Source organism: Manis javanica, chromosome 14 (genome assembly GCF_040802235.1).
Source record: "Manis javanica isolate MJ-LG chromosome 14, MJ_LKY, whole genome shotgun sequence".
Lineage (NCBI taxonomy): Eukaryota > Metazoa > Chordata > Mammalia > Pholidota > Manidae > Manis > Manis javanica.
Window position 1 is genome coordinate 65,081,552 of NC_133169.1, and position 144,179 is coordinate 65,225,730.

Genomic DNA, 144,179 nt, shown 5'->3' on the forward strand with positions numbered 1-144,179 from the left:
AGGCATATGAAGAAGCCTGGCCTCCCTGAAGGCTGTAATTCCATATTCCCCAGGGTTCATCAGAAGTATGACTCATATATTTGCTTCTTAAAGGATAACCATGCTTATAAATAATCCAGAAGAAGAATTGTTTGCATGATTTATAAGTGTGAACATCTCTAAAAATTTGCTACTTGAATTTTACTCACTGAAGAAAGAGGCACAATCACAAATAGTCAACTGCCTTCAGACTGCACAAAAGCAAAATAATTGTTAGGGAAGATAAGCTTCTTACCTCAGTTCTCAGGAATTTTTGGTAAGTCGTAATTTATGTGTTTCTTCAAAGTTGCTAATGAACACATCACTGAAATAGCTCTGGTATGTCTCAATATTCCTAGCATTATTTTTCCCCCATATAAAACATCTGTTCTTATATCATATACTGAATGTTTCTGCTTCTAGATTTATTTTAGGTGATCAATTTTTATTTTAAAAATGGTCTGAAGATGTGTGATACATAGTCTTTGTCACAAATATAAACTACACTGAAAAAAATTCCCTTGGAAATGAAGGACTGCAGTGCCACAGATGATATATTTCTTGAGCTGTATATTAAACATAACACAGAAATGTGCAGGCTGAAGATTTATTGTGGACATTCATTGAGGTCGAATGATAAAAGTATACTTATAATGTGAACTTTGGGCTTCGGATGATAATTATGTGCAAATGTAGGTTCATCAGTTTGAACAAACATACCTCTTTTATGGGGGATGTTTACAAGGGGGGAGGCTATGTATGTGTCGGGGCAGAAGGTACATGGGATATCTCTGTACCTTCTGCTCAGTTTTATTGTGAACCTAAACTGCTTTAAAAATAGTCTAATAAAAAGTAAGATACTTCTTAAAAAATTGAAAGAAATGTTGAGATATCTGGTGTAGTTACATACTTCTGAGGGAGCTCAGGGTCAATATGAGCCTTGTTAAGTAAAAGTTTCCTGAGCAGCTGGACACAGAATGGGAGACATGAAAATCATCCCAGTCCTCTAGAACATGAGAGGGCATAATGCGGACAGATCACAGAGTGTTCAAACCCAGAGGGCTGACATGGAATCCTATACAGAGTACTTCTCGGACAAATGTTAGATTTTGAAATTAATGGGAACATAGTCATGGGATGTGTCCAGGCAGAATTAGACAATTTTAAGGAAACACTTCATGTGTCTCATGAGCTTAATGGTTGTCAAGGGCTTGGTTTCATTTTAAATCCTATGTATGCTCAATTCTCTAAACCTATGACAGTTGAAACTCATGATATCTCAGCCGATACTGAAAGAAAACACAAACAATAAATATGCACTTTCATTTATTTCGACAGTCTCTCTCTTTCTCTTCATTTCCTCTATTGTATGTTGTGGTTCAAAGCCATACAGTGATGCCAATTTAATTTATGGATTTTGTGGAGTATCTCCATTTGGTCCCTTACCACTCCAGCTTATCCCTTTGTTTTGTGACTCCAGGACACCCGCAGCATATTAGCGGGCATGGACAACCTCACCACCATCACGGAATTCCTCCTTATGGACATCTCAAGTTTCTGAGAGCTCCAAGTCTTGCAAGGTCTGCTGTTCTTACTGATCTATCTGGGTGCCCTGGCTGGAAATCTGGTGACCATTGCTGTCATTGTGACAGACCCATGCCTTCACTCTCCAATGTACTTTTTTATGTGCAATTTATCCCCCATAGATCTTTGCAGCATCTCAGTAGTGGTTCCCAAATCAACTGTGAATTCCCTGACAGGTAGTAAGTCCATTTCCCTCACAGGATGTGCTGCTCAGATTTTCCTGTACTCCTTCTTAGCATGTTCTGAGCTCGCTTTCCTTGTGTTCATGTCCTATGACCGCTTTGTTGCCATTTGCCACCCTCTGCACTACAGGATGTCCATCACTCCCTGCGTGTGCTCACAGGCAGCAGGGACTCGTGGGGCAGTGGGCTGGTCTATTCTGCCACCCACACTGGTAACCTGCTCAGGCTTCCCTTCACCAAGTCCAATGTGATCAACCAATATTTCTGTGATGTAGCACAGATAATGAGAATATCATCTTAGATGTTCAGTATTCTCAATCAGTGATCTTTATAATAAGTGCTTGTATTGTCTTAGTATGCCTTTCTTTTTCGTTTATATCATATGTCAATATATTCTCAACAGCATTTAAGATCTGTTCAGTGGAAGCCCGCAATAAAGCCTTACCCACCTGTACCCCCCAGTTGGTAATTCTTCTTTTGTTTACATTTTCTGGATTGATTGCTGTCTTAGGTCCCGTTGCAAATAAAGCATCTCTTGAAAATCTGCTGACAGCCGTGTTCTACACCATGGTGCCCCCTTTCTTAAACCCCATCATCTACAGTCTGCGGAACAGGCACGTAAACAGTGCTCTACGGAAGATGTACAAGAGTTATTTTGAGAAAACACAGTAATTCTCTCCAATAAAAGAGTTTAAAAACAGGACTGTTTGATATAATTTTAGTGTGTGTGTGTGTGTGTGTGTGTGTGTGTGTGTGTGTGTGTGTGTGTGTATGTGTGCAGATCCAGGGGTGAGGTGTTTCCGGCCTGGGATGAATTCTCTATGAAACCAAAGAAACCATAATAAGTCAAGGGAAAGGGTAAATTGAGAGATACTATTTTTATTGCTCACATCTTGCTCAAATTCGCTGGCCATGCTTGGCACCGTAAATCTCCTCCAGTTGGGGCTCACTCTCTGCTGCCCTGGCATGCTCTGTACCCCCTGAGCACCCCTTCTTTGAGGAACTTCATTAGTGGGTCCATGGTGACTAGCAGATGACAGACCAATTACGTACAAGGAATGGAGGAGAGGAGAGATGGGCCATTTTCTCTCCACCCTTTGCCCCAGATCCACGGGGCCTCTACAGTGGTAAACATCTACTGATCTATAAATGAACTAAGGCTGGGCAGGAGATTCTGGAAATTCTGTCATTTACCCCACAGTGTGAGTGCAGATGGATGGATTAACAGATACACTTAACTTTTAATCTCTTTAAATGAAATATCTAGTTTACTATTCTTTATATGTATGATAAAATCTTTTTGGAGTGAATTTTAGCTTTCCTTATGTTTATTTCTTACTAATAACTATTCATATAATTGATACATGATTCTTGAGAGTAAAACAAACCTTAGAATATTCTGAAAGAGTTTTGGTAAATGGTTGGAATGATTTGATCGCAACATAAAGAAAGACCTCATATGGAGAGAACCATGTCTGTATATTAGTTCTTTACAAGCATCTGTTTGTATAAGAGAACTTCAGGATCCTGGGTCCTGCTGACTGTAGTGGCTTGGGTGGAGAACTTCACTATTTAAATTGTTCTCTTTGGCTACAAACTTTCATTTAAAATCAGAAAGTCATGGGGATGAAAGGTGCATCATAGGGAGTACAGTTAATAATGTAATTTCTCTGTATGCTGACATTTGGTAACTATGCTCATAGAGGTGAGAATTTTGTAATGTATATACTTGCGTAATTACCACATTGTTCAACTGAAACCAATGTAATGTTGTATATCAAAGTAGTTCAATAAAAATAAAAGTAAATTCTTCTGTTTTTGTTCATTCTTAAACAGAAGGTGGGCTAAATAATGAAGGATTAGAGCTGGAAGACAAGTAAGGTATTTAGAAACAGAGGGGGGAGGATTAAGACATGGAAAACATGGGAAGCCAGCTTCTGGTTTCTGGAAGCCTTGAAACCTTAGTTTACTACGTGCAATGGTGGACTTTCGAAATACTGACCTTCAAGTATGAACATAGTTTGATGCTTTTGTTCCCTCCTTGATCTATGGAGGCAAAAATGTAGGTCATGCCTGATTTATCCAAACATTTTGCTTGATGAATTAAAGGGATAAGTAGCTACATTGTGGAGTGAGAGGTGGCAATAACTTGTGCTGGAATTTTCCTGGGTGGAACCAGATGTCCCTTGCACTAGAATTTTGCCCACTAAAAAGGTGACATGAATGTGAAACTTTTCAAACAGAAACAGTTTGATTTGTGTCATTTCTTAAAGCTAAACCAGAATTCCCCTGGGTAAAGATGTTAACCTTATATATGAGAACTGAATCCCATAAAAGTCTGTACTTATACTTCAGAATCCAAATCCCCATCAGCAAAAAGCTCAGGATTTAGGAACTTGTGTAACTGACTTATAAGATTCCTGGTGACTCATTAGTCATTGTTTAGTGTAAAAACAAGTAATAAATGAGTATGAAAAGCTTGAACAAAAAATACTTGAACAACTTTGAACTTTGGCCGCAATTCTCCAATGCCTGAAATATGTCCTCACTCTTTTAAGACATTCGTTAAATTAACATTCCATTGTGTTTCCTCTTAAAATACACTTGTTCATACCTGGGCCAAGTGCAATGTGGTTTCCTGGGAAAATACATCATTGCTCAGTTTTTGCATTCCAGTAACACACTTAAAAATTTTAGGGGTTACATTTATAGTCATCATATGAGTGAATATGCCCTTCTAAAGTCCTGTCTCAGTATATATACACATATATAGATGATGGATATATAATGTATATATGTAAATTTATATCTAGAATTTATGTTCATGGATTTAATCTCCAAAATGTTTGATTTTCAAAATCTATTGTATTTCAATCACTGTGATACTTGATAAAAATAAAGCACACTTGTGATTCTTTATCCTTTATACATCTCTTTATTAGATCATATAATATCAAATGATGGATTAATTAATGAAAGTCCATATTGATGTTTCTGAGTGTGTGCTTATAATTAATCTTTCTGGTAGGCTATTTCAGTGATGAAATGGTTTTTTTCAAAGCACTTTTTGTTAAGTCTTTATCTCCAATATTTTGCTTTAAGATTGGGGAAATCAATATTTGGTCCTTTTTTTAAATATATAGGTATTTTAATTCTCTTATAAGAAATATTCAAGCTTTCAAAGATTCAAATATTCTTTTTTTTAGGAGAGCAAGGTACAGGCTTTTATTTGCTTCAAATTATGTATGCTAAAATAATTTCCATTATCATTCTATGTCTTTCAATCTGTGACTTACATTCTGCATGGAAAATTACGGACAAAAAATTGATTATCTGTGAGTATATTAACCAGACATATGAAGATGTGCCACCAATTCCCCCATGAGACACAGTATATTTTGGTTTATTGAAACTGCTCTTCATATTTCTCTTTTATGTAAATAACAATTTCTTTAAATGATGTGTAGGATTTTTTTCGGTATCATTAATCTACAATTACATGAAGAACATTATGTTTACTAGGCTCTCCCCTTCACCAAGTCCCCCCCACATACCCCTTCACAGTCACTGTCCATCAGCGTACTAAGATGCTGTAAAATCACTACTTGTCTTCTTTGTGTTTTTAGAGCCCGCCCTATACCCCCCCATATTATACATGCTAATTGTAATGCCCCCTTTGTTTTTCCACACCCTTAGCCCTCCCTTCCCACCCATCCTCCACAGTCCCTTTCCCTTTGGTAACTGTTAGTCAATTCGTGGGTTCGGTGATCCTTCTGCTGTTTTTGTTTTGTTCCTTCAGTGTTTCTTTGTTCATATAATCCACATATGATTGAAATCATTTGGTACTTGTCTTTCTCCACCTGGCTTATTTCACTGAGCATAAAAACCTCTAGCTCCATCCATGTTGTTGCAAATGGTTGGATTTGTTTTCTTCTTATGACTGAATACTATTCCATTGTGTTGATGTACCATATCTTCTTTATCCATTCATGTACTGGTGGACACTTAGGTTGCTTCCATTTCTTGGCTATTGTAAATAGTGCTGAAATAAACATAGGGGTGCATCTGTCTTTATCAAACTGGAGTGCTGCATTCTTAGAGTAAATTCCCAGAAGTGGAATTCCTGGGTCAAATGGTATTTCTATTTTAAGCATTTTGAGGAACCTCCATACTGCTTTCCACAATGGTTGAATTAATATACATTCCCACGAACAGTGTAGGAGGGTTCCCCTTTCTCCACAACATCACCAACATTTGTTGTTCTTTGTCTTTTGGATGTTGGCTGTCCTTATTGGTGTGAGGTGATATCACATTGTGGTTTTTGTTTGCATTTCTCTGATGACAAGCAATGTGGGGCATCTTTTCATGGGTCTGTTGGCCATCTGAATTTCTTCTTTGATGAACTATCTATTCAGCTCCTCTTCCCATTTTTTAATTGGATTCTTTGCTTTTTGTTTGTTGAGGTGTGTGAGCTCTTTATATATTTTGGATGCCAACCCTTTGTCAGATCTGTAATTTATGAATATATTTTCCCATACTGTAGTGTAACTTTTTGTTCTATTGATGGTGTCCTTTGCTCTACAGAAGCATTTCAGCTTGATATAGTCCCACTTGTAAATTTTTGCTTTTGATTCCCTTTCCCAGGGAGATATGTTCATGAAGAAGTCACTCATGTTTATGTCTAAGAGATTTTTGCCTCTGTTTTTTTCTAAGAGTTTTATGGTTTCATGACTTACATTCAGGTCTTTGATCCATTTGAATTTACTTTTGTGTATGGGGTTAGACAGTGATCCAGTTTCATTCTCTTACATGTAGCTGTCCAGTTTTGCCAGCGCCATCTGTTGAAGAGACTGTCATTTCCCCATTGTATGTCTATGGCACCTTTATCTTATATTAATTGGCCATAAATGTTTGGATTAATGTTTGGAGTCTCTATTCTGTTCCACTGGTCTGTGGATCTATTCTTGTGCCAGTACCAAATTGTCTTGATTGCTGTGACTTTGTAGTAGAGCTTGAAGTTGTGGAGCGCGATCCGCCCCCCACTTTATTCTTCTTTCTCAGGATTGTTTTGGCTCTTCGGGGTCTTTGGTGTTTCCATATGAATTTTTGAACTATTTGTTTCAGTTCCCTGAAGAATACTGTTGGTAATTTTTTAGGGATTGCATCAAATCTGTATATTGCTTTGGGCAGGATGGCCATTTTGACGATATTAATTCTTCCTAGCCAGGAACATGGGATGAGTTTCCATTTGTTAGTGACCTCTTTAATTTCTCTTAAGATTGTCTTGTAGTTTTCAGGGTATAGGTCATTCACTTCCTTGGTTAGGTTTATTTTCAAGTATTTTATTCTTTTTGATGCTATTGTGAATGGAATTGTTTTCCTTATTTCTCTTTCTATTACTTCATTTTTAGTGTATAGGAAAGCTAGTGATTTATGTGTGTTAATTTTGTATCCTGTATCTTTGCTAAATTCCGATATTAGTTCTAGTAGTTTTTTAGTGGAGTCTTTAGGGTTTTTTATGTACAACATCATGTCATCTGCAAATAGTGACAGTTTGTATTCTTCTTTACAATCTGGATTCCTTGTATTTCTTTGTTTTGCCTGATTCCCATTGCTAGGACCTCCAGCACTATGTTGAATAACAGTGGGGAGAGTGGGCATCCCTGTCTTGTTCCCGATCTCAGAGGAAAAGCTTTCAGCCCCTCACTGTTCAGTATGATGTTAGCTGTGGGTTTATCATATATGGCCTTTATAATGTTGAGGTACTTGCCCTCTCTGCCCATTTTGTTGAGAGTTTTTATCATGAATGGATGTTGAATTTTGTCGACTGCTTTTTCAGCATCTATGGAAATGATCATGTGGTTTTTCTCCTGTTTGTTGATGTGGTGGATGATGTTGATTGATTTTCTAATGTTGTAGTATCCTTACATCACTGGGATGAATCCCATTTGGTCATGCTGTATGATCCTTTTGTTGTATTTTTGAATTTGGTTTGTTAATATCTTGTTGAATATTTTTGAATCTATGTTCATCAGGGATATTGGTCTGTAGTTTTCATTTTTGGTGTGGTCTTTGCCTAGTTTTTGTATTAGGCTGATGTTGGCATCATAGAATGAGTTTGGGAGTATTCCCTCCTCTTCTATTTTTTGTAAAACTTTAAGGAGAATTTGTATTATGTCTTCTCTGTATGTCTGATAAAATTGTGAGGTAAATCCATCCGGCCCGGGGATTTTGTTCTTGGGTAGGTTTTTGATTACCGCTTTAATTTTGTTGCTGGTAATTGGTATGTTTAGATTTTTGTTTCTTTCTGGGTCAGTTTCAGAAGGTTTTATTTTTGTAGGAAGTTGTCCATTTCTTGTAGGTTTTCCAGCTTGTCATTTTTTCTAGGTTTCCCTGATTGTTAGCATATAGATTTTCATAGTATTCTCTAATAATTCTTTGTATTGCTGTGGGGTCGGTCATGATTTTTCCTTTCTCGTTTCTGATTCTGTTTATGTGTGTGGACTCTTTTCCTCTTAATAAGTCTGGCAAGAGGCTTGTCTATTTTATTTTCTTGAAGAACCAGCTCTTGGTTTCATTGATTTTTTCTATTACTTTATTCTTCTCTATTTTATTTATTTCTTCTCTGATCTTTATTATGTCCCTCCTTCTGCTGACCTTATTTCTCACTTGTTCTCCTTTTCCCAATTTCATAATTGTAACATTTGACTATTCAATTGGGATTGTTCTTCCTTCTTTTATTATGCCTGGATTGCTATATACTTTCCTCTTAAGACTTCTTTCACTGCTTCCACAGAAGTTGGGGTTTTGTGTTTTTGTTGTTATTTGTTTCCATGTATTGCTGGATCTCCATTTTAATTTGATTGTTGATCCATTGATTATTTAGGAGCATGTTGTTAAATGTGTTTGTGAGCCTTTTTGTTTTCTTTGTACAATTTATTTGTAGTTTTATAACTTTTTGGTCTGAAAAGTTGGTTGGTAGAATTTCAATCTTTTGGAATTTACTGAGGCTCTTTTTGTGGCCTAGTATGTGGTCTATTCTGGAGAATGTTTGACATGCAGTTGATAAGAATGTGTATCCTGTTACTTTTGGATGTAGAGTTGTATAGATGTCTATTAGGTCCATCGGTTCTAGTGTGTCCTTATTTATTTTCTGTCTGGTGGATCTGTCCCTAGGAGTGTGAGTCGTGTGTTAAATTCTCCTGAAATGAACGCATTGCATTCTATTTCCTACTTCAGTTCTGTTAGTATTAGTTTCAGATATGTTGGTGCTCCTGTATTGGGTGCATGCATGTTTATAATGGTTATATCCTCTTGTTGGACTGAGCCCTTTATCATTATGTAATGTCCTTCTTTATCTCTTGTTACTTTCTTTATTTTGAAGTCTATTTTGTCTGATACTAGTACTACAACACCTGCTTTTTTCTCCCTGTTGTTTGCATGAAATATCTTTTTCCATCCCTTAACTTTTAATCTGTGCATGTCTTTGGGTTTGAGGTGAGTCTCTTGTAAGCATCATATAGATGGATCCTGCTTGTTTATCCATTCAATTACTCTGTGTCTTTTGATTGGTTCATTCAGTCCATTTACATTTAGGGTGACTATTGAAATATATGTACTTATTGCCATTGCAGGATTTAAGTTTGTGGTTACCAAAGGTTCAAAGTTTGCTTCTTTACTACCTTACTGTCTAACTTAACTCTCTTATTGAGCTATTATAAACACAGTCTGATGATTCTTTATTTCTCTTCCTTCTTATTCCTCCTTCTCCCTTCCTCATATGTTGGGTGTTTTGTTCTGTGCTCTGTTTAGGAGTGCTCTCTTCTAGGGCAGTCCCTCTAAAATACCCTGTAGAGGTGGTTTGTGGGAGGCAAATTCCCTCAACTTTTGCTTGTCTGGGAATTGTTTAATCCCTCCTACATATTAAACTGATAATCATGCTGGATACAGTATCTTTGTTCAAGGCCCTTCTGTTTCATTGCATTAAATATATCATGCCATTCTCTTCTGGCCTGTAGGGTTTTTGTTGAGAAGTCTGATGATAGCCTGATGTGTTTTCCTTTGTAGGTGACATTTTTTCTCTCTCATGCTGCCTTTTATACTCTGTCCTTGTCCTTGATCTTTGCCATTTTAATTATTATGTGTCATGGTGTTGTCGTTTTGGGACCCTTCTGTTGGGAGTTCTGTGTGCTTCCGTAGTCTGAGCAACTATTTCCTCCCCCAATTTGGGGAAGTTTTCAGCAATTATTTATTCAAAGACTCCTTCTATCCCTTTTTCTCTCTCTTCTTCTTCTTCTGGTACCCCTATAATGCATATATTTTTCCTTTTGGATTGTTCACACAGTTCTCTTAATATTGTTTCATTTCCGGAGATCCTTTTATCTCTCTCTGCATCAGCTTCTATGCGCTCTTGTTTTCTGCCTTTTCATGGTGATAGCGGTGGCTGTAGGCAGGTTGCAGGTGTGTCAGCTGGGAGAAGAAAGTTCTTTCCTGGTTGCTGGATGTGTTGCCCTTCTCCGCTGCCTGGAGCAGCCACCAGGTTAATCCTCTCAGGTGCTGTGGGCAGGGTGTCTGTCAGCGCACCACGGTGCCATGTGGGGACTGGCAGGCACACCGGGTGTGTGCTTCCATGATACCAGCACCCCTGCTGGGCATCTGTGTACCAGCACCGGCCTTTGGGTCTGGCCTGGCAGCTATATGTTCCCCTGGGATTCTGGTCAGCTGCTGGGAGTGCAGCTCCTCCAGGACTGCTCTTCTGCTGCCACGGCCAGTGCATGCAGGCCACTCCTGGGCCACATGGTCGCTGCCATGGCAGGCTCGCACTGGCCACTCCTGTTCCCCTCTGGTGACGACGCCCCCGGCATGTGCTGCCACTCTCCCACTACTGGACTGGTGTGTCAGGGTCCATACCAGTTCAGGGAGCAATTGGCTGGTTGCTTAGTACCATTGAGGGGCTTCAGAGCTGTGCTGCCACCCAGGGAGTTAGGGCACCTAAGGTTCCCTGGTTTTTCCAGCAGCTGGGTAAGTGTGCTGGAATGACTTCATCCAGCTGTGGGGTCCCTGTCTCTTTAAGACTTGAAAAAAGCACTAACTTTTCTTTTGTCTCAGGAGCTCTGCTTACAGAGACCTGTCCACAGGTTTTGCTTTTCCATTTCTCTAATATCCAGCACCCCATGCACCTTGTGTCTGTGCTCCAGGTGAGGATTTCTAGAGCTGGTTGTTTAGAAGTTCTAGGCTTTCACTCCCTCTCCATTCCTACTCCTTTCTTCCCACCAGGTTCTGGGGTGGGGGATGCTCAGGTCCTGCCGGGCCACAGCTTGTGTCTTACCCCCTTCATGTGATGTTCAGTTCTCACAGATGTAGATGTATCTTGGCTGTTGTATTGTATACACTGGCGTCTCTTTTAGGAATAGTTGTATTTATTGGATTTTCATTAATATATATGTTTTGGGGAGGAGATTTCCACTGAACTACTCATGCCTCCATCTTCACTCTGCCCCTGATGTGTAGGATTTTGCTGTTCCTTTTCACACACTTAAAATTTTAACTTTCACACAATATGTGAATAGTGATAATTTACAAATTGGAAAGAGACATTAGATGACTTGGAGTGGATGAATGGATTAAAAAAGAAAGGCCCAACTACATGCTCCCTACAAGAGAGTCACTGTAGCCCAAAGACACACATTACCTTAAAGTGAGGAGATGGAAAACTATATTCCATACAAATGGAAACCACAAAAGAATAGGGGGTGGGTTGTACAGCTATGAAAGGATATAAGCCTTGTCAAAACCTCACAGAAACTAAGAAAGTCACTACATGAGAAAGAGTCAATAAAGGGGAAAAATAAAATAATCATAAATTATAGACATTCCAGTATATCCACTGTATGGGCCACCAAATCCATTCCTCTGTCATGTACACTTAAAAGTGGTTTCCATGCCTTGGGGGGGTGTAAATCACACTGAACTGACACGCAGGTACCTCTGCCTTACATAACAGCTACTTAATTTCCACCATGTACATGTCCAGAAGAGGATTTGCTGGATCATATGGTAGTCCTACCTTTAATTTGGGGGACTACCATGTTGTTTAGACTTGTGTCTGTGCCAATTTACCTTCCTACCTAGAGTGTAGAAAGTGTACTTTTTATCCATACCCACAAGAACTCTTATAGTCTTCTGAAATTTGGTAATAGCACATGCAATATTTGTGTGGTAATATTGTAGTTTTGATTTGTATTTTCATAATATAAGTGCTATTAAGCACTTCCTCATAAAACTATTGGCCCCTTGTATGCCTTCTGTTGAAAAATGTCAACTCAGATATATGCTCATTTTAAACTTTTTGATTTGCTGTTGAGTCTTAAGTGTTCTATACATATACTTGGATGAAGTTTCCATGGGGAGGCAATGCATTTCTTCTGCTCTAATGACGTTTGGGTATGGAATAGACTTTACCTTGGTGTCACTTCAGATCTTTTCTACATGGACTTTTCATTGCTTTGACCCCCTTCAAGCTCACTCCCCTGACACCAAGACCATCTCATCCCGCACACAAGAGTAAGGCACCCTGTCTGGTGTCATCGGCTTAATCAACATGCTGAAGTCCCTTAGTTTCTAAGCCGCATCACCACTGGATTCTCTCCAATTCTGTCCGTCCTGGTGGTTCCAGGCCTTGAAAAGAATTGAAATGTTAGGATGCTGCTTGGACTCAGAGTCCACAGTGTTCCAGAAAGTGACACACTGCTCAGATCTGCAACTTTTTCCCATGTTCTCTGTGACAGAAAGTTGTGTCTCCATTCTGAGGTTGGTATCCAAATGTAACTGTATGCTTTAATCTTTTCAGAATTGTTGGAGTTATATGCAACAATGTATTCATACCCAAATATAAAAGTGACTCGTATGTGATAAAAATAACAGCAACCATCTCAATTTTTAGTCAGTGCATTGTAGGCTGACACATAATCCCCATGAAACTATAAAACTCCCTAAGCTGATGTGGAGGAAACTGTGGCCATTGGTATAGAATGGGAGAACGTATACAAAAAAATTATGGGCTCAGATTCACTTTCCAAGAGAGCTTATTGATACCTGTTTACTCCTGTTTTGCAGATGAAGATCCGTAAGGTGGGAAGGTCCACGCAAGGTTTCATTTCTTTGGCAGGTGACTGGCAGAGGCAATGTCCACAACGCCAGGAACTCTGTCTCCACCAAAGATTGAAATCAGTGTGGGGCACAGTAAATCACACACCCATTAGGTGGGATAAGCCAGTCCTTATGCCAGCATTTTCATGGCATGAAATATTATTGATTTCTTAATAAGTGCACATAATTTCAATACATTGTATCTGTCAATAAATATTTGTAGATTATCATATTACCTTCTCAGTATCACAGAGACACACCATGGAGCCTGAACCTGTGAAGAAATATGTGTAGTTTAATCATTACCTCTAGAGGCACATGGGTGGCACCCTCCTTCACTGCTGCCATCCTCACCCTTGGAAACCCTCTATGAAAAACCCTAATATACCACTTATTTCATTATTGGATATCTTAATATTTGAAATACTAATTATGTATATTTCAACCTTTTGTTAATATAGGAATATATTTGGAGAACATAGGTAGCCCTGGAAAAGCATCAAGGGAACTGAGGACAAGTATTGAGCTTCGAATTTTTAAAAATCCATATATATTAATATGAATCTAAGAAAAAAATAACATTAGGCTAAAATAGCAAAACTCTGAAGTAACATATTATATGATACCATTGATAGGGAGTCCATGGTAATAGAAAGTGAAGCATATGCTTCCATATGAATTTTAGGATAATCTATGAAGGTTCTCTAAAATGCCTCTTGGGATTTGGCTTCAAACTAAATTTACAAATGTAATATTCTAATTGGCTTTGTTAGTATACAAGTATACCACTGATTTTTTAAAATGCTGATCTTGTAACCAACAATGTTGCTGGATTCTCTTATTCATTCTAATGCAATATTTATCATTTATCATCGATTTTATGTTTCCAATCATCATCTATCCGAAAAAGAGAGATGATTTTGTCTTTTACTGATTATGACTTCTTTCTTTCATATCATTCTAAAATGTTCAGTTACCTAGTAAATGATGATAATGGGTATCCTTGACTGATACTGTTAAATGTATTGGAAAAATATCAGAAAACACCCTAGATGCCTGACATGAGGAAAATCTCTGTGAAAAATGGTGCATTGTTTTAATGTCATGTCCCATTGAAAAAGTGCATTAAAGACATTTAATTAATTTTTTAAGCACAATAAAATGCAAACCAAAATAAAATGTTATACAGTTAGGTAAAATAATAGAGAGGTTTTTCCCTGGCTCAGATTACAGAAGATTCATACTGATTCACTTTTTATATTTCATTAATTTTGTGACACTCTCTCCTACAGAAAAAATTATTATTGGCTCTCTTTGTAAAAACAGCAATACTACATTCCACCACATGTTTAAAATGCATTTTAGGATTCATTGGCCTATGATACATGTAATTTCACTTCCAAAGCTGTTTTTTTCTGTGTAGTTGTGACACGGAAACACTTTTGCTCAGTGGCTCATATGCGCTTGATTTACAGCAGTGACACTTGGGAACACACCATGGATGTGATGATCAGCTACACAGGAGTCACTAAGTTTCTCCTTCTAGGATTCTCTGAGGACCCAAGAATGCAAACCTTATTGGATTACTGTTCCTTGTAGTTTACTTAGCAGCCCTGTGAGGAAATGACTCATAATCATCGTCATTACATTGGACCCTCAGCTTCAAACACCAACGTATTTCTTCCTGAAGAACCTGTCCCTCATAGATCTCTGCTACATTTCTGTCACTGTTCCTAAATTTGTTGTCAACTCCCTGATGAACAGGAACACAGTATCTTTCTTTGGATTTGTTTTCCAGGTGTTGTTCTTGGTGACTTTTGCTGCTGCTGAATTTGCCATTCTCACAGTGATGTCCTATGAACACTATGTGGCCAACTGCCATCTGTTATACTATGAGATCATCATGAACAAGCGGGCCTGTGGGCAGATGGTAGTGGCTTCATATGTCAGTGCATTGGTTTATGGAACCATGCATGCTTCAGCTACATTTTCAACAAATTTCAGCTCCAATAAAATCCATTACTTTTTCTGTGATATCCCTCCGATTATTTTGATCTCAAATTCCAAAATGAACATAGATGAAGCTTCAGTGTCATTAGCTGCTGTAATTATGACAATAATGTGCTTCACCTCCATTTCACATTCCTATGTCAGCATCTTCTCTGCTGTCCTGAAGATCTCCTCCAAGGAGGGAAGGTCCAAAACCCTGTCCACATGCATCCCTCATCTGGTGGTTGTGGCGCTGTTCACTTTCACAGCTGCCTTGGCCTACTTGAAGCCGCCCTCCCCCTCTCAGACCATCCTGGACCTCCTTTTGTCTGTTTCTTATAATGTGTTGCCTCCAGTCATGAACCCCATCATATACAGCCTGGGAAATAAGGATATGAAGGCAACTCTGGAAAGAGTTCTGATTAAAGAAGTACAGAAAATATTTTAACTACATTTGAGAGTGCTTGGGAAATAATACGTTTCTTAAATTCTAACAGAGGTGCATGCTTCATATTGGACATTACTGAGGCAGAGAAGTGTTTTACAATTTACATTGTTGCAAAATCATGACAGGATGATGATTCATAATTGATCCTTGATTGATGAACCTTCATTGAAACTGGCAGTACCAACGTGGTTAGAACAATGTTTCTGGAAGAATATTCTAATCATTGGTGGAGCCCATTTACAGTTGAGTCCAAATTTAGTGGGATTAGAAGGAGGAGGGTGAATTATTTGGCTTTTGCTCTTCAGAACCACGAGTCTAAAAAAATCAGGGTCCACTGAGTATTGTGAACTCTTGAGCAAAGGGCCTCTAGTTCGTTCTTAATTGTTCCAGAAAGCTCCATCATCACTTTCATTAGTAGAGCAGAAGGATTCATTGCAAAACCACAAGTGTCCACAGAAAGTGCCATAGAATCAGACAGCAATGGAGCAAAGTTGAGGAGTGACTTAACCCAATGCATCTGCCTATTGTTTTGTTTTGTAGTTGATGAACCATGTCTGTCTGCAGGAAATAAAAATTGTTAAGAACAGGATGTATTCTCTCACATGTGCATTTCACACATTTTCCCTGTTCCTAGTAGAACCTACAACAACATAGAAACTCTCACATCTAGTTTCAGTGATAAAAGCCACATTCAGCAATATATGTTTTGTATGACAGTGCAGTGAGGCCATGTCTGCAGCATCCTACAGGAATTCCCTAACTTGTCTATTCTGCAATTGTTGATAGAGATCAGGTGGCTGCAGAAACCTCAAGGGTGAGCCCCTGATTGAGCCTGAGAGATGGAGATGCTCAGATGGCCCCACTGCCAGGGCCAGGCCATTTCAGCTCTCCAATCCATCTGTCCTAGTTACTAAGTGAATAAAGCTACCATTACATTGAGAATAACACCTGCCTCTCATTATTACTAACCACTTAATTTATTCCTATTTATACAAAGTAGCATATGAAAATACTCAAACATTCTATGTGCATGTTGATTCATGTAAAATGATTAATTTATCTTTCTTTAAGTTGATGTTAGCTCAGAAAAAAATGGGCTTTCTCTGGACAGAATACTTATTTATTGACTTGTTTTTACATTTTGTGAAGTACATATAATAAAATGCACAAAAACTAGAGTAGAGTTAAATGAATTCAGACATGCAGATATACACTCAGGTTACCATCCCCCAGGTCAAGACGTGAAGTGATAGCAGAATCTTTTTTTTTTTTTTTTTTTAATGTTTGATCACTAACTCAAGATTGTTTATTTTTTAAAGTGTGGCCTTCCACAGGTTTGATCTATGTTAGTGGAGTCAAATGTACACCAAAAACCATAATATTAAATAAAGTGTATAACTTCATTACTTATTTAGTAGGATCAAACTTTTTTTTTTTTTTTTTTTTTTTGAGAGGGCATCTCTCATATTTATTGATCAAATGGTTGTTAACAACAATAAAATTCAGTATAGGGGGGTCAATGCTCAATGTACAATCATTAATCCATCTCAAGCCTAATTCTCGTCAGTCTCCAATCTTCTGAAGCATAATGAACAAGTTCTTACATGGTGAACGAATTCTTACAGAGTGAATAAATTCTTACATGGTGAACAGTACAAGGGCAGTCATCACAGAAACTTTCGGTTTTGATCATGCAATATGACCTATAAACCATCAGGTCAAATATGAATATTCATTTGATTTTTGTACTTGATTTATATGTTGATCCCACATTTCTCCTATTATTATTATTATTTTTATTTTTAATAAAATGCTGAAGTGGTAGGTAGATGCAAGATAAAGGTAGAAAACATAGTTTAGTGCTGTAAGAAGGCAAATGTAGATGATCAGATGATCAGGTGTGTGCCTATGGACTAAGTATTAATCCAGACTAGACAAGGGCAGCAAGACATCCACGGATGCAGAAGATTTCTCTCAAAGCAGGGGGGGTGAGGTTCTGAGCCTCACCTCTGTTGATCCCCAAATTCTCACCTGATGGCCCCCCTGCGACTGTGCCTGTCTTAGGTTGTTCCTCCCTTGAGGAATCTTACCCGTCTCTGGCTAACCAGTCATCTTCCGGGGCCATACAGGGAAATGTAAAGTTGGTAAGTGAGAGAGAAGCCATATTGTTTGCAAAGGTTAGCTTTTTACTTCTTTGCAGATTTATGCCCTGTGGCTTCTATGCCCAGCACTTGTCTCGAGGTATCTTTACCACCTGGAGGAATTATGATACTCGGTAAATTCGATATGAGGCACGAATTCTATTTAAAGTTTGTAATTAGGAAGGAAGAAGAAAAGCTATAGATGTAGCATATGAAGGAAACTTGGGAGGATTGATTATTTCTTTGACATATCTTCTTGTATAGTACCTTAAGTATGTATAGGTTTTAAACTACTAACTAATTTGCACACACATATTGACATAATAGGAATACGGTGACATAAACAAAGCAAATCTATAATTACCAGCCATCTCCAGTGAAGCCAAGAAAACCATTTAGGCACCCTAGGCATTTGTGAAAATTTATCTATGATATGATGGATATTTTCCAACTGTACTTGAACCATCAGACAAATTAAAGCAGCCCATTTCTGGGATCTGTTCACATCCCATATGTTCTTTTAACCATAGATAGTCTATAGTCATGAGATTTTGGGGTGCTACAACTTGCACCCCTCCCAACTCCTGGTTGAGTTCCAACAGTACAGATCCAGTCAAATTCGTTGTCTCACTGTATGCACATGCCAGCCTAGACATCTCCCTCCTCCTTCTTATGGCAAGTCCAGGAGATGGTGGGCTGGATGCAGCCACAACCGCAGCATCGTCCGGATCCCTGTGGAGGCTTTTTGATGATCATCCCCCGGCACGAGTCCTCCAGAGAGTGCTGATGCCGGAAGCTCCTCCTCATATCGTATCTTAGTTCATTTTCTGGGTATCCAAGCTAGGCCTTGATCTTCTGCGTAGAAACAAACAGACCCTTTGCCCACACTTTGACATGCCCTCTATACCACTGTGCAGAACTCATTGGAGGTCAGCACACAGTAACTGCTTTTTTTTTTTTTTTTAATTAAGAGAAAGGAATATTATCAGAAAAGAGTACCTCCATAGCTGATCATCTGACACCCTTTAAGTGATCAACATTAAGGATATTTAAAGCATGCGTTGATCTTTGATTTACCAATAGTTTTATCCTGTTAAGGAGTAATCCCCCTTTTCTTTCTTTCTTTCTTTTTTTTTTTTTTAAATTTTTAATCTACACTTACCTGAAGAATACTATGTTTACTATGCTCTCCCCTATATCAGGTCCCCCCTAACAACCACATTACGGTTACTGTCCATCAGCTTAGCAAAATGTTGTAGAGTCACTACTTGTCCTCTCTGTGTTATGCAGCCCACCCTCCCCTTTCTCCCTCCCCCCCATGCATGCTAATCTTAATACCCCCCTTCTTCTTCCCCCCCCTTATCCCTCCCTGCCCACCCATCCTCCCCAGTTCCTTTCCCTTTGGTACCTGTTAGTCCATTTTTGGGTTCTGTAATTCTGCTGCTGTTTTGTTCCTTCAGTTTTTCCTTTGTTCCTATACTCCTCAGATGAGTGAAATCATTTGGTATTTCTCTTTCTCCGCTTGGCTTATTTCACTGAGCATAATACTCTCCAGCTCCATCCATGTTGCTGCAAATGGTTGGATTTTTCCACTTCTTATGGCTGAGTAGTATTCCATTGTGTATATGTACCACATCTTCTTTATCCATTCATCTACAGATGGACATTTAGGTTGCTTCCAATTCTTGGCTATTGTAAATAGTGCTGCGATAAACATAGGAGTGCATCTGTCTTTCTCAAACTTGATTGCTGCGTTCTTAGGGTAAATTCCTAGGAGTGGAATTCCTGGGTCAAATGGTAGGTCTGTTTTGAGCATTTTGATGCACCTCCATACTGCTTTCCACAATGGTTGAACTAATTTACATTCCCACCAGCAGTGTAGGAGGGTTCCCCTTTCTCCACAGCCTCGCCAACATTTGTTGTTCTTTGTCTTTTGGATGGCAGCTATCCTTACTGGTGTGAGATGATACCTCATTGTAGTTTTAATTTGCATTTCTCTGATAATTAGCGATGTGGAGCATCTTTTCATGTGTCTCTTGGCCATCTGTATTTCTTTTTTGGAGAACTGTCTGTTCAGTTCCTCTGCCCATTTTTTAATTGGGTTATTTGTTTTTTGTTTGTTGAGGCGTGTGAGCTCTTTATATATTCTGGACGTCAAGCCTTTATCAGATCTGTCATTTTCAAATATATTCTCCCATACTGTAGGGTTCCTTTTTGTTCTATTTATGGTGTCTTTCGCTGTACAGAAGCTTTTCAGCTTAATGTAGTCCCACTTGCTCATTTTTGCTGTTGTTTTCCTTGCCCGGGGAGATATGTTCAAGAAGAGATCACTCATGTTTATGTCTAAGAGGTTTTTGCCTATGTTTTTTTCCAAGAGTTTAATGGTTTCATGACTTACATTCAGGTCTTTGATCCATTTTGAGTTTACCTTTGTATATGGGGTTAGACAATGGTCCAGTTTCATTCTCCTACATGTAGCTGTCCAGTTTTGCCAGCACCATCTGTTGAAGAGACTGTCATTTTGCCATTGTATGTCCATGGCTCCTTTATCAAATATTAATTGACCATATATGTTTGGGTTAATTTCTGGGGTCTCTAATCTGTTCCACTGGTCTGTGGCTCTGTTCTTGTGCCAGTACCAAATTGTCTTGATTACTATGGCTTTGTAGTAGAGCTTGAAGTTGGGGAGTGAGATCCCCCCTACTTTATTCTTCTTTTTCAGGATTGCTTTGGCTATTCGGGGTCTTTGGTGTTTCCATATGAATTTTTGAATTATTTGTTCCAATTCATTGAAGAATGTTGCTGGTAATTTGAGAGGGATTGCATCAAATTTGTATATTGCTTTCGGCAGGATGGCCATTTTGACGATATTAATTCTTCCTAGCCATGAGCATGGGATGAGTTTCCATTTATTAGTGTCCCCTTTAATTTCTCTTAAGAGTGACTTGTAGTTTTCAGAGTATAAGTCTTTCACTTCCTTGGTTAGGTTTATTCCTAGGTATTTTATTCTTTTTGATGCAATGGTGAATGGAATTGTTTTCCTGATTTCTCTTTCTATTGATTCGTTGTTAGTGTATAGGAAAGCTACACATTTCTGTGTGTTGATTTTGTATCCTGCAACTTTGCTGTATTCCGATATCAGTTCTAGTAGTTTTGGAGTGGAGTCTTTAGGGTTTTTTATGTACAGTATCATATCATCTGCAAATAGTGACAGTTTAACTTCTTCTTTACCAATCTGGATTCCTTGTATTTCTTTGTTTTGTCTGATTGCCGTGGCTAGGACCTCCAGTACTATGTTAAATAACAGTGGGGAGAGTGGGCATCCCTGTCTGGTTCCCGATCTCAGTGGAAATGCTTTCAGCTTCTCGCTGTTCAGTATAATGCTGGCTGTGGGTTTATCATATATGGCCTTTATTATGTTGAGGTACTTGCCCTCTATTCCCATTTTGCTGAGAGTTTTTATCATGAATGGATGTTGAATTTTGTCAAATGCTTTTTCAGCATCTATGGAGATGATCATGTGGTTTTTGTCTTTCTTTTTGTTGATGTGGTGGATGATGTTGATGGATTTTCGAATGTTGTACCATCCTTGCATCCCTGGGATGAACCCCACTTGGTCATGATGTATGATCCTTTTGATATACTGTTGAATTCTGTTTGCTAATATTTTATTGAGTATTTTTGCATCTACGTTCATCAGGGATATTGGTCTGTAATTTTCTTTTTTGGTGGGGTCTTTGCCTGGTTTTGGTATTAGGGTGATGTTGGCTTCATAGAATGAGTTTGGGAGTATTCCCTCTTCTTCTATTTTGTGGAACAGTTTAAGGAGAATGGGTATTATGTCTTCTCTGTGTGTCTGATAAAATTCCGAGGTAAATCCGTCCGGCCCCGGGGTTTTGTTCTTGGGTAGTTTTTTGATTACTGTTTCAATTTCTTTGCTTGTAATTGGTTTGTTTAACTTTTGTGTTTCTTCCTTGGTCAGTCTTGGGAGGTTGTATTTTTCTAGGAAGTTGTCCATTTCTTCTAGGTTTTCCAGCTTGTTGGCATATAGGTTTTCATAGTAGTCTTAAATAATTCTTTGTATTTCTGTGGAGTCTGTCGTGATTTTTCCATTCTCATTTCTGATTATGTTGATTTGTGTTGACTCTCTTTTTCTCTTAATAAGTTGGGCTAGAGGCTTATCTATTTTGTTTATTTTCTCAAAGAACCAGCTCTTGGTTTCGTTGATTTTTGCTATTGTTTTATTCTTCTCAATTTTGTTTATTTCTTCTCTGATCTTTATTATGTCCCTCCTTCTGCTGACTTTAGGCCTCATTTGTTCTTCTTTTTCCAGTTTTAATAATTGTGATGTTAGACTATTCATTTGGGATTGTTCTTCCTTCTTCAAGTGTGCCTGGATTGCTATATACTTTCCTCTTAAGACTGCTTTCGCTGCATCCCACAGAAGTTGGGGCTTAGTGTTGTTGTTGTCATTTGTTTCTATATATTCCTTGATCTCTATTTTGATTTGTTCATTGATCCATTGATTATTTAGTAGCATGTTGTTAAGCCTCCATGTGTTTGTGAGCCTTTTTGTTTTCTTTGTAGAATTTATTTCTACTTTCATACCTTTGTGGTCTGAAAAATTGGTTGGTAGAATTTCAATATTGTGGAATTTACTGAGGCTCTTTTTGTGAGCTAGTATGTGGTCTATTCTGGAGAATGTTCCATGTGCACTTGAGAAGAATGTATATCCTGTTGCTTTTGGATGTAAAGTTCTATAGATGTCTATTAGGTCCATCTGTTCTAGTGTGTTGTTCAGTGCCTGTGTGTCTTTACTTATTTTCTGCCCGGTGGATCTATCCTTTGGGGTGAGTGGTGTGTTGAAGTCTCCTACAATGAATGCATTGCAGTCTATTTCCCTCTTTAGTTCTGTTAATATTTGCTTCACATATGCTGGTGCTCCTGTATTGGGTGCATATATATTTAGAATGGTTATATCCTCTTGTTGGACTAAGCCCTTTATCATTATGTAGTGGCCTTCTTTATCTCTTGTTACTTTCTTTGTTTTGAAGTCTATTTTGTCTGATATTAGTACTGCAACCCCTGCTTTCTTCTCACTGTTGTTTGCCTGAAATATGTTTTTCCATCCCTTGACTTTTAGTCTATGCTTATCTTTGGGTTTAAGGTGAGTTTCTTGTAAGCAGCATATAGATGGGTCTTGCTTTTTTATCCATTCTATTACTCTATGTCTTTTGATTGGTGCATTAAGTCCATTTACATTTAGGGTGACTATTGAAAGATATGTACTTATTGCCATTGCAGGCTTTAGATTCGTGGTTACCAAAGGTTCAAGGTTAGCTTCTTTAGTATCTTACTGCCTAACTTAGCTCTCTTATTGAGCTGTTATATACACTGTCTGGAGAGTCTTTTCTTCTCTCCCTTCTTATTCCTCCTCCTCCCTTCTTCATATGTTGTGTGTTTTGTTCTGTGCTCTTTTTAGGGGTGCTCCCATCTAGAGCAGTCCCTGTAGGATGCCCTGTAGAGGTGGTTTGTGGGAAGCAAATTCCCTCAGCTTTTGCTTGTCTGGGAATTGTTTGATCCCACCATCATATTTAAATGATAGTCGTGCTGGATACAGTATCCTTGGTTCAAGGCCCTTCTGTTTCATTGCATTAAGTATATCATGCCATTCTCTTCTGGCCTGTAGGGTTTCTGTTGAGAAGTCTGATGTTAGCCTGATTGGTTTTCCTTTATAGGTGACCTTTTTCTCTCTAGCTGCCTTTAAAACTCTTTCCTTGTCCTTGATCCTTGCCATTTTAATTATTATGTGTCTTGGTGTTGTCCTCCTTGGATCCTTTCTGTTGGGGGTTCTGTATAATTCCATGGTCTGTTCGATTATTTCCTCCCCCAGTTTGGGGAAGTTTTCAGCAATTATTTCTTCAAAGACACTTTCTATCCCTTTTCCTCTTTCTTCCTCTTCTGGTATCCCTATAATACGAATGTTTTTCCTTTTGTATTGGTCACATATTTCTCTTAGTGTTGTTTCATTCCTGGAGATCCTTTTATCTCTCTCTATGTCAGCTTCTATACGTTCCTGTTCTCTGGCTTCTATTCCTTCAATGGCCTCTTGCATCTTATCCATTCTGCTTATAAATCCTTCCAGGGATTGTTTCACTTCTGTGATCTCTTTCCTGACATCTGTGATCTCCTTCCGGACTTCATCCCACTGCTCTTGCATTTTTCTCTGCATCTCATCCCACTGCTCTTGCATTTTTCTCTGCATCTCATCCCATTGCTCTTGCATTTTTTTCTGCATCTCTGTCAGCATGTTCATGATTTTTATTTTGAATTCTTTTTCAGGAGGACTAGTTAGGTCTGTCTCCTTCTCAGGTGTTGTCTCTGTGATCTTTGTCTGCCTGTAGTTTTGCCTTTTCATGGTGATAGAGATAGTCTGCAGAGCTGGTACAAGTGACCGCTGGAAGAGCTTCCCTTCTTGTTGGTTTGTAGCCTTTTCCTGGGAGAATAGCGACCTCTAGTGGCTTGTGCTGGGCAGCTGTGCGCAGACAGGGCTTCTGCTTCCTGCCCAGTTGCTTTGGGGTTTATCTCCACTGTTGCTGTGGGCTTGGCCTGGCTGGGGCTGTTCCTCCAAAATGGTGGAGCCCCGTTAGAGGGGGAGCAGCCAGGAGACTATTTATCTCCGTAAGGGGCCTCTGTGCTCCCTGCTGCCCAGGGGGTTAGAGTGCCCAGAGATCCCCAGATTCCCTGCTTCTGGTCTAAGTGACCTGTCCTGCCCCTTTAAGATTTCCAAAAAGCACTCTCCAAACCAAAACAACAACAGCAACAATGAGAGAGGGAACAGAAAGGAAAAAAAAAAGAAAAAACACGCGATTTTTTTTTTTTTTTCCTCAGGTGCCGGTCCCAGGCACCCGCGCACTGGTCCTGCTGCCCTGTCTCCCTAGCACCAGGGTCCCTGTCCTTTCAAGGCTTCCAAAAAGCACCCACCCACCAGTCCCGCAGGGAAGGAACGCTCAATATTCTTGGTCCTCAGGCACTGGTCCCACGCACCCGCTCACCAGTCCCGCCGCCCTGCCTCCCTAGCACCGGGGTCCCTGTCCCTTCAAGGCTTCCAAAAAGCACTTGGCAAAAAGAGAGAAAAAAAAAGGGGAAAACGCGCGATTTCTTCCGTCCTCAGGTGCTGGTCTCAGGCACCCACCCACCGGTCCCACAGGGAAAAATGCGGGATATTCTTTGTCCTCAGGTGCCGGTCCCAGGCACCCGCTCACCAGTCCCGCCGCCCTGCCTCCCTAGCACCGGGGTCCCTGTCCCTTTTAGGCTTCCAAAAAGCACTCGCAGAAAAGAGAAAAAAAAAGGGGGAAAAACGCGCGATTTCCTCTGTCCTCAAGTGCCGGTCTCAGGCACCCGCCCACCGGTCCCGCAGGGAAAAACGGGGGATATTCTTTGTCCTCAGGCGCCGGTCCCAGCCACCCGCTCACCAGTCCCGCCACCGTGCCTCCCTAGCACTGGGGTCCCCGTCCCTTCAAGGCTTCCAAAAAGCGCTTGCCAAAAAGAGAAAAAAAAAAAAAAAGGGGAAAAACGCACGACCTCCTCCGTCCTCAGGCACCGGTCTCAGGCACCCGCCCCCAGGTCTCGCAGGGAGAAACGCGGGATATTCTTTGTCCTCCGGCGCCGTTCCCAGGCACCTCCTCACCGGTCCTGCCACCCTGCCTCCCCAGCAACGGGGGCCCGTCCCTCTAAGGCTTCCAAAAAGCGCTCGCCAAAAAAAAAACTGCTCCGGTTTCTCTCCACCCGCCGGGAGCCGGGGGGAGGGGCGCTCGGGTCCCGCCGGGCTGGGGCTTGTATCTTACCCCCTTCACAAGGCGCTGGGTTCTTGCAGGTGTGGATGTGGTCTGGATGTTGTCCTGTGTCCTGTGGTCTCTATTTTAGGAAGATTTATCTTTGTTATATTTTCATAGCTCTATGTGTTTTTGGGAGGAGATTTCCACTGCTCTACTCACGCCGCCATCTTGGCTCCCGCCTCCCGATAGCAGAATCTTTTTACCTTCCCAGAGCTCATGAGTCCCCTCACCACCCTCCCCTGTGGCAACCACCAGTGTCTTCTCTGTCCAAGTGATAGATTGAAATTCATAATCAAGATGATACTGCAGATCACTCTGGTTGACATTGAGAAATGCATTGTTGACTCTCTTTCAGAATCCCACTGTGAACATCTCTGCACTGACCTGTTTGACAGTGGAGGTGGGTACATATCTGAAGGAAATGAAGTCACTGTTTCCAAGAGGTATCTGCCCTTTGTGATCATTGCAGCACTATTTATAACAGCAAGACACGCTAACAGAAGTTTCCATCAGCATATTTATGTTCTAAGAAATTGTAATATATAGCATACACAGTGGAATATGATACAGCCATAAAGAAGGAAATATTGTCATTTGTGACATCATGGGTAAACATGGAGGATATTCTGATTTGCGAAATAAGACACACAGAAATAAATAGTATATTCATTCACTTGCATGTGGGATAAAAGTCAAAATAAAATGATTCATAGAAACTAGGCATACAATGTGAATGCTAGAGCTGGAAATGGGAGTGTGAGGCTAGATGAAGGAGGTCAAAGTACCGAATTCCAGGTATAAGGTCACTAAATCCTGGAGATCTAATATACAGCACATGACAACAGTTAATGCATATGCATTGTATTCTTGCAACTTGCTGAAAGAGTAGATTTCAAACCTTCTCATTACAACAAAAATGCTGTTATGATGTGCAGTGCTGTATGTGGTAGCTCACATGTGGTAATCATTTTGTAACATGTACACTCATCAAATCTTCCCATTTAAAACCTTAATGTGTATGTGTCCATTATATTTGAGTATGGCTGGATCAAAATGATCACAAAATGTGTTCCTGAATCAAAACGAGTGAATTACGGAGGGCCTGAATTTGATTTGTCTCCAGAGTGAACTTGTGCAGAAGGGCAATTTTCTGAACTTGTACCTTTACCTTTCTGTTGAAAACATATTCTACCTTTACAAGGTACTATGATACCACAGTAATGTGGCATGTGTCACTTTCCTGAAATCAAATAAGCAAACATAATCTTCCACTATTTACATGATAATTAAATTGTCTGTCATAAAAAAATATATGAAAATCATGAGTTGTTTATTCCAATATGGTTAACAAATAGAAAATTGTATATTAAAAAATCAGTAGTAGAACATATGAAAACCATCCTAGATATCTAACTGCACTGTCTCTTAAGTATACTAAAAGTATAAATTTCCTTACAGAAAATAAATTCAAGTTCAGCTATATGTAATTTCCAAGGTATATTATTTTTATTAAAATATTACCCAACACACATTGAAATCAGAAAAGGATATTAGATACAAAACTTCACTTAATCATTCAAAGAAGGCATAAGTTGTGCCCCTAAAAATAGTAATAACTCTACTGTAGCAGAGGTAGATACAGCTGTTAGCTTGTGTTGCATAAAATGCCTTATCAGAAGCCATGTGTTCAGTGAAGTTTCCATGGGGCAGTTCTGCTTTGTTCTCTGCTCTAAAGATGGATTGTATCTGTGAGAGTCTTTGCCTTGATGTCACTTAAAATGAGTTTTCATTACTTTCTCCCCTTTCCGAGTCACCCACCTGCCACCAGTACCACTTCAATTATTGCACAAAATTTAACGTTATACTGTCTGTTTCCCATGGGCTTAATCAACATGCTGAACTCATTTAGTTTCCAGGTCACTCCTGGCCTCCGGTCTCTAATCACATCCCTCCTGGCTGGGCCAGGCCTTGAAAAGATGTGACATGTTAGGCCACTCAGTTCATATCTTATTCCAGGAGGCCACTCACTGCTCAGATCTGCTGAGAGTCTCCATCCTCTTGTGATTGATAGTTGTCCTTTCTGTTTCAAGGATGGTACAAATATAATGTTTTTTTTCTATTATTTGGTCAGAATGTGAAGCCAGTATAAAGAACAACAGCTTCAAATCCACAAATGAATGTGACAAAGCTGTGGAAAAATAGAGGAACCTTCTCAAAAAACATCATCACATCACAGACGGACACATAACCACCGTGTGAGTAAAATCCCCATAGTTTGATGTGCCATTGTCTATAGAAATGGAAATAGCTCACATTTTATTCAGTTCTGATCACTGCCAAGTATTCATTGTCATCGTAGAGTATCCATTAGAATTCTGTACATTTGAATATTCCAATTTATCTCAACACACTATTAAACCCCAGATAATGAAAACAGTTAATTGTGAACTCTAAAGAAAATCTATTCAAAAGCTAATAAATTATGTTATGTGATATCAAATTATGCAGTAATTTGAAACATTTTGCATAAATTATGATAAGAAATTCATCTATGATGACACATCTACTTAAAGGTATAAAACTAGAAAGCAAGCTTAGAGCTAAATATTGATAATAAAGAAATTTAAACCATATGATTTCTAGAAAATAAAAATAGCTCTCTTGATGTACTTAAATCTATTCATTCATGTGTTTTAATTCAACAAATATCTATGACCCAGCTATTTTTTGGCTGGTTCTGTCCAGTTTTTGAAAACACAACAATGAATAAATATTTTGTTATACTTGTGGTCATAGAAAATAAATAAAATATTTAGTGTATTAAAAGTGGATGAACATAAAATGCAATGCTGTGGGTTGGGGAAAGTAGCTTTAGGGAAACATTTCTATTATAAATGTCTTCCCTTCACTCCCAGGGTCAGTTGCATTATTCACGATAAGCAGGATACTAACACAACCTAAATGTCTTCCATGCTGAAAGGTTAAAAAAGATGTGTTACATACATACAATGAAAAAATCATCTTTGAAAAACAATGAAATTTTCAGTTTTATTTTGATAAACGTGACAATCACAATGTACCAATTCATCAATATTTTAAACAAATATGCATGTGTATTTGCACACCATCAAAGGAAATGGCAGTAAATTATGTGATTTACCTTTTACCACCATCAAATTGCACAATACCCATACCTATTACCTTAACATTTAATGTGTGCTGGAAGTATTTTAATAGGTTACATAATTGTTGTCCATTTCATTCTGCATATTCCAAAGCCAGCACAGAGTATGCCCAGGAGTTGGGCAAATCCTAGTCCTTCAATTGTTAAATTGCATGGAGCCATTGCATTTGGGTTCTCCCAGAATAAAATCCTAGATACACTGTAAGGAATAAATGAAATAATCCAGTCTCCTTACATTTGATCTGATTTAATGCTCCAAAGTCCCCTATGAAGAACTGCCTCTATTTATTTTTTTATTTTTTTATTTTTTGCAGATGAGGATCCTTAAGGTGGAAAAGTGTGTCCAAGGTTTCATTTCTTTGGCAGGTAACTGGCAGAGGCAATATTCACAAAACCAGGAGTTCTGTGTGACTTATAATCACTGTGTGACACAATAGACAACAAACCAACTGTGTGGTATAAACCTGTCCATAAGACAGCATTTTCATTGTATGAAAGTGTAACAAATTTTGCACTATGTTACTGACTTCTTACTATGTGCACATAATATCTGTACATTTTATCCTTCCACAAATCTTTATCACATTATGTTCCCTATGTTATAATGAATAACATGGAGCTACAGACCTATGAAAGAATAAATGTAGTTTATTCTTCACCTCCAGTTGGGAGGTATATATTTTTGTCTCATTTACCATTACAGTACCAAACTGAGTGGCCCTCTATGGAAAATCCTAATATATGCAGTTTCACTTGTGAATATAATAATATTTAAAACATTAGCTATGGACACTTCAACCTTCTATTAATATATGAATGTATTCAGAGAACACAGATAGTTCTGGGAAAGCACTGAGAAACATAAAGCAAGTTTTGAGTTTACAGCTTTATAAAGAAACACTACAGTGCAATGTAATGGAGAAGTGCACCCTAATTACAGCAGATTCCTAGTGATTCACGTTTTATATTGCAATAGTTTTGTAAGACACACATTTCCTTCATAAAAACATGCAATTTGTTGTCATTTAAAAAACAACCAAATTGCATTGCACAAAAATGTTAACATACATTTTAGGATGGATTAGCCTTTGTTACCGGTAATTCACTCCAAAGGCGGTTTTATAAGTTTTTGTTTTTTGTTTTTTTATGCAGTTGGGACATGGAGGCACCTTTGCCTGGTGACTTATGTGTGCTTCATTTATGTCAGTGACACTTGGGAACACACCATGGATGTGATGATCAACTACAATGGAGTCACTGAGTTTCTTGTGGGATTGTCTGAAGACCTGGGGATGCAAACCCTACAGGGCATCCTGTTCCTCATGGTCTACCTGGCAGCCCTGTTAGGAAATGGACTCATCATCATCCTCATTACTTGGGATCCTCAGCTTCACACACCCATGTACTTCTTCCTGAAGAACCTGTCACTCATAGACCTCTGCTACCTTTCTGTAACTGTTCCTAAATTTGTTCTCAACTCCCTGATGAATAGGAACACAATATCCTTTCTTGGATGTGTTTTCCAGGTGCTGTTCTTTGCAGGTTTCGGCGCTGCTGAATTTGCCATCCTCACAGTGATGTCCTATGACCGCTACGTGGCCATCTGCCGCCCGCTACATTATGAGATCATCATGAACAAGGGGGCCTGTGGGCAGATGGTGGTGGCTTCATGTGTCAGTGCATTGGTTTATGGAGCCACACACGCTTCAGCGACATTTTCAACAAATTTCAGTTCCAATAAAATCCACCATTTCTTCTGTGATATCCCTCAGATTATGTTGATCTCAGACCCCAAAATGAACATAGATGAAGCTTCAGTATCATTAATAGGTGTAATTATGGCAATAATGTGTTTCACCTCCATTTCATATTCCTATGTCAACATCTTCTCTGCTGTCCTGAAGATCTCCTCCAAGGAGGGAAGGTCCAAAACCCTGTCCACATGCATCCCTCATCTGGTGGTTGTGGCGCTGTTCACTTTCACAGCTGCCTTGGCCTACTTGAAGCCGCCCTCCCCCTCTCAGACCATCCTGGACCTCCTTTTGTCTGTTTCTTATAGTGTGTTGTCTCCAATCATGAACCCTGTCATATACAGCCTGAGAAATAAGGATATGAAGGCAGCTCTGGAAAGAGTTCTTATTAAAGAAGTACAGAAAATATTTTAACTACATTTGAGAGTGATGGGGAAATAATACATTTCTTAAATTCTAACAGAGGTGCATGCTTCATATTGGACATCAGTGAGACAAAGAAGTGTTTTACAGTTTACGTTGTTGCAAAATCACAGGATGATGATTCATAGTTGATCCTTGATTGACGAACTTTGATTGAATCTTGCAGGGTGAAAAATTTGGGATAATATTTCTGGAACAATATTCTAGGGAAGTTGGTGTATCTCATTTTTAAGTTAGTCCCAATGTAGTGGGATAAGGAGGAGGGTGAGTTACTTGGCTTTAGCTTTTAGGAAGCAGGAGTCTTTAGAAATCAGGGTCCTCTAAACATGCATGAACTCTTGAAAAAAGGGCATGTAGTTCAGTTCTGAACTGTTCTAGGAAGGCTCCATCATCACATTCATTAGGCAGCGGAAGGATTAATTGCAAATCCACAAGTGTCCACAGAAAGTGCCACAGAAGCAGACTGCAATGGAGGAAAGTTTAGGAGTGACTTAACCAATGCCCCTGCCTATTGTTTTGTTTTGTTGTTGATGATCCATCTTTGTCCATTTGAAATCATGTAAAATAAATACTGTTAAGAAGAGGGTACATTCTCTGACGTGTATTTCACACATTTTCCTCATTCCTAGTAGTACCTACAACAACATAGATACTCTCACAACTAGCCTCAGTAATTAAAGCCACATTTTTGCAATCTATGTTTTGTACGACATTGCAGTGAGGCCATGTCTGCAGCATCCTACAGGAATTCCCAACTCGTCTATTATGTAGTTGTTGATAGAGATCAGGTGGCTGCACAAACCACAAGGGTGAACCCCTGGTTGAGCCTGAGAGCTGGAGATGCTCAGACGGCCCCGCGGCCTTGGGCCAGGCCTTGCGTCATTGTTCAGCTCTCCAGTCCTTCTGCACTGCTTACGAAATGAGTGAAGCTGCCACTATGTGGAGAATAACACTTGCCGATAATTTTCACTAAATCACTACATTTATTCCTGATTATCCAAAGTAGGATGTGAACATACTAATTTTCTATATTGTTTTACGTAAAATGATTAATTTACCTTCCTTTAAGTTGAGGTTAGCTCTGATCAACTTCTCTGGACAGACATTTATTTTTTTGTTTTTCTTTTCTGTGTGTGGTGCAGTACATACAATAAAATGGAAAATCCTGGGTAGATTTAAGGGAATTCTGACATGCATATATATACACATATATAGTCATGTCACCATCAGCCAGATCAGGATGTCAAACAATCTCACTACTTTTCTTCCTTCCCATAGTTCAGCAATCCCTTCACCACCCTCCCCTGTGGTAATGACCAGTGTATTTTGTATGCACACGATAGACAAGTTTTTATAACCAAAATTATAATACAGAGCTCTCTGGTTGACATTGACAAGTATATTGGTGACCCTTCTTCAAAAGCCTGCTAGGAACAACTAAACACTGACCTATTTGACAGGTTAGGTGTGTAGGTAACTGAAGGAAATAGAATCATTTTGTCAAAGACTTATCTGCCCTCTGTGCCCATTGCAGCACTATTTATAACAGCGAGACATGCAAACAACAAAAGTGTCCATCAACATGTGAATAGACTAATAAGTTGTTATATATATATATATATGTTATGTACACATATGCACACAGGGGTGGTAGTATAGCATGGAGAATATTGTCAATGATTCTGTAACATCTTTATAAGTTGATAGGTAATAACTCCAGTCATGGGGTGAGGATATAATTATATGTGGAACTCTGTGTATATTTGAAACCAATATAAGATTGTATATCAACAATAATTCAATTAAAAAGTAAAAAGGAAAGATTATATATAGTCAAAAAAATCTTGTCATTTGTGACATGTATAAATATTTTTGTGAAATGAATCACACAGAAAAAAAATAATACATTAGCTCACTTATGTGTGGAATATGAATAAAAATGAAATGATTTATAAAAAGTGGAAGTACATTCTTGTTTTCCAGGGCTGGAAATAGGGGTGGAAGGTAAGTGAAAGTGGTCAAAGGTACCATCTTATAGCTATGATGACTAAATCCTGGAGAGCTAATATACAGCATGTAAATATAATTAATAATTATGCATTGTATTCTTGAAACTTGCTTAAAGAGCAGATCTTAAATCTTCCCATTGCAATAAAAATGTGGTTGTTATGTGAAGTGGTGGAATTGGCAATCATTTTATAACATGTACACACATCAAATCATCCCATTTTATACCTTAAATGTACATGTGTCAATTATATTTGAACAAGGCTGGATAAAAATGATGACAAAATATGTTACTGAAATAAAGAAAGTGAATCCATGAATGTGCTGACCTGAGTTTGACTTGTCTCCACAGTAAACTTGTGCACTTTGGCAATTCTCTTAATATGCACCTTAAACCTCTAGTCAAAACAGATTCTACTTCCATGAGTTACTGTGATTCTAGAGTAAGGTAGTATGTGTCCAATTCACAGAATAAAATAAGCAAACATAATTTTTCAGTATTTATTTTGTAAATTAAAACATCTATCATAATAAAAATTATGTGAACATCATGAGGTGTTGATTCCAACATGCTTAACTAATAGGAAACTGTATCTTATAGGATCAACAGGAAAACATAAGATAACCATGCTTGATTTCTAAATGCATTACATCTCCTTTAATTTTTTAAAAATGGAAATTTCCTTAAGGAAAATATACTCAAGCCCAAATATACTCCAAGGTACATTAATTTTATTAAAATATTATCTGAGACACACTGAAATCAGAAATGATTATTACACATGCATCTTCCATTAACAAAACAAAGCAGGCATAAATCTGTCCTAACAAATGCAAGTATCCCTACAGTAGTAGAGGTAGCTCTAGTCATTAGATTTCCTGCATAGAAATGATTTTTAAATGACATGTGTTAGGTGAAGGTGTTACCAGTGTAGATGCTGCTTTCACAGGATCGTGTTTTGGAGGCTATGATGTATGAAGTAAGCAGACAAGAGTATGGAGCAACTAGCAAAATTTTTAATCAAAAGTGAAAAGGAAAGAGTAAAACTCCCACTGCCCAGGAGGGCCCAAGAGGGGATGCCATTAGAGCTGCATTATCTGGGTTTTATCAGCACAGAAAGCATGCAAGTGGCTGGGAGTTATTGCTCCGACTTTTTGCTATGGCCAAGTTGGGATGAAAAGGAAGAGAAAAAAACATTTTTTCTTTGGCTGATTTTCCCAGATGTCCACGGTGAGGCTTCTTGTTTACTGGGAAGCCTTGAACGTGACTTCACCTTACCAGGGCCTTGAGCTTTATCTGCCTGAGTCCCACCTGCCTCAATCCCACATCAGAAGAGGTACCCCTCACTGTCACTAGGCAGAAGGGGAAAGACCACTTGGGCTGCTTCCTACTGACAATGGGTGACTCCTGGGGAACAGCAGGCTGGGTTTAGTCTCTGAGTGGCCTATCTAGTGACCCCTGGTAAATGTGGAATGACTATCATGGGGGGTCCCATCTGCATCACCATGTGGACTCTAAACAAGAGGTGACAGATTTAATTAGAATACTAAGTAGACATGGTCCAAATATGAGAGCAAATGATATCACTCCAGGAAGGGGAATGAAGGGCGTCAACCAGGGCTGCACCCACCTATGATGGATTTGACAAACTGGCCCAGCCAGGAGTCTTGCATTTCCCTTTCTGTGAGCTCATTAAAGAGATCAATGTGCTGCTTGATCCTCTCTAAATTCTCTTCTACCAGTCCTGAGGTGATAACATAGAAACAGCAGGTCTCACTGAGCACAGCACAGGTGCCCGTGGCATCAGCGGTGAGCATATCCAAGGCTCTCCTAATTAAAGAGCCGCCTTAGCTGAGGAGTCTGAGGCTTTTTCCTGGGTTTCTATGGCTCCTCCTATCACTTTTCAGGAGCCCTACCTCACTAGGTAGATGTTTCTAGTGCTCCTTTTGAGATCAGGAAACCCTATAAACCAAAACAGGCCATGGAATATTAACTTTCCAGGCCATTCATCTCTAATATTATGCTATCTGTGGATGGCCCACTGAAATAAGGGGTTAGGGGCACCTGGCTCCTAGGCTGGTGCCATAGTGACACATCCAGGAAGGGACATGTGTAGGGCAACTGCCTGGAGGTGAGGAAGGAGGTATGTTAAGAGTCAATACATCAGGTATAGTTGCAATTGCTGTGCACCCTCTCCATGCCTTCAGCAGGGCCAAGCACACATTTGTTCCACAAAAAAATAGTCCAGTCCCAGCCAGTGAGACTTCAGGGGACCATCCTTGTTGCTGAGAGCATTTGTGTGAGGTTGGGAGACTAATATAGGTGGCCAAAATAAAGGAAACCCATGGCCCTCAGGGGTCAAAACTAGAGGGTTGTAAGCCTGAGAAATAATTATGAGCACACAAGGGAGAGAAGTCGGTGAGGGATTCTTTATGAGTATGAGGAATCTGACCCTGAAGGCTTACAAAAAAGAGCTGAATGACATAAAAAGGAGGGTAAGTCTCGGGGTTGTCAGAGGAGATGATGAGGACTGTCTTTGTTTTAGTTCCAGGGCCAAGAGTCACTTGCCCCAGTGAATTGTTGGCTATGGCCCAAACCTCATTATCATAATGATTGTTGGCATTAAATTTATTATTGCTCCACTATAACCAAAGGCCATAGATTTGCCTTTCAAACATGGATCTCGTGTGATGGTGTAGGAAGGCTATAGACATCAAAGTCCTCTTCCTCTTCAGTGGAATCTCCCTGGAATTGTGGCTTCCACTCAGGAAAGGTATGATTATTCATAAAGGTGGTGTTATAGAAATAGAAGACCCATGCCCCATGAATTAGATAAGCACAGACTGGCTTTGGCAGCAAGGTGCTAGTCTTTGCCTACTTGCTTAGTTAGTAATGGAGTAACCTACTGTGAGTCAAGGGACCAAGGGCCTCTACCTAGTCCATCGTTTTTGGTGGTGGTGTAGTTTGTATAAGAAAAAAACCAATATTGTGTTATGATATTAGCAATTGTTTCTAGTGATATCAGAGATGCTGAGAAGATCTGTATCACACACCAAATGATCTCAGCAGGGGCAGATCCAGTTATTAGAGTAGCAATTTTGTTAGCTTCTAGAGTCAGAGGATAAACCACTGCCATGAGAGAAGTCAATAAACAGGGTGTCAATAATAGCAATAAGTATGGTTTAAGGCTATTACTTGTACTTTAAACCCAGCAGCAGCAGAGATACATTGAACAATAGGAAAATAAGAAGGTCCATTCTCACAGTGATGCCAAAAAGGACCCAGGACTCTGGAGTCATGAGGTGCTTATCTTAGGCATCTGCCACTTAAAAAAGATCTTCTTATGTCGAACAAACTTACAGGAATAATGGGGCAGGGGGTCCTCCTTGACCAGAGGACAGTTTGGTTTTTCAGACACTGAGGCATTCAATCAGGAGTGATGGACTGGAGACTTGTGCCCTGTCACCTTTGCTGCAGTGGGAGTGAGGGGAATTACTGTAAGCAGTCCTTCCCAAATGGGGATGAGAGAAGAACCACTAGACGGCATTGACTTAACTAAAATTAAGTCTCTTGGCTCAAAATGAGGACTTCCTTCCTTTCTCCAGCTGCTTCCAGTTTCTGGAGGGTTTGCTGGAATTGGGCCAGGGAGATGACCTGATTTACTTGTGAAGCTGTCTCTGTGTCAAAGAGGAAGTTATTGGTCAAGAAAGGCCTGCCACCATGGAAGTCCACAGATCTCCCAACACAAGGGACCCAAGGAGGAAAACACCAAGATGTATCATAATTAAAAGGGCAAAGATCAAGGACAAGGACAGAGTAGTAAAAGCAGCCAGAGAGAAAGAAGAGCACCTACAAAGGAAAACCCATCAGGCTATCATCAGACTTCTCAGCAGATACCTTACAGGTCAGAAGGGAGTGGCACTATGTATTCAATGCAATAAAGCAGAAGGTCCTCAAAGCAAGAATACTCTACCCAGAAAGGTTATCATTTAAATTTGAATGAGGGATTAAACAATTCCAAGATAAGCAAAAGTTAAGGGAAGTTGCCTCCCACAAACCATCTCTACAGTGTATCCTAAGGGACTGCTCTAGATGGAAGTCTGCCTAAGGTTAAATAGCTGTCACCAGAGAAAATAAAACCACTGCAAAGGAATAGAACAACTACTGCTATGGCAGTAAGTACATATCTATCAGTTATTACCCTAAATGGACTGAATGCACCAATCAAAAGACATATTACAGAATGGATATAAAAGCAAGACCCGTCTATATGCTGCCTATAAGAGACTCAATTCAAATCCAAAGGCATGCACAGACTAAAAGTGAAAGGATGGGAAAAATTATTTCATGCAAAAATAGGGAGAAGAAAGTAGGTGTACAAAGTAGGTAATATAAGTATCAGACAATATATAAGTCAAAACAAAGAAAGTAACAAGAAACAAAGAAGGACATTATATAATGATAAAAAAGTCAGTCCAACAAGAGGATACAACCATTATAAATACCTATTCACCCAATAAAGGAGCACCTACATGTGCAGAACAAATACTAACAGATTTAAATGGAGAAATAGAATGCAATGCATTCATTTTAGGAGAATTCAACATACCACTCACTCCAAAGGACAGATCACCCAGAGAGAAAACAAGTAAGTACACAGATGCACTGAACAGCACATTAGAACAGATGGACCTAGCAAACAACTATAGAACACTCCACCCAAAAGCAGCAGGTTTCACTTTCTTCTCACGTGCACATGGAACATTTTCCAGAATAGACCACATACTAGGCCACAAAAAGAGCCTCAGTAAATTCAAAAAGATTGAAATTCTACCAAACTTTTCACATTACAAAGGTATGAAACAAGAATTTAATTGTACACAGAAAACAGGAAGGCTCACAAACACATGGAGGCTTAACAACATGCTCCTAAATAATCAGTGGGTCAATGACAAATTAAAACAGAAATCAAGCAGTATATGGAGACAAATAAAAACAACAGTGCAGCACACCAACTTCTGTGGGATGCAGTGAAGGCAAAGGAAATGGCCTTTATTATGTTGAGGTACTTGCCCTCTATACCCATTTTGTTGAGAGGAAAGTACATAGCAATCACAGCCTATTTAAAGCAGGAAAAACAATCCCAAATGAACAGTTTAAATGAACAATTATTGAAACTGGAAAAAGAGAACCAATAAGGTCCAAAGTCAGTAGAAGGAGGCACATAATAAAGATTAGAAGAAATAAATATTGAAATGAATAAAACAACAGAAAAAATTAATGAAACCAAGAGCCTGCTCTTTAAGAAAATACAAAATAGTAAACCCCTAGTCAGACTTATCAAGAAAAAAAGAGATTCTACACACAGAAACAGAATCAGAAATAAGAAAGGAAAACTCACGATGGACACCACTGAAATACAATGAATTATTAGAGAATACTATGAAAAATTATTTGCTAAAAACTGGATAACCTAGAAGAAATGGAAAACTTTCTAGTAACAATCTTCCAAGACTGACTCAGGAAGAAACAGAAAACTCTGAAGAGAGCAATTACCAGCAGTGAAATTTAATCATTAATCAAAAAACTACCCAAGAATAAAGTCCCTGGACCTGACGGCTTCACCACGAAATTTCATAAGACATTTAGAGAAGTCATAATACCCATTCTACTAAGTTTTCCAAAAAGTAGAAGAGGATGGAATACTTCCAAACTCATTCTATGAAGCCAGCATCACTCTATTACCAGAACAAGGCAAAGACACCACAAAAAAAAACTACAGACCAATATCCCTGATGAATATAGATGCAAAAATACTTAACAAAATATTAGCAAACTGAATTCAAAAATACATCAAGAGGATCATCCATCATAATCAAGTGGGATTCATCCCAAGGATGCAAGGAAGGTACAACATTGAAAAATCCATCATCATCCACCATATCAATAAAAAGAAGGACAGAAATCACATGATCATCTCCATAGATGATGAAGAAGCATTTGACAAAATTCAACACACATTCATGATAAAAACTCTCAAGAAAATGGGTATAAAGAGCAGAAACCTCAGCATAATAAAGGCCATATGTGACAAACCCACAGCAAACACCATACTTAACAGTGAAAGCTGAAAGCTTTTCCTTGAAGATTGGGACAAGATAGGGATGCCCACTCTCCCCACTTTTATTCAACATAGTACTGGAGGTCCTACCCATGGAAATCAGACAACACAAAGAAATAAAGAGGATCCAGATTGTTAAAAGAGAAGTGAAACTGTCACAGTTTGCACATGACATGATATTGTAAAGAAAATCCCCAAAGACTCCACTCTAAAACTACCAGAACCAATATCTGAATTCAGAAAATTTTCAGGATACAAATTTAATGCACAGAAATCTGTTGCATTCCTATACACTAATGATGAGCTAGCAGAAAGAGAAATCAGGAAAACAATTCACAGTTGCATCAAAAATAATAAAATAAGAATAAAATACAAAGAAATAAACCTAACCAAGCAAGTAAAAGAACTTTACCCTGAAAATTACAAGACATTCTTGAGAGAAATAAAAGAGGACATTAATAAAAGGAAATTCATCCCTTGCTCTTGGGTAGGAAGTTTTAATATTGTCAAAATGGCCATCCTGTGTAATACAATCTACAGATTCAATGCACTCCCTACCATAATACTGACAGCATTCTTCAATGAACTGGAACAAATAATTCTAAAATACATATGGAACTTCAAAAGACCCCAAATAGCCTAAACAATCCTGTGCAAGAAGAATAAAGCTGGGGAGATTAGTCTCTTCAACTTCAAGCTCTACTACAAAGACATAATAATCAAGACAATTTGATACTGGCACAAGAACAAACACATGGAACAGAATAGAGAGCCCAGATATAAAGCCACACATATATGGCCAATTAATATATATATAAATGAGCCATGGACATACAATGGTTAAATGATAGCATCCTCAACAACTGGTGTTGGTAAAACTGGACAACTGCCTGTAAGAGAATGAAACTGGATTACTGTGTTACTCCATAAACAAAAGTAAACTTGAAATGGATCAAAGACCTGAGTGTAAGTCACGAAACCATAAAGCTCTTAGAAGATAACATAGGCAAAACTCTCTTGAATATAAAGATGAACAACTTCATGAACATGTCTCCCCGGACAAGGGACATAAAAGAACGATGAACAAGTGGGACTACATCAAACTAAAAATCTTCTGTACTGCAAAGGACACCATCAGCAGGACAAAAAGGCATCCTAGAGTATGGGAGAATATTTTCATAAATGACATATCTGATAAGGGGTTGACTTCCAAAATATATAAAGAGCTCCCTTCCCTTAACATTCAAAAAAGAAATACCCTGATTAAAAAATATTCAGAGGATCTGAACAGACATTTCCCCAAAGAAGAAATTCAGATGGCCAACAGGCACATGAAAAGGTGCTCCACATCACTAATCATCAGAGAAATGCCAATTAAAACCACAATGAGGTCTCACCTTACACCAGTTACGATGGCCACCATACAAAAGACAAGAAACAACAAATGCTGACAAGGATGTGGAGAAAGGGGAACCCTCCTAACACTGTTGGTGAGAATGTAAATTAGTTCAATCACTGTTGAAAGCAATAGAAGCTTCCTTAAAAAACTAAATATGGGAATACCATTTGACCCAGGACTTCCACTCCTAGGAATTTACCCAAAGGAAACAAGATCCCTTATGCAAAAAAGAGATATGGTCCCTTATGTTTATCACAGCACTTTTTATAGTAGGCAAGATATGGAAGTAACCTAAGTGTTCATCAGTAGATGTGGTACATATACACAATGGAATACTATTCAGACATAAGAGAAAAACAAATCCAACCATTTGCAACAACATGGATGGAGCTAAAGGGTATTCTGCTCAGTGAAGTAAGCCAGTTGGAGAAACACAAGTACTAAATAATTTCACTCATTTGTGGAGTATAACATCAAAGCAAAACTGAAGGAATAGAACAGCAGCAGACTCACAGACTCTAAGAAGTGACTAGCAGTTACCAAAGGAAAGGGTTTGGGATGGGTTGGCAAACAGGGAAGGAAAAAGGGATTAAGGGCCATTATAATTTGCACACATAATATAAGTAGGAAACAGGGAAGAAGTACAGTAGGAAGAAGACAAGTAATGACTCGATAGCATCTTACTATGCTGATGGACAGTTATTGCAGTGGGGTGTGGGGCAACTTGATAATATGGATGAATGTTGATACCACAGTGTTGCTTATGAGAAACTTTCATAAGATTGTATGTCAATGATACCATAAATAAAAAGAAAAGAAAAATCCAGTCCCAAAGTACTACACACACACTGCATGATTCTATTTATAGGACAATCTTGAAATGACAAAATTAGAAACAAAGATCAAATTAGTAGATGCCGAGGGGTGAGGATTAGGGTCTTGGGAGGGAGGGAAGTAGGCGTGGCTATAAAAGGGCAACAGGAGGATTCTTTGTCATGATGGAAATGTTCTGTACCTTGACTGTATCAAAGCTAATCCTGCTTCTGATACTTCACTATACTTTTTTTAATTTTTTTAAATTTTATTTTGGTATCATTAATATACAATTATATGAAGGCCATAAAGTTTACTAGGCTACACCCTTCACCCAGTACCTCCCACATCCCCGTTCACAGTCACTGTCCATCAACATAGTAAGATGCTGTAAAATCACTACTTGTCTTCTCTGTGTTGCACAGCCCTCTCCGTGACCCCCATACTATACATGCTAATTGTAATGTCCCCTTTCTATGTTTCCCACCCTCGTCCCTCCCTTTCCACCTCTCCTCCAGAATCCCTTTCCCTTTGGCAACTCTTAGTCCATTCTTTGGTTCTGTGCTTCTGCGGCTGTTTTGTTCCTTCAGTTTTCTTTTGTTCTTATACTCCACATAAGAGTGAAATCATTTGGTACTTGTCTATCTCTGCCTGGCTTATTTCACTGAGCATAATACCCTCTAGCTCCATCCATGTTGTTGCGAATGGTAGGATCTGTTTTTTTCTTATGGCTGAGTAATATTCCATTGTGCATATGTACCACATCTTCTCTATCCATTCATCTACTGATGGACATTTAGGTTGCATAAGGGTGCAGCGATAAACATAGGGGTGCATCTGTCTTTTCAAACTGGAGTGCTGCATTGTAGGGGTAAATTCCTAGAACCGGAATTACTGGGACAAATGGTATTTATATTTTGAGCATTTTGAGGAACCTCCATACTGCTTTCCAAAATGGTTGAACTAATTTACATTCACACTAGCAGTGTAGGAAGGTTCCCCTTGCTCCACAACCTCGCCAACATTTGTTGTTGTTTGTCTTTTGGATGGTAGCCATCCTTACTGGTGTGAGATGATATCTCATTGTGGTTTTAATTTGCATTTATCTGATGACAAGCGATGTGGAGCATATTTTCATGTGTCTGTTAGCCATCTGAATTTCTTCTTTAGCAAACAGTCTATTCAGCTCCTCTGCCCATTTCTTAATTGGGTTATTTGATTTTCGTTTGTTGAGGTGTGTGAGCTCTTTACATATTTTGGATGTCAACCCTTTGTCGGATCTCTCATTTACGAATATACTCTCCCAATACTGTAGGATACCTTTTTGTTCTATTGATGGTGTCATTTGCTGTACAGAATTGTTTCAGCTTGATACAGTCCCATTTGTTCATTTTTGCATTTGTTTCCCTTGCCCGGGGAGATATGTTCAAGAAGAGGTCACTCAGCTTTATGTCTAGGAGATTTTTGCCTATGTTTTTTTCTAAGAGTTTTATGGTTTCATGACTTACATTCAAGTCTTTGATCCATTTCGAATTTACTTTTGTGTATGGGGCTAGACAGTGATATAGTTTCATTCTCTTACATGTAGCTGTCCAGTTTTGCCAGCATCATCTGTTGAAGAGACTGTCATTTCCCCCATTGAATGTCAATGGCCCCTTTATCAGATATTAGTTGACCAGATATGTTTGGGTTAATGTTTGGACTCTCTATTCTCTTCCACTGGTCTGTGCCTCTGTTTTTGTGCCAGTACAAAATTGTGTTGATTACTGTGGCTTTGTAGTAGAGCCTGAAGTTGGGGAGTGAGATACCTCCCACTTTATTATTCCTTCTCAGGATTGCTTTAGCTATTCTGGGTGTTTGGTGTTTCCATATGAATTTTTGAACTATTTGTTCCAGTTCATTAAAGAATGCAGTTGGTAGTTTGATAGAGATTGAATCGAATCTGTATATTGCTTTGGTCACGATGGTCATTTTGATGATATGGTTTGAGTTTCCATTTGTTAGTGACCTCTTTAATTTCTCTTAAGAGTGTCTTATAGTTTTCAGGGTGTAGGTCTTTCACTTCCTTGGTTAGGTTTATACCTAGGTATTTTATTCTTCTTGATGCTATTGTGAATGGAATTGTCTTGCTGATTTCTCTTTCTATTATTTTATTCTTAGTGTATAGGAAAGCCACAGATTTCTGTGTGTTAATTTTGTATCCTGCAACTTGCTGAATTCCGATATTAGCTCTAGTAGTTTCGGAGTGGAGTCTTTAGGGTTTTTTATGTACAATATCATGTCATCTGAAAATATTGACAGTTTAACATCTTCTTTAGCAATCTGGATTCCTTGTATTTCTTTGTTTTGTCTAATTGCCGTGGCTAGGACTTCCAGTACAATGTTGAATAACAGTGGGGATAGTGGGCATCCCTGTCTTGTTCCCGATCACTGAGGAGAAGCTTTCAGGTTCTTGCTGTTCAGTATGATGTTGGCTGTGGGTTTGTCATAAATTGCCTTTATTGTGTTGAGGTACTTGCGCTCTATACCCATTTTTTTGAGAGTTTTTATCATGAATGGATGTTGAATTTTATCGAATGCTTTTTCAGCATCTATGGAGATGATCATGTGGTTTTTTGTCTTTCTTTTTTTTGATGTGGTGGATGATGTTGATGGAGTTTGGAATGTTGTACCATCCTTGCATCCCTGGGACTAATCCCACTTGGTCATGGTGTATGATACTTCTGATGTATTTTTGAATTCGGTTTGCTAATATTTTGTTGAGTATTTTTGCATCTACATTCATCAGGGATATTGGTCTGTAGTTTTCTTTTTTGTTGGGACCTTTGCCTGGTTTTCTTATTAGGGTGATGTTGGCTTCATAGAATGAGTTTGGAAGTATTCCCTCCTCTTCTATTTTTTGGAAAACTTTAAGGAGAATGGGTATTTTGTCTTCTCTGTAAGTCTGATAAAATTCCAAGGTAAATCCATCTGGCCCGGGGGTTTTGTTCTTTGGTAGTTTTTTGATTACCGCTTCAATTTCGTTGCTGGTAATTAGCATGTTTAGATTTTCTGTTTCTTTCTGGGTCAGTCTTGGAAGGTTGTATTTTTCTAGGAAGTCCATTTCTCCTAGGTTTCCCAGCTTGTTAGCTTACAGGTTTTCATAGTACTCTCTAATAATTTTTTATATTTCTGTGGGTTCCATAGTGATTTTTCCTTTATTGTTTCTGATTCTGTTGATTTGTGTTGACACTCTTTTCCTATTAATAAGTCTGGCTAGAGGATTATCTATTTTGTTTATTTTCTCAAAGAACCAGCTCTTGATTTCATCGATTTTTGCTATTGTTTTATTTTTCTCAATTTTATTTATTTATTCTCTGATCTTTAATATGTCCCTCCTTATGCTGACCTTTGGCCCCATTTGTTCTTCTTTATCTAATTTCAGTAATTGTGACATTAGACCATTCATTTGGGATTGTTCTTCCTTCTTTAAATATGCCTGGATTGCTATATACTTTCCTCTTAAGACTGCTTTTGCTGTATCCCACAGTACTTGGGGCTTTGTGTTTTGTTGTCATTTGTTTCCATATATTGCTGGATCTCAATTTTGATTTGGTCATTTACCCATTGATTATGTAGGAGCGTGTTGTTAAGCCTCCATGTGTTTGTGAGTCATTTTGCTTTCTTTGTACAATTTATTTCTAGTTTTATGTCTTTGCGGTCTGAAAAGTTGGTTGGTAGGATTTCAGTCTTTTGGAACTTACTGAGGCTCTTCTTTTTGTGGCCTAGTATGTGGTCTATTCTGGAGAATGTTCCATGTGCACTTGAGAAGAATGTTTATCCTGTTGCTTTTGGATGTAGAGTTCTGTAGATGTCTATTAGGTCCGTCTGTTCTAGTGTGTTGTTCAGTGCCTCTGTGGCCTTACTTATTTTCTGTCTGGTGGATGTGTCCTTTGGAGTGATTAGTGTGTTTAAGTCTCTCAGAATGAATGCATTGCATTCTATTTCCACCTTTAATTCTGTTAGTATTTGTTTCACATATGTTGGTGCTCCTGTATTGGGTGCATATATGTTTATAATGGTTATATCCTATTGTTGGACTGAGCCCTTTATCATTATGTAATGTCCTTCTTTATCTATTGTTACTTGCTTTATTTTGAAGTCTTTTTTGTTTGATACTACTATTGCAACACCTGTTTTTTTCTCTGTTGTTTGCATGAAATATCTTTTTCCATCTCTTGACTTTAAGTCTGTGCATGTCTTTGGGTTTGAGATGAGTCTCTTGTAAGCACTGTATGGATGGGTCTTTCTTTTTTATCCATTCTTTTTCTCTGTGTCTTTTGATTGGTACATTCAGTCCATTTACATTTAGGGTGATTATTGAAAGGCATGTACTTATTGCCATTGCAGGCTTTAAGTTTGTGGTTACCAAAGGTTCAAGGTTAGCTTCTTTACTATCTTACTGTCTAACTTAACTCGCTTATTGAGCTATTATAAACATGGTCTGATGATTCTTTATTTCCCACCCTTCTTATTCCTCCTCCTCCCTTCTTCATATGTTGTGTGTTTTGTTCTGTGCTCTTTTTAGGAGTGCTCCCATCTAGAGCTCTCCCAGTAAGATGCCCTGTAGAGGTGGTTTGTGGGAAGCAAATTCCCTCAACTTTTGCTTCTCTGGGAATTGTTTAATCCCTCCTGCATATTTAAATGATAATCTTGCTGGATACAGTATTCTTGGTTCAAGGCCCTTCTGTTTCATTGCATTAAGTATATCATGCCATTCTCTTCTGTCCTGTAGGGTTTCTGTTGAGAAGTCTGATGTTAGCCTGATGGGTTTTCTTTTGTAGCTCTCACTGCCTTTAATACTTTGTCCTTGTCTTTGATCTTTGCCATTTTAATTATTAGGTGTCTTGGTGTTTCCCTCCTTGGATCCCTTGTTATGGGAGTTCTGTGTACCCCTGTGGTCTGAGATGCCATTTCCTCCCCAAATTTGGGGTAGTTTTCAGCAATTATTTCTTCAAAGACACTTTCTATCCCTTTTTCTCTCTCTTCTTCTTCTGGTACCCCTATAATGCATATATTGTTCCTTTTCAGTTGGTCACACAGTTCTCTTAAAATTCTTTCATTCCAGGAGATCCTTTTATCTCTCTCTGCATCAGCTTCTCTCCATTCCTGTTCTCTGTTTTCTAGTCCACTAATGGTCTGTTGCATCTCGTCCATTCTGTTTTGAAGTCCTTCCAGAGCTTGTTTTATTTCTATATTCTCTTTCCTTAGTTCTTGCATATTTCTGTGCAAGTCCATCAGCATGGTTATGACTTTCTTTTTTTAATTCTTTTCAGGAAGTCTGGTTAAATCTATCTCCCCAGGTTCCTTCTCAGGGGAAGATGTAGAACATGTCAAAGCTGTCTGGGTTAGTCTTGTCTGGATGAAATTTTTTTTGCCTTTTCATGTTGATAGGTGCAGTGGAGTGCTATTGACGCATCTATCACCTGGGAGAGCCAAGCCTCATTCCACTTGGCTTCTGGCCTTTCTTTACTATGACAACTGTGACCCCTAGTGGCTTGTGCTGTGCAATTGCGTGTAGACTGTGTCTTTGTATCTTGCCGGCCAGTATGGAGGAAGCTCCCTTGCTGTGGGTGTGGCCAGCCTCAGGCTGCTGCTCTGCTATGTTGGGGCCCCAGAAGGGTAATGGACGGGTGGCTGTTTGGCTGTTTTCCTCCATGAGGGTTCTCAGAGGTGTTGCTCAGGAGGTTAGTGTGCCCAGAGTTCCCTCGAATTTCCAGCTGCTGGACTGTGACCTGTGATGCTTCCGTCAAGCTCTGGGATCCATGTCCCTTTTGGACTTTCAAAAAGCACTCGCTTTTCTTTGTCACAGGGGTGCTGCCTTTGAGACCCACTCACAGGTCCTACTGTCCTGCTTCCTTAGTTTCCAGCACCCCACGCATGCACTGTATGTGCTCTAGTACAGATTGCTGTGGCTGGGTGTTTAGCAGTACTGGGCTCCCTCTTCCTCCCCACTCCGAGTCCTCTCCTCCTGCCAGGAGCTGTGGTGAGGGGCGCTTGAGTCTCACCGGGCTGGGGCTTGTATCTTACCCATTTCACCAGGCGCTGGGTTCTTGCAGGAGTGGATGTAGTCTGGCTATTGTCCTGTGTCTTCTGGTCTATCTTTTGGGATTAGTTGTATTTGTTGTATTTTCAAAAGTACATATGTTTTTCAGAGGAGATTCCCACTGTCCTACTTGCGCCGCCATCTTGGCTCCGCCCTCACTGTAGTTTTTATGACATTACCATTAGGGTGAATATTCACAACAGCATGTGAATTTTACAATTATCTTAAAATAAAAAGTTAAATTTAAAGAAAAGATTACATACTTCATGATTATAATTACAGTATTCTGGAAAAGGCAAACCTACAGGGTCAGAAAGAAATGAATGGTTGCCGTGGTAAGGAGGGAAAAAGGAATGTCCTACAGAAAGTGCACAGGGAAATTTTGGAAGGTGGTGGACATGTTCTGTATCTTGATTGTGGTAGTGGTTACACAGCTCTCTGATTTTATTAAAATTGATATATCTAGTAAAGAAATCATAGGTCCTGGGGATCTAATGTACAGCATGTTGTATGTAATTAACCATACTATATTATATAATTGAAAGTTGTTGAGAGTAAATTCTAAAAGATGTCAAACAACAAAAATATGTAATTATGTGGGATAATGTGCTTAGCAACATTATTGCAGTTGTCATTCACCTCATATATGGTTTTAAATTTTCTTGGTTTGCACTGTAAATTTACACAATGTCACTTTTCTTTTAATTAACTGAAGTATAATCGATATACAATCTTATATTAGTTCCAAGTATACAACATGGTAGTTCAACAGTTACCCATATTATTAAATCCTCACCCCGACCAGTGCGGTTATGATTTTCCCATATAGGAATGTGTTACAGAATCATTAGATGTATTCTCCATGCTGTATTACCATCCACAAGATGTCTGATTCACGAAATTACATTATGATTAAGAATTTTTGTTCCACTTTATCTCCCTCAACTTCCACAACCCCCATCCCAACCCTCTGCCATGGTAACAACCAGTCACTTCCCAGTGTTTATGAGTGTACCGCTATTTTGCTCATTTGGTATTGTTTTTATTTTCATTTCCACATGTAAATAAAATCATATGGTACTTGTCATTCTGTGCCTGGCTTGTTATACATAGCATTATATCCTCTAGATAGTTCCATGATGTCACAAATGGCAAGATTTCTTTCATTTATGGCTTAGTAATATTCCATTGTATATACATGACACTGTTCTTTATCCATTCATCTCTCAATGGAAGTTTGGTTTCTTCCACATCATGGCTTTCAGTTATCACTCAATAAACCTGATAAAAATGTATGCTAATGTATGTGAATAAATAGCGTAACATTGGAATAAGGTCTTCAAATGTGTACTGATCATACACATAGAGCTTCAGTGACAATTACCAGTAAAATAGCCATTTAGAATTTTCTTTATCTTTCTATACCTGCTATCTTCTCCTGCTATAAGTCTGTTAATGCCTAAATAGAAGCTAGTAAATAGATAACATTTAGAATAATAAAAAGTTGAGAAGATGAACATGTTCCCTTCTCCAACTCTATATTGCTAAGCACATAGTAGGTACATCTTAGGAGAGGGAAGGTTTGATATAACAATGCATTTTTCACCATGCATAAATGGATTCTATTAGCACTGTACCAAACAGTGTATTTAATGAAAGTGTTCAAGTGTACCTTTAAAATTAGAAAGAAATCAAGTTTAGAATAAATACATACAAATGTGCAATTATTTTCAGGAAATTTGGATCTTCTTTATGGAGAGACATTAAAATATATCATTTCTTTCTATATTTCAATTTTGCAATTAATATGTATTTATTCCATGCCTAAGTATTATCTGAAAAAAGACTATAATACCTCATATTTATAAAATCAGTTTTCCCAGAGTATTCCGGGTACTACTCAACTTGAAAAAGAACAAGTATATAAATAAAATTAATGTTTCTTCAGTAGCTCTAGATAGCTAGACTAATACTTTGATGGAGAAGTAAATATATAAAATGAACATAAAATGCTCATAAATAAGTGTATGCATTCGAGGTAAATTTATATTTAATTAAGGGTTTTCCCAGAGCAAAAGAAAAGTGGATTTGCATATAGTGACAAATAAAACTGTATCATCATTAGGAGATAAATCACTTATATAATCACCTGCATTCTTTCTGCTCTAAAGTGCTGGAGTTTGAATTATTAAAATCAAACTGTAAACAGTACAATCTCAGAGAAAATAACAAATTAGATATGTTTATGCTCTTGGGTTGATAAAAATTTCTCAAATAATATTGAAACAGAAAATTCAGATAAAAAATTTAATGGTAATAAAACTTCTTTCTTCAAAGAGAAGACACCACCACTTAAATAGACATGTAAATATAGGAATTGCTTCTCTTTCTTCGAAGTGAGAAAGGAATATACATATTATTAACAAATCAATATATATACTAACATTTTCAAATCACAGTGATATGATCAGAAATTCAATAATTCAATAAAAATGGGTACAAAACTAGCTTTACATAATTATAAAGCAACTCCCTCACATATTTTAAGTACAATATGTATATCATTTAAAAGAAATTCTAATTCTCTAATATTCTGAAATACAACTGAGATGAAATTTTATTAACACATAAATGACAACAACTGGAAAACTGGGTTTCCAATTTTCTAAGGATGTGCAGTAATCATCATATAGAGGAATAGGAATGGAGTAGAAATGGGTGGAGATCTTTTTTAACAAAATCTTTTAGTGTAGGTGAGTTGGAATAAGGTAGATATTCACTGGTTAGGGTATGAATAAATGAAATGTGGTGAGTCCTATGAGGTGCAATGCTGTAGGAAGAATAAATTAAACAGTTATACTCAGCAACTACAACAATCCCTTTGGGTTAAAACAAAAGAGACATGAGATATATTTTTAGTAATATTTATTAGAATGAATGGATCACACAACAAAAACAGATGGTCATATTGAGTATGAATTCTGACTTATGTAACAACTAAACAGGAAGGAGTTATCTCTTTGAGTTTGTTCAGTTAGGGCTGTAGATGATGAAATGCCATAGCTAGTTCAATTTAATATTTAATTTTAGGCAAGATCAAGGTTTCTGTATATCTGGAAATCATAGAAATCGTATGTCTTTTTATAAATATGAGTTCCTCCGCTCCGCTGGAATAAAAATATTTAACTCAACACTGAAATAGGAATTATACATAGAATTTCACCAAAACTTCTAAAGGTTACAGAGAACAATAAATATTTTTTCTCTAATAGGAATCATGCAATGTGTGTTAAGCTGTATTTTCTCTCCTGTCTGCCATAATGGCTACATTCTCCTGGCCCAAAATTTGTATTTCCCTGTGTCTCACCCCATCACATGCGAATGGGTTCCATGTGAAGGAAGGTCAATGACTGAGTTCAATTAACTTATCTCCATGTTTTTCTTCTTTGTCTTATAAATGATTAATACGTCTTTTAAGCATTAATTAAAACACTATCACAATTATATGTTTGCAATGATAAATGCTATTTTATGATGCTTTGTTTTATATGTCTATAAGGAGCTATTCAGGGTTTCCTAGTACGCATACTAATTATTAACTTTCACTTTGCTAAGTCTATGAGAGTTGGACAATCTGAAAAAGGATTTATGTGGTGCATGTTTATGCATATGATGGGCATATTAACAGATCCAAGTATTATTTTCTATAGGTATCTAATAAAATTACATCGTTTATGTTCATCCATGGAATGTGAAAATACACTGAAATAAATGGATAAGGTGAAAAATTACAGGTATGGATTATCTTACAGAAAAACAGAAATGATTTTTCATCTCAGCTTTACAAAAAATCAGTTCACATGTGGGGAAATAAATTTATCATTTTAGATCTTTATTCACTTGCAAAATCATCAGAATGAAACTACATAAAATACCACTACATACTGCATAAGAATTAGTGTTTAAAAACAGTGGCTACAAGAGATAATAGCTCATTTTATTCAAACAGGTACTTTGTTCACATGATTTACTTCAAATTTATTAATATGTCCATCTCTCTTTTGTTATATGACCACACTACTAATATGTAATTATAAATTTAAAATTAATATTATTATACATATTTTCCCACATTGATTAGAGCAACATTAATTTCTGGTTAAGGAATAAAATCACTTCTATGGAACTGGAAAGCTTTCTTTAACATTCTCTGCACATCAGACTTAATCTCCCTGTTCCTCAGGCTAAATATGATGGGATAGACTAAGATGGACACCATGGAGTAGAACATAGCTGTTTGAATGTTTGATGACTTTGAAACAGGTCCTAAGGAAGCAAACAATCCTGTAATTATAAACAGAGTAAGTGTAGCTATCTGAGGGGAACAGGTGGACAAAGCTTTGTTCTGGGCTTCCACAGAATGCATGTGCAGCACAGTTGAAAAAATGTGAACATATGAGGCAAATAAGATAACAAAGCAAAATAATTTAATGCAGACACTGACAGCGAGGGCCACAAACTCAGAAAATTGCACAGCCTGAGATGAAATGCTCATAATTTTATGTACATCATAGAAAAACTGGTGAACCTCATTGGACTTTGTGAAGGGATGAGTGAACATGGTCCCTGTGTGGACAGCAGAATAGACCATCCCACTGGCCCATGAGCCACATGATGCCTGTGTGCAGAAACGGGGGCTCACAGTGGACCCATAGTGAGAGGGTGACAGATGGCAACGTAGCGGTCACAGGACATGACCACAAGGAAGAAGATCTCTGCAGATCCAAAGAAAATATATAGGAAAGTCTGGGCAGCCCATGCTCCAAGAGAAATCATTTTATGACCCAACAAAGAATTTGTGATGGAATTGGGAACAGTAACTGAGTTGTATCCAAAATCTATAAAGAATAAATTGCCCATAAAAAAAGTATATGAGGAAGTGAAGATGTGGATCTATAACAATGATGGTAAATGTCGCTAGATTTCCAGCCAGGGCACCCAGATAAATCACTAAGAATATCAAACCTTGCAAGATTTTGAGCTCCCGGGAGCTTGAGACGTCCATCAGGAGGAATTCTGTGAAGATGGTCAGGTTGTCTATATCTGCTAACATACTTCAGACACCTGTAGTCAATTGCAAAGGGGTAAGATGATGCTAGAAACAAATTTGTGAGAGCAATTATGTCCTTATATGCTGTAAATATGTGGTATAAATTGGTTTACTGAATTAAATATGCACAACTCATATACAAAGCTTTTACCTTGAAGAGTGCTTATTAGTTAATCAAATGAAATAATCAAGGTATAAGAAAAACAATAAAGCTAAAATATTAAATACTGTCTATATGCCTTTAAAAAAATCTGTTTTGTCCAATGGGGTATAAAAATCAAAATAGAGTCCCAATAAGGAATGAGCAGGAAGGGTAAACACAGATATGCTGATGACTGAGACATGAGGTCTCTCTCCCACATATCAGCATTTCTCACAAAGACTTGCATCGGTAAAGGCCAATATCATACTCATCAATTTCCTTCATTAGGCACACCAGAGAGTCCTTCCTTGAAGGTGAAAGGACTTTTATTCTAAGTCACATGAGATAACATGCTTTGGGCTCTTCTGTTATACTAGGTGATCCCTTCCTGAAAGGCAATGTTTTATTTGTACCCCTGGGAATCCCCGGGAGACTAGTAATTTCACCTTTCTGAAATGCAAAAGGCTCTTCAATACCTTGTTTTCTGCAGATATTTTGGCCAGTCCACTGAGGTTAATTAAAATGCAAAAGTCCATTTTTAGAGATGATATTTGAAACATGTTTCATAAAACTTGAGAAAGCACAAATCCTCATATGGTTCATGGTTCAATAGTAGTTAATAAGTAAATAAATTTACAAAATATGTGTGAATACAGTCAAGTAAATACCATATGTCTTAACTTATTTTGTTAACAAAGCAAAACAGAATAAACAACAGCATACTCAGGAACACGGAGAAGTGACTAGTGGTTACCATGGGGGAGCAATTGGCATGGATGGATTGGAAGAGTGAGGGGGATAAAAGAGGACAAAAAATTCTCAATCATAATCTAAGTTGATCAAAGGGATAGTAATACAACATGAAGAATATAGTCAATGGGTCTGTAACATCTTTCTATGTTCACAGGTAGCAACCACGTTAGTGTCCAAAAGACAAACAATGATAAATGTTAGCGAACTTGTGGAGAAAGGGGAACCCTCCTACACTGCTGGTGGGAATGTAAATTAGTTCAACCATTGTGGAAAGCAATATGGAAGTTCCTCAAAATGCTCAAAATAGACTTACCATTTGACCAGGAATTCCACTTCTAGGAATTTACCCTAAGAATGCAGCACTCCAGTTTGAGAAAGACAAATGCACCCCTATGTTTATTGCAGCACTATTTACAATAGCCAAGAAATGGAAGCAACCTAAGTGAACATCAGTAGATGAATGGATAGAGAAGATGTGGAACATATACACAATGGAGTATTACTCAGCCATAAGAAAAAAACAGATCCTACCATTCGCAACAACATGGATGGAGCTAGAGGGTATTATGCTCAGTGAAATAAGCCAGGCAGAGATAGACAAGTATCAAATGATTTCACTCATATGTGGAGTATAAGAACAAAAGAAAAGCTGAAGGTACAAAACAGCAGCAGAATCACAGAGCCCAAAAATGGACTAACAGCTACCAAAGGGAAAGAGACTGGGGAGAATGGGAGAGTAGGGAGGGATAAGTGTGAGGAAGAAGAAAGGGGTCATTATGCTTAGCATGTATAATGTGGGTTGTGGGGTAAAGGGGAGGGCTTTGCAACACAGAGAAGACAAGTAGTGATTCTACAACATCTTACCATACTTATAGACAGTGACTGTAATGGGGTTTGTGGGGGGGACTTGGGGTAGGGGAGAGCCTAGTAAACATAATGTCCTCCATGTAATTGTTGATTAATGATAACAAAATTTTAAAAAATTAAAAAAATTTCAAGCAACTCATCCCCCCTGGAAGAAGGAGGGAGAAGGATCTAGAACTGGTGATGGACCGTAAGGCAGGCATGTTCCTCCTTAGACTGAGTGATAGAAGGGAGTTAAAGAGAAAGCAGTCCCCTCCTGTGTTGCAGGATGGGTTGCCTGGACACAGATATTAAATTGAGATGGATATACTCCAGAAATCAACACCACCAGTGGAAAGAATTAGAAAGAAGCAGGATTGGGCAGAGGGTGAGTCAACAAAGCTTTTCCCTACCTCGTATTAGAGGAGGTCATGGAGAGGGTATAACTGCTATTGATGAAAAAGCTGAAACTGGGAAGTGGAAGGCTTCTCTCTTGCCTGTCTCCTTAGATTGTGCCACCTTCCCACTGTAGGTGCTGATTCAAGAATACAACCATGACAGATTAGTGTTATTGAGACCACCTGGATCCTATAAATTCCTGAAGCCATTAAGACCTCTGTGTACACTTTTAAGAAACAAGTGGGCAGGCACAGACATGTATTCATCTTGCAGCCACCCAAGAATAACAATGTATGTAAGTTCCTTTGCTTATCAAACCTGCAGCCTACCTACGTGGAGTGGCCTGACTCTTTCTGTAGTTTTTCCTTGCCCTCCATTGAGTGGTGGTCAGTTTGAATTTCATCTGGAGAACTTCTAAGGTCGTGAACCAACATTCCATTAGGGTTCAGAGACAGTATTTTCTACCATGGTGTCTCTTCACCCCAACATTGCTCATAGTGGGCTGTCATGGCAGGGCATGGACTACTTTTCCCCAGGTATGTCCTGAGATGGTGATACCTGAGCGTATCTGCTGACCTCAGTTAGGCAGCAAGTGCTTCTTCCAGAAACATATCAACACCATTTGAGAGGACTTCGGGGTGGGATGTAATCTGTGCTTTAAGGAGATGATGATGTTTGAATGGACATGCAGGGTAAATTTTTAAACTCTAAAGGATTTCACTGATTAATAATTTCCAGATGGCATGGAAGATTTTTAGCACTTCTGAAAGAGTAGATATGGGGCAGAAAAATGAGTTTGCAGAGCCATGTGTTTATACATTCAGGGATTATAAGGCTCCATGTTGTGACATACATCTAAAGGAAGATTAACCAGGAGAAGCTGTGCATACAGGCAGGAGAGACAGAGTGGTGTTCCAACAACAGGTCTCATGGGTCCCCTTCCTGTATGACTCCCCAGAGGTGTGGAGAAGCATGATGTCCATAGTGCAGGGATCCCTAGATCCCTGCCTCCTGAAGAGCAAAGGACACTTGTTGTTTCTTTTGGATCCCTTCTTAACTGCACATTCCATATTAGCAAATTGTCTTGGCTCCAGTTTCAAAAAATATATAGAATCTGACATTATATTAACACTTTTCACTGCTACAAGCATTTAAAACTGAAGATGAGGATATGAAGAAAATGGAACATTTCTACAATGTTGGTGTGAATATGAATTGGTGCAATCAGTATAGAGGTTCTTTGAAAACTAAAGATAGAAATACCATATGACCAAGTAACTCCACTTTTAGGAATTTACCCAAAGAAAGCAAGATCTCAGATTCAAAAAGACACATGCACCCTTATGTTTATAGCAGCACTATTTACAATAGCCAAGATATGGAAGCAACCTAAGTGTACATCAATCAATGAATGGATAAGGAAGTTGTGGTACATATACACAATGGGATACTATTCAGCCATGAGAAGAAAACATATACTACCATTTGCAACAACGTAGAAGGACTTAGAGGGTATTATGCTCAGTGAAATAAGCCAGGTGAAGAAAGACAAGTACCAAATGATTTCCCTCATTTGTGGAGTATAACAACAAAGTGAAACTGAAGGAACAAAAGAGCAGCAGACTCACAGACTCCAAGTAGGGACTAGTGGTTACCAAAGGGAGGGGAGGGGAGAGGGAGGGTGGGTGGAGATGGAGAGAGAAGGGGATTGAGGGGTATTATGATTAGTACACATGGTGTGTGGGGAGGTCACAGGGAAGACAGTGTAGCACAGAGAAGACAAGTAGTGACTCTGTGGCATCTACTACACTGACGGGCAGTGACTGCAATGGGGTATGGGGGGGACTTTATAATATGGGTGAATGTAGTAACCACAATGTTTTTCATGTGAAATCTTCATGAGAGTGTATATCAATGATAACTTAATAAAAAATGTGTTATTCACTAAAAAAAAACCCACTAAGAACATTGCACAGAATTTCAGGAGAGTGTATAGCATATAAATAACTTAAGGGATTGAAAAATGGAATGATAACTTTCAGTTTAACAAGAGGTCTAGTATCAAGGTATCTTCCCACCTAGTACTGATCATTACTCCTGGAGAAGTTGGCAGACACCATCTCAAGCGAGTGATCAAAATTAGTATCAATAGCAGTGAAATTGTCATAGTGTGTCTCCTTTTCTTCTTGCATTATTTTTCCCTAGATTTATTTAGGTATTATTGAAACAAAACGTAAGTAGACTTAAGGTGTATAATGTTATAGACACAAATATATTGAAAAATTGTCCCTAATGTAAGGTTAGTTAACACCTTCAACTCCTCACATAATTATTATTTGTGTGTGTATAGTGATAATATGACTTACTTTCTTAAAAACACCCAAGTATATACAGAGTATTGTTAATTATAGTCATGATATTGTACATTAGAAAAATGGCTTTTATTTGTCTTACAGCTGGGCATTTGCTCCATTTGACCAACTACTCCAAATTTCTCCCTTATCCAAGACCCAGCAATCAACATTTGATGCTGTATTTCTATAAGCTCAGCTTCTTTGGACTCATCATATAAATAAAACCATAGAGTGTTATTCTTTGTATGTCTCACTTATTTCACTCAGTATAATGCCTCCAAGGTCTATCCAAATTATTGAGAAAGCCAAAATTTCCTTATATAGAACTGCATAATATTTCATTACATATATATATATATATATATACAAATATATATTATGTATATGAAGTCACACTTTTTCCATCATTCATTGAAGGACACTTAGGATTTCCGCATCTAGATGTTGCCACATCTTTCTTGGTTATGGGTGTAGTACTGAAATGAATGAAATATTTGCATTTCTTTCAAGTATATAGGCAGAAGTGGGATTGGTGAATTGTATGGTAGTTTTATTTTTTGAGTGAAGTCCACAGTGTCTTACACACTGGCTGTGCCAATTTACATTCCCATCAAGGGTTCCCTTTTCTCCACACATCCTTGCCAACACTTAGTGTCTTATTTTATCGGTAATAGCCCTCTAACAGATCATAAAGTGATACCTCATTTTATTTGCATTTTGTGGCAGATACCTATTTTTAAACTATTTTTTCTTTATTTTTTTTGCTTTGTTTTTGCTATTGCATTGTATATATGTATTTTATGTATTCCTTGTCAAGTAGACGGTCTGCAAATATTTTTTCCCTTTCCATGTATTGCTTTTCGTTTTACTGTTTCTCTGCTCTGCAGAAGCGCTGTTGTTCAGGGTAGTCCTCGTTGTTTATTTTTGTCTTGATGCTTATGTTTTCGGTGTCATATCCAAAAACCCTGCCTCGACCAATGTCAAGGCGGCTATTGGGTCTGGTTTCTAGGAGTGTTATGGTATCAGATCTTACGTGTATGTCTTTAATCCACCTTGAGTTAGTTTTTGTGAGTGTTGTAAAATAGGGGACCATTGTACTTTTATTCATGTAATTATCCACTTTCCCCACACTGTTAATAGAAGAGGATATCATTTTTCATTTCATCTTCTTGGCTCCCTTGATGAATATTTCTTGAATATATATAAGTGTACTGATTTCTCGGTAGCCCATATGTTCCATTGATCTATGCATCTATTTTTATGCAAGTACTTACTATTTTGATTACTATGATAAGAATGCTTGCAATGAGAGAGTGAGAGCTTCCAACTTCGTCCCTCTTTTCAAGGCTGCTTTTGCTAGTCAGAGTATTTTTTTTATTTCATACTAATTTATGATAGTTTCTATTTCTGTGAAAAATGGCATTCTAATTTTGATAGGGATTAAACTGAATCTGTAGATGGTTTGGTGTAGTATAGAGTATTAACAATAGGAATTCTTATAATCTGTGGACATATTTCTTTTCCATGTATTTGCATCCATTCTTCCTTCCAGTCTACTTTCTCTACAGTCTACACTTACCAGAGAGGGATCAAGGTTAAGTATAACATGACATGCTTCTCTCCTACTCAAAAGCACCTGTGTCTTTCCTCTCACAGTAAAAATTAACAGCTTCACATGAAGTGCAGTATTTCTGATCATGAAATCTTTTTGTTCACTCATATTCTAGTCTCTTGTTTCCCTGCTCCCCCGGAGATCACCAAGCTCACCTGTCACACCTCCGCCTGTCCTCTTAACTGACCTGGTGTTAGTGGCCCTCCCTTTGGGACTGCACTGTATTCTCTTCCTCCAGTCTCTCTCCAAGGCCTCCATCTCCTGGCGAGAGACAGTATATTCACGCTCACCTTTGGACTTTGACTCTCTGCATTGCTTTTAATGACGTATTGCAATCTACTGAGTCTGACCCATAGTAGGCACTCAATAAATGAAACGTTGGATGCTAGATTAACTGGAGTCCTGTCAGAGATATGTAAACCACTAACAAAGTTAAAATATGGCACACTGATAACACTAATAATTGAGTGAGATTTAGTACCGCCTGATTCTGACTGAGCAGGTTAATGGAGAAAACAACAACACTATATTCCCTTTGGAATAAAACAGCTTGATAAATTACAACTCATGGATTATGGTTAAATACACAAGAGTTCATCAGGAGAGGTAAAATGATCAAGCTCTTCAGGTCTCCTGTTTTTTTCTTGACGGAGTTATTAATGAAGCCAGAGTTGATTATCATACAACTCTTCAGAGGAAGCAATAAATCTAATCATCTCTACTCAGTTGAGATATGTATCCTTCTGTCCTTGTGAGGGCAGTAAATTTCACTAGAAAAAAAGCTTAAATAGACAACTGGAAGTTGTATGTACCAGGATTTGGAGGTATATTGTTAAATAATTTTTTTGGAAAAATCATTTTAAATATTAAGTATTCTAGATTTAAATTTTCATTTTGTATTTGAAAAAAAGTAACAGTAGTTAAAATACTCATTTTACATGAATGAACACTAAAAAAATATCTATAGGGATTAATTTATTCTGTGGTACACAAATTGTTCAATTAACAATATCAGCTTTTTTGAGGTGAGTTTCAGTGGGAGAAAATATTATTTTTATTAAATTTAAGGTGCTCCACTAATTATGATTTTTAGTGGTTTTATTAGAGTATTACATTCCTATCTGTTAGTGCTGAATTTAGCATTAAGAATACTAAAGTGAAAGTGTATAAAATCTTAAATGAAATAATTAATGAGAAGTAGACAGTAAATAATGAAGACCCTCAAGATGAAACTAAAATTAAAACAATGCTGAGTCTTCAAAAAAGGCCTGTTATATTTTTTGACCCCTAAAATATTAATGACATATATGAGTCATATTGTATCTTCAAGGACTCTATGAAGCATTATTTCTTAATCATTTAATATATCACAGTAGAAGTGATGGACAGATATGGACATCTATTTATCATGATGAACACCTGGGTTTTTCTTAGTTTGTCACTGAGAGGCTGCTACTGATCTTGCAAAATGAAGAACTCACAATATTTTAACAGGGACATCAGCATATGTATATCAAATCTAATTTTATCATTATGAACAGGTATTTTAAGTCACCCCCAAATTTTTACATCTTTGGAATACATTCTAAACTTTATTTTGTTTTCATTAAAATATGTGGAATTATTTCCACTAATATATTAAAATTGCTTTATATTATTACTTTCCCAAACCTAACAACCATTATTTACTGAAGATGTTCACATTGTCCAGCACCATGGAGAAAAGTAGAACATAATATTTTATAGAATTAGACTAAGGAGAGTGTGTGTGATAGAATATTGTATAGTAAAGGCTTAATATTTAACCACATTTGCATGAAGGTTGATGAACAAAATCTGTACAAACAGAAGGTATCAATGTGTTACTGCGAAAAGAGGAAAATTACACTCGGCAGACCAAGACTGAATTTAGCTCCTGCTATAAATGGTCCCTTCTCCCCCACCACCTATTTGCATTCATCTTATGTTAGGGATAGAAGGAGACAGTAAAATAGATGGGGAATAGGTGAACGTGGAAAATATCATACTTGCAAGTTCATGTATTGTGGGACTGGAAGTTCAAACATGATGAAAAAGAAAAAAGATTATGGAGAAACAATTTTTAACATACTAAATATGGGGAAAAAGTCAGATAAAATGGGAAATAATAGGAGGAAGTGATAAACTGATGAATATGAGGCCAACAATCTCAGTTCATACCCTGTAGGATTTGATACCTAAGGTAATCAGGATATGTGTCACATAGAACCATAATGCATATATGCATAAAACCACCTACTTTTATGATAAATAATTTGAGTATTATGAATGAGAAAAACGCAGTTAGGTCTATCTCTATATTAAAATGTTAAATGTAAGTACATCTCCAGATTGAGTATTTTGTAGACAGAATGTAGGTTAAATAGCTTATAAGATTGAGGAAGGTCTGTAATTCAGTTTTTTAAAGAATTGTTTACTGTTCAATATCTTGGAAGATGTGCTGAAACAAACGTTGTTAGTCACGGGTAGGATGTAAGAACATTAAGATTAGGACACAATTTAGCAGTTATTGGTTTGTTTCTCAGGATCCATTTATAGATATGGGGAGGGTGATTTTCATCAGGACATTTACGTTAAGATCGGTTCAAATTTTCAGTCCTTTAGCATCTTTCATAGAACATATTTGGGTAATAAAAATGGCACGTGCATGTGCACTGAGTATAAAGTGGTTCAGTAAAGCAATGTTATTCAGGTACTCTTGGTGATCAACCCACATGGTAGGAGTAACATTTTTATTAAGTAGATTGTGTGATGACTATATGAATATAGAACTATCTTGTAAGTTGAATATGGAAGGACTTGAAAATGACGTCTCATTTCTCTTTTTTCTTAATACAGATTTATGTCTCCAAGCACAACAAATCTCACAGCTGTCACAGAATTTATCCTCATTGGATTTTCTACCAATGAAAATATGCACATGTTGCACTCAGTGCTCTTCACCTTGATATACTTCTTTGTACTAATGGAAAACGTCCTCATTATCATGATCATAACTTTGGACAAGTGTCTCTGCACTGCATGTACTTCTTCCTGAAGAATTTGTCCTTCTTGGATCTCTGCCTAGTTACATTCACAATCTCCAAATCCATTGCCAACTCCTTGACTCACAGTAACTCCATCTCATTTCCTGGCTGTGTAGCCCACGTGTTTCTACTTATGATTTTAGCAACTGCAGAGCTGAATCTCCTCACCGTGATGTGCTTTGACCGCTATGCTGCCATATGCCACCCCCTGCACTACGAGGTCATCATGAATGTGAATATGCGTGTTCAGTTGACAGCTGTGTCCTGGCTGGGTGGGGGTCTGATCGCCATAATGCACACAGCCGGTACCTTCTCCTTATCCTACTGTGGTTCTAACGTGGTCCATCATTTTTTTTGTGATACCCCGCAGTTATTGGCTATTTCTTGCTCAGAAAACATAATAAGAGAGATTGTACCTATCCTCATTAGTGTGGTATTGGATATCTGCTGTTTTATTTTCATCACTGTTTTCTATGCCTACATCTTCTCCACGGTCAGTAAAATGCCATCAATAGAAGGTCAGTCAAAAGCCTCTCCACTTGCCTTCCACATCTGATTGTGATTGTGTTATTTCTCTCCACTGGTTTCTCTGCTTATCTGAGGCCAATTTCACAGGCCCCTTCCATTTTTGACCTTGTCATTTCTATGTTCTACACCATGGTGCCCCCAACCTTTAATCCCATGATATATAGTCTAAGAAATAATGCCATAAAAATAACTCTGGGAAAGTTGCTGAAGGGACTATTCACCCAAAATCTTTAGGTATTCCATCTTTTATTTCAATAACAATTATCATCAATAACTATATGTCCATTATTTTGTAATATTTTTATTTAAAATCCTTTGAATACGCTTTTTAGAAGCTTTTTAGGTTTGTAACAAAATTGATTGTGACGTACAGAGATTTTCCACATAACCCTTATGCCCACAAATGCATAGCCTCCCACAAGAGCAATATAAATAACTAGAGTCATACTTCTTTTAAACCAAGAATGTAACGTTGACATCTCGTAATTACTCAACATCCATAGTTTACATTAGGGTTTCTATCTTAGTGTTTTGCATTCTATGAGTTGTATAAATTTAGAATGACATTTACTCATGAGTATAATATCACACGGAGCATTTTACTACCCCCAAAATCTTCTGTGCTTTGCCTGTTTTTCTCCCTTACTTCCATCAGCTTCTGGCAGCCACTGAATTCTTCCATTCTCCATAGTTTTGGCTTTTGTAGAATGTGATATAGTTTGGAATCATGCAATAAAGAACATTTTGAAATTAGCTTCTTTTACTTAATAATGGGCACTTAAGTTTCTCCATGTCTTTTTATAGCTAGACGGCTCATTTCCTTTTATTTATGAATAATATCCCATTGTCTGCATGCACCACATTCATTTACCTTTTTACCTGCTGAATGCTACCTTGGCTTGTTCCAAGTTTTAGCAACTAAGAATAAAGTTACTATAGATAATCTTTTGAATTTTCATTTGTGTACATATGTTGTGTACATACCTCCTTTGGGTAAATACCGAGGAGCATGTTTGCTGGACCACATGATAAAAGTATATTATGGTTTTTAAAAAACCCACCAAAACTGGCTTCCAAGTGGCTGTACCATTTTGAATTCCTGTAACTAATATGTACGACTTTCTGGTGCTGCACCTTCTCAGCAGCATTTCTATTAATGTCTGGAACTGGCAGTTCAAATTGTGTGCAGTGGTATCTCATCGTTTTTATTTTTATTTTCTTGATGACATATGATATGGAGAATCTTTTCAAATGTTTCTTTGACAACTGTCTGTCTTCGTCAGTGAAGTGCCCAATTTTCAGAGGGACTGTTTGTTTCCTTATTGTTGAATTTTATTTGTTCTTTGCATATTTTGAATAAGGCTCTTTTATCCTATATGTCTTCCACGAATTATTTCTCCCAGCCTGTTGCTTGTCTTCTCTTTCTTTTGACATTTTCTTTCTCACAACAGGAGTTTTTAATTTTACTGTAGTCCAGGTTACCAACATTTGCTTTCATGAATCCTGCCTTTGATGTTTCTAAAACGGCATCATACAACTAAGGTTATCTAGGCTTTCTCTTAGGCTGTCTAACAAGGTTTTATACTACAATGCTTTGCATTCAGGTCTAAGATCCATTTAGAATTAGATTCTGAAAAGTGTGTACAGTCTATATCTGAATGGTTTTTTCATGCCAAGTTTTTCCAGCAACATTATTAGTTGAATAGACAATCTGTTCTTTTGTCAAATATGAGTTGATTATATTTACAAAGGTCTATTTCTGAGCTTCCTATTCTATTGCATTGACCTATTTTATGCTTTTTTGTCATTACCACACTATCATGGTTAATGTAGCTTCCAACTAAGTCCTGACGTTGGGCAGTATCAGTCCTCTAACTCTCTTTTTGTTCTTGGTTTTATGATGTGACTGGTTTTGCTTTTTAAAACATTTTTATTGTGGGATGATTGACAAATACAATTGTATTTGTGTGTATATTTATTGAGTCATTATGTTGTACATCTGAAACAAATATATTGTGTATCCTAATAATAAATAAAAATAAAATATACAATGTGAAAATTTTATATACATATATATATTTATATGTAAGTATATATATTGTTGAATCATTACCAAGATGAGGATAGTTAATGCATCATCAACTCACATAGTTCACAGAATTAACTCATTGAGTGTTAGTGATAATTTATAAGATTTATTTTAAGCAACTGTTAAATATAGAAAAAACATATTATTAACTATAGTCACGAAGCTCTACATAAGATCCTCTAAACTTTTCCTTCTAACTAAAAAGTTTTACCTTTTGACATTCATCACCCCTTTTTCCCCACACTGAAGCCCAAGGCAGCTACCATTGTATTCTCTGTAATATCAAATCATTTGCTTGTTTTTTAGATTCCACACGTAAGTTTGGTCACCAATGGCAAGACTTCCTTCTTTTATACTGTTGAATGATATACCATGGACTTTGTGTGTATGAATTTATTTGTGCACTTATCCATCAAAGATCTTTTAGGTTGTTTCTACAGCTCGACTTTTGTGAATAATGCGGCAGTGAATATGGGTGTGCAAATCCTCTTTGATATACTGATTTCCATTCTTTCAGGTACATCCCAGCAGTGGTATCGCTGGATCAAATGGAGTTTATGTTTTAAGTTTCTGAGTCACCACTGTACTGTATTCCATACATAGACAGCTCCATTTCACATTTACATCAACAGTGTCTGAGGGATACCTTTTCCCATATCGTGTTGATATTTGTTTTCTCTCTGACAACAGCCATGCTGAGATATGTGAGATGATACCTGGTTATGGTTTTGACTTCTAGTTGTCTGTCCATCAGTGATGTTGAGGCACCTTTTCAATACCTCTTGGCCTTTTGCACATCCACTTTGGAAAAATTATACTCAGGTCCTTTCTTCATTTTCTTTCTTTTCTTTATTTTTCTTTTCTTGTATTTTTTTTTTTTTTTTTTGGAGAGGGCATCTCTCATATTTATTGATCAAATGGTTATTAACAACTATAAAATTCTGTATAGGGGAGTCAATGCTCAATGCACAATCATTAATCCATCTCAAGCCTAATTCTCATCAGTCTCCAATCTTCTAAAGCATAATGAACAAGTTCTTACATGGTGAACAAATTCGTACATACTTAATAAGTTCTTACATGGTGAACAGTACAAGTGCAGTCATCACAGAAACTTTTGGTTTTGATCACACATTATGAACTATAAACAATCAAGTCAAATATGAATATTCATTTGATTTTTATACTTGATTTATATGTGGATCCCACATTTCTCCTTAATTATTATTACTTTTTTATTTTTAATAAAATGCTGAAGTGGTAGGTAGATGCAAGATAAAGGTAGAAAACATAGTTTAGTGTTGTAAGAGAGCAACTGTAGATGATCAGGTGTGTGCCTGCAGACTATGGGTTAATCCACGCTAGACAAGGGCATTAAAACATCCATGGATGCAGAAGATTTATCTCAAAACAGGAGGGGTGAGGTTATAAGCTTCACCACTGTTGATCCCTAATTTCTCACTTGATGGTCCCCCTGGGACTGTGCGTGTCTCAGGTTGTTCCTCCCTTGAGGAATCTTACCCATCTCTGGCTAACCAGTCATCTTCTGGGGCCAAACAGAGAGATGTAAAGTTGGTAAGTGTGAGAGAAGCCATATTGTTTGAAAAGGTTTGCTTTTTACTTCTTTGCAGATTTATGCCCTGTGGCTTCTATGCCCAGCATTTGTCCTGAGGTATCTTTACCACTTGGTGGAATTAGGATACTTGGTAAATTCGATATGAGGCACGAATTCTATTTAAGGGTTGTAATTAGGAAGTAGAAAAGCTATAGAGGTATCAGATGGAAGAAAACATGGAAGGATTGATTATTTCTTTGACATATATTCTTGTAGAGTAACTTAAGCATGTATAGGTTTTAAACTACTAACTAAACTGCACACACACACATTAACATAATAGGAATAAAGTTACAAAACCAAAGCAGATCTATAGTTACCAGCCATCTCCAGTGAAGCCAAGAAAACCAGTTAGGCACCCTAGGCATTTGTGAAAATTTGTCTAAGATATTATGGATATTGTCCAACTGTACTTGAATAGTCTGAGAGAAATCAGACAAATTAAAACTACCCATTTCTGGGAACTGTTCACATCCTATATGTTCTTTTAACCGTAGATAGTCTGTAGTCATAAGATTTTGGAGCGCTACAACTTGCACTTCTCCTAATTCTTGGTTGAGTTTCAACAGTATAGATCCACTCAAATTTGTTGTTTTACTGTATGCACAGGCCAGCTTAGATATCTCCTTCTTCATTCCAATGGCAAGTCCAGGAAATGGTGGATGAATGCAGCTACAACTGCAGCATTGCCTGGATCTTTGTGGAGGTTTTTTGATGATCATCTTCTGGTATGAGTCTTCCAGAGACTGCTGATGTTGGAAGATCTTTTACATATCGTATCTTAGTTCATTTTCTGGGTAGCCAAATTAGGCTTTGATCTTCTGTATAAACACAGACCCTTTGCCCACACTTTGATATGCCCTTTATGCCATTGTGTAGAACTCATTGGAGGTCACTACACAGGAACTGCTTTTTTCTTTTCTAAGGGAAAGGAATATTATCAGAAAAGTGTACCTCCATAGCCAATCATCTGACACCCTTTAAGTGATCAAAATTAAGGATATTTAATTTACCATTAGTTTTATCCAATCAAGGAGTAATCCCCTTTTTCGTTCTTTCTTTATTTTTTCTTAATATTTAATCTACAATTACATTAAGAATATTATGTTTACTAGGCTCTCTCCTATACCAGGTCCCCCCTATAAAACCCATTACAGTCACAGTCCATCAGCATAGCAAAATGTTGTAGAATCACTACTTATCTTCTCTGTGTTGTAAAGCACTCCCCTTTCCCCCTCCCCCCACTATGCATGCTAATCTTAATACCCCGTTTCTCCTTCCCCACCTTATCCCTACCTACACACCCATCCTCCCCACTTCCTTTCCCTTTGGTACCTGTTAGTCCATTTTTGGTTTCTGTAATTCTGCTGCTGTTTTGTTCCTTCAGTTTTTCCTTTGTTCTTATACTCCACAGATGAGTGAAAACATATGGTATTTCTCTTTCTCCGCTTGGCTTATTTCACTCAGCATAATACCCTCCAGCTCCATCAATGTTGCTGCAAATGGTAGGATTTTTTCTCTTCTTATGGCTGAGTAGTATTCCATTGTGTATATGTACCACATCTTCTTTATCCATTCATCTACCGATGGACATTTAGGTTGCTTCCAATTCTTGGCTATTGTAAATAGTGCTGTGATAAACATAGGGGTGCATCTGTCTTTCTCCAACTTGATTGCTGCATTCTTAGGGTATACTCCTAGGTCTGGAATTACTGGGTCAAATGGTAGGTCTGTTTTGAGCATTTTGATGAACCTCCATACTACTTTCCACAATGGTTGAACTAATTTACATACCCACCAGCAGTGTAGGAGGGTTCCCCTTTCTCCACAGCTTCACCAACATTTGTTGTTGTTTGTCATTTGGATGGCAGCCATCCTAACTGGTATGAGGTGATATCTCATTGTAGTTTTAATTTGCATTTCTCTGATAATTAGCTATGTGGAGCATCTTTTCATGTGTCTGTTGGCCATCTGTATTTCTTTTTTGGAGAACTGTCTGTTCATTTCCTCTGCCCATTTATAAATTGGATTATTTGTTTTTTGTTTGTTGAGGCGTGTGAGCTCTTTACATATTTTGGATGTCAAGCCTTTATAGGATCTGTCATCTACAAATATATTCTCCCATACTGTACGGTTCCTTTTTTGTACTATTGATGGTGTCTTTTGCTGTACAGAAGCTTTTCAGCTTAATATAGTTCCATTTGTTCATTTTTGCTGTTGTTTTCCTTGCCCGGGGAGATATGTTCGAGAAGAGGTTACTCATGTTTATGTCTAAAAGGTTTGTGCCTAGGTTTTTTTCTAAGAGTTTTATGGTTTCATGACTTACATTCAGGTCTTTGATCCATTTTGAATTTACTTTTCTGTATGGGGTTAGACAATGTTCCAGTTTCATTATCCTACATGTAGCTGTCCAGTTTTGCCAGCACCATCTGTTGAAAAGACTGTCATTTTGCTATTGTATGTCCATTGCTCCATTATCAAATATTAATTGACCATATCTGTTTGGGTTAATGTCTGGAGTCTCTAATCTGTTCCACTGGTCTGTGGCTCTATTCTTGTGCCAGTACCAAATTGTCTTGATTACAATGGCTTTGTACTATAGCTTGAAGTTGGGGAGGAGATACCCCCTACTTTATTCTTCTTTATAAGGATTGCTTTGGCTATTCGGAGTCTTTGGTGTTTCCATATGAATTTTTGAATTATTTGCTCCAGTTCATTGAAGAATGTTGCTGGTAATTTGTGAGGGATTTCATCAAATCTGTATATTGCTTCGGGCAGGATGGCCATTTTGACAATATTAATTCTTCCTAGCCACAAGTATGGGATGAGTTTCCATTTGTTAGTGTCCCCTTTGATTTCTCTTCAGAGTGACTTGTCGTTTTCAGTGTATAGGTCTTTAACTTCTTTGGTTAGGTTTATTCCTAGGTATTTTATTCTTTTTGATGTAATTGTGAACGGATTTGTTTTCCTGATTTCTCTTTCTATTGGTTCAGTGTTAGTGTAAAGGAAAGCTACAGATTTCTGTGTGTTAATTATGTATCCTGAAACTTTGCTGTATTCCGATATCAGTTCTAGTACTTTTGTAGTGGAGTCTTTAGGGTTTTTTACGTACAATATCATATCTGCTGAAAGGGAGAGTTTAACTTCTTCTTTACCAATCTTGTTTCCTTGTATTTCTTTGTTTCGAATGATTGCTGTGGCTAGGACATCTAGTACTATGTTAAATAACAGGGGGGACAGTGGGAATCCCTGTCTAGTTCCCGATCTCAGAAGAAAAGCTTTCAGCTTCTTGGTGTTCAGTATAATGTTGCCTGTGGGTTTATCATATGTGGCCTTTATGATGTTGAGGTACTTGCCCTCTATTCCCATTTTGCTGAGAGTTTTTATCATGAATGGAGGTTGAATTTTGTCAAATGCTTTTTCAGCATCTATGGAGATGATCATGTGGTTTTTGTCTTTTTTTGTTGATGTGGTGGATGACGTTTGATGGATTTTCAAAAGTTGTACCATCGTTGCATCCCTGGGATGAATCCCACTTGGTCATGGTGTATGATCCTTTTTATATACTGTTGAATTATGTTTGCTAATATTTTATTGAGTATTTTTGCATCTACATTCATCAGGGATATTGGCCTGTAATTTTTTTTTTTGGTGGGGTCTTTGCCTGGTTTTGGTATTAGGGTGATGTTAGCTTCATAGAATTAGTTTGGGAGTATTCCCTCCTCTTCTATTTTTTGGAACACTTTAAGGAGAATGGGTATTATCTCTTCTCTGTGTATCTGATAAATTCGGAGGTAAATCCGTCCAGCCCCAGGGTTTTGTTCTTAGGTAGTTTTTTGATTACCGATTCAAATTCTTTGCTCATAATTGGTTTGTTTAACTTTTGTGTTTCTTCCTTGGTCAGTCTTGGGAGGTTGTATTTTTCTACGAAGTTGTCCATTTCTTCTAGGTTTTCCAGCTTGTTGGCATATAGGTTTTCATAGTAGTCTTTAATAATTCTTTGTATTTCTGTGCAGTCTGTCATGATTTTTCCATTCTCATTTCTGATTCTGTTGATTTGTTGTCATTCTCTTTTTCTCTTAATATGTTTGGCTAGAGTCTTCTCTATTTTGTTTATTTTCTCAAAGAACCAGCTCTTGGTTTCGTGGATTTTTGCTATTGTTTTATTCTTCTCAATTTTTTTTATTTCTTCTCTGATCTTTATTATGTCCCTCCTTCTGCTGACTTAAGGCCTCATTTGTTCTTCTTTTTCCAGTTTCGATAATTGTGATGTTAGACTATTCATTTGGGACTGTTCTTCCTTCTTCAAGTGTGCATCTTAAAACTGCTTTTGTTGCGTCCCACAGAATTTGGGGCTTTGTGTTGTTGTTGTCATTCGTTTCTATATATTCCTTGATCTCCTTTTTGATTTGCTCATTGATCCATTGATTATTTAGAAGCATGTTGTTAAGCCTCCATGTGTTTTTGAGCCATTTTGTTTTCTTTGTAGAATTTATTTCTAGTTTTATACCTTTGTGGTCTGAGTAGTTGGTTGGTAGAATTTCAATATTTTGTAATTTACTGAGGCTCTTTTTGTGAGCTATTATGTGTTCTATTCTTTAGAATGTTCCATGTTCACTTGAGAAGAATGTATATCCTGTTGCTTTTAGATGTAGAGTTCTATAGATGTCTATTAGGTCCATCTGTTCTAGTGTGTTGTTCAGTGCCTGTGTGTCCTTACTTATTTTCTGCCCGATGGATATATCCTTTGGGGTGAGTGGTGTGTTGAAGTCTCCTAAAATGAATGCCTTGCAGTCTATTTCCCTCTTTAGTTCTGTTAGTATTTGCTTCACATATGCTGGTGCTCCTGTATTGGGTGCATATATATTTAGAATGGTTATATCCTCTTGTTGGACTGAGCCCTTTATCACTATGTAGTGTCCTTCTTTATCCTTTGTTACTTTCTTTGTTTTGAATTGTATTTTGTCTGATATTAGTACTGCAACCCCTGCTTTCTTCTCACTGTTTTTTGCCTGAAATATGTTTTTCCATCCCTTGACTTTTAGTCTGTGCATGTCTTTGGCTTTGAGGTGAGTTTCTTGTAAGTAGCATATTGATGCATCTTTCTTTTTTATCCATTCTATTATTCTGTGTCTTTTGATTGGTGCATTCAGTCCATTTACATTTAGGGTAACTATTGAGAGATATGTACTTATTGCCATTGCAGGTTTTAGACTCTTGGTTACTATTGGTTCAAGGTTTGCCTCCTTAGTATCTTACTGCCTAACTTAGCTCGCTTATTGAGCTGTTATATACACTGTCTGGAGATTCTTTTCTTCTCTCCCTTCTTATTCCTCCTCCTCCATTCTTCATATATTTTGTGTTTTGTTCTGTGCTCTTTTTAGAAGTGCTCCCATCTAGAGCAGTCCCTGTAAGATGCCCTATAGAGGTGGTTTGTGGGAAGCAAATTCCCAAAGCTTTTGCTTGTCTGGGAATTGTTTAATTCCACCATCATATTTAAATGATAGTCGTGCTGGATACAGTATCCTTGGTTCAAGGCCCCTCTGTTTCATTGCATTGATTATATCATGCCATTCTCCTCTGGCCTGTAGGGTTTCTGTTGAGAAGTCTGATGTTAGACTGATGGGTTTTCCTTCATAGGTGACCTTTTTCTCTCTAACTACCTTTAAAACTCTTTCCTTGTCCTTGATCCTTGCCATTTTAATTATTATGTGTCTTCGTGTTTTCTTCCTTGGATCCTTTCTGTTGGGGATTCTCTGTATTTCTGTGGTCTGTTCGATTATTTCCTCCCCCTTTTCGGGGATGTTTTCAGCATATATTTCTTCAAGGAGACTTTCTATCCCTTTTCCTCTCTCTTCTTCTTCTGGTACCCCTTTAATACGAATATTGTTCCTTTTGTATTGGTCACATTGTTCTCTTAGTATTGTTTTGTTCCAGGAGATCGTTTTATCTCTCTCTATGTCAGCTTCTATACGTTCCTGTTCTCTGGTTTCTATTCCTTCAATGGCCTCTTGTATCTTATCCATTCTGCTTATAAATCCTTCCAGGGTTTGTTTCACTTCTGTGATCTCCTTCCTGACATCTGTGATCTCCCTCCGGACTTCATCCCATTGCTCTTGCATTTTTCTCTGCATCTCATCCTATTGCTCTTGCATTTTTCTGCTCATCTCCATCAGCATGTTCATGATTTTTACTTTGAAATCTTTTTAAGGAAGACTGGTTAGGTCTGTCTCCTTCTCAGGTGTTGTCTCTGTGATCTTTGTCTGCCTGTAGTTTTGCCTTTTCATGGTGATAGAGATATTTTGTAGAGCTGGTACAAGTGACAGCCTGAAGAGCTTTCCTTCTTGTTGGTTTGTGGCCTTCCTCTCCTGGGAGAATAGCGACCTCTAGTGGCTTGTCCTGGGCAACTGTGCACAGACAGGGCTTCTATGGAGTTTATCTCTGCTGTTGCTGTGGGTGTGGCCTGGCTCGGGCTGCTGCTCCAAATTGGTGGAGCCCCATTGGAGGGGGAGCTGCTGGGAAGCTATTTATCTCTATAAGTGGCCTCTGTGCTCCCTGCTGCCCAGGGGGTAAGAGTGCCCAGAGATACCCAGATTCCCTGCCTCTGGACTAAGTGTCCTGCCCTGCCCTTTTAAGACTTCCAAAAAGCACTCTCCAAACTAAAACAACAATAGCAACAAGAAAAGAAAAATAAAAAATAAATAAATAAATAAATAGATATTTTTTAAAAAATTAAATAAATAATTTTTTTTTTAAAAAGATGAAAAAAAATATAAGGGCACTCCCGTTTCTTTGTTCTCTGGTGTTGGCCTCAGGCACCCACTTTCCAGTCCTACCGCCCTGTTTTCCTAGTATCCATGACCCCACACATGCACTGTGTCTGTGCTCTTGTCTGGATGGCTGGGTCTGGGTGTTCAACAGTCCTGGGCTCCTTCTCCCTCCCTGCTGACTCCTCTCCACCAGCTGGAATCTGGAGGGAGAGGCACTCGGGTCCCGTTATGCTGGGGCTTGTATCTTATCCCCTTCATGTGGTGCTGGATTCTCGCAGGTTTGGATGTGGTCTGGATGTTATCCTGTGTCCTCTGGTCTCTTTTAGGAAGAGTTGTTTTTGTTTTATAGTCATAGATAAATGTGGTTTTGGGAGGAGATTTCTGCTGCTCTACTCACGCTGTCATCTTGGTTCCACCCCCGCAAACTTTTTAAATTTATATTTGACATGCACATTTGGGTAAGTTTAAGTTGTGCAATATGGTAATTCAATGCATGTGTATGTCATGAAATAATTACAATAAGGTTAATTAGGATAACCATCAACTAACATATTTATTGTAAATTTTTGTGGTGAAAACATTTAAGATTTGTTTTCTTAGCAACTTTCAGTTATACAAAACTATATTTAACTATGGTCCATGCTCTACATTAGATTCCCATATTCTTAATTCATCTTGAAATTGAGAGCATATAATTTCTTTCTATCCCCTTTTCAATCATTTTCTTGAAGAGAGTTTTGTTTACCTCAGCTGCTCCATTTTATCCATAGTGCACAAAGCCAAGTGGAGATTTGGTGAATATTTGTTTAATGGGATCACAATAACAAGACATTCCTTTAATAGATCCTTATCTATTTTCCAGAGTCCTTGGGAGATAATTGACAGAGATCACTGTATATGTTTAAGGTATACAGCATAATGGTTTGAGATATATATTGTGAAATTTCTACTAAAATGATTTAAGCTAGCATCCATTATCTCATGCAGATATAACAAAAAAGAAAAAGCAAAGAAAAATTTCCTTGTCATGAAAACTCTTAGAATCTGCTCTCTTAATATGTATTTGTGTATTATACAGTAGTGTTAACTATAGCCATTATGTTGTAGGTTATATTATGTTTACATATTGTACTTATTTTGTAACTGGAAATTTGTGCCTTTTAATCACCTACTACCAATTCCCTCTCTCTCCATCCCTTACCTCTGATAAATCACAAACGTCATAAATCTGATCTTTGTCTCTATGAGGGTTTTCCTTTTTTTAGTTCCCACAATTAAGGGAGATCAAACATTATTTTTTATTTGTCTGATTTTCTTCACTCAGCATATGCCTTCAAGATCCACCCATGTTGTTGCAAATGTCAGGATTCTTCAATTTTATGACTGAACAAGTTATTTTGACCCTTTCATCTGTTTATGGTTCTAGGATTTTTTCCTGTTGCCTGGTTACTGTAAAGAATGTTGCTATGGAGCTTTGAAGATGGCATTAAAGATGGCAGCCTGAAAGGAGAGACAGAGGCTTCATCCTAAAACTGGATACAATTAGAAAATTTAATTGGCACAACTGATCCTGAGAGAGCAACAGGAAAGAGGACAGTGTCAGACTGCACACACCTGGAGAAAAGAGAAGACCTCATGGAATGGTGTAACGTACCAAGGCTGTGGCTCCACCGGAAGCAAGTCCCTCCCCCATTCCAGCTCAACGACGGTAGGAATAGAAACGGAGCAAGGAGGGAGTGGAAGGCTTGGGACTGCTGAATACCCAGCCCTGGAGATCTGCTCTGGGAGCACAAACCTACATTTCATGGTGCTTTCATGACACTCTCATGACTACCTGTTTGGAAAGTTAATACAGGCAGAGCTCCTGGGGAGACTGGGATTCTGGCTGCATGTGGAAAGCAGGGATCCATATCCAGCTGCTCTGGGACAAAAACATACCTGTGTGACCGGTCCACTGGCTCAGGCAGTGGAGACAGGCACAGCAGTGAGGAGGAGGGGAACTGCTCTTTCCTCTCCCAGGCACCAGTATCACACCACTGTGAACCCCGACATTGCTTCAGGGGCTGAGCAGCTCCAGAATAGAGCTTCAGGACACTAGAAGGCGCCATATACAAATGTGAAATGCCAAAGGAACCTTGTCCAGAGTAAAATTATTAATAAAACTCCAGAAAAAGATTTAAATGATATAGAACTCATGACTTTTCCTGAAAGGGAGTCCAAAATAAAAATCATCAACATTCTAAGGGAGGTACGAAAAGACAACCAAGAACTCAGGAATGAATTTATGTTGGAGATCCAATCATTGAAGAGCACGATGGAGGGTTTTAAAAGCAGATTGGACACGATGGAGGGGACAATAAATGCAATAGAAACTAGAGAAGAAGAATAGAAAGAAGCTTAGGCACAGAGAGAAAAAAGGATCTCTAAAAATGAAAGAATATTGAGAGAACTGTGTAACCAATTCAAGCAGAACAATATTTGCATTATAGTGACACCAGAAGAAGAAGAGAGAGAAAGGGATAGAAAGTGTCTTTGAGGAGGTTGTTGCTGAAAACTTCCCCAATCTGGGGAAGGACATAGTCTCTCAGGCAATGGAGATACACAGATCTCTCAACACAAGGGATACAAGGAAGACAACAGCAAGACACATAGTATATAAAATGGGAAAGATCAAGTACAAGGACAGACTGTTAAAAGTAGCCAGAGGCAGAAATAAGATGACATGCAAAGGAAAGCCCATCAGGGTAACATCAGACATCTCAGCAGAAACCTTACAGGACAGAAGGGAGTGGCATGATGTATTTAATGCCATGAAGCAGAAGGGCCTGGAACCAAGATTACATTATCCGGCAAGATTATCATTTAAATTTGAAGGAGGGATTAATCAATTTCCAGATAAGCAAAAGCTGAGAGAGTTGAGAGAGTTTACTCCCACAAACCATCTCTGCAGTCTTTTTTAGGGGGACTGCTATAGATGGAAGTGTTCCTAGGGTTGGATAGCTGTCACCAGAGGTAGTAAAACCATGGTAGGGAGGGTGGAGCAGCTGATGGTGAGACAAATGCAAAATTAAATTGCCTATCCCCAAAGTCAATCAAAGGGATAGAGAAAAAGTACAGAATTTGACACCTAATATATAAAGAATGAAGGAGGAAGAAAAAGGAGGAGAAATAGAAAAGAACCTTTAGATTGTGTTTATAACAGCGTACTAAGTGAGTTAAAGTAGACTCTTAGATAGTAAGGAAAGTAACCTGGAACCTTTGGTAACCAGGAATCTAAAGCCTGAAATGGCAATCAGTACATACTTATCTATAATCACCCTAAATGTAAATGGACTGAATGCATAAAATTGTCTTGAATATAAACATGAGCAACTTTTTCCTGGACACATCTCCTCAGGAAAGGGAAACAAAAGTAAAAATGAACAAATGGGACTACATCAAACTACAAAGCTGCTGTACAGCAAAGGACACCATTAGTAGAACAAAAAGGCATCCCACAGTATGGGAGAATATATTCATAAATTATTCATCTGATAAGGGGTGTTAAAAATTATATAAAGAACTCATATGCCTTAAAAAGCAAAAAACAATAACTCAATTAATAAATTGGTGGAGGACCCTAGAAGACACTTCCAAAGCAGAAATACAAATGATCAACAAGCACCTGAAAAGATGCTCGACATCATCAATGACCAGGGAAATGCAAATTAAAACCACAATGAGATATGAACCTAACACCAGTTAGAATGGCCACAATCCAAAGGAAAAGAAATAACAAATGCTGTCGAGGATGCAGAGAAATGGGGATCATCCTACAGTGTTGGTGGGAATGTAAATTGGTGAAACCATTGTGGAAAGCAGTATAGATATATAATATATAATATAGATAGTTTTTTGATCACCAATTCTATTTCATTGCCAGTAACTGGTCTGTTCAGTTTTTGTTTCTTCCTGGATCAGTTTTGGAAGTTGGTGTTTTTCTTGAAAGTTGTCCATTTCTTCTAGATTGTCCAATTTATTGGCATATAATTTTTCATAGTAGTCTCTAATAACTCTTTGTATTTCTATGGTGTGTCCTGTGATTATCTCCTTCTTTTCTGATTTTGTTTATGAGTGTTCACTCTTTTACTTGAAAGCCTGGCTAGGGGTTTATCAATTTTGCTTATTTTCTCAAAGAACCAGCTCCTGATTTCTTTGATTTTTTCTACTGTTTTATTCTTCTCTATTTTATTTATTTGTGCTCTGATCTTTACTATCTATCTCCTTCTACTAACATTGGGTTTCATTTGTTCTTCTTTTTCTAATTTCTGTAATAGCGAGTGTGTACTATTTGAGAATTGTCTCATTACTTGAGGTAAGCCTGTATTGCTATGTCCTTGTCTCTTAGAACTGCCTTTGAAGCATACTACAGATTTTGGGCTGTTGGATTTTTATTTTCATTTGTCTCAATATATTGCTTGATCTCTGTTCTAATTTGGTCATTGATCCACTTATTATTTAGAAATATATTGTTTATTTCCATATGTTTGTAGGCTTTTTGTTTTCTTTGTGTAATTTACTTTTCATTTCATACCATTGTGGTCTGAGAAGCTGCTTGATAAAATTTCAATCTTTTAAATTCTTTGAGGCTCTTTCTGTGGCCTAGTATGTGATATATTCTGGAGAATATTCCATGGATACTTGAGAAAAATGTGTATGCAGTTGCTTTTGATTGGAATGTTCTGTAGATATCTGTTGATACAATATATTGTTCAGACCCTCTGTTTCATTACTTATTTTCTGTCTTGTTGACCAGTCTATTGATGTGGGTTGTGTGTTAAAGTCTCCTATAATGAATGTGTTTCAGTCTATTTACCCCTTTAATTCTCATAGTATTAGTTTTACAGATTTAGTGCTCCTTTATTGAGTGTATAGATTTTTATAATGGTTACATCCTCTTGTTAGACTGACTCCTTTACCTTTATGGAATGTCCTTCTTTGCCTCAGTGGACATAGATACTTTACAACATTTTGACATGTTTTCTTATAGAAACAGTATTCTTTTGATAGAAAGAAAGGATTTTTTTCTGATCATTTTTCCATTTCTTCACCCTTCTCTTTATAGCAGTTGCATATCTAAAATGTTCAGTTCATATTTCTGAACTTTGGGAAGTTGCATCTGGATTTCTGAATAGTGCATTTCCTCCTCACAATAATGTTATCTGAAATTATATTTTGTGTTCCTTATATGATTTGTGCAATATTTTCAGCACTTCCTACACATTGTATATTTGCAATTATTATTTTTACTTTTCATAATTTTAATGAAAATTATAAAAGATGAAAAATAGGTAATACAAGGACTTTAGGAAGAGGAAATATGAAATTAATCATTGATACAGAATACATATGTTAATCATGCTAGACTTTCAAAGCCAGTTATATGTAAGTACTAATCTATAATTTAAAATATAAATATTTGTAATTGAAATATAAAAGGAATTTTAAAGACCCCTAAACAATAACCTTTTTAATATAAAACTAAGGATATCTGTTCTATGGAAGCAGAAATTGGCATAAATCAACTATTTAGTATAGTCCACATACTGTGAATACTCACTTAGTGTATATGTCCATGTAAATATAGGTGGAGATACATATTAAAGACCTAATATTTAACTTTTATTTATAAAATCCATTTTGTGGACAAGTTGTATTTTATAATGGCTCATGGGCAAGATTTCCACTTCAGATAATGAAATGATTCATTTGGTAGCTCAGCATCAGGGATTTCTTAGGAAATCTCTTGGAGATTTTAAGCTTCATGTTGACCTATTTTGTTGATCATGCTCCCTTCTCCACAGTCTCATGAAAGAAATACTTTCGCCCAAAATAGACCCAGGGGAAATTTATTGAAAATGTGTTGAAATTTCCCAGGTCCCCAAACTACAGCCACCTATGTTGATCTCTCCTGTCTCACCCCTTACTCTCCTGGGCATACTTGAAAATATGTTGAGACACATCACAGCCTCAGAGCTGCTATCATTCACCTTTGTCTTAGAGAGATTTGAAGTGGCTCTACCCTCACTGAATGGATAACTAAGCTTCTCCAGTCCTGAAGTAGCGTGAAGACTTATACTTACTTCCATGACATTAGATGAGAACAAATCTTCCTGGATGAAGAGAATCTACGAAGGCTGGAGAGTTCAAGGCACATGTGAAGTCACTTTAATAAGGAATAGTCTCTTTATATCTCAGATTTTCAGAGGTTAATACACCATGACCATGTGAGTAACACCTCATTTTTTGGGGAAAAATATACTCCTTGTCTATGATAGAAAAAGGATTATATCTTTAACATATGATCCAATTAAATGATTAAGTGTGATACTTTCACCTTTAGATAAACATAAGCTGATCTAAAATCTGTAATTTTTCTAAAATTAATTTTATTTAAATTTAATTTTATTTAAATTTTCAAGTGTTTTGTCTCATATACAATTAAGATAAAAATTCTGGTGTTAAAAGCAGACAGTGTGAGCATAAGGGAAATCAGAGACATGTACACATACATGCATAGCGACATGAACACATGTGCACACAAATAAAAAAGTTGAATTAGGAAGGTGGTATAGATAAAGTAATTTTATCAAATTATAATAAACTCATTGACATATAATAATTAATTGCAATTTTTTCTACCAATATTAAAAACTTTAGAGTAAACTAAAATAATAATATCTTCCCTTATATCCTACAGGTACTTGCAGTATTTGGTACTTCTGCCTAAAAACATATTCTGAAAAATCATATTCCAAATTAATGGATACAAATAAATTCTGACACTATTTTGAATTTAAATTATGATAAATTTAGTGTGCATTACAAATTAGTGTTACAATTGAAAATATAAGTTTCTTATGTATGCATAAATTAATCCTGCAGATCATTCTTCAAGCAAGAAGGTGAAATGATGCACAAGATTTTGACAATCATGATTGAACAAATATTACAAGCAGTAGTTATCAAAATTATAATACAGAAAAAATGGATTCCTTTTTCATTATCCATTTGTCCTTGGCTCTGTGTAACATAGATGATTTGGAGAGACAAACTCACTCTTCCAGTAATCCGGTATAAATTATCTTTCAAATGTATTCACATCATATTTTGTAAATCTGTGTTTTACAATGTCTCCTTTATAGAACTATACTTTATCCTTGTCAGAAAATGGGCAATTTTGAGGTCATTATACTGAAGAAGTTATGTTATTGCATAGAATTATAACACAGTAACTAAAACACATTGCTATTATATATAGATAACTCAGCATATCAATATGTCACCAAAATAGATGTCGGGTTCACAAACATAACAACAGATTTTCATTTCTCAACCCTCAGGTTCCCTGGATCAGGGTGTGCCACACAGAAGTAAACCAGATGAAGTGGGAGTAGCCTAGCCTGGGATCATCCCAGCCCATTATATTTGGCAAATTCTGCATCAACAGGTGAGTTTTAAGCCTTCAGATGTAGTACAGGGTTTTCTAAGGCACAATGACTACATTGACTTGTCATACTGGGAAACTGAGTTACATTTTTTGATTTCTACAACCATAAAATACAGGTTTAGTTGGATTTGGAAATCTACAAATATACTCAGGGTCTACCAGAGATGTTTCCAGTCCTAATTATGTGGAGTTCATTCATAGAATGAGTCCATTTATATTTGTTCACAGTACACTAAACAATTTAGGGGTAAGGAAGAATTTGCTGTATTATATATCTGAGAACTAAGGCACAGAAATTAAACAAAGCCAAACTATGTGTTTCAACAATTAGTAGTGACATTTTGATCATGACTAGATCAGAAGAAAGGGTATATTTTTTTGATTCCTGGAATTTTGAGTTAGAATTTTCATCATTCTATTTTAGACAGAAAGTTTACCACAGACTAGGAAGTAGCTGAAACCATAGGTGGTGGAACATTGCCATATAGATCCAGGCTAAAGTAAGCAAATAATCTGGGAAGAAATTATTCTGAAAATATATAAATATTATGTAATCGATAATAAATGCTTATTTAAAAGTCCTAGCAGAGTTTAGACAAGCCTCTGAGACAATATTCTCCTGTTTCTCCCCCTCACTCACCATTGTTTAAGTGCATCAGCTGCACATGAATATACACAACCTTTCGAACCAGTGAGAACGGCTGGAACTATTGAGATAAAGAATTTGGAAGTGACAAAATGGCCTGGTGTTATTTTCCAATTAATGTTGAGATAATAAAACTAAACTTTTAATTTTTTTCTAAGCTAAATCTATTCCATACTTCTGGCAAGTAACTCTCTATGCAGGGTGACTTTGCAGAAAACAGGCAGTCACACAAGTCAAAGAAACCACTGTCCAGTCATATTTGTGCCATTTACTGGTTATGCCAATTGACACTGGGATTCAGCAAGGGTACTGCCAACCTCTCTGTGTCTTACTTCTTCAGCTATGAGATTATCATCATATTGGGACTTCCCTTTCTTGCTTGATGTGCAGATTAAAATTATTAGTGAATGACAACTTCAATATCATCACCAGTTCAATGTTGATTACTATTGCCATTACCAAGTCTTTTTTATTGAAATATTGTTGATATATATTCTTATTTTGGTTTCAAACATATGACACAGTTGTTCAGCACATACCCATATTATTATATCCTCAACCCCTCTAGTGCAGTTACTATCTATCTGTCAGTGTAGAAAGATGTTACAGAACCACTGACTCTGTTCCTTCCCCATGCTGCTCTTCCTTCCTGATGACCAACTTACATTATAATTGAAATTTTGTACCTCTTTCACTCCTTCACCTATTTCATTCACCCACATTAACACCTTCCCCATGGTAACCAGTAGTCACCTCTCAGTGTCTATGAGTCTACCACTATTTTGTTCCTTTTGTTCGTTTTGTGTCTAGATTCCACATATAAGTATAATCATATGGTATTTATATTTTTCCACCTGACTTATTTCAGTTATCATAATACACTCTAGTTCTGACCATGTTGCTGAAAATGGCAGGATGTCTTCATTTTTTTGTGGCTGAATAACATTCCATTATGTATATGTACCACCTCTTCTAATCCATTCATCTACTAATGGATACTTACGTTGCTTCCAAATATTGGTTGTTGCAAATAGTGCAACAATAAACATAGGGGTGCATATATCTTCTTGAATCAGGGATTTTGTTTTCTTCATGTAAATTCCTAGGAGTAGAATTACTAGGTCAAATGATATTTCTATTTTTAGTTTTTTGAGGAACCTCCATAATGCTTTTCACAGTGGTTGCACCAATTTACATTCCCACTAACATTACAGGAGAGCTCCCATTTCTCAGCATCCTCACCAGCATTTGTTATTTGTCTTTTGGATAGTGGCCATCCTAACTGGTTCAGGTGATCTATCACTGTTTTAGTTTGAATTTCCATGATGAATAGCAATGTGGAGCATCTTCTCATGTACTTTTGGCCATTGGTATTTCTTTTTCGTAGAAGTGTTCAGGTCTTCCACCCATTTTTTTTATCAGGTTATTTGTTTTTTGGACATTGAGGCATATGAGTTCTTTGCATATTCTGGATGTTAATCCTTTATCAAATAAGTCATTTATGCATATATTCTCCCATACTGTTGCATTTCTTTTTGTTCTGCTGATGGTGCCCTTTGCTGTACTAAAGCATTTTAGTTTGACATAGCCTCACTTGTTCATTTTTATTTTGTTTGCTTTTACAAAAATTTTCAAAAACTTTTAAGCATATATAGTAATTCAGTGCCTAGAACAGTTTTGCTAGAAAATGAATGAAACACTTACACAGTGTTAAAGTAACTTGACAAATGTCTATAGTTATTAGGAACAAGAAGAATGGGATGCACACATCCAAAAATTTTGGTTTTAGCAGCGTTGCTAAACCAGTACAGTGAACTTTGAGACAATATATAGTAAATAAATTTTATCAAATATTTTAATATAATTTTTTGTATAGTATCTGCTGATACACATTGAATTACCTTTTTCCAAATAATGTATACTTACAATGCCTATGCCACTTAATAAATTTCTATTGGACTCCACATTATAATCTCTTGCTAGCTAGTTGTAACACTATGTCACCTGAAATAATAGACAAATGGCACAAAGTCATTCACTCACTATATGAGAGAATCAATTGAAAAGCTTTTTTAAACCCTGGTTCTTTTTCCTATATTAAATTGACTTTCAGAGTTCTCAGTATAAACCTGTAAGAAATTCTCTTTCTTTCCTAAATAAGCTGGCTAAAATTCATAAGTTATTTAAAATATTTTATAACCTTCTTCACAAATCAAAAATGCCCTAAAAAATAATCTGACATCTAAAATATGGGCATGGTTTTTCTGGCCTGACTAAAATATGTCCCACCATTTACCTTTATCAACCTTTCATTTCAGAGGAGATCCTTCCTGAAACTTACAAAAATTACTCGTCATGTTAAATGACTTTTAACTGGTCAGATACATATAATATGACTTTTCCATTTCAGTTATTTTAACTGTACAGTGCAGGGGTTTCAAAATGCATTCACATTTTTGTGCAACCGTCCTCACTGTCAATCTCCAGAAATGTTTCATTTTACAAAATGGGAAATCTGTACAGAGGAAACAAGAACTCCAATTTTCTCCAATCCCTCACAATGACCACTTGCTGTCTGTCTATATATATTTTACCAGTCTAGGAACAGAATTATACAGTGTTTGTCATTTTCTGGATTGTTTAAATTCACATAATATACTCAAAGCTCACTCAGAGTTAAAGATAATGAATAAAACTATATAACAAAAGTAAACAACTATGAACATTCAAGAGCAATTAAGTAAATTTCCATATATACCTTTGATTTTGCATGTTTCTTTGGTTTTCTGGAAAATGTTTTATGGAGATGAGATGGAGTTTCCTGTAAAAGCTGGAGAGCAAATTTGAACATTTCTTCCTCACTCTGATTTGGGCTACATAACATTGGTTAATTGATACAAATATAATGAGAATATTAACAACACAGAAATTGGGAAATGCTACAAGATAAGCTCACCCTTTAATCCCAGACATTCTTTAAACATTTGTGAGCCCATCAATGTATCATAAAAATCAAAGCATGTCTGCAAATTGGATTACAAATGTTAATTTTTCTTGCTTAGAAACATAATCTCACACTTTTAAAGAAAACATTTATTTCTCATGCTCTTTTGAGGTATAATGGACAAACATTTTTCTCCTCTATTTTCGTTTTTTTTAAACATTGAAAATTGGCTTACATACAATACCTTACTGATCTTAGATGAAACCTCATTGATTCATCAGATATATTATTTAATGCTTCAAAAATGATAATATAGTTACCATCTGTAACCATACAAAACTATTATATTATGAGCTATATTGCATATGACATACTTCCAATCCTGCCACTAAATCATTTTATAATTTAAAGTTTGTGTCATTATCCCCTTCTTCTATTTCACCATCCCCTCTACCATGGTAACCAACTTTGAGTTCTCTGTGTTTTAGTCCATTTCCATTTGGTTTGTTTTTTCATTTCTGTTTCTCAGATTCCACATCAAAGAGAAACCAACCATATGGTAGAAAAAAATTTATGAAATCGCAACGATATATGCACACTAACTTTTTGGCACCTAATTTAGAGAAGCCAAGATATGGAGGCAACCAAAGTGATCACCAATTGAAAGGATAAAGGAGATGGGATGCATACATACAATGGAATATTATTTGGCCCTAAAAAAGAAGGAAATCTTGACATATTTTTAGAAAATAGATGGACCCAGAAGGTATTGCACTGAGTTGAAGGTCAGACAAATAGAACCTTTATATATTTAAAATGTGTATCTTCATCCATAGACATACATATATATTAGACAAACATAAATATACATATAGACAAACACACACTACACATTGTGACATTCTCACTACAGATAATTTACAAATCCTTCCACATTACTAGGTAACATTTTCATTTATTGACATATCATGGTTTACAGCAAACAGCTAACTCTTTGGGACCACACCATTGGATGAGATGATCAACTATACAGGTGTCACTGAATTCCTTCTCCTGGGATTCTCTGAAGACCTGAGGATGCAAACACTGCAGGGTGTCCTATTCCTCATGGCTTACCTGGCAGCCCTGTAAGGAAATGGGCTCATCATCATGTTCATTACTTGGGATCCTCAGCTTCACACACCCATGTACTTCTTCCTGAAGAACCTGTCTTTAATAGATCTCTGCTACATTTCTGACACTGTTCCTAAATTTTCTCTCAACACTCTAATGAGCAGGAACACAAAATCCTTCCTTGGATGTGTTTTCCAGGTACTGTCCTTTGTGAGTTTTGCTTCTGTGGAATTTGCCATCCTCACAGTGATGTCCTATGATCGCTATGTGGCCATCTGCCATCCGCTTCACTATGAGACCATCATGAACAAGTGGGCCTGTGGGCGGATGGTGGTGGCTTCATACATCAGAGGGGGGATCTCTGGAGCCATGCACACAGCAGCAACATTTTCCACAACTTTTACTTCCAACAAAATACATCACTTTTTTTGTGATATCCCTCAGATTATTTTGATCTCAGACTCCAAAATGATCATAAGTGAAGCAACAGTGACTGCATTTGGCATAAGTATCTCACTGTCTTGTTTCTTCTTTATTTTATATTCTTACATGCACATCTTCTTTGCTGTCTTCAGGATCTCCTCCCTAGAAGGCAGGTTCAAAGCCCTCTCCACCTGCCTCCCGCACCTGGTTGTTGTTACTTTGTTGGTTTTAACTGCTTCATTGGCCTACCTAAAGCCAGCCTCTGAGGTGAAGTCAGTTGTAGACATGATTTTGTCAATATTTTAGTTCCTCCATCAGTAAACCCCATCATATACAGCCTTAGAAACAAGGACATAAAGATTACTCTAGGAAAACTCTTTGGAACTGCAGTAATTAAGTGAAATTAAATATATTTGGGTAGTTTAGAGAGAGTTTTCTCTTTAGTTCTAACTCATATATAGGAACACAGTATCCTTTATTATGTGTTTCAAATTTTGCCCTTTATATAAAGGCGATGTGTCATATTATTAATGTACTATCTTAGTCATTTGGAATTAATGCTAGAGCTGTCAGTACAGAATGTTCTTCAGATAAGTGTCAGAAAAAAAGAGTTATCAGTGAAACATTATTACTGTGGTATCTTTTGGGCAGTGGCTAGCAAAATTTCTTTAGCAATATAAATAAATGTGTTTTTTTTAATCTAGACTTCCTAATTATAGAATTACTTCAAGAGGATACTAGTAATAACATAGTATGTGCTCTTTTGTTTTTTCAAAAAAAGATTCACTGGCCATATTCTTTTTCTTAGTTGGGAAATGGGCACTTTAATTTTATAACATACATAAAATCCAACTTAATTCCCAAAATGAGCATTTTATAATTAGTGAAGAGGGAATATACATAAAGCAGAGGTGGACAATTACTCTTTCTGTTCCCAAAGGTAGTACTCCCCTTTAATGAATGTTACTCCACAAAATAGAAAATTACCCTATTCTGTTCTACAAAGAGTGATGATGTTCAGTCTTGAATCCCTAAGGAAAAAATGAAGACAAAAATCACACTTATCATCATATCTTCCTTTTTATGCAGCATATTGTTGAAATTTTCAAATAGAGAATTTCTTCAATAAAAGGATTCTTTGTAATGTATTCACTGCATGTGTATTGAATATACACGGTATTTAAAGAAGAAATTCTAACCTCTTTTGAGGCATATGTGTTTGTGTGGGAAGAGGGAAGGGAAATGTTGGGTTAATAAAAATATTCATCTCAATGACACACTGGACTTTTATTTTTATTATCATTTTATTAAACAAAATCCAATATAATTCATATAACTGTGCCATCCCCAAGAATGACCCACAGTTTAGAAAACAATATTGTTGCTTGTATTTCCTAGATTATCACTGCCCTTACTGCTGTATTACTTAATGTCACGTGGAACATCCTTCTGTGCTTATTGTCTCCAGAACCTCAGTATAGACAGCCTGGCCCAGGTATGAAATTATGGCCTTGCTGTTCAGACTGTAAGAAAGAAAGATCATTTATCTTTATAATGGATAAATTCAATTTTTCCTTTCCTCTTAGGCTCACAATTAAACAGCAAATAAAGGGGTGTGTCAGTGGAGAGAACACTACTTTCTCCTGGGTTCTTCTTTCTCTTGACAAAAGACTGCTTGCCCAAGTATGTTCCATTCCAGACCAATGAACTAAGGCCATTTGTAAACCATGCTGTCCCCTTCTACAAAGTGTTGTTTCCAAGAATAGTACAGTTATATTGTGTTCAAAATTGACAGACCACCAACATAATATAGACTATTACATATTTTGGAAACTACTAGTGAACCTTAAATTAACCACAAACCTGAAGCCTATAAAAGATACACAAAATATTTTAATTGCCAAGGAAAAAATTAAAGACCACCATCAAGTCACAAGAGAAGTATAGGAGAGAGGAAGAAAGGAAAAGGGGGATCTATAAAACAACCAGAAAGCTATTAAGAAAAGTATAATAAGTACCTACCTATCAATAACTACCTTAAATGTGAGCGTAGTAAATGCACAAATCAAAGACATAGGGTGGCAGAATGGAAAATAAATAGGATGCAGCTCTATGCTGCCTACAAGAGACTCATTTAAACATAAAGATATACGTAGACTGAAAGGGACAGAAAAAGATATTTAACGCAAATGAAAGAGAGAAGAAATTAGGAGGATTTATATAAGACAAATTAGACTTCAAAACAAATAAAGTAAGAAGAGAGAAAGGACATTACATAACTATAAAGTGATCAGTTCAACAGAGTATATAACTATTGTGTATATCTATGAACCCAAAATAGGAAGAAAGAAATATATAAAAGGAGGTAAGCAATAAATATGAGAGTGAAAATAAATGAAAGAGACTATGAAAAAGAGAAAAATTCAATGAAACTAAAAACTGGTTCTTTGAAAAGGTCTATAAAATTGATTAAACTTTAGCTACACTCATAAAGAAACAAGAGGAATCAAATAAATAAAATCTGAAATGAAAGAGAAGATACAGTTTACACAAGATAAATTCAAAGGATTATAAGAGGATTCTATAAATATTATGTGCCAGTAATTTGGCCAAGTACAAGGAATGGATAAATTCCTAGAAACAGTCTTTCAGGACTGACCCAGGAAGAAACAGAACATCTGAACAGACTGAATACTAGTAACAAAAATGAATTGCTATTCAAAAAGTTGCCACAAAATAATTACAAGATTAAATGACTTCACACGTGAATTCTACCAACCATTTAAAGAAGAGATAATATCTATCCTTTCTAAACAAACTTAAAAAAGTAGAAGAATACATCCAAACTCATTCTACAAAGCCAGCATTAACAAAACCAGAAAAAGACACTATAGAAATATAAAATTACAGACCAATATCCCTGAAGAAAAAAGATATAGAAATCCACGACAAAAAAGAGCAGAACAAATTTAAGATATATCAAAATTATCATTCATGATGACCAAGTGAGGTTTATTATCCATAAAGATCCAGGATTAATCAATATTCACCAGTCAATCAATGAGATACACCACATAATCAAAGGTAGGATAAAACCACATGATCATATCAATAAAAACTGGAAAAGCATTTGAAAATATCCAACATCCATCATGATAAAAAAATCTCAAAAACACAGATATAGAAGGAATATCCAGCAACATAATAAAGGCCATATATGACAAAACCACAATTAATATAATATGCAATGTAAAAAATGGGAAACATTTCCTCTAAGATCAGGAACAAGGCAAGGATATCCACTCTCACAACTTTTATTCACCATAGTACTGAAAGTCCTGGCCACAGCAACCAGACAAGGAAAGCAAGAAAAAGGAAGAAATAAAACTATCACTGTTGGTAGATGACATGATACTAGGGACAGCACTAAACACTCTACAAAAAATATTAGAGCTAATAAATGTATTCAGCAATGTCACAGGATACAAAATCAATATACAGAAATCTCTTGTCCTCCTATATAAAAATAACAAACTAGCTGAACAAGAAATGAAGAAAGCAATTTCTTTTAGAATTGTATCAAATGTAATAAAATACCTAGGAATGAACCTAACCAAGTAGGTGAAAGACCTGTGCTCTCAAAACTATGACACTGATGAAATTATAGAAGATATAAACAAATAGAAAGATATTCCCATGTAATAGATAAGAATTCAAATTGTGAAAATGTACACACTACCCAAAGCAATCTACAGATTCAATCCAATGCCCATTAAAATAACAATGGCATTTGCACAGAATTAGAGCAAACAATCCTAAAATTTGCATACAATCGCAAATGACCATGAATGGCCAGAGCAATATTGAACAAGAAGACCAAATCTGGGAGCATTGTGCTTCCTGATTTCAAACACCACTACAGAGCTACAGTAATCAAAACAGTATGGTGCTGGGATAAGAATAGATACAAAGAACAGAAGGACAGAATAAAGAGCACAGAAATAAATGTACAACTATATGGTCAATTAATATAAAAAGAGAAGCAAGAGTATATAATGAGGAGAGACAGTGTCTTTAATAACTGGCACTGGGAAAACAGGAGGGCTATATGCACAGCAATGAACCTGGATCAGTGAACCTGGGTCACTGTCTTATACACACAAATAAACTCAGAGTGGATTAAAGACCTAAATTTAAGATCTGAAAATATAAAATTTCTAGAAGAAACATGGGCAGTAAAGTCTTGATTGGCAATAGTAAATTTTTAAGATACATCTCCATACGCAAGAGAAATAAAACAGATATAAACAAGTGGAACTACATAAAACCAAAAGTCTTCTTCACAGCAAAGGACACCATCAACAAAACAAAAAGGCTATCTACTATATGGCAGAATATATTTGCAAATGATACACCTGAACATAGGTTAATATCCAAATCTTATAAAGAATTCATACAACTCAGCACCAAATATAAATAAATTAATTAATTAAATAGCCCACTTTGAAATGGGCAGAAAACTTGATTTTTTTCCAAGAAAATGTACAGACGGCCAATGTTTACATAAAAAGATGTTCAGCACTAATCATCAAGGAAATGTAAATCAAAATTACTATGAGATATCACCTCACAAGAGTCAGAATAGCTGCTGTCCAAATTGTATGAAATAACAAGTGTTGGTGAGGATGTGGAGAAAAGGAAAGTTTCCTGTACTGTTGGTGGGATTGTAAAATGGTCCAGCCACTGTAAAAAGCACTGTGGAGATTCCTCAAAAACCTAAAAACAGAAACACTATATGACAAAATAATTTCATTTCTTGGAATTTACCTGAGGAAAACAAAATCACTGACTTGAAAAGATATACACACACGCATGCTTATTACAGCATTATTTACAATAGCCAAGATATGGAAACACCCTATGTGTTCAGCAATATATGAATGGATAAAGATGATGGAGTGGTACATATACCCATGGACTATTACGCAGCCATAAAAAATAATGAAATATTGCCATTTGTAAAAACATGGATAGAGCTAGAATGTATGCTAAGTGAAATAAGTCAAAGAAAGGCAATACCATGTGACTTCACTTACATGTAGAATCTGCAAACAAAGTAAATGAACAAACAGTGAAACAGACATAATAGTAATAGACTAAGAGACATAGACTAGAGAAAGATGGTTTCCATGGATAAGGGAAAATGGTAGGTGAAATGGATAAAGAGTTGCAAAATTCCAATTTAAAAATGAATTATTCTTGTGGAAGAAAATGCATTTTAGGTAATATGATAAAAAATATTGTAATAGAGTTTGAAATTAGTATGAATGTTGATGTAATTACACTTATGGTGAGCATTTGGTAATGTTGACAATTGTCAAATCACTATGTTGTACACTTGAATCCAACACTATATTTCATATCAATTATAGTTTAATGAAAAAAATTATAATGCTATCAAAGTCCAATGAAAGCAATGGTAGCATTAATCTAAAAAAGTAAATTCAGAGATAATACGAATTGACTTCTGTGACAGAAAACAGGTAGAATTTCCCCTGTGACTGTCGGTATCAGGGCTCAGGTGCTATGAAAGCCCTGTCACATCCAGGTTACCCTAGATGCCTGACACTGGAGAGTGTGACTGTTCATTCCTTGGGTGTATGATGACCCACATGATCCCATACTAATTCTGGGCCTTTGTGACCTGTGCATGGAGCAGACAATAAAAGGGTCACTTGGTAAAGCCTGGAACTCAACCCAATGTTAAGTAGTATTTGCTGGATGTGATCATTTTCTTTCCTAAGCTCCTTGAGCTTTCTCTCAGTTTACAAAGCTGCCCTCCAACTTTCCTGAGCTCTTTGCTATAGAAAATAATTCCTTCTGAGAGAAAAAAGTGCTTCATTCCAGTCCTTTCTCCATAACTTGAGCCTTTTTATAGATGTTACATTTCCGCTGTGTAAAGGTCAAATTTCCACACACTTAAATAAGTTAATTCTGGATTTCTAACGAGGTATTTCCTTCACAAACAATTTTTTCTGAACTTGTTATGTGATCCATGAGACTCAGGAATTATTCAATTTCCACACATTGCACATTTGCAATTATTATTTTTATTTTTCTAATTTTAAAGTGAGGTATTACACTGTCAGAGGTAACATAAGAATAATTACATCTATTTCTGCAGGAGGAAATAATTTATTATTGCATGAAATAAATCCTCCCAGCAGAAAACATGTTACTCTTGCTAGATTTTCAAAAGTAGTTGTCATAACTAATCACTTGATTCTAATTTAAATTTTAATAACTGTAATATAAATAAAGAGAACAATTTTTAAAGAACCCCTAGGCAATATATTTTCATTAAAAACTAAGGAAGGATGAACCATGATGGGAGAAATGAGCTTAAGTGTGTCCTTTAATATATTCCACATAGAATGGATATTCAATTAATGTATACGTCTGTGAAGGTAGACACATAATCACATATACATATAATTAATATTTATTGCCAATAATTACATATACTAAAGACATACCATTTCACTTTCTTATAAAAATTATTTTTCTAGCTGACAAATTATGTTTTATCACTCAAATTTGGTAGCCAAGCATCAGGGATTTTGAGATTTGTTAGCTCAAATTATGTTTGATCACTCAAATTTGGTAGCTCAGTAGCAGGGATTTTTGAGAAAATGTTCAGTTGCTCTGTTGAGCCTGCCACTTTCTCCCCAACCAGTATCAAAAAAAGAAATACTTTCCCCTTAATAGACCTCTGGATTCATTCTCAGTTTTAATTCCCCAGGTCCTCAGACTATAACCACCTCCCCCTGGTCTCTCCTGTCCCACCTCTTCCCCTCCTGGGTGTTTTTGAAAGGATTTAGGGGACACACCACCACTTCATACATGTAACAATTCACCTTTTCCTTAGAGGGACTAAAAGAGGTTCTTCTCTCAGTGAGAGGATAACAGTTCTCCCAGTTCCTGCTGGGATACAGCCTGCTACTAATTTCTATTACATTAGATGAGAACAAATATTCCTGGATGAAGAGAATCTATGAAGACTGAAGAGTTCAAAACACATGTGTAATTCCTATAGAAAGGAAATAGTTTCTTTCATAGACCAGCTTTTCAGAGATAATCACACAATCGTCATGTAAGTAACAGCTATTTCGAATTTTGGGGATGGTAAAATTTTCCTTTTCCATATAAAAAATATTATTTTTCTAACATCCAATTAAATTACTGTATATACGTAGACAGTAATTCAAAACAGTATTTATTCTCATGAACTTCAGTATTATTGAATATTTCAGTTTTTTTTTACCTCAGATACAATCATAAGAGAAAAACCCCAGAGTTAAAAAAGACAGTTGTGAACATAAGCAAAAATTGACAAACAAATATGAACCCAAATAAGGAAAATAGAATTAGGAATGTGGTATAGATAAAATCTAAAAATATAATCACTTCACAGAAGTAGGATTTTTCCTGTCAAATATGTTCCTAAATATAGCTAAAAGTTTTATAGAAATGTTAAAATCTAAATACATACATCGTATGGGACCCAATAACCTCTACACTTGTTAAGCCTATCCTCCAAATTGAAAAAAATAAATTCTGACATTTGCATTTGATTTGTCATAGTTGTGTACTTTTAAAATTAATATTATGCATTCAAAATACATCCTGATCAGAAGTTTCTTCTTTACACATAGAATAATCCCACATATCATTCAAAAGGCTAGAAAAGGAAATGATTCACAAGTTATCACCAATCATATTAAATAATTAGTAGAAGCAGTGTTTCTCAAAATTATAACACAAAATGAAATGGGTGTCTCTGTCATTATACTTTTGTCCATGGCTTTTTCTGAAATAGAGGATTTATGGAGAACTCTCTCTACTTCATTCTTCTCTTACAAAAGAAACTATATCACAAACGTATACACATCTTAGAGCTTTATAAATGTTTTACAGTATTATCCCCATTACATTACTATGCTTTACCCTTACCAGAAAATCAACAGTGTGACCTTTTAGCACTTAAATTACTTTGATGTGTAGAGATGGAATATGGTGACTAACATGGTGCTTTTATGTAGACAGGCTTCAGCATTTCAACTACCACCAAGATGAGTGGTGCCTAAGTGTCTGTGAAAATGACAACAGCATTTTCATGCCCCATACTCAGGTGTTCTGGATTGAGGAGTGTCAGACTTCAGGAGGCTGAGCAGGCCTGGAGTGGCCAGACTGAGAAGAAGCCTGCCCACTACCTCTGGCAAATGCTGCCCATTAGGCCACAGTTAACAAAGCCATCAGACGTACAAGAATTTTTGGAACCACAGCAATGGTTGACACTCTGACAAAGTATATTGGGAGACCGAGTTATATTTGCTGTTTCATGAACATATGCAATTCAGGTTCATGTGGAATTTGGAAATATTTTAATATAGTTAGTTATTATCAGAGATGTTTACATTCCTGTCTTTGTGGACTGCATTTCATAGATGAACCCTTGGGTAAGTGTTTGGACTTTATAAAACCACTTAGAGATTAGGTAGAATTTACTGTGTTATATCTCTGATAACTAAGGCATAGTGAATGAACAAAAGTCAGAAACTAAGTCTTTCAATAATGGCTAATGGTGTTTAAGACCACCAGGAGAGAGGAGGAGGAAATGTACTTTTTGTTGAAGCTTATAATTTGAGTTAATTTTTTTTTACCATCCCTCCTACCTAGGACAGGAAGTTTCCTACACATCATGAAACAGCTGAAACTGTAAGTGGTGGAACAATGACATCTAAGGTAAGCAAATTTTCTGGGAAGAAAATATCCTGAAAATGTAGAACATAAATAGTATATGATACATAATTAATTCTTATTTAAAAAACACAACTAGAAGAACTTAAACATGCCTGTAATTGAGACAATGTTCTCTCCCTCCCCTTTACTCACCAATATTTAAGGGCAGAAGCTACACACATATAAACAAATCATGTCCTTCCCATGCAAAGGGCAATAACTACAGCAATGAAGTTGTTAGCAGCAGCCAGATGGCCCAATCCTGTGTTTCTATTATCTAACATATATGTTGGGCTAAATAAATAACTTTTTATTTTGGTCATACACACATTGACTCCTGCCTGGCAAGAACTCTCTGTGCTGTGTGTTTTTGCAGAATGGAAGCCAAAGGAGTCACTTTCCAGTATCATCTCTGCCATTTACGGGCCATGCCCCACGATACTGGGCAGAGGTCAGGGAGCTGATGACTTATCTTTGTATTACTATCCTCAGCTGTGAAATGGCAGTAGTATTGGGACATTGTTCTGTTTACAGAGAAGATTAACATTAATAATAAATAAAACGTCAATATAACCAATTAACAGTTGGTGACCATCACCATTGCCCAAATCTTCCAGTTAATAAAGGTTTCTAGTAACTTCATTACATTAACTAATTTAATGCCTAGAACAGTCCTACGACAAAGTAATGAAGCAGGCACAAGGGTTTACACAACCTGGCAAATGTCTACAGGTGGACAGCAGCAATGAGGAAGTGCACACCCCACAGTTCTGGCTTTGTAGCCTCGCTTTTAACTGCTATATTTAATTTTCTGAGGCACAATAAATACTAACCCAATGTTACCTATAATGTATCTCATTTAGTAGCTGTTTATAGTGAATGTTTACTTTGTGGTAAATACTGTGTACAGAGTACTCCCATTGCTCAATAAATTTCCACAGGGCTCCACTTATAATCTATTGTTAATCAATTGTAAAACTTAGTCACTTAAAATATTCACAGAGTTTCACAAAGTAATTTACACAGTTCATGACAGACTCAGATTGAAAACCAACATGTTTCTAATCCCTGGTCCTTGCCCTTTCTTCTTCATTACACTGACTCTCAGACTCCTTACTATAAAGCCATAAATAATTCCCTCTTATCTCCAATGAAGCTGGCTAAAAATCAGAAATTCATGAAATTAGTATCTTTTTAACAAATAATTGTTCTGGTAATGGGCATATTTTCCTGGCCATTATGTTAAAATGTATTTTATAATTTACATATAAATTTCATATATCATTAATTTCAGAGAGATTATTGTTGAAAGTTAGAAGACTTTTATCATGGAAATGTAAATTAGAACCACAATGAGATATCACCTCACACCGGTTAGGATGGCCAACATAGAAAAGACTAGGAACAACAAATGCTGGCAAGGATACGGAGAAAGGGAAACCCTCCTACACTGCTGGTAGGAATGTAAACTAATTCAACCATTGTGGAAAGTAATATGGAGGTTCCTCAGGAAACTAAAAATAGAAACACCATTTGACCCGGGAATTCTACTCCTAGAAATTTACCCAAAGACTTTTAAATTACTTTTAATAATGATAAAATGCATATATCACAGGAAATCTTAACTATTTTAAGCGTTTTCCTATCGTGGTAACTACATTCACATTGCTGTGCATCCATCTTCACCATCCATCTCCAATGCTGTTTCATATTGAAAACTGAAATTCTAACCCAGTGAACTGTAACTGTACATTCCATTCCCCCCCAGACCTTGACAATCATCATGTATTTACTGTCTATATGAACTTAATATAGATACCACATTTTAATGGAATCATAGTTTTTATAATTTTCTGACTAGATTATTTGGTGGACTCAAGACGCACTCATCTTCAAAGGTAATAAAACCAAGAAGCAAAATTAAATAACTATGAACAATTAAACAACTTTCCAGGAACACCTTGGTCTTTGCTTCCTACTTTGGTTTCCTTTGAAACACTTTTATACAGATGTGCTGGAGTTTCTTCTAACAACTGGAGGTGTATTTCGATCATAACTTACTATGTGTTAGTGAATATCACATTGGCAATTTGATAATGCCATAATTGAGAACACATCACAGAAATCTGCAAATGCTGAAAGATCAGTTCATTCATTCATCACAGACATTGTTACACATATATGAGCCAGTCACAATACTACAACTCCAATACATCAGTGCAACCGGGAATTTGAAAGATTAATTTTCTTGTTTAGACATACAAAATAATACATAATTTTGGAAGAACCTACCCCATCGATTTATTTTTTCTGATTTTTGAGTTATAGCAAAATATAAAAATTGTATATATTTGAAGGTTTCAACTTAATATATAGGTACACATATACTTTATATATATACAAGTACAAGTACACACACATACAATTTGTGAGAAAATGACCACAGGTAAGATAATTAACATATCCATCAGCACAGGTAGGTACCATATTCTTTTCTTCCTGTGTGTTGATTACAGTGCACAGCTCACTCTTTGGAACTTGCCGTTGGATGATGATCAACCACACAGGCGTCACTGAGTTTGTCCTTCTGGGATTTTCTGAGGACTCAAGGATTCAAACCCTACATGGTGTCCTGTTCCTCATGGCTTACCTGGCAGCCCTTTTAGGAAATGGACTCATCATTTTCCTTATTACTTGGGATTCTCAGCTTCACATATCCATGTACTTCTTCCTGAAGAACCTGTCACTCATAGATCTCTGTTACATCTCTGTCACTGTTCCCAAATTTGTTCTCAACTCCCTGATGAGCAGGAATAGGATATCCTTCCTTGGATGTGTCTTCCAGGTGTTTTTCTTCATGTGTTTTGGTGCTGCTGAACTGGCCATCCTCACAGTGATGTCCTATGACTGCTACGTGGCCGTCTGCCACCCGCTGCACTATGAGACCATCATGAACAAGGGAGCCTGTGGACAGATGGTGGTGGCTTCATACATCAGTGGGGGGGTCTCTGGAGCCATGCACACGGCAGCAACATTTTCCACTACTTTTGCTTCCAACAAAATGCATCATTTCTTCTGTGATATCCCTCAGATTATTTTGATCTCAGACTCCAAAATGAGCATAAATGAAGTGTCAGTGACAGCATTCATGGCAACTATTTCACTTCTTTGTTTCATCTCTATCTTATATTCCTATGTGCACATCTTCTCTGCTGTCTCAAGGATCTCCTCCCTGGAGGGGAGGTCCAAAGCCCTCTCCACCTGCCTCCCTCATGTGGTCGTTGTGACTTTGCTTGTTTCCACAGCTGCCTTGACCTACCTGAAGCCAGCTTCTGAGTTGACATCAAACCTAGAGATGATTTTGTCTATGTTTTACACAGTGGTGCCCCCATCATTGAATCCCATCATTTACAGCCTTAGAAACAACGACATAAAATTGAGTCTGAGGAAAGTCCTTGGAATTGTAGAATTTAAGTCTAATTAATTATATTTGGGTAGTTTAGGGAGTGGTTGCACTTTATTCCTAAGCACATATTATTTTCAACTTCATCATTCATATAATAGGATGTTTCTCAATATTAACATTCTAATTTAACCATTTTGGATTAGTGATAGATCCATCATTGCAGGATGTGCTTCAGTAATATGGAAAATATAAAGCTGGAGATATCAGTGGAACACTATTTTTGTGGTCTTTTGGACAGTGTCTAATAACATTTTAGAAATATTAGGATATAAAATTTTTTAATTAATTCATTTCATCTTTCCTTGGGTGCACCAAAATTATAGGATAAGATACTGGCAAGAATTAGGGCATAGAAGGACTGCAAAGCTTCCAGTAGGAGAAAAGTAGCTGAACATAATAAAACTTGGGAAAAGACAGAGGATTTGGTTTTAAAAAAGTATCATATCAGGTGCTGGATGGTTTAAAAACTATTTTACATGGACGGCCCACCTTGGAGGTGCTCCTGGCCAGAGCATCCAAGGTGAGGCACCTGCATTGCTACTTAAATCTATTACAGACATTGATGAAGACAGGAGGAGGGGAAGATCCCTCCTGAAAAGGTGCTGCAGAAGGCACAGCCTCAACCTGAGCTCAGAAGTACATATCCAGACACTCATGCTGAAAACCCTGGGGAATATTATAATCCTTTTGATCCTAATGAGACAGTCCGAGTGAGGCCTGTGGTCACAAAGAAAACAGTTATAGATTATAACCACGGGCCTACATAACCAGTTACAGGGGGAAACCAAGAGTTATTCCAGAAAAGAGATGCAGAAAATAAGAACCAACTTTGCTCAAGACGTAGCCTCAGTTGCAGATTGGACATCGAAGTTATGGGACCCAGGTATAAATACTATCGAGTTGTCTGGGGAAGAGATGTCCCAAATAGTTTGCCTCACAGTGGAGCCCGGGTTAGACACTACCCTGCAGGCCATACCAGAAAATGATCCTAAGGTTATTTTGAGCTTGTGAGAATGGGTCAGCTAAGCATGGATGCAAGTTCACCTGTATGTAGACCATACTGGTTTGGGGACTAAGATAAATTGGAAAACTACTGGTGAGACAACGAAGGTGTTAAAGAAACTTACTGCCCTTAAGTGTGCTTATGGACAAGAGGGATCTGCTCCCTTGAGCTGCACTATGGATACTGCAGCAAAGAAAACATTCCTGCAGAGAGCCCCCAACCGTCTGCAAGTTGCATATATGCAACTAGTTACTGGAGCCAAAAGCTTTATGAATTTAATTAAAACTTTGCAGCTCCAGAGGGTACAGGTGGGAAGGCAATTACTTCTGCCAACTCCATTCCTCAAAAGGGGGGAATGGAGACCTGCAGTCCCTAGAAAACAGTACCCTGGTGGATGGGATCAGACATTCAGGAATGCAAAAGGGATGTTACAAGGTTACAAGGAATCCCTAGTAAAACTAGAAAACCAAGTTCAGTCCGTGCAAGCCACTAGTCCTGAGGAATGCAGGATTATATTGGAAGGAATTAGCAAAACTTCAAATGATTTGAACATGCAGTGTGCCAGCACGAACCCACAGGCACAGTGGATCAGTCTACAACAACCTCTTCAGAGACAATAGAGTCCTGACAATCCATTTGTATGAGTACGCAATAATGAGGGTCCCATTGGGAATCTAAGGTTCTTACAATATGGTGATCAGAGAAGGATGGGCCAGTCAGTTCTCCAGTGAGACTTCTGGCCAGATCAGTTTAGGGTACAGCATGGCCAGGGCTGGATGATTCCCTTCACGGACCAGTTTCTCCAGAGAACCCATTAGAGCAGGGAGAGCATCTAGAGGAGCGACCTTCCCATCACCTGTACAGGCTCCTACCCTGGGCATGTGGACAATAAACCCTACACAACTTTGAAAATGAGACTAACTAATGCAGAACCTGATGTTGATGAAGTACAGTGTGTATCATTTCTAATTGATACAAGAAATAAGATTTCTATTTCAAAAGTTACACCTAAGGTATTCGAGAATCCCCTATACACTCAAGGCCTGGGAGGCTCAGTTTTGCTGACATATTCAAATGAGGTATGGATATATAATACAAACTACCAAAACTTAAGGGAATTATATATTATTCAGATAAAGCTGAAAACATTGTAGGGTCGTTTCCCTACAATTTGGCCTGAATTAATTCTCTATAAAAAGGTAAAGTTGGAGGAGGAGCCAAGATGGTGGTGTGAGTAGGACAGTGAGAATCTCCTCTCAAAAACATATATACTTTTGAAAATACAACAAATACAACTAATCCTAAAAGAGAGTCCAGAAGACACAGGAAAACAGCAGACTACATCCACCCCTGTGAGAGCAAAGCACCTGGTGAAAGGAGTAAGATCCAAGCCCCAGCCTGGCGGGACCTGAGCATCCCTCAACCCAAATCCTGGCGGGAGGAGAGGAGTCAGAGCGGGGAGGGAGAGGGAGCCCAGGACTGCTAAACACCCAGCCCTAGCCATCTGAAACAGAGCGCAGACACAGTGCATGCGTGGAAGGCTGGAAACTAAGGAAAAAGGACAGCAAGTCCTCTGAGCAGGTCCCAAAGCCAGCGACCCTGTGACAAAGAAAAGCGAGTGCTTTTTGAAAGTCTTAAAGGGATAAGGACTCCACAGCTGGACAGAAGCTTTCTGGGTCAACATCCAGCAGATGGAAATTCCATGGAACCCTGGGCGCACTAACCACCTGGGCAACAGCTCTGAGAACCCTCATGGAGGTAAACAGCCGAACAGCCGCCCGTCCATTAACCCTCTGGGGTCTCGCCATAACAGATCAGTAGCCTGAGGCTGATCACGCCCTCAACAAGTGAGCTTCCTCCATACTAGCCGGGCAAGATACAAAAACCCAGTCTACACCCAACTGCCCAACAGAAGCCACTAGGGGTCGCAGTTGTCCCAGTAAAGAAAGGCCAGGAGCCAAGTGGAAAGCTGATAGATGCATCAATAGCACTCAACTACACCTATCAACATGAAAAGGCAAAAAAATTTGATCCAGACAAGACTAAACCAGACAGCATCAGTATCTGCTACATCTTCCCCTGAGAAAGAACCCAGGGAGATACATTTAACCAGTCTTCCTGAAAAACAATTCAAAACAAAACTCACAACCATGCTGATGGACTTGCAGAGAAATATGCAAGAACTAAGGAAGGAAAATACAGAAATAAAACAAGCCCTGGAAGGACTTCAAAACAGAATGGACGAGATGCAAGAGACCACTAATGGATTAGAAAACAGAACAGGAACACAGAGAAGCTGATGCAGAGAGAGATAAAAGGATCTCCAGGAATGAAAGAATTCTAAGCGAGCTGAGTGACCAATCAAAATGGAACAATATCTGCATTATAGGGGTAACAGAAGAAGAAGAGAGAGAAAAAGGAAGAGAAAGTGTCTTTGAAGAAATAATTGATGAAAACCTCCCCAAACTAGGGGAATAAATGGCCTGTCAGACCACAGAGGTACACAGAACTCCGATGACAAGGGATAAAAGGAGGGCAACACCAAGACACATAATAAGTAAAACGGCAAAGATCACAGACAAGGACAAAGTATTAAAGGCAGCCAGAGAGAAAAAAAAAGGAAAAGTTGGTTGGTAGGATTTCCTACAAAGGAAAACCCATCAGGCTACCATCAGACATCACAACAGAAAACCCAAAGGCCAGAAGAGAATGCCATGATATACTTAATGCAATGAAACAGAAGGGCCTCGAACCAAGACTACTGCATCCAGCACGATTATCATTTAAATATGAAGGAGGGATTAAACATTTCCCAGACAAGCAAAAGATGAGGGAATTTGCCTCCCACAAACCACCTCTACACGGCATCTTACAGGGACTGCTCTAGATGGGAACACTCCTAAAAAGAGCACAGAACAAAACACCCAACATATGAAGAAGGGAGAAGGAGGAATAAGAAGGGAGAGAAATAAAGAATCATCAGACCGTGTTTATAATAGCTCAATATGCGAGTTAAGTTAGACAGTAAGATAGTAAAGAAGCTAACCCTGAACCTTTGGTAACCACAAACTTAAAGCCTGCAATGGCAATAAGTACATACCTTTCAATAATCACCCTAAATGTAAATGGACTGAATGCACCAATCAAAAGACACAGAGTAATAGAATGGGTAAAAAAGCAAGACCTATCCATATGCTGCTTACAAGAGACTCACCTCAAATCCAAAGACATGCACGGACTTAAAGTCAAGAGATGGAAAAAGACATTTCATGCAAACAGCAGAGAGAAAAAAGCAGGTATTGCAATACTAGTATCAGACAAAATAGATGTCAAAATGGAGCAAGTAAAAAAATATAAAGAAGGACATTACATAATGATAAAGGGCTCAGTCCAAAAAGAGGATATAAGCATTATAAAAATATATACACCCAATATAGGAGCACCAACATATCTGAAACAAATACTAACAGAACTAAAGGAGGAAATAGAATGCAATGCATTCATTCTAGGAGACTTCAACACACCACTCACTCCAAAGGACAGATCCACCAGACAGAAAATAAGTAAGGACACAGAGGCATTGAACAACACACTAGTACAGATGGACCTAATAGACATCTACAGAACTCTACATCCAAAAGCAACAGGAGACACATTCTTCTCAAGTGCACATGTAACATTCTCCAGAATAGACCACATACTAGGCCACAAAAAGAGCCTCAGTAAATTCAAAAAGATTGAAATCCTACCAACCAACTTTTCAGACCACAAAGGCATAAAACTAGAAATAAACTCTACAAAGAAAGCAAAAAGGCTCACAAACACATGGAGGCTTAACAACATGCTACTAAATAATCAATGGATCTATGACCAAATCAAAATAGATATCCAGCAATATTTGGAAACAAACAACAACAACAACACAAAGCCCCACCTACTATGGGACAAAGCAAAACCAGTCTTAAGAGGAAAGTATATGGCAATCCAGGCATATTTAAAGAAGGAAGAACAATCCCAAAGGAATGGTCTAATGTTACAATTATTGTAATTGGAAAAAGATCAAATGAGGCCTAAGGTCAGCAGAAGGAGGGACATAATAAAGATCAGAGAAGAAATAAATAAAATTGAGAAGAATAAAACAATAGCAAAAGTCAATGAAACCAAGAGCTGGTTCATCAAGAAAACAAACAAAATAGATAAGCCTCTAGGCAGACTTATTAAGAGGAAAAGATAGTCAACACAAATCAACTTAATCAGAAACGAGAAAGGAAAAATCATGATGGACCCCACAGAAATACAAAGAATTATTAGAGAGTACTATGAAAACCTATATGCTAACAAGCTGGGAAACCTAGGAGAAATGGACAACTTCCTAGAAAAATACAACCTTCCAAGACTGACCCAGAAAGAAACAGGAAATATAAACAGACCAATTACCAGCAACAAAATTGAAGCGGTAATCAAAAAATTACCAAAGAACAAAACCCCCAGGCCAGATGCCAGATGGATTCACCTCAGAGTTTTATCAGACATACAGAGAAGACATAAAACCTATTCTCCTTACAGATTCCCAAAAAATAGAAGAGGCATGAATACTCCCAAACTCATTCCATGAAGCCAACATCACCCTTATATCAAAAGCAGGCAAAGAACACACCAAAAAAGAAAACTACAGACCAATATCCCTCATGAACATAGATGCAAAAATACTCAACAAAATATTAGCAAACTGAATTCAAAAATACATCAAAAGTATCGTACACCATGACCAAGTGGTATTCATCCCAGGGATGCAAGGATGGTACATCATTCAAAAATCCATCAACATCATCCACCACATCACCAAAAAGAAAGACAAATCCACATGATCATCTCCATAGATGCTGAAAAAGCATTCGATAAAATTCAACATCCATTCATGATAAAAACTCTAGACAAAATGGGTATAGAGGGCAAGTACCTCAATATAATAAACACCATATATGATAAACTCACCACCCATATCATACTGAACAGCAAGAAGATGAGAGCTTTTCCTCTGCGATTGAGGAAAAGACAGGGATGCCCTCTATCCTCACTGTTATTCAACATAGTACTGGAAGTCCTAGCCACCGCTATTAGACAAAACAAAGAAATACAAGGAATCCAGATTGGTAAAGAAGAAGTTAAACTGTCACTATTTGCAGATGACATGATATTGTACATAAAATACACTAAAAACTCCACTCTTAAATTACTAGAGCTAATATCGGAATTCAGGAAGGTTGCAGGATACAAAATTAACACACAGACGTCTGTGGCTTTCCTATACACTAATAATAAACTAATAGAAAGAGAAATTAGGAAGACAATTCCGTTCACAATAGCATCAAAAAGAATAAAATACATAGGAATAAACCTAACGAAGGAAGTGAAAGACCTGTACTCTGAAATCTATAAAACACTCTTAGGAGAAATTAAAGAGGTCACTAACAAATGGAAACTCATCCCATGCTCTTGGTTAGGAAGAATTAATATCGTCAAAATGGCCATCCTGCCCAAAGCAATATACAGATTCCATGCAATCCCTATCAAATTATCAAGAGCTTTCTTCAATGAACTGGAACAAATAGTTCAAAAATTCAGATGGGAACACCAAAGACCCCGAATAGCTACAGCAATCCTGAGAAGGAAGAATAAAGTGGGGGGGCGGGGTTCTTGCTCCCCAACTTTAAGCTCTACTACAAAGCCACAGTAATCAAGACAGTTTGGTACTGTCACAAGAACAGAGTCACAGACCAATGGAACAGAATAGAGACTCCAAACATTAACCCAAACATATATGGTCAACTAATATTTGGTAAAGGGCCATGGACATATAATGGGGAAATGACAGTCTCTTCAACAGATGTTGTTGGCAAAACTAGACAGCTACATGTAAGAGAATGCAACTGGATCACTGTCTAACCCCATACAGAAATGTAAATTCGAAATGGAGCAAAGACTTGAATGTAAGTCATGCAACCATAAAACTCTTAGAAAAAAACATAGGCAAAAATCTCTTAAACATAAACATGAGTGACCTCTTCTTGAACATATCTCCCCATGCAAGAGAAACAAACACAAAAATGAACAAATGGGACTATATAAAGCTGAAAAGCTTCTGTACAGTAAAGGACACCATCAATAGAACAAAAAGTTATCCGTCAGTTTGGAGACTATATTCGAAAATGACAGATCCGATAATGGGTTGACATCCGAAATATATAAAGACTCACACACCTCAACAAACAAAAACCAAATAATCCAATTAAAAAATGGGCAGAGGAGCTGAGTAGACAGTTCTCTAAAGAAGAAATTCAGATGGCCAACAGACACATGAAAAGATGCTCCACATCGCTTGTCATCAGAGAAATGCAAATTAAAACCACAATAAGATATCATCTCACATGAGTAAGGATGGCTACCATTAAAAAGACAAACAACAACAAATGTTGGCGAGGGTGTGGAGAAAGGGGAACCCTCCTACACAGCTGGTCGGAATGTAAATTAGTTCAACCATTATGGAAAGCAGTATGGAGGTTCCTCAGAATGCTCAAAGTAGAAATACCATTTGACCCAGGAATTCTACTTCTAGGAGTTTACCCTAAGAATGCAGCACTCCAGTTTGAAAAAGACAGATGCACCCCTATGTTTATCGCAGCACTATTTACAATAGCCAAGAATTGGAAGCAACCTAAATGTCCATCGATAGATGAATGCATAAAGATGTGGTAGATATACACAATGGAATACTACTCAGCCATAAGAAGAGGACAAATCATACCATTTGCAGCAACATGGACGGAGCCGGTGGGTATTATGCTCAGTGAAATGTCAAGTGGAGAAAGAGAAATACCAAATGATTTCACTCATCTGTGGAGGAGAAGAACAAAGGAAAAACTGAAGGAAGAAAATAGCAGCGGAATCACAGAACCCAAGAATGGACTAACAGGTACCAAGGGGAAAGGGACTGGGGAGGATGGGTGGGTTGGGAGGGATAAGGGGGGGAGAGAATAAGGGGGGTATTAAAATTAGCATGCATAATGGTGGGGGTGGTAGAAAGGGGAGGGCTGTACAACACAGAGAAGACAAGTAGTGATTCTACCACATTTTGCAATGCTGATGGACAGTGACTACAAAGGCATTTATAAGGGGGACCTGGTATAGGGCAGAGCCTAGTTAACATAATATTCTTCATGTAAGTGTAGATTAATGATAACAAAAAAAAGAAAGAAAGAAAAGGGGCAATACTCTCTGATAGGATAAAACTAACTGTAAATCAATGATTAATGTATGCTTTAAATGTCCTTAATTTTGATCACTTAAAGGGTGTCAGATGATTGGCTATGGAGGTACATTTTTCTGATAATATTCCTTTCTCTTAAAAAACAAAAAATAGCAGTTCCTGTGTGGTGACCTACAATGAGTTCTACACAATGGTATAAAGGGCATATCAAAGTGTGGGCAAAGGGTCTGTTTGTGTTTATACAGAGGATCAAAGCCTAATTTGGCTACCCAGAAAATGAACTAAGATATGATATGAAGAATAATTTCCAACATCAGCACTCTCTGGAAGACTCATACCAGAAGATGATCATCAAAAAATGTCAGCAACGATCCAGGTGCTGCTACAGCTGTAGCTGCATTCATCCCACCGGTTCCTGGACTTGCCATGGGAATGAAGAAGGAGATATCTAAGCTGGCCTGTGCATACAGTAAAACAACAAATGTGACTGGATCTATACTGTAGGAACTCAACCAAGAGTTAAGAGAAGTGCAATTTGTAGCGCTCCAAAATCTTACAACTACAGACTATCTACTGTTAAAAAACATATGGCATGTGAACAGTCCCCAGGAATGGGTGGTTTTAATTTGTCTGATTTCTCTCAGACTGTTCAAGTAGAGTTGGACAATATCCATCTATCATAGACAAATTTTCACAAATGCCTAGGATGCCTAACTGGTTTTCTTGGTTTCACTGGAGATGGTTGGTAATTATAGGTCTTGTTTGGTTATGTAACTATATTCCTATTATTTTAATGTGTGTGTGAAATTTAACAAGTAGCTTAAAATCTATACATGCTTGAGTTATGCTACAAGAAGATATGTCAAAGAAATAATCAATCTTCCCAAGTGTTCTTCCGCCTGCTACTTCTATAGCTTTTCTTCTTCCTTCCTAATTACAACCCTTAAATAGAATTCGTGCCTCATATCGAATTTACTGAGTATCATAATTCCTCCAAGTGGTAAAGACACCTCAAGACAAATGCTGGGCATAGAAGCCACAGGGTATAAATCTGCAAAGAAGTAAAAAGCTAACCTTTTCAAACAATATGGCCTTTGTCTCACTTACCAACTTTACATTTCCCTGTATGGCCCTGAAAGATGACTGGTTAGCCAGAGACAGGTAAGATTCTCAAGGGAGGAAGAACCTAAGACAGGCACAGTCGCAGGGCACCCATCAGGTGAAAAATTGGGGATCAACAGAGGTGAGGCTTAGAACCTTACCCCCCCTGTTTTGAGAGAAATCTTCTGCATGCGTGGGTGTTTTATTGCCTTTGTCTAGCTTGGATTAACACATAGTCTACAGGCACAGGGCTGGTCATCTACATTTGCTCTCTTACAACACTAAACTATGTTTTCTACATTTATCTTGCATCTACCTACCACCTCAGCATTTTATTTAAAACAAATAATAATAATAATAATAATAATAATAATAATAATAATAATAATAATAATAAAGGGAGAAATATGGGATCCACATATAAAACAAGTATAAAAATCAAATGAATATTCATATTTGACCTGATTGTTTATAGTTCATAATGCGTGATCAAAACCAAAGTTTCTGTGATGACTGCTCTTGTACTGTTCACCAGGTAAGAATTTATTCACGATGTAAGAATTTGTTCACCATGTAAGAACTTGTTCGTTATGCTTCAGAAGATTGGAGACTGACGAAAATTAGGCTTGGGGTGGATTAATGATTGTTCATTGAGCATTGACTCGCCTATACAGAATTTTCTTGTTGTTAACAACCATTTGATCAATAAATATGAGAGATGCCCTCTCAAAAAAAAGAAAAAAAGGAAAGAAAAAACAAAGCCTACCATTTTCAACAACATGGATGGAGCTAGAGGGTATTATGCTTAGTGAAATAAGCCACACGGAGAAAGACAAGTACCAAAGGATTTCATTCATATGTGGAGTATAAGAACAAAAGAAAACTGAAGGAACAAAACAGCAGCAGAAGCACAGAACCCAGGAATGGACTAATAGTTCCAAAGGGAAAGGGTCTGGGGAAGTCGGGTGTTAAGGGAGGGATAAGGGCAGGAAGAAAAGAAAGGGGGCATTATGATTAGCATATACAGTGTTGGGGGGGGGGGCACGGAGAGGGCTGTGCAACACGAAGACAAGTAGTGATTTTACAGCATCTTACTATGTTGATGGATAGTGTCTGTGAATGGGGATGTAGGGGGGACTTGGTGAAGGTGGAGCCTAGTAAATATAATGTCCTTCATGTAATTGTAGATTATTGATACCAAAATAAAAAAAAGTTAAATTTGAGTGCTAGAATATGTTGGAATACCATTAATATAACCCCGTTGTCCTTCCCACATCTAGTAAGGCGGTGCTTATAAAGCAATGCCCTGTCAAGGGTGGCCTTCAGGAAATAACAGAAAAAATTCACAGTCTCCTGACTGAACAAGTGACAGTACAGAGGAGCAGCCATTTGTATAATTCTCCTGTGTGTCCAGTAAAGAAACTTAGCTGAGCATATAGGCTTACTGTAGATTATAGGGAATTAAATAAGGTAACTCCAAAACTGGAAGGCATGCTGTTGAGATGGTGATCACTGTTAATGTAATAACACAATATAATCCCAAATACTTTGTCTCAAATGATATGACTTATATGTTCTTTACCATTCCTCTGGCTGAACCCTCATGGCAATATATAGACAACTTTCTCACGGGTTGGAAAATTATATCAATTTACCAGACTTGCACAAGAATATAGTAATAGTCCTATTATAGCTTATCAGCTATTATCCTCATCTATTGATTTTCACAAGTATGAAAGTAAAATTCTGACCTTTATTGGTGACAGCATTATGATGAGTAATAATTATGAGCAGTGAAAAAAGGAGAAGGAGACCTTAATTATAGACTTTAGAAACAAGGGCTGGACTATTAATCAGGGAAAAACAAAGGGCCAGATACTACTACATTATAATTTTAAGTATTACTTGGTCATTAGAAGGAAGGAAAATACCAAGTGAGGTCATTGATAAGCTTGGATCCATTCCTAAACCAAAGAATAAAACACGCACAGAGGTTAGTAGGATTGTTTGGATACTGGGAACAGCATGTACCTTAACTCAATTCTAGAACCTATTTGTAAGGTTACTCATAAGGCTGAAGATTTGGGGAGAATCTCAGCAAGAGTCACGAGATACTATTCAGCAATATCTATCTTTATTTCCTACATTGGTTTTACAAGCAAAGCCAGACTTGAAATCACATTTTTGAGAGACTATAGATCCTTGGGTATCTAGGTACCTACAGACAGGAAACCCTTACCTGTAGGATTTTGGTCCAAAAGATTCCAATATGCACAGGCCAAGTACTCCATATTTGAAAACACTATTTGAACTTTCTATAAGGCACTTAAACAAACCACCTCTATAATGGGAGAAATCCCGCTATGCATGCAGTCTCAAATTCCTCTGCTTGCATGGTTCAGATGTTCCCTCTAAGACTCCTGTAGGCTACAAATTGATCCTAAGATGCTAAATTGGAAATGGTACATCTCAAAAAGGGCACTAAGTCTGATCTCCAGAGTGTCTACCATGCTATCTGAAGAAATCCATGATATGTCTATCTCACCACCAGTGACTATCAGGACCCCTGTATATCAGCCTATTGGTTCTTGAGGCCTTGATTATAGTACAGACATTGAAAATGAGTGTTTTACGATTGGCTCTGCCGTCACCAAGGGGAACAAAATGCAATGGAAGTCAGCAGCCTTCAGCCCCGGAGACAATAAAACAACTACCAAGGAAGGGGTTGATGTGTCTGTACAGAATGTAGATGTAGAAGTGGTCACTTGTTGGATAGTCGTAGAAAAGTCCAGCAAAGAACCACCATCTGTTGTGTATATTTGCCCAGATTCTTGGGCATTATCCAATGTCCTTTGCATGTGGTCATCTAAGTGAAGAGAAACTGATTTTTTAATTACTGATAAAGAAGTAAGGAGTATTGGATTAAATTATCTGAAGCTCCTGTTTGCATCCTGGTCAGACATGTAGATGTACATACTAACAAGGACACTATCAAGGCTCAGTTTATACCAGACAAGGCAGCCAAGATTAGAGCAATACACGTTAATAAATCTATCCCTAGGCTTAAATTACACAGGTCTGGTGATGAATGGCATATTAAGACTCCTATTTCTAAACTTAAATTGCATAAGACAAAGGATGACACATCGTAAGTATTTTATTCTGTTAGTACTAATGGTGACTAATGCATACTCCAGATATATTTAGATTGCATATTGAAGTGGGACAAAGAGGAACACATCAATTGTATAATTGGCTTCATAAAAGGAATTTGATTGCTACTTGGAAAGATGTTCAAAATGCTATTAAGAGTTGTGAATACTGTAGGGAAAGAATAGCTAAATTTGTTCATAGACAAGTTCCAAAGGAATACAAGCCTGCCACCTTTAACTTGTTAGGTAAACTTGATTTTATAAGACCCCTATCTAAAGTTAAGTGGGCCAGTAAATATGCATGCACCGTGGTTGATACTTGGTCAGGCATAGGCTCAGCTTGTGCTGTTAACATACCAAATCAACACAGCATTTACCACATGCTGTATAAATGGATGGCAGCATTTTGGGCACCTAGAGTGATGGAGTCCAATCAAGGCTCACATTTTACAGGACACCTGATCCAGAAAATGGCATTGAGTTATGATATAATGTGGAATTACCACCTATCATATAATCTGAGAGCTGCAGGACATGTTGCAAATTTAATCATCTATTAAAAACAGAGATTTCTTTAATTGAGGCTCCCATGTTCCAAGAAATGTTAAATGTGACTTGTTTTAATGTAAATTCTAGAGAAACTGCTATGGTGTCCAGCCAAGTGGAAAGGTTGTTCACCAAGCCTGACATTATGTTTGTAAATCACTCACTCACAAAAGGAGAACCAGTGATGTGCCCCAAGGTTTACATTAAATCTAGGAACAAACCTGCCCTATATTTTAAACAGGAAATTATTGCTGCCGCTGGTCCAAATATACTATGGGCAGCCACCCCTAATGGACTGCAATTGCAAAGAATCGATGATCTTCATACCAGACATTGAAAGAGGAATTGAAGACATAAATCCCCTTCTGCCTGTGAATATCCCATAGAGGGAGATCTTCAGGTTGCTTGTGCAAGATGTAATAACGATTAGAGCTTTGTAAGGCACTTTTTCTTTTTTACTTAGTTCATTATAATACCAGGCGTGTGTTTGTTTGCTCTTTTAAGTTTTTATTGCTAGAGGATCTAAGATAGAAACATTTTCTCAAGTACCACGCTTTTCTGGACTGTGGTCCCTTACTGTTTTTCTATTAGTAATTTTAGCCATATATGCTAAGGGAATATTGTTTACTTTATAATACTTGAGTGATTATATATGTTTTACGAATATTAGTTATAAGGATATTATAAGGATAAGTAATCAATGTTGAGTGATTCCTTTCCCTTAAATCTTGACTAGTAATAGTTATACATCTAGATATTTTCTTTTCTGCTGCATACCTTTGCCTAACTTACTACCAAAAATATGTATATCAGATTTTCTTTATTTAATATGCCAAAAGTAACCACACCCATCTGCAGTAGAATTTATAGGAGGTTAATGTCACATCAGAGGAAGCAATCAAGGAGTACAGCTTTGCTTAATCTGTGTGTCCATAAAGATCTGGATAAGATATTCTCTAACCTGCAACAGCTAACATCACCTAGTGATAGAGGTAGAATCTTAAGTCTTATTGCTACCCAGTTCAATCTCTTTATAGAAGAATATTTTCCTAACACACCCAGTCAGCATGACCAGCAGATAACTCCTCAGTTGGCTGATCTTTCTTTTCCTTTGCCAGAACACTTTTAAAGCCTCTGCATCCTCTACTTTAATGTCATCAACCTCTTGAGTGCAGTTTCTTCACCACCTTTGGCTACAGGAAGCTACTACTGTAACTGAGTAGCTTCCTCACTTAACAATCCCTACTACTGCCAATCTAAATTCAACACAACTACCTGCTTATGGTGCATTAGACCTTGTTCATTCCATGTATTATTTAATGACCAATGAATGGTCAATTAGAGGCAAACCCAAAACTATATGGTCTGATCATATTCAACTGAGACAATATTACACCTTTTCCTATAAGTGACCAGCCAAAATTCTGGGAACACATGCATAACCACTTTAGTAGATGTCAGACAGGTGCAAGATCCAATTAGCATTTCTGTGATAGTAACCACACCAGTACCGTGCTATATGATGACATCTCTTGATGTGTGAAGAATGGGTATTATATGAATTATACAAAACCTAAGACACATATAGTCCTGAATTATGAAAAATTGAATAATGACGGAGTCTAAAATGGTTATTTACAGACCAATCAAACTGGGTTGCCTTAACTCTTTGAGGTCTTTCCTATTACGGTTCATAATAAGCTTAACACTGAAAATATCACATGCTGGAATATTGCATCCATAACCCCATTAATTGATGTATACATTAATTTTTGGAATAATCCCTCTCAATTACTTGAAGATTATGATTATGATTATAAGTGAAGTGATTATAATGAAATAAATACTGTTCTTGGTACATCCCCAAGTTCTACACCTACCTTACCAAGTTGTACCCCTACCTTACCATTCTCCAAGTTTGAATTTTCTCCATTCCTAGACCCTCTCCCATTACCATATGGTGATGGTTTGCATGGAACTATGATTAAAATACATAATTTGACATAGATTACCTACGATTTAATAGAATTTCCAAAATTCTTTAGATTTGGTGACATGGCTATTGCAAATCATAGTTACCAGCATGAAAGCTTTTTAAAATTAATATATACCACTACAAAAAGAAGTACCCCAGAGCAATACTTTCAATCTTGGATGTTTGCTTTAGATTGGTATTCTTTCACTCCTCCAATAATTATCACTGATCTATTACCCAATACTCAATTACAACTTAAACCTAATCAAGAGACTCCTGAATAGAGCTACCTTAATAAGATAACTGATTTCTGGTTATCCTCATGCAAAACTTTTATTTATTATTATATCTTGGGTGCTAGCACTGACCTGGACATCAGTGATAAAGCCAGTTCATAAATGTCTATTACACAAATTTTAAATTTAGATTTACTATGAAGATGTTTTCCAATAAATGATTCTACTTTTTCCCAATATTTATTGGAATCAGGTAACCCAGAGAGATGTGAACATCCACCTTTGAAGGAAACATAATTTAATTATACCTCTGCTTTAGGTCTTTATACCATTGTCCATGCATATATAACCTTCCTGCTAAAAGCTAGCCTGAATATGTGGACACTCAGGATCACTCTTTTAATGCCTTTCTTAGATTAGAAAATACAATGTTGAAATTTACTTCTCTGAATGATTTAACCTTGGCTACTGTAAACTGGACAATTAATTTTACACAACTTTTTTACAATCTGGGCATTAAGCAATGCCCTGATTGTTCTACAGTTGGCAATCTCATGGTGAACAGACCCAATATTCATGCCTTTAGCTGTTTTGTAAAAATCCAGAGGATTCATTAATCTTAATTAAAATATTTCATTGGACAGAATTTAATATTTCAAAAGTAATCTATCTTAAACCTAATACCGCCCAATGGTAAAGCATAACTTTACAAGAATCTTCCCCTACTAGATATGTAACTAGACACAGTTTCTCATTTGTCCTCTCAGGGAATACCCGAGTTAGGTACTCCTGTACAGTATGGCTCACACATATCTGAAGACACCTGTTATTGGATATGTGCCTATCCTAATTTACATAGTAAGTCTCGGTTCTTTGACAAACATTTTCTGTTTCTTTCTGTTCACCAAAGTTCATCATTGCATCAACTGTCAACATATAATAGCTTCCAAAATTCCTTAAATATGATCTTATGTATTGTTTGTGGTGAACCTATTCAACACCAATACAGTTCTCACGTTTATGACTTTGGCCCTTTTCCTATTAAGCTGAAGAAAACAATATGACATTTAACAGGAAGACTTTCCAAAAATATGTGTTAACCAATATTATTGAACTTCCTTTTCTGATCTCTTTGAAAATGCAAATACTGCAATGCTTTAATTATGATGATCCTAAAATTTATTATAAAATTTTGACTAAATTTAAATTTTTATAAGTAACACATATGTCTTGGTGGTCCCCTATGGCACCAGATGTGATCCCACCACCACATCAATTTATTCTGAATTACTACCTTACTCCTGGTACATGATCAGGCCATACCTACATGTTTAGTATGAAATAATGTAGGAATCAAAAATTCTCTATCCTTATGACCAGAATACCTGAATATTTTCTACACAACATCAAGTTAAGGTATATATATTAGATTTTAGTTCGTGCCCTAATATGACTGATTCTGACTATGGTCCTTGTTATATCTGCAGAAGTAAATATAATTTCACTCTTCACTTTCTAACAGTGCATTATAAACCCATCTTTACTCATGGATTGCTGTTAACTACTGAAACACCTATTCTAGTCCTCAATTTAAATTACAACCCCAACCACTTTTACCTATTAGATTATTACTTAAACCTAGAATGAAGATATGGATTATTACTGTCTCAAAGATTTTAATATTGCCAAGGTATTTTCTCACTGCACACAATTTTTGAAACCAAAACAATGTATTGACCCGATGTTTCCTGAGGAAAGTCAGTTAGGAAATCTTCATAGACAAAAGAGGGAAATTTTTGAGTGGCTAGCTATTGCTGCCCTGGCAGTCACAGCCGCTGTGCAAGAAACCCAAATTGCAGAAATAACCTAAAGAATATGAACTTTGGAGGACAATTATTATGAGTTTTCCAATCAGATCTTTTCCTATTCTATGAAGTCACCCACACCATACAGCTTATGCAAGACATCTAACAACTACATTCTTCACAGGTTGTTAGTTTAGAATATCAGACTCTTAAGGCACAAATCAATCACATCAGGTTAGAAATATCTCTTGAAAATTTACAATTTTCCGAATACTACTATAATATACAATTCCACCTACAAAACTTAGCAACTGTTATTACGGGGGATAGACTTCCCGTCGATTTATAGGCCAACAGTCAATTCTACCTATATTATTGGACACGACTCAATACTATGGATATAGCCCAGCTGGGAAATATCAATTTTTAATCTTAGAACTCACAAGAGGCATACAGAAATTGGTGCCTAGAGTTGAAAGTGTTCCATGTAAATTTGGAGGCCAATGGATTTCATACCTGAGGGAGAATAGTTGATGGTTGACAGCATACCTGTAAGAAGATCTTGTGTCTATGAAATTACCCATATACACAAGTGACTTGGGAATCATTGGAGGTACCACCATCAGTGGCCAAGAGAGTGCAAATATCTGTGGCCAAACACATATTTAATGCTGGTGACGACTTGTTTATGATCTGTGATGATAATATTACAGTGCAGACTGAAGGAAGGAGCATGGAGACAGTGCATTTCCTATGTGTGAATGAGTGCCGGGGAACAGCCAAAGCCTCAAGGGTGAACATGAGGGACCAAGCTTACTAGTATAGGTTTCGAGTAACAGATCACACTCAGCGGCATGTATAATTGCCGTGTTTGACAGACAGGGAACTGGACAAGTCACACAATAAGGTTATTAGATAGATGTCAGAGGATCTTTACCATTATAAGCAGACAGTAATAGCTCAGAGACAGCAGTTGGGCAAACTGAAACCAGTACTCCCTACGGAGATGTCCAGAACCAAGAGCTCCATGAGATCATTAGACAAGGTGGTAACTAGACTTAACCAAGATTTTTCTGTACATGAATGTGATGCAAGAGCTATGATGACCCCATGCAATCCATGGATGGCTCTGATCAGAGCAATGGATAGGTATGTGTAAGGAAGTATATGGGACTGGAGTCCCATAGCTCAGATTCATGACTGCTTTGTGAATTTACGGAATTCATTTAAAACTATTGTACTGGAGGTGTTCATAGTCATATGTGTGATTTGTGTTCTTAAGAAAATATTAATTGGAAAGTGCAAAAGAAAGAAATGACACCCCTGACTTACAAGTAACTCATGGGCATTAGGAGATGCATTGATACAACCAGCCAACTGCCTCTGGGAACATACCTCACCTTAAAGGGTATGCCTGTGAGTGCCTGAACCAGATGGGGACTGCCCCCTCTTATCTCCAACCTCTGGACGGATGGACTGGATTATATAAGGTACTGGGCACAGAGCACTTGTGGCAAGCTTGTTCCAGTGGTCCTTCACACTTGAAGACAGACATGTGCTCCAAGGCTTGCTCCTGCTCATCTGCATGCTTTTCTGCCCCATCACAGATTTGTCACTCCTCTGGAACTTTCTCCACTTCATCACCTTCCCCAAAGGTAGAAGTCGTAGGACACACTGTAGGAAAGACAAGAGGCTGTTTGGGACAGCCTGGACACAGACCATTTGTCATGACCAGTATGAGATGTACTGATCCATGGTATGTGTGACCATCCTTTGAATGTTGTGTGAAAGGAAAGTGCAAAATAAATCATGTGATTCATGCAACCTTAAGGGTGTTAAGTTCATTACTCCACCACCCTGTGGATCTATGCTCTTGACCTACTCACATCAATATGTACACCAGTTTTACATTGCACAGACTGGAAACTAACACAATGTTGAAAAATATACAGCTAAATTATGATTTAATGATGGCGACAATAAGAAAAGTAATGTTGATTCAGATAATCACCATCATTAACAGAAAGAGACAGATATGAAGCAGAACTCAGGATGATTTCATTTATAAAAAACATAAGCATATGCATACAAATTGGTCATTTGAAGTCATTATATTGTTTTACTATGAGGGATTAATAACTGAAAAGGCACAAAGGTGATACTTTTGGAATACAAGTACATTTTTTCTTGATTTTGGTTCTGGTTATGATGGTATTTCAAGCTTGTAAAAATGATCACATTGTATAGTTATGATTTATTTATCCATATTGTTATAATTTGATGTAATGAAAAAACTACAACAGTTTGTCTATAAGTCAAAGAAAAAGGAGGAAGGGTTCTCAATGCCAAAATGAGCATAATACTGAAATGAGATATAATGCAAATACTCTGTAGTGTTTATCATAGGATAAACCTAGGCCATGATTAAAGATAAATGTTCAGATTTAACTGTGAATTTAGAAATTTTAAATGGATGGTAATCAATGGTCTAATCAGTTAATCAAAATTTTAAGAAGTACACAGGACATTTATCACAAAAAAGAGTATAAAGAGTATAAGACAGATAATATGAGTAAAAATCAAAGTAAGAAAACAAGCTTACAAATGTTAAACTGGAAAAAATATTGGAAGTTTGAAAACATGAATAAAATTAATAAATGCTGGGAAAATTGGTGAAGAAATAAGCAAGTTACCACATATTGCAAAGTTTCAAATGAGGTCTTCTATTTTACTCTGTAGATGTGTTTTTTTGCTTTTCATGAGTGATCAATATGTGGGTATGTTTATTTCATTATATTTTATTGATTTATACCTATGAGATATGAAATTTTTATGGGAAAATATGTCAAGAAGACATAATTAGAAATGTTCTACCAAATATGCATCACATTGGAAAAATGAAACACTATTCTAAACGTCTTCACCACAATTAGCATAAGAAAATAATAGCAAAAAGAATGTTACTGCCTCTATTAGATAAAAAAAATTTCAGTTAAAGACATTCTAAATGATAAAATTCAAGACATAAATATTTGCTAGAGTTAAGTAATCAAGAGAAAAAGATCCCCCTATAGAACAAAGGTACAGCATAGAGAATATTGTCAATTAGTTATGTAACATTTTCTACAGTGACAGATAATAACTACACTAGTTAGGATGAGCATTTAATAATGTACATTACTGTTGAATAACTATGTTGCAAACTTTAACCAAGATAATATTGTATGTCAAATTTACTCCAATAAAAGTAACTCAAAAAGAAATTAAATTTATTTTAGTAAAATTCAACAACCATTTCTAATTAAAAATAACTCAGGTAAAAGGAATGCTGGGATCATCTTTTTTCTGATAAAGAATAACTATAATAAAAAACAAACTTCAGACATAAAATTGAATTATTTTCTTTTGCTTTCAAAAGACACTGATGTTATAATATAAACTTACTCTGAGTTTTCTAGCCAATTAAATAAAATACAGAAAATAGAATTTTTATAACAAACATTAGGAAAAAATGAAACAAAATTGTACCTATTGTGTAAACTGAAAAATTATCAAAAATATTCCACACCTAAAAAGTAGGAAAACCTGCTGTTTGCAACAAAATGGATAAACACAGAACACACTGTGCTAAGTGCAATAGGCCAGACACAGAAGGAGAAAAATCATATAATCTCACTTTCATGTAGAAACTAAAAGATTCAAACTAATAGAAGCAGATATTTAAATGGCATTCACCAGGAATTGGGGAGAGGGGAATGGTGGTCAAATAGAGGTAGGTGATAGCCGAAAACTGCAAACTCAGTCATTCAAGGTGAGTAAGTTTTAGATATCCATCTCACAGCATACAGTCTATATCTAACAGTTACCAATAGGACAGAAGGTTTTGTAACAGATTTCTTGCTGAGGCAATGTATTTAGGCTTATTAATAATATGTTTCTTTCACAAAACTTAAGACTGATGGACAATCATGATGTAAAACAGAGAATTTGAGAAGACAGAAATATCTGATAATTGAAGAAGTGGAATAAAATATAGGGTGATGTGAATATAAAGATTATTTTCCCAAATCAAGCAACAACAAATGGAATCAAGCAATACTGTTTGCTATAGATATTATTTGCTACAGGTATTTTGGCTTTTCTATGTATATATGATTGCACAGTGTTGACAATTGACATAATCAGTGTTTTCAAATTATACTCCATATTATGAGACCGAGAATGTAATGGATCTTTTACCAATAATGTTAATTGTTGCTCTCTTCATTTATTATTAGCAATGTTTTAACATTTTTTTCCCTTGACAAAGAGAAATGTCCAATATAGAGTCGGATTGGGTCTATGAGTTTCCTTTTCAATGTGTAACATCATTGTTAATAGAAAGATGACTATACAGCATACACAAATATCTGATATGGGGAGAAGTTGGAAAAAAGTATCTGTCAATAGTGTTTCAGATGGCAGAAGAGGGTATGTGGCTGTGGACCAGTGGTGAGTGGAGAAGTGTGTTGAGGTGCACAAGCTGGGTGCAAGAAACTGTGTGCAGGGATGACAGCAGAACTTTCTGGGCAGACACTTGGTGGGGGGCTGGTAAGTCATGCTGGGGAACCCACCTAGAAAGCCAGTAAAACCTACCTTGAAAGCACCCTCCTCTACTTACAGTCAAGTCATCACTCACAGTTGTGTGATCCCCCAGCACCATCTACTGACAAACATTATTTCAGTCAACAAAACTGAAATGTTTATGGGCTCCAGATTGCTTATCACAAGGCAGCCCAGAAGGGGATAAATTGGGGCTGAGAGGCAATCCTGAGAATAAAGAAGTGATCAGATGATACATCAAAGGCACTCCCTCCACTGCTCTGACTATTACCTTCAAGATTCAGAAGTCACACACTCAGCACTCTTCGCTCCACGATTCAGAAATAACACACTCAGCACTCCCTTTTTGACCATAAAGGAAGGTATCAACCCTCTAACTTTTGCCCAGTTCCTCCCTTCCTGCACTAGCTCTTATCTCTTTTCCCAGCATCTAGGTAATCCATCCAGGAATTGTTTTGTTTATCTATCTTGCATCATAATGCTTCTTTTTCTATGTGGTCATTCCAATTTCTTGAAAATACAGTATTTTATATGACTTTTAAATAATCTCTACCTTCAATGCTCCTGAAAATTATGAAAAAATATTCTGCTGCCATTCACAGAATATATCCTTGAAAAAGTTTTCTCAGAGCTATTCCCAAGCCTCCCCTGCTACATCCTCTTAAACCCACTCTGATCAGGCATTGCCCCCAAAACTCCACAAAAGAAAATTGATGACTTTCACACTTTCATAAATTTTACTACATTAAATTTAGTAATTAATTTGCAGTCCACATCTTATTTGACACATCATAACGAGAATGCAAGATTACAGGAAAATGATGGTGGAGTAAGGAGGCAACCTCCCCCAAACACATAAAACACAAACATACACCACAACTGAAACTGAAAATGACCTGAAGACTGCATAACTGACTACCTACATCTGGGGAAGAAGAGATGACCTCAGAAAAGGAAAAACTGGAAAAACCAAGCTCCAGTGGAACCCAAGCCCACCCCAAAGTCAGGAAGAAGAGGAACACAGTGGGGAGGGATTAGGAAACTAGGATTACTGAACACCTGGCTCAGAGGATCTGCTCTGGGAGGACAAGACCACATTACAAGGTACTCTGGTGATTAGTGTGACTGGATAACAAATATAGGTGGAACACTCAGGGAGGCTAAGACTCCAGATACTAATGGGACACAGGAATGCTCTACCAGCCCCCCAGAGATAAAAGCAAGGAAAGCCCTTTGAAAAACTTCCCAGCAATGGGAATGGCACCAGAAGGCCAAGGATTAGGCAAAGCTCTCTGCCCAGGAACACTGGGTAGCCCCAGTATCACAATACCCCACAATGGCAATGCACCCCAAGGGTCCACCCTGTGCACACATCCTGCAGGTGGCCCACTTGGCCCAGCAGCGGTGCCAGACTATGCTGCTGGGTAGGCTGAGGGAGACTCTCTCAGCTTTCTTAGACTTGTTTGGCCCAGCCTAGCAACTGCCTTTGGTAGCTCCCTGAGAGCTCATTTCTAAATGGGAGTGTCCATGCATTGGGCCTGGACAGATACACTCAAGCCTGCCCACCCCATTAACTCTGAACACCCCACCACTGCTGCAGGCCAGGCAGAGGGTGGCCCCACCACAGCTCCTCCAGCAGACACTTCTGTGGTCATTACAAAGGGGTGGCTGAATCAAAAAGCTCACCTGGAATCAGACCACAAGCCAGACAGAAAGGCACCCCAACCCCTGAATGCCAACATCTGGGGCTCTTGCACTGGAAAGCAAAGTGTCTTGGGTGTCTGAGCACTAGAGGGTGCTTCATGCATAAAGCTATTATTCCATAGGAAGAAACATAGAAACACTGAAAATATGAAGAGGCAAAGGAATATATTTCAAACAAAACTACAAGACAAAACACCAGAAAGAGGGGTGAATGAAATTGAAAATCACCAACCTTCTTGATAAAGACTTAAATTAAAAGTCATAAACATGCTCAGGGATCCACAGAAAAGATGTTTAAGATCTCAGGGATGACCTCAACAAAAAGACAGAAGACCCACCCACAAGAGAGATACTCAGAGATGAAAGATACAGTATCTGAAATGAAACATAAAATGTAGGATTAAAAGTACATTATCAGAGGTTGAAGAAGCTGTAAATGAAATGGATGAAAGGGAATAGGCAAACAATGATGCTAAAGACACAGAGAAAAAAGGGATCTCTAGGAATGAAGGAATATGGAGAAATCTGTGAGTAATCCAAATGTAACAATATTCACATAATATGTGTATCAGAAGGAGAAGAGGGAGACAAAGGGATAGAAAGCCTCTTTGAGGAAATAATTGTTGGAAACTTACCCAGTCTGGGGAAGGACTTAGACACTCAGATCATGAAAGCACAGAGAGCCCCTAACAAAAGAAAACCCAGGAAGACAACACCAAGACATATAATAATTTAAATGACAAAGATAAAGAACAAGGAGATAGTATTGAAAGCACCCAGAGAGAGAAAAAATTACTTATGAAGGAAACCCCATCAGGCTATCAGCACACTTCTTATCAGAAATAGAACCAGAAGGTAAAGGCATAACATATTTGATGTAATGAAACAGAAGGAATTCCAATGAAGAATACTCTAACTGGCAAGATTATCATTTACATTTGAAGTACGGGTTAAACAATTTCCAGATAAACAAAAGTTGAAAGAATTCACCAGCACCACTAAGCCAGCCTTACCAGGTATTTTAAAGGGCCTGCTCTACATGGAACTGTTCCTAAGGCAAAAAAAAAAACCCTTCAATAGTGAAAATAAACCCATAGTAAGGGTAGTAGACCAATTAACTACCAAGCAAGTATGAAATTTAAACAAAAGGAGGAAAATGAGCATCAGTTAAGGGATGCAAAAAATTACAGAATATGACACATAATGCAAAGTGTGGAAGAGAAGAACAAATTAAAAAAAAATACCTTTAGATCGTGTTAGAAACAGAGTAATCAACAATTTAAGATAGACTGTTACATAGTAAGGAAGCTGTCCTCTGACCTTTGTTAACCAAAAAATTAAACTTATAATAGATACAAAAAAGAAAAGAGGGGGGAGGGGAGAGAGAGGGGGGAGGGGGAGGAGAGAGGAAAGAGAAGAAAGAAAGAGAGAGAGAGAGGCAGGAAGGGATGGAGGGAGAGAGGGATGGAGGGAGGAAGGGAGAGAAGGAAAGAAAGAAAGAAAGAAAGAAAGAAAGAAAGAAAGAAAGAAAGAAAGAAAGAAAGAAAGAAAGAAAGAAAGAAAGAAAGAAAGGAAGGAAGGAAGGAAGGAAGGAAGGAAGGAAGGAAGGAAGGAAGGAAGGAAGGAAGGAAGGAAGGAAGGAAGGAAGGAAAGAAGGAAGGAAGAAAATAAGGGAGGAAGGGAGGAAAGAGGAAGGAAGGAAGGAAGGAGAAATAAAGAAAATCTAATCACAACACCAAGGAAATCCATCAAATGACAAGTCTAAGAGGAGAAAAGGAGCAGAGAGGAGATATAAAAACCAGGAACAATTAATAAAATGGCAATAAGTGATATCTATCAATAATCACATTAAATGTAAATGGACTGAATGCACCAATCAAAAGACTTAGAGTCACTGAATGGATAAAATAGCAAGACCCATCTAGATGCTGCCTATGAGAGACTCACTTCAGACCCAAAGGCATACACAGACTAAAAGTGAAGGAATGGAGAAAGATAGCGCATGCAAATCATAATGAGAAAAAAAATAGAAGTAGCTGTACTTATATCATACAAAATAGGTTTCAAAACAAAAAAAGTTATAAGATACAAAGAAGGACATTCCATAAATGATAAAAGGACCAGTCCATCAAGAGGATATAACCATTATAAATATCTATGCATCCAACATAGGAGCACCTACATATGTAAAACAAACAGTAACAGAATTAAAGGAGGAAATAGACTTCAACAGACTCATTTTAGTAGACTTTAACACACACCACCCACATCAATAGACAAATCAACAAGACAGAAAGAAAGAGGAACTGAACAACAGAATAGATAAGATGGACTTAACAAATATCTAGAGAACATTCCACACAAAAGCGTCAGGATACGCATTCTTCTCAAGCATACATCGAACATTCTCCAGAAAAGATCACATAGTAGGCCACAAAAAAGAGCCTCAATAAATTCAAAGAGACTGAAATTGTATTAAGTAGCTTCCCAGACCACAGTGGAATGAAACGAGAAATAAATTATGCAAAGAAAACAAAAAAGCCTAAACAACATGATACTAAATAATTAGTGGATCAATGATCAAATTAAAACAGAGATCAAGCAATACATGGAGATGAAGGAGAACAAAATCTCAACAGATCAAAACCTCGAGGATGCAGCAAAGGCAGTGATAAGAGGAAAGTACATAGCAAAACAATCTTACCTCAGAAAACACAAAAATCAGTGAAACCAGCATCTGGTTCTTTGAGAAAGTAAACAAAATAGACAAAGCCCTAACCAGACTTACCAATAAAAAGAGAGTGTACACACATAAAAAAAGGAATGAAGAAGTAATAATCACAACAGACACCCTATAAATACAAAGAATTATTAGAGAACACTATGAAAAATTATATGCCAATAAACTGGAAGAAATGGACAACTTTCTAGAAAAATACCATCCTCCAAGACTGACCAAGGAAGAAACAGAAAAAACTGATCAGATGAATTAAACAGCAATTAAATAGAATTGGTTATAAAAAAGCTATCTATATTATATATCATATACTGATATTGCTTTCCACAACTATTGCACCAATTTGCATTCCCACCAACAGCATAGGAGGGTTCAGTTTCTCAACATCCTCACCAGCATTTGTTGTTTCCTGTCCTTTGGGTTGTGGCCATTCTAACTGGTGTTAGGTTGATATCTCATAGTGTTTATAATTTGTATTTTTCTGATGATTAGTGATGTGGAGCATCTTTTTATGTACGTCTTGGCCATCTCTGTTTCTTTGGAGAAGTGTCTGTTCATGTTCTCCACCCATTTTTTAATTGGTTTAATTTTTGTGTGTGTGTTGAGGCATACAAGTTCTTTATATAGATATATTGATGTTAACCCCTTACTAGATAAGTTATTTATGAATATATTCTCCCATAGTGTAGGGTGCCTTTTTGTTCTGCTGATGGTGGCCTTTGTTCTACAGAAGTTTTTTTTGTATGATGTAGTCACAATTGCTCAGATTCGATTTTGTTTGCCTTGCCCAAGGAGATATGTCCAGGAAAATGTTGTTCATGTTTATATTCAGGAGATTTTGTCCTATGTTTTCTTCTAAGAGTTATATGGTTTCATGACTTACATTCAGGTCTTTGATCCATTTCAAGTTTACTTTTGTGTAGAGTTAGACAATAATCCAGTTTAATTCTCTTGTATGTAGCTGTCCAATATTCCTAACATTATTTTGTGAAGAGGCTGTCTTTTCCTCATTGTATATTCCTGGCGCTTTTATCATATATTAACTGACCATGTGTACATGGGTTTATGTCTGTACTCTCTATTCTATTCCTTTGATTTAATGGTCTGTTCTGTGCCAGTACCAAATTTTTTGTTGATAATTCTGGCTAACGGTTTATCTATTTTGGTTATTTTCTCAAAGAACCTGCTGCAGGTTAAAATGATTTTTTCTATTATTTTATTCTTCTCTTTTATTTATTTCTACTCTGATCTTTGTTATGTCCCTCCTACCAAATCTGGTACTCATTTGTTCTTTTTCTAGGTTTCCTAATTAATTTACACTGATTATTTGGGATTTTCCTGTTTTTTGAGGTAAGAATTTGTCACTATGTATTAACTTCTTAGAACTACCTTTGTAGCATCCCCCAAATTTTGGGCTGTTGAGTTTTTATTTTCATTTGTCTCCAAAAATTGCTTGATTTTTGTATTATTTTGTTCATTGATCAGTTATTTATTTAGAAATATGTTGTTCCATTCACAATAGCATCAAAAAGAATAAAATACCTAGGAATAAACCTAACCAAGGAAGTGAAAGAACTATACCCTGAAAACTATAAGACACTCTTAAGAGAAATTAAAGAGGTCACTAACAAATGGAAACTCATCCCATGCTTCTGGCTAGGGAGAATTAATATTGTCAAAATGGCCATCCTGCCCAAAGCAATATACAGATTCGATGCAATCCTTATCAAAATACCAACAGCATTCTTCAATGAACTGGAACAAATAGTTCAAAAATTCATATGGAAACACCAAAGACCCCGAATAGCTAAAGCAATCCTGAGAAGGAAGAATAAAGTGGGGGGGATCTCACTCCCCAACTTCAAGCTCTACTACAAAGCCACAGTAATCAAGACAATTTGGTACTGTCACAAGAACAGAGTCACAGACCAATGGAACAGAATAGAGACTCCAAACATTAACTCAAACATATATGGCCAACTAATATTTGATAAAGGGGCCATGGACATACAATGGGGAAATGACAGTCTCTCCACCAGATGGTGCTGGCAAAACTGGACAGCTACATGTAAGGGAGTGAAACTGGATCACTGTCTAACCCCATACACAAAAGTAAACTCAAAATGTATCAAAGACTTGAATGTAAGTCATGAAACCATAAAACTATTAGAAAAAAATCTTAGGCAAAAATCTCTTATACATAAACATGAGTGACTCTTCTTGGACATATCTTCCCCAAAAAGGGAAACAAATGCAAAAATGAGCAAATGGGACTATATCAAGCTGAAAAGCTTCTGTACAGCAAAGGATACCATCAATAGAACAAAAATGTATCCTACAGTATGGGAGAATATATTCGTAAATGACAGATCTGATAAAGGGTTGACATCCAAAATATATAAAGAACTCATCTCAACAAAGAAAAAGCAAATAATCCAATTAAAAAATGGGCAGAGGAGCTGAATAGACAGTTCTCTAAAGAAGAAATTCAGATGGCCAAGAGACACAGGAAAAGATGCTCCACATCACTTGTCATCAGAGAAATGCAAATTAAAACCACAATGAGATATCATCTCACACCAGTAAGGATGGCTACCATCCCAATGACAAACAACAACAAATGTTAGCGAGGCTGTGGAGAAAGGGGAACCCTCCTACACTGCTGGTGGGAATGTAAATTAGTCCAAACATTGTGGAAAGAAGTATGGAGGTTCCTCAAAATGCTCAAAACAGACTGACCATTTTACCCAGGAATTCCACTTCTAGGAATTTGCCCCAAGAATGCAGCACTCACGTTTGGAAAAGACTGATGCACCCCTATGTTTATCACTGCACTATTTACAATAGCCAAGATATGGAAGCAACCTAAATGTCCATCAGTAGATGAATGGATAAAGAAGATGTGGTACATATACACAATGGAATATTACTTAGCCATAAGAAATAAGCAAATCCTACCATTCGCAACAACATGGATGGAGTTAGAGGGTATTATGCTCAGTGAAACAAGCCAGGCAGAAAAAGACAAGTACCAAATGATTTCACTCATATGTGGAGTATGAGAACAAAAGAAAACTGGAGAAACAAAACAGCAGCAGAAGCACAGAACCCAAGAATTGACTAATAGTTACCAAAGGGAAAGGGACTTGGGAGGACGGGTGGGAAGGGAGGGATAAGGGTGGGAAAACAAAGAAAGGGGGCATTATGATTAGCATGTATAATGTGAGGGGGTACGGGGAGGGCTGTGCAACACAGAGAAGACACGTAGTCATTTTACAGCATCTTACTATATTGATGGACAGTGACTGTGAATGGGGATGTGGGGTGGACTTGGTGAAGCGGGGAGTCTAGTAAACATAATGTCCTTCATATAACTGTAGATTAATGATACCAAAATAAAATTTTCAAAAAAAATCCAAAAAAAAAAAAGGAAATATGTTGTTAAACCTCCATGTGTTTGTAGGCATTTTTGTTTTCCTTGTGTAATTTATTTCTCATTTTATACCCTTGTGGTCTGAGAAGCTGCTTGCTACAAATTTCAATCTCTTTGAATTCACTGAGGCTCTTTTTTGTGGCCCAGTATGTTATCTGTTCTGGAGAACATTTCATATATATTTGAAAAAAAATATGTGTCCTGATGCTATTTTCAGAATATTCTGTAGTTATCTGTTAAGTCAATCTGAGGTAATGAGTTGTTCAGTCCTTCTGTTTCCTTATTTAATTTGAGTCCAACTGATCTGTCTTTTGGTGTGGGTGGTTTGTTAAAATCTCCTAAAATGATTGTATTGCTGCCTATTTCCCCTTTTAATTCTGTTATTATTTGTTTTACATATATAAGTGCTCCTGCATTGGGTGGGTAATATTTATAATCGTTATATCCTCTTGTTGGACTGACCCCTTTATCATTATGGAATGTCCTTCTTTGTCTCTTCTTACTTTCTCTGTTTTGAAATCAACTTTTTCTGATATGAAATCTATTTTTTCTGATATAAGTACTACTACTACTGCATTTTCCCCCTATTACTTGCATGAAATATCTTTTTCCATCCCTTACTTTTAGGCTGTGTATGTATTTAGGTCTGAAATTAGTCTTTTGTAGGCAGCATACAGATGGGTCTTGATTTTGTATCCACTCTGCCACCCTATGTTTTTTGATTAGTCCATTCAGTTCATTTACATTTAAAGTGATTATTGATATTAACTCATTTCCATATCCATTTTTTAAATTGTTTTCTTCTGTCTTTATATTGCCTCTCTGTTTCTTTTTTCTTCTCATACAAATCTCTAGTTTTTTTAAAGATTTCTTTAGTGTTGTGATTGGATATTCTTCCCTCCTCCCTCCTTTCTTCCCTCCTTTCCTTCCTTCCTTCCTTCCTTCCTTCCTTCCTTCCTTCCTTCCTTCCTTCCTTCCTTGCTTCCTTCTTCTCTTTCTTTCTCTTTTTTTTTCTTGTGTATCTATTGTAGGCTTTTTTTGTGTGGTTACCAAAGGTTCAAGGATAGCTTCTTTACTATATAACAGTCATCTGAAATTGCTGATTACTCTATTTCAAGCACAATCTAAAGATACTTTTTCCTTCTTCTTCCTTATCCTATTTTATATATTAGACATCATAATCTGCACCTTTCGTTTGTCACTTGGCTGATTTTGTAATTGATTTGCTCCTTGTAATTTAATTTCATATGGGCTTGGTCAATAATTGGTCTACTAACTTTACTCTGGGCTTATTTTCACTGGTGAAAGCTATTTAGCATTATTAACATATCCATCTAAAGCAGTCCTTTTAAGTATCCTGTAGGAGTGGCTGAGTAGTGATGAATACCTTCAACTTTTTTAAACTGGAAATTGTTTAAGTCCTACTTCAAATTTAAATTATAACTTTTCCAGGTAGAGTATTCTTTTTTGGAGGTCCTTATGTTTCATTGCATTAAATATATCATACCACTCCCTCTGGCTTGGAAAACTTCTGTGAGAAGGCTGCTGATAGCTTGTTGGAATATCCTTTATAAGTAATCTTTCTTTCCCTCATTGCCTTCAATACAATTTCCTTTTTGAAGTTTGACATTCAAATTATTATATGTGTTGTTGCTGTCTTTCTGGTTTTCCTTTCTCTTAGGGGCTTTCTGTGCTTTCGTGACCTGAGTGTCCAATTCCTTACCCAGATTAGGGAAGTTTTCAACAGTTATTTTCTCAAAGGGATGTACTATCCCTTTGTCATCCTCTTCTCTTTCTGTTATCACTATTATGCAAATATTGTTCCATTTAGATTGCTCACACAGCTTTATTATTATTCTTTTATTCCTAGAGATCATTTTTCTCTCTGTTTTTGGGATCATTGTTTTCCTATTCTCTAATTTACATTTCATTTACAGCTTCTTCAACCTCTCGTAATCTACTTTTAAATCCCTCATTTTTTGTTTCATTTCAGGTACTGTATTCTTCAGCTCTGAGTGGCTCTTTTGCAGGTCTTCTATCTTTTTGTTGATGACCTCTTTGAGATATTGAATGACTTTTGGTAGATCTGTGAGCATGTTTATAACCTTTACCTTGATTTCTTTATGAAGAATATTTCTGATTTGAGTTTCTTTTAGCTCTCTTTCTGGCATCTTGTCTTGTAGTTTTGTTTGGAACACAGTCCTCTGGCTCCTCATTTCCTCAGGGTTTCTGTGTTTCTTCCTTTGTATTAGATGGCTCAGCTGCTTACTAACCCATTACTGTGAGGTATTCTCTCCTTCCACAGATGTACGTAGTCTATTCTGCAGACTTTGGGTCATTTTCAGGCTGCATTGTATCTGCTATATGTTCATGTTTTATGTGTTTTTGGAAGGAGTTTTCTGCTTTCCATTCCTACTACACCATGTTTTTTGATGCCCCCCATTTTATGTATTTTTAAATCACTTCCACTTATTTGGGTAAGTACTAAATTGATTTTATATGTTAATAGCATTCATAACATAGAGAAATGATCTGGATTGTCTAGTTTCTAACCATACCAAAATTTGATTATGGTTTAAGAAACAGGACTTTTTATTTAAAACAGACTGGAGTATTTATGTAATTTTTGATAATCTAATGTCATGGATAAATTGTGTTCTTAAAAAGTATATTAAGGTGGGGTGGAGCCAAGATGGTGGCATGAGTAGAGCAGCGGAAATCTACTTCCAAAACCACATATATCTATGAAAATATAACAAAGACAACTCTTCCTGGAATAAAGACCAGAGGACACAAGACAATATCCATACCACATCCACACTTACAAGAACCCAGCACCTCGCAAAGGGGGTAAGATACAAGCCCCGGCCTGGCGGGAACCGAGCACCCCACCCCTCAGCTCCCAGCGGGAGGAGAGGAGCTGGAGCAGACAGGGAGAGGGAGCCCAGGACTGCTAACACCAAGCCCCAGCCACCTGGACCAGAGCGCAGACACAGTGCATGTGTGGGGTCCTGGATACTAGGGAAACAGGGCAGCAGGACCAGTGAGTGGGTACCAGAGGACAAAAGAAAAGTGAGCGGATATATATATATATATTTTGGTCATTGTTTTGTTTTGGTGGGTGCTTTTTGGAAATCTTAAAGAGACAGGGACGCCAACACTAGGGAAACAGGGCAGCAAGACTGGTGAGCGGGTACCAGAGGCCGGCACAGGAGAGAAAAAGAAAAGCGAGTGGCCTTTTCTTTATTTTTTCTTTTGTTTTGGTGAGTGCTTTTTGGAAGTTTTAAAGGGGCAGGCCAGGACACTTAGTCCAGAGGTAGGGAATCCAGGGATCTCTGGGTACACTAACCCCCTAGGCAGCAGGGAGCATGGAGGCTCCTTACAGAGATAAATAGCATCCCATCCACTCCCCATCCAATGTGACTCCACCATTTTGGAGGAGCAGCCCGAGACAGGTCACACCCATGGCAACAGCGAAGATAAACTCCATAGGAGCCGGGCAGGAAGCAGAAGCCCTGTCTGCGTGCAGCTACAAAGCACAAGCCACTAGAGATCGCTGTTCTTCCAGGATAGGAAGGCCATAAATCAACATGAAGGGAAATCCTTCCAGCTGTCACTCATATCAGCTCTGCAAACTATTCCTATCACCATGAAAAAACAAAATGACAGGCAAACCAAGATCACAGAGGCAACATCAGAGGAGACAGACCTAACCAGTCTTCCTGACAAATAATTCAAAATAAGAATCATAAACATGCTGACAGAGATGCAGAGAAATATGCAAGAGAAATGGGATGAAGTAAAGAGGGAGATCACAGATGCCAGGAAGGAGATCAGAGAAATGAAACAAACTCTGGAAGGATTTATAAGCAGAATGGATAAGATACAAGAGGCCATTGATGGAATTGAAATCAGAGAACAGGAACACATAGAAGCTGACATAGAGAGAGATAAAAGGATCTCCAGGAATGAAACAATATTAAGAGAACTGTGTGACCAATCCAAAAGGAACAATATCCATATTATAGGAGTACCAGAAGAAGAAGAGAGAGGAAAAGGGATGGAAAGTATCTTGGAAGAAGTAATTGCTGAAAGGTTCCCCAAACTGGGTGAGGAAATAATTGAACAGACCACAGAAATACAAAGAACCCCCAACAGAAAGGATCCAAGAAGGACAACACCAAGACACATAATAATTAAAATGGCAAAGATCAAGGACAAGGAAAGAGTTTTAAAGGGAGGTAGAGAAAAAAGGTAAACTATAAGGGAAAACCCATCAGAATAACATCAGACATATCGACAGAAACACTACAGGACAGGAGACAATGGCATGATATATTTAATGCAATGAAACAGAAAGGCCTTGAACCAAGGATACTGTATCCAGCACGACTATCATTTAAATATGATGGAGGGATTAAACAATTCACAGACAAGCAAAAGCTGAGGGAATTTGCTTCCCACAAACCAACTCTACAGGGAAACTTACAGGGACTGCTCTAGATGGGAGCACTCCTAAAAAGAACACATAACAAAACACACAACATATGAAGAATGGAGGAGGAGGAATAAGAAAGGAGAGAGGGAAAGAATCTCCAGACAGTGTATATAACAGCTCAAAAAGTGAGCTAAGTTAGGCAGTAAGATACTAAAGAGGCTAACCTTGAACCTTTTGTAACCACGAATCTAAAGCCTGCAATGGCAAAAGTACATATCTTTCAATGATCAACCTAAATGTAAATGGACTTAATGCACAAATCAAAAGACACAGAGTAAGAGAAAGGGAAAAAAGCAAGACCCATCTATATGCTGCTTACAAGAAACTCACCTCAAACCCAAAGACATGTACAGACTGAAAGTCAAGGGATGGAAAAACATATTTCAGGCAAACAACAGTGAGAAAAAAGCAGGGGTTGCAGTACTAATATCAGACAAAATAGACTTCAAAACAAAGAAAGTAACAAGAGATAAAGAAGGAAACTACATAATGATAAAGGGCTCAGTCCAACAAGAGGATATAACCATTCTAAATACATATGCACCCAATAAGGAGCACAAGCATTTGTGAAAAAAATACTAACAGAACTAAAGGGGGAAATAGACTGCAATGCATTCATTTTAGGAGACTTGAACACACCACTCACCCCAAAGGATAGATCCACCAAAAGAAAATAAGTAAAGACACACAGGCACTGAACAACACACTAGAACAGACGGACCTAATAGACATCTATAGTACTCTACATCCAAAAGAAACAGGATTCACATTCTTCTCAAGTGCACATGGAACATTCCCCAGAATAGATGACATACTAGCTCACAAAAAGAGACTCAGCAAAATCCAAAACATTGAAATTCTCCCAAACAATTTTTCAGACCAAAAAGGTATAAAAGTAGAAATAAATTCTACAAAGAAAACAAAAAAGGCTCACAAACACATGGAGGCTTAACATCATGCTCATAAATAATCAATAGATCAATGAACAAATTAAAATAGAGATCAAGGAATATATCAAAACCAATGACAACAACAACACAAAGACCCAACTTCTGTGGAATGCAGGAAAAGCAGTCTTAAGAGGAAAGTATATAGCAATCCAGGCACACTTGAAGAAGGAAGAGGAATCACAAAAGAATAGTCTAACATCACAAGTATTGAAATTGAACAAAGAACAACAAATGAGGCCTAAAGTCAGCAGAAGGAGGGACATAATATAGATCAGAGAAGAAATAAAAAATTGAGAAGAATAAAACAATAGCAAAAATCAATGAAACCAAGAGCTGGTTCTGCGAGAAAATAAACAAAATAGATAGGCCACTAGCCAAACTTATTAAGAGAAAAAGAGAATCAACACAAATTGACAGAATCAGAAATGAGAATGGAAAAATCATGAGAGACTCCACAGAAATACAAAGAATTACTAAAGACTACTATGAAAACCTATACGCTAACAAGCTGGAAAACCTAGAAGAAATGGACAACTTCCTAGAAAAATACAACCTTCAAGGACTGACCAAGGAAGAAACACAAAAGTTAAACAAACGAATTACGAGCAAAGAAATTGAAATGTTAATCAAAAAACTATGCAAGAACAAAACCCCCAGGCCAGACGGATTTACCTTGGAATTTTAGCAGACACACAGAGAAGACATAATACCCATTATCCTTAAAGTTTTCCAAAAAATTGAAGAGGAAGGAATACTCCCAAACTCATTCTATGAAGCCAACATCACCCTAATACCAAAACCAGGCAAAGAGCCCAGCAAAAAAGAAAATTACACACCAATATCCCTGATGAATGTACATGCAAAAATACTCAATAAAATATTAGCAAACCGAAATCAACAGCATATGAAAAGGATCATACACCAAGACCAAGTGGGATTCATTCCAGGGATGCAAGGATGTTACAACATTCGAAAATCCCACAATATCATCCACCATATCAACAAAAAGAAAGACAAAAACAACACGATCGTCTCCACAGATGCTGAAAAAGCATTTGACAAAATTCAACATGCATTCATAATAAAAACTCTCAGCAAAATGGGAATAGAGTGCAAGTACCTCAACATGATAAAGTCCATATATCATAAACTCACAGCCAACATTATACTGAACAGTGAGAAGCTGAAAGCTTTTCCTCTGAGATCGGAAACTAGACAGGGATGCCCACTCTCCCCACTGCTATTTAACATAGTATGGGATGTCCTAGCCACAGCAATCAGAGAAAACAAAGAAATACAAGGAATCCAGATTGGTAAAGAAAAACTTAAAGTGTCACTATTTGCAGATGACATGATATTGTACATAAAAAACCCTAAAGGCTCCACCCCAAAACTACTAGAACTGATATCGGAATACAGCAAAGTTGCAGGATACAAAATTAACACACAGAAATATGTAGCTTTCCTATACACTAACAATAAAACAATAGAAAGAAAAATCAGGAAAAATATTCCATTCATAATTGCATCAAAAAGAATAAAATGCCTAGGAATAAATCTAACCAAAGAAGTGAAAGACCTATACACTGAAAACTACAAGTCACTCTTAAGATAAATTATAGAGGGGGACACTAACAGATGGAAACTCATCCCATGCTCGTGGCTGGGAAGAATTAATATGGTCAAAATGGCCATCCTGCCCAAAGCAATATACAGATTTGATGCAATCCCTATCAAATTACCAGCAACATTCTTCAATGAATTGGTACAAATAATTCAAAAATTCATATGGAAACACCAAAGAACCCGAATAGCCAAAGCAATCCTGAGAAAGAAGAATAAAGTAAAGGGATCTCACTCCCCAACTTTAAGCTCTACTACAAAGCCATAGTAATCAAGACAATTTGGTACTGGCACAAGAACAGAGCCACAGACCAGTGGAACAGATTAGGGACTCCAGACATTAACCTAAACATATATGGTCAATTAATATTTGATAAAGGAGCCATGGACATACAATGGCGAAATGACAGTCTCTTCAACAGACGGTGCTGGCAAAACTGAACAGCCACATGTAGGAGTATGCAGCTGGACCATTGTCTAAAACCATATACAAAAGTAAATTCAAAATGGATCAAAGACCTGAATGTAAGTCATGAAACCATAAAACTCTTAGAAAAAAACATAGGCAAAACCTCTTAGACATAAACATGAGTGACCCCCACTTTAACATATCTCCCCAGGCAAGGAAAACAATAGCAAAAATGAACAAGTGCGACTATATTAAGCTGAAAAGCTTCTGTACAGTAAAAGACAACATCAATAGAACAAAATGGAACCCTACATTATGGGAGAATATATTTGTAAATGTCAGATCAGATAAAGGCTTGATGTCCAAAATATATTAAGAGCTAATATGCCTCAACAAACATAAAACAGATAATCCAATTAAAAAATGGGCAGAGAACTGAAAAGACAGTTGTCCAAAAAAGAAATACAGATGGCCAACAGACACATGTAAAGATGCTCCACATCGCTAATTATCAGAGAAATGCAAATTAAAACTTCAATGAGATATCACCTCACACCAGTAAGGATGGCTGCGATCCAAAAGACAAACAACAACAAATGTTGGCAAGGCTGTGGAGAAAGGGGACCCCTCCTACACTGCTGGTGGGAATGTAAATTAGTTCAACCATTGTGGAAAGCAGTATTGAGGTTCATCAAAATGCTCAAAACAGACTTACCATTGGACCCAGAAACTCCCCTACTAGGAATTTACTCTAGGAATGCAGCACTCAAGTTTGAGAAAGACAGATGCATCCCTATGTTTATCGCAGCACTATTTACAATAGCCAAGAATTGGAAGCAACCTAAATGTCCATCAGTGGATGAATGAATAAAGAAGATGTGGTACATATACAGAATGGGTTACTCAGCCATCAGAAGAGGGCAAATCCTACCATTTTCAGGAACATGAATGGAGCTGGAGGGCATTATGCTCAGTGAAATAAGCCAAGCAGAGAAAGAGAAATACCAAATGATTTCACTCATCTGTGGAGAATAAGAATAAAGGAAAAACAGAAGGAGAAAACAGCAGCAGAATCACAGAACCCAAGAATGAACTAACAGGTACCAAAGGGAAAGGGACTGGAGAGAATGGGTGCATAGGGAGGGATAAGGGAGGGAAGAAGAAAGGTGGTATTAAAATTTGCATGCATAGGGAGGTGGGCGAAAGGGGAGAGGTGTACAACACAGAGAAGACAAGTAGTGCTTCTATAACATTTTGCTATGCTGATGGACAGTGACTGTAAAGGGGTTTATAGGGGGGACCTGGTATAGGGGAGAGTGTAGTAAACATAATATTCTTCATGTAAGTGTAGATTAATGATAACAAAAAAAATAAATATAGAATAGGACTTTACTCTCTGTTCGGATAAAACTAACTGTAAATGAATGATTAATGCATGGTTTAAATATCTTTAATTTTGTTCAGTTAAAGGGTGTCAGATGATCAGCTATGGAGGTACATTTTTTCTGATAATATTCCTTTCTCTTAAAAAGAAAAAAGCAGTTCCTCTGTGGTGACCTCCAATGAGTTCTACACAATGGTATAATGGGCATATCAATGTGTGGGCCAAGGGTCTGATTGTGTTTATACAGAGGATCAAAGCCTAATTTGGCTACACAGAAAATGAGTGACGATATGATATGAAGAACTTCCAACATCAGCACTCTCTGGAAGAGTCATACAAGAAGACGATCATCAAAAAACCTCAACAAATATCCAGGCAATGCTGCAATTGTAGCTGTATTCATCCCACTGGTTCCTGGACTTGCCATTGGAATGAAGAAGGATATATCTAAGCTGGCCTTTGCATACAGTAAAACAACAAATTTGACCGGATCTATACTGTTGGAACTCAACCAAGAATTAGGAGAAGTGCAAGTTGTAGTGCTCCAAAATCTTATGACTATAGACTATCTACGGTTAAAAGAACATATGGGATGTGAACAGTCCCCAGGAATGGGTTGTTTTAATTTGTCTGATTTCTCTCAGACTGTTCAAGTTCAGTTGAACAATATCCACCATATCATAGATAAGTTTTCACAAATGCCTAGGGTGCCTAACTGGTTTTCTTGGTTTCACTGGAGATGGCTGGTAATTATAGGTCTTCTTTGGTTATGTAACTGTATTCCTATTATGTTAATGTGTGTATGCATTTTGTTAGTAATTTAAAACCTATACATGCTTATGTTACTCTACAAGAAGATATGTCAAAGAAATAATCAATCTTCCCATGTTTTCTTCCTTCTGCTACTCCTATAGCTTTTCTTCTTCCTTCCTAATTACAACCCTTAAATAGAATTCGTGCCTCAAATCGAATTTACCGAGTATCATAATTCTTCCAAGTGGTAAAGATACCTCAAGACAAATACTGGGCATAAAAGCCACAGGGTGTAAATCTGCAAAGAAGTAAAAACTAACCTTTTCAAACATTATTGCCTCTCTCTCACTTAACAACTTTACATTTCCCTGTATGGCCCCAGAAGATGACTGCTTAGCCAGAGATGGGTAAGATTCCTCAAAGGGGTAACAACCTAAAACAGGCACAGTCATAGGGGGGCCATTAGGTGAAAAATTGGAGATCAACAGAGGTGAGGCTGAGAACCGCACCCCCACTGTTTTGATAGAAATCTTCTGTATCCGTCGATGTTTTATTGCCCTTGTCTAGCTTGGATTAACACTTAGTCTACAGGAACACACCTGATCATCTACATTTGCTCTCTTACAGCACTAAACTATGTTTTCTACCTTTATCTCATATCTACCTACCACTTCGGCATTTTATTAAAAATAATAATAATATTAATAATAAGGAAATGTTGGATTCACATGTAAATCAAGTATAAAAATCAAACGAATATTCATATTTGACCTGATTGTTTATAGTTCATTATGTGTGATCAAAACTGAAAGTTTCTGTGATGACTGTCTTTGTACGGTTCACCATGTAAGAACTTATTCACTATGTAAGAATTCATTCACCATGTAGGAACTTGTTTGTTATGCTTCAGAAGATTGGAGACTAATGAGAATTAGGCTTTGGGTGGATTAATGATTGTGCATTGAGCATTGAGTCCTCTATACAGAATTTTTTTTTTAAGAGGGCATCTCTCATATTTATTGATCAAATGGTTGTTAACAACAATAAAATTCAGTATAGGGGGGTCAACGCTCAATGTACAATCATTAATCCATCTCAAGCCTAATTCTCGTCAGTCTCCAATCTTCTGAAGCATAACGAACAAGTTCTTACATGGTGAACGAATTCTTACATAGTGAATAAATTCTTACATGGTGAACAGTACAAGGTCAGTCATCACAGAAACTTTCAGTTTTGATCATGCAATATGACCTATAAACAATCAGGTCAAATATGAATATTCGTTTGATTTTTGTACTTGATTTATATGTTGATCCCACATTTCTCCCTCTATTATCATTATTATTTTTATTTTTAATAAAATGCTGAAGTGGTAGGTAGATGCAAGATTAAGGTAGAAAACATAGTTTAGTGCTGTAAGAGGGCAAATGTAGATGATCAGATGATCAGGTGTGTGCCTATGGACTAAGTATTAATCCAGGCTAGACAAGGGCAGCAAAACATCCACGGATGCAGAATATTTCTCTCAAAGCAGGGGGGGTGAGGTTCTGAGCCTCACCTCTGCTGATCCCCAAATTCTCACCTGATGGCCCCCTGTGACTGTGCCTGTCTTAGGTTGTTTCTCCCTTTAGGAATCTTACCCGTATCTGGCTAACCAGTCATTTTCCGGGGCCATACAAGGAAATGTAAAGTTGGTAAGAGAGAGAGAAGCCATATTGTTTGAAAAGGTTAGCTTTTTACTTCTTTGCAGATTTATGCCCTGTGGCTTCTATGCCCAGAACTTGTCTCGAGGTATCTTTACCACCTGGAGGAATTATGATACTCGGTAAATTCGATATGAGGCACAAATTCTATTTAAGGGTTGTAATTAGGAAGGAAGATGAAAAGCTATAGATGTAGCATATGGAAGGAAACATGGGAGGATTGATTATTTCTTTGACATATCTTCTTGTAGAGTACCTTAAGTATGTATAGGTTTTAAACTACTAATTCATTTGCACACACATATTAACATAATAGGAATATGGTGACATAAACAAAGCAAATCTATAATTACCATCCATCTCCAGTGAAGCCAAGAAAACCATTTAGGCACCCTAGGCATTTGTGAAAATTTATCTATGATATGATGGATATTGGCCAACTGTACTTGAACAATCAGACAAATTAAAGCAGCCCATTTCTGGATCTGTTCACATCCCATATTTTCTTTTAACTGTAGATAGTCTATAGTCATGAGATTTTGGAGTGCTACAACATGCACCCCTCCCAACTCCTGTTTGAGTTCCAACAGTACAGATCCGGTCAAATTCGTTGCTCACTGTACGCACATGCCAGCCTAGACATCTCCCTCCTCATTCCTATAGCAACTCCATGAGACGGTGGGCTGGATGTAGCCACAACTGCAGCATCGTCCGGATCCGTGTGGAGGCTTTATGATGATCATCCCCTGGCACAAGTCCTCCAAAGAGTGCTGATGCCGGAAGCTCCTCCTCATATCGTATCTTAATTCATTTTCTGGGTATCCAAGCTAGGCCTTGATCTTCTGCAGAGAAACAAACAGACCCTTTGCCCACACTTTGACATGCCCTCTATACCACTGTGCAGAACTCATTGGAGGTCAGCACACAGTAACTGCTTTTTTTTAAAATTTTTTTTATTAAGAGAAAGGAATATTATCAGAAAAGAGTACCTCCATAGCTGATCATCTGACACCTTTTAAGTGATCAACATTAAGGATATTTAAAGCATGCGTTGATCTTTAAATTTACCAATAGTTTTATCCTATCAAGGAGTAATCCCCCTTTTCTTTCTTTCTTTCTTTTTTTTTAAATTTTTAATCTACACTTGCATGAAGAATACTATGTTTACTGTGTTCTCCCCTATATCAAGTCCCCCCTAACTACCACATTACGGTTACTGTCCATCAGCTTAGCAAAATGTTGTAGAGTCACTACTTGTCCTCTCTGTGTTGTGCAGCCCACCCCCCCTTTCTCCCTCCCCTCCATGCATGCTAATCTTAATACCACCCTTCTCCTTTCCCCCCCTTATCCCTCCCTGCCCACCCATCTTCCCCAGTTCCTTTCCCTTTGGTACCTGTTAGTCCATTTTTGGGTTCTGTAATTCCGCTGCTGTTTTGTTCCTTCATCTTTTACTTTGTTCCTATACTCCTCAGATGAGTGAAATCATTTGGTATTTCTCTTTCTTCACTTGGCTTATTTCACTGAGCATAATACTCTCCAGCTCCATCCATGATGCTGCAAATGGTTGGATTTTTCCACTTCTTATGGCTGAGTAGTATTCCATTGTGTATATGTACCACATCCTCTTTATCCATTCATCTACCGATGGACATTTAGGTTGCTTCCAATTCTTGGCTATTGTAAATAGTGCTGCGATAAACATAGGGATGCATCTGTCTTTCTCAAACTTGATTGCTGCGTTCTTAGGGTAAATTCCTAGGAGTGGAATTCCTGGGTCAAATGGTAGGTCTGTTTTGAGCATTTTGATGAACCTCCGTACTGATTTCCACAATGGTTGAACTAATTTACATTCCCACCAGCAGTGTAGGAGGGTTCCCCTTTCTCCACAGCCTCGCCAACATTTGTTGTTGTTTGTCTTTTGGATGGCAGCTTTCCTTACTGGTGTGAGGTGATACCTCATTGTAGTTTTAATTTGCATTTCTCTGATAATTAGCAATGTGGAGCATCTTTTCATGTGTCTGTTGGCCATCTGTATTTCTTTTTTAGAGAACTGTCTGTTCAGTTCCTCTGCCCATTTTTTAATTGGGTTATTTGTTTTTTGTTTGTTGAGGCATGTGAGCTCTTTATATATTCTGGATGTCAAGCCTTTATTGGATCTGTCATTTTCAAATATATTCTCCCATACTGTAGGGTTCCTTTTTGTTCTATTGATGGTGTCTTTCACTGTACAGAAGCTTTTCAGCTTAATGTAGTCCCACTTGCTCATTTTTGCTCTTATTTTCCTTGCCCGGGGAGATATGTTCAAGAAGAGGTCACTCATGTTTATGTCTAAGAGGTTTTTGCCTATGTTTTTATCCAAGAGTTTAATGGTTTCATGACTTACATTCAGGTCTTTGATCCATTCTGATTTTATCTTTGTATATGGGGTTAGACAATGGTCCAGTTTCATTTTCCTACATGTAGCTGTCCAGTTTTTCCATCACCATCTGTTGAAGAGACTGTCATTTTGCCATTGTATATCCATGGATCCTTTATCAAATATTAATTGACCATATATGTTTGGGTTAATGTCTGGAGTCTCTAATCTGTTCCACTGGTCTTTGGCTCTGTTCTTGTGCCAGTACCAAATTGTTTTGATTACTATGGCTTTGTAGTAGAGCTTGAAGTTGGGGAGTGAGATCCCCCCTACTTTATTATTCTTTTTCAGGATTGCTTTGGCTATTCAGGGTCTTTGGTGTTTCCATATGAATTTTTGAATTATTTGTTCCAATTCATTGAAGAATGTTGCTGGAAATTTGAGAGGGATTGCATCAAATCTGTATATTGCTTTGGGCAGGATGGCCATTTTGACCATATTAATTCTTCCTAGCCATGAGCATGGGATGAGTTTCCATTTATTAGTGTCCCCTTTAATTTCTCTTAAGAGTGACTTGTAGTTTTCAGAGTATAAGTCTTTCACTTCTTTGGTTAGGTTTATTCCTAGGTATTTTATTCTTTTTGATGCAATGGTGAATGGAATTGTTAACCTGATTTCTCTTTCTGTTGTTTCATTGTTAGTGTATAGGAAAGCTACAGATTTGTGTGTGTTAATTTTGTATCCTGCAACTTTGCTGTATTCCGATATCAGTTCTAGTAGTTTTGGAGTGGAGTCTTGAGGGTTTTTTATGTACAGTATCATATCATCTGCAAATAGTGACAGTTTAACTTATTCTTTACCAATCTGGATTCCTTGTATTTCTTTGTTTTGTCTGATTACCATGGCTAGGACCTCCAGTACGATGTTAAATAACAGTGGGGAGAGTGGGCATCCCTGTCTGGTTCCCGATCTCATAGGAAATGCTTTCAGCTTCTCGCTTTTCAGTATAATGCTGGCTGTGGGTTTATCATATATGGCCTTTATTATGTTGAGGTACTTGTCCTCTATTCCCATCTTGCTGAGAGTTTTTATCATGAATGGATGTTGAATTTTGTCAAATGCTTTTTCAGCATATATGGAGATGATCATGTGGTTTTTGTCTTCCTTTTTGTTGATGTGGTGGATGATGTTGATGGATTTTCGAATGTTGTACCATCCTTGCATCCCTTGGATGAACCCCACTTGGTCATGGTGTATGATCCTTTTGATATACTGTTGAATTCGGTTTGCTAATATTTTGTTAAGTATTTTTACATCTATGTTCATCAGGGATATTGGTCTGTAATTTTCTTTTTTGGTGGGGTCTTTGCCTGGTTTTGGTATTAGGGTGATGTTGGCTTCATAGAATGAGTTTGGGAGTATTCCATCTTCTTCTATTTTGTGGAACACTTTAAGGAGAATGGGTATTATGTCTTCTCTGTGTCTGATAAAATTCCGAGGTAAATCCGTCCGGCCCCGGGGTTTTGTTCTTGGGTAGTTTTTTGATTACCGTTTCAATTTCTTTGCTCGTAATTGGTTTGTTTAACTTTTGTGTTCCTTCCTTGGTCAGTCTTGGGAGGTTGTATTTTTCTAGGAAGTTGTCCATTTCTTCTAGGTTTTCCAGCTTGTTGGCATATAGGTTTTCATAGTATTCTTTAGTAATTCTTTGTATTTCTGTGGAGTCTGTCGTGATTTTTCCATTCTCATTTCTGATTATGTTGATTTGTGTTGATTCTCTTTTTCTCTTAATAAGTTGGACTAGGGTCTTATCAATTTTGTTTATTTTCTCGAAAAACCAGCTCTTGGTTTCGTTAATTTTTGCTATTGTTTTATTCTTCTCAATTTTGTTTATTTCTTCTCTGATCTTTATTATATCTCTCCTTCTGCTGACTTTAGGCTTCATTTGTTCTTCTTTATCCGGTTTTGATAATTGTGATGTTAGACTATTCATTTGGGATTGTTCTTCCTTCTTCAAGTGTGCCTGGATTGCTATATACTTTCCTCATCAGACTGCTTTCGCTGCGTTCCACAGAAGTTGGGGCTTAGTGTTGTTGTTGTCATTTGTTTCTATATATTCCTTGATCTCTTTTTTGATTTGTTCATTGATCCATTGATTATTTAGTAGCATGTTGTTAAGCCTCCATGTGTTTGTGAGCCTTTTTGTTTTCTTTGTAGAATTTATTTCTACTTTTATACCTTTGTGGTCTGAAAAACAGGTTGGTAGAATTTCAATATTTTGGAATTTACTGAGGCTCTTTTTGTGATCTAGTATGTGGTCTATTCTGGAGAATGTTCCATGTTCACTTGAGAAGAATGTATATCCTGTTGCTTTTGGATGTAGAGTTCTATAGATGTCTATTAGGTCCATCTGCTCTAGTGTGTTGTTCAGTGCCTGTGTGTCCTTACTTATTTTCTGCCTGGTGGATCTGTCCTTTGGGGTGAGTGGTGTGCTGAAGTCTCCTACAATGAATGCATTGCAGGTCTATTTCCCCCTTTAGTTCTGTTAGTATTTGTTTCACATATGCTGGTGCTCCTGTATTGGGTGCATATATATTTAGAATGGTTATAACCTCTTGTTGGACTGAGCCCTTTATCATTATGTAGTATCCTTCTTTATCTCTTGTTACTTTCTTTGTTTTGAAGTCTATTTTGTCTGATATTAGTACTGCAACCCCTGCTTTCTTCTCACTGTTGTTTGCTTGAAATATGTTTTTCCATCCCTTGACTTTTAGTCTATGCTTATCTTTAGGTTTAAGGTGAGTTTCTTGTAAGCAGCATATAGATGGGTATTGCTTTTTTATCCATTCTATTACTCTATGTCTTTTGATTGGTGCATTAAGTCCATTTACATTTAGGGTGACTATTGAGAGATATGTACTTATTGCCATTGCAGGCTTTAAGTTTGTGGTTACCAAAGGTTCAAGGGTAGCTTCTTTAGTATCTTACTGCCTAACTTAGCTCGCTTTTTGAGCTGTTATATACACTGTCTGGATATTCTTTTCTTCTCTCCCTTCTTATTCCTCCTCCTCCATTCTTCATATGTTGTGTGTTTTGTTCTGTGCTCTTTTTAGGGATGCTCCCATGTACAGCAGTCCCTGTAGGATGCCCTGTAGAGGTGGTTTGTGGGAAGCAAATTCCCTCAGCTTTTGCTTGTCTGGGAATTGTTTAATCCCGCCATCATATTTAAATGATATTCATGCTGGATACAGTATCCTTGGTTCAAGGCCCTTCTGTGTCATTGCATTAAGTATATCATGCCATTCTCTTCTGGCCTGTAGGTCTTCTGTCGAGAAGACTGATGTTAGCCTGATGGGTTTTCCTTTATATGTGACCTTTTTCTCTCTAGCTGCCTTTAAAACTCTTTCCTTTTCCTTTATCCTTGCCATTTTAATTACTATGTGTCTTGGTGTTGTCCTCCTTGGATCCTTTCTGTTGGGAGTTCTGTGTAGTTCCATGGTCTGTTCGATTATTTCCTCCCCCAGTTTGGGGAAGTTTTCAGTAATTATTTCTTCAAAGAGACCTTCTATCCCTTTTCCTCTTTCTTCTTCTTCTGGTATTCCTATAATACAAATATTATTCCTTTTGGCTTGGTCACATAGTTCTCTTAG

General features: G+C 37.3%; 1 pseudogene; it reads left to right on the forward strand.

The window, feature by feature from the left end:
* Positions 1–25,645: 25,645 nt before the first annotated feature.
* Positions 25,646–62,172, forward strand: LOC140846042 (olfactory receptor 14A16-like; annotated as a pseudogene).
* Positions 62,173–144,179: the final 82,007 nt, after the last annotated feature.